Raw genomic sequence first — 144,179 nt, 5'->3', positions numbered from 1 at the left:
AATAATTATTCAATTCAATGACATATTAATAGGTGTAGCGAACTTTTTATTAAACATTCATAAAATTAAAAAAAAAGTATTAAATTCAATGACATATTAATAGGTGTAGCGAACTTTTTATTAAAAATTTATTAAATAAAAAAAAAATAATTATTAAATTCAATGACATATTAATATGTGTAGCGAACTTTTTATTAAACATTCATAAAATTAAAAAAAAAAATTATTAAATTCAATGACATATTAATAGAATAAGCGAACTTTTTATTAAACATTCATAAAATTAAAAAAAAAATTATTAAATTCAATGACATATTAATAGGTGTAGCGAACTTTTTATTAAACATTCATAAAATTAAAAAAAAATAATTATTAAATTCAATGACATATTAATAGGTGTAGCGAACTTTTTATTAAACATTCATAAAATTAAAAAAAAAAAATTATTAAATTCAATGACATATTAATAGGTTGTAGCGAACTTTTTATTAAACATTCATAAAATTAAAAAAAAATAATTATTAAATTCAATGACATATTAATAGGTGTAGCGAACTTTTTATTAAACTTTCATAAAATTAAAAAAAAAAATTATTAAATTCAATGACATATTAATAGGTGTAGCGAACTTTTTATTAAAAATTTATTAAATAAAAAAAAAAATAATTATTTAATTCATTGACATATTAATAGGTGTAGCGAACTTTTTATTAAACATTCATAAAATTAAAAAAAAAAAATTATTAAATTCAATGACATATTAATAGGTGTAGCGAACTTTTTATTAAACATTCATAAAATTAAAAAAAAAATTATTAAATTCAATGACATATTAATAGGTGTAGCGAACTTTTTATTAAAAATTTATTAAATTTAATAAAAAAATTAATTAAATTCAATGACATATTAATAGGTGTAGCGAACTTTTTATTAAACATTTATTAAATTTAATAAAAAAAAATTAATTACATTCAATAAAATATTAATAGGTGTAGCGAAATTTTTATTGAATCTGTGTGAAAAATTAATAAATTAATTTATTAAAATTAATAAATTGTACATCCAGCCAATAAATACGTACTAGAATTCAAAAAATTCATTTATTAAATAGTTTTATTAAATTAAATCATCGATGTGTATTGTGACAATTAAATAATGTGTTAGCTCATTTTTAATAAAATTTTAACCGTGACAATGTACTTTTTATTTATATTACGCACCTTTTTTGTTCAGTGTAGATTGATGAGGAGTGTGATGACTAATACCTAGGACCTACCTAATTATTTTCTAGCTTTTAGTATTATTATTATTTCATGTAAGTATTGTTTTCAATAAAACCATTTAACTTAAACATTTTTTTAATTATTTTATTTTAAAGTTTTTAGTCTTTATTTAATTGCCTATTATTTCTTCTTCTGTTTAGTTCATTTAGTGACTTATTATTACAAGGACTCTTTCCTGGCAATTTGTTACAATCTAAGCCCTCAATACATAATCCTTCCAAAGACTTTACCCTCCTCCAACTCCAAAATATTTTGATGTCAATTCTACCGGACTATATGTAATATTTGTTCCAAATATCAGCCAAATCGGACATCATAGGTAGCTTTCTATTCATGTATGTATTATGTGTTCCAAATGTGGACCAAATCCGACCACAAATAAGATCTTGTTTGAATATCTCGATTCTTGAGCCACCTAGCGGCGATTTTTTTCACAGGCCGTTTTCAATTCATGTATGTATTATGTGTTCCAAATATGAGCCAAACCGGACCACAAATACGATTTTTTTGAATATCTCGATCCATGCGCCACCTATCGGAGTTTTTTTCTTATTATTGCATTGTCATCGGGTCCTGAAATATATTCCAAGTTACAAGCTTGTAGCTTATCGGGAAGTTACCTTAATTTCAATTACAAAATTCTTGCGGCCAGCCAACCAGACAGCCTGTCAAGTCAAGCTAAATAAAACCGTTAAAAAAACAGGTGCCAGTGACAATCGAACCACCCCACTTTGCGTTTTTCATAGCAGGAAAATTAGCGGCGACTTATCAGGTTCAGCCGAAACAATATATTCTTTACTTAGGTTTATATTAGGGGGACTCATGTAACCGTATAAATGCCTTATAAAGTGTGTAAACGTATACATTTATCTAGTGCGTAAGCGAACTGTCAAATTTTGTATGCAAAATCATTTACACAATTGGTGTAAATTTACGCGCACATTTCATTGTGTAAACGCGGTAAACTAAAAGGAATGCAACCTTGCAGACATTACAGCAGGTATTTTCATCAGAAATCTCCAACATCAGCAAGTAAAGGTGTTTTAGTTTTGATTTTTCACTTAATCTTGGCATTTTTTAATTTGTATAACAATCAAAAAAATTTTGTTTGGCAATAATACAGCTGATAAACAATCAAGCTTATCAAGAGTATTACTAGGTGCGTTCATATAATAGCGTGTGTAAATGGATATAATTTTACACCTTATAAGTTTATATGCTTTCATGAGTCCCCCTATTAGCTGTGTTTTTTTTTTCAAGTATATATACGAAAGTTTATATGGACTTCTAAGCGACTAACTTTAAATACACCTCTGAAAATGCTACGCATAAAATTAGTACTACTAAATTTCAATACGCATTATACTCAGATGTAACTGAAATATTTGTCTATGTTTTACCCTCTGCACTAATTTCGTGTATTCTATGCGCGTACACTATTTTATCACAACTTATTCAGCTATATGTTATACACAGAAATACAACAGAGGGTTGTGTCTCCGCTTTTCGGTACACCTCGTAGCTGTAGCAAGTTGTTTAACCACTGCCGCCAGATGGGTCTCCTAAGCATTATCTAAGCGAGGATAGGCGTTTTTTTTTCACGCGCAAATGAAACGTATACGCGTGTAAAAAAAAAACACGGCTATTAAAGCATATCATGTCAAGCTTAAAGGGGGAATATTTAGAAAAAGGTGCCACGATTTTCCAACTTTTCTTTTTTTCGAAGGGTGGCGGGGGTCCTAAAAATCACAAAATTTCAACTTAAGTCCTGCACTTAAAATTCGGGTCGCACATGTCGATAACGATACCAAAAGACGCGTATTTGCGTCAAGATTCAGAATCCGAAAGCAGAAACTACATTTTTTATCTCGTTTAAAACTGAACTTTTTATTAAACATTCATAAAATTAAAAAAAAATAATTATTAAATTCAATGATATATTAATAGGTGTAGCGAACTTTTTATTAAACATTCATAAAATTAAAAAAAAATTATTAAATTCAATGACATATTAAAAGGTGTAGCGAACTTTTTATTAAAAATTTATTAAATAAAAAAAAAAATTATTAAATTCAATGACATATTAATAGGTGTAGCGAACTTTTTATTAAACATTCATAAAATTAAAAAAAAAATTATTAAATTCAATGACATATTAATAGGTGTAGCGAACTTTTTATTAAAAATTTATTAAATTTAATAAAAAAATTAATTAAATTCAATGACATATTAATAGGTGTAGCGAACTTTTTATTAAACATTTATTAAATTTAATAAAAAAAAATTAATTACATTCAATAAAATATTAATAGGTGTAGCGAAATTTTTATTGAATCTGTGTGAAAAATTAATAAATTAATTTATTAATTAATTCTTTTGTTGGTTTTTTGGCCTTTAGTTTGTAAAAATGTTTGTAAATTGTCGAGCTCGAGGCCATACAATATTAAATAACAAACAAATAAAACTGTTTATTTGTATATGTTATATATTGTCGTTTTTTATTTATCGATATTTCGACTTCAATTAGAAGTCATCTTCAGGACTAGAAATACAAAAATACAAGTATTATAATAAAAAACATAAAAGTACATGTATATATTTGACTTACATCGTTGGATGTACCAGATCGACTAATTTAAAATTTGATATGGCAAAAACGAAAATAAACATAAAAAGTAAACGAATAAAGAACCGTAATTATAAACAAAATTCTTAACTAACAACAATATAGCATAAAAAGTTAAACTGTGAGCGACACCCATAGCATAAGTATTTATTAAATTCCCACCAGGTAAATGTTGTTGTATAACACTCTCAGCATTAATTTTTGCAATTTTGCTTTACCAATTGTCGGTATGCGTGAGCGCATTGGTCTGTGTCTGACTTAAAATTCATTCTTTTATCGTTGGGTGTGCCGATGATGTGAAGCATCTCCAAAATATAGCGTTTCGTATAATGTTTTTCTTGTTGTAGAATTTCTACCTCATCAAAATCCGGAGAGTGTCCAGTCGTTTTGCAATGCTGAGTGAGGGCCGTTTTGTTATCATTAGTGTGGTCCCTATTTTTTATGTTTGATTTGTGAGCGGAAATCCTTGTCTTTAGTTTGGATTTAGTTGTCCCCACATATACCTTATTGCATACGTGGGACCCGTCGCCGTTGCATTTAATTTTATATATAACGTCAGATTTCTCATATTTTCCGATTTTGCTTTTTGTATTTGTAAATATTGTTACGAATTTACTGCAAATCCTCTTATTTGCAATTCTCTGCTAAGTTCGAATCACTAAACTGTTGAATAAATAACTCCAATATTGAACAATGGAAAAATGGCCTTTATTAAAGTACTTCACAATAACACTTATACTTTTCTACTCGCGTGCTTAATCAAACTGATTGATAGCTCAACTCAAACTGAATTACATTTTACTCGCTTGTGCCGCTTTTATAGTTTACGCTGCATACATCTAGGCTCTTCTATTTCCAGAACTTACCAACTATTTCGAGTGTTTATAGTTCTCATATAGTTTCTACTTGTTTACAATTTTCTACTTTTCAGCGTCTCTCAGATGTATGTGAGTTTGTAGTTTACAGTCTCTCGCACACACATAGGCGTATAAGTAAATGCATCTGTGTGTGACATCTCTCGGCTGCCTTATATATGTGTATACATGATTTGATTATTGACGTGAACATCGCTTAGCATCGCCTTAGTGATGGTATAGCTTAGGGATGCTAATATCCGTGACACTGCCCTCCACCTAAGTCTGATCGTCCCGATCAGACAAATCTCTCGATCTAAACGCTGCTAGCATCGCCAAATGTACCACTCTTCTACTCCGTGGTTTCTCAATGCTTTGTATGCGGTAGATGGTATCACTGATCTTTTTCACAACCTTGTACGGGCCTTCCCAACTGCTCCGAAATTTGGATGGAACACCTTTCCGCCGGTGAGGGTTGTATAACAGTACCAAATCTCCCACCAAGAAACCTTTCGAATTATTTTCCTTGTCGTACCTGTGTTTCATCTTACTACTCATTATCCTGGATCGTTCCCTCGCACTCTGTTGCTTGACCAATGAAGAACTACTTCGCAGAGCTTGCGCTGGACGGATTTCCTTTGCATAATCAGTATCGTTCCGACGCTTCACAACAGTAGTGTGCCTTGGCTTGAAACCACCCTTGCATTCTTTCTTCGTTTCAGTACGTCCGTTAGGGCTTTTCAATGCCAGTGTTTCTCTCACAGGTACCTTCGGTTTTGATTTGTTTGGCCCATTTTTTCCATCAACTTTTACCTTTGAATTTCGTGGCCTTCGTCGAGTCTTCTCCACCAGTACCCGATTACTGCTGAACCCTTTTTCCAAACTAAAGTTAAGTGGCACATCTTGGTTCTTATAACACATCACCCTTCTCTGCATATCGATCTTGACGTCATGGTCAACCAAGAAATCCACTCCCAATATAACTTCATCAACAATCTCCGCCACAACAAATTTGTGTAGAACCATGACCTTCCCAATCAATACTTCACATATCACTTCTCCCTGAACTTGGTTATAATCGCCAGTGACCGTACGCAACTTTGCTCCAGGTAACGGTTTTACTCTCCTGTTGACCAAGTCAGATCGGATCAAGGAATGAGATGCGCCCGTATCTACAGTCAGTACTCGTTCTTTGCCATCCACATTCCCTCTGACGGTAAGACTGCTTGATTTCCTTCCAATTTGCGACACAGATATCACAGGGCATTCAATAGCTGGATCTAGCTCTCTACCTCTTACTCGCTCTTGCTCATCTCCTCCAGCTTTGCATTTACGGCCACCCACATTGTTGGAACTATTAAGACCAAGATCGCAATGACGTGCTTTGTGACCGGACTTCCCGCATTTGAAACATTTGATAACTTTTTCACTTCGCTTTTGCGATCCTTTCAGTGCCTCCAATATTGCGTCTACCCACTCTGGCCTTTCTACTTCCACACGGCGTGCTTTGAAAACTGGCTTACACAGAAGCGACGCCGTTTCCTGAATCAGAGCTTGTGACACCGTTTCTGCGAATGTTGGCTTTGGGTTCGCGTATGTGGCTCGCTTCGTTTCGACGTCCCTTATGCCATTTATAAAGCTTTGAATCTTCGCTCTTTCCGTGTATTCCACGGGTGCATCCGCATTTGCAAGATGAGCCAATCTTTCAATGTCCGAAGCAAACTCCTGCAAAGTCTCGTTAGCTTTTTGGTAGCGAGTTTGCAATTCTATTTGAAATATCTGTTTCCTGTGTTCGCATCCGTATCGCCGTTCTACAGCAGCCATCAATGCGTCATAACTGTTCCGTTCGTACTCTGGAATAGTCTGTAAGATTTCGGCAGCTGGTCCTTTCAATGCTACGAAGAGTGCGGCAACTTTATCTTCCACATTCCAGTTGTTCACTGCTGCGGTCTTCTCAAACTGTAGCTTAAAGACCTGGAAAGGAACAGAACCGTCAAAGGATGGTGTTTTTACCTTTGAATTACTAGTTGAAACTGCTGGGCGATTCAGTTGCAACTGCTCGATACGTCCTCTCAAAGCATCCACCTCGGCCTCGATTTTTTCTTCAAACTGTAAAATTTTTGTATCTTGCGCCTCCAACTTCGAGGAAATACGTCCTTCTTGCTCTTCCAGTTGAGCAGAGATCTGCGATGATATCTGTGCTGAAATTTGAGCCGACATTTCGGATATCCGTGCCTCTTGTGCTTCAATCTTCGCTGTTATACGGTTCTCCTGCGATTCCAGCTGAGATGACATTTGCGACGACATTTCGGATATACGCGTTTCTTGTGCTTCCATCTGGGATACCATATACGTCTTCTGTTCTTCTAGTTGTGATGACATATTTGTGGATATTTGTGATGACATTTCTGTTATACGTGCCTCTTGCGCTTCCAGTTGGGATGCCAATTGCGACGACATTGATGCTACTGTCGATGTTTGTGCAGATATTGCAGCCAATATCATGTTCAAGTCTGTGCTCGTAACTGTCTGCGATGTTTCGTTTTTCTCTTCAATTTTTGTTGTTGTTTCGTCCCCATCAGGATAAAAGACAAACTCGTCCACATCAATTCCTTGCGACTCCATTACCTCTCGTAGCCGTGCTTGAAGTTCGATCTTATTGCCAGTTGTATTTAATCCACGGTTTTCCAACTCCTTTTTCAGTTGCTGGATCTTCAATTCACTGAACTTTGCCATGTCCAAGTTGTATTCCCAATCTTCGGAATTTATTCAACAATTCCTCTTCTGACACCAATTGTTACGAATTTACTGCAAATCCTCTTATTTGCAATTCTCTGCTAAGTTCGAATCACTAAACTGTTGAATAAATAACTCCAATATTGAACAATGGAAAAATGGCCTTTATTAAAGTACTTCACAATAACACTTATACTTTTCTACTCGCGTGCTTAATCAAACTGATTGATAGCTCAACTCAAACTGAATTACATTTTACTCGCTTGTGCCGCTTTTATAGTTTACGCTGCATACATCTAGGCTCTTCTATTTCCAGAACTTACCAACTATTTCGAGTGTTTATAGTTCTCATATAGTTTCTACTTGTTTACAATTTTCTACTTTTCAGCGTCTCTCAGATGTATGTGAGTTTGTAGTTTACAGTCTCTCGCACACACATAGGCGTATAAGTAAATGCATCTGTGTGTGACATCTCTCGGCTGCCTTATATATGTGTATACATGATTTGATTATTGACGTGAACATCGCTTAGCATCGCCTTAGTGATGGTATAGCTTAGGGATGCTAATATCCGTGACAATATTTTTTGTAAAGTGTTATTATATGTGAAGGCAATTTGAAATTTTTCCCTGTCGTACAAATTCGAATGCTTTATCCTATTCGACAAACCTGGTACAAAAGTGGTGGATTTATATATTTTATCTGGTTTGGCTTTCTTGTCTCTAGTTGTCTTGAAATGGCTATGTATGAATTGTTTTATAAGTTGAGCAGGAAATTCATTATTTTCAAGAACTTTTTGAATTATTTCAATATTTTTCTTATGGTACATCGCGTCACTAATTGTGAGAACACGTCTTACGAAATTTTTGGCCGTATTTACAATTGCAGACTTGTCACCGTATTTACAACTGCAGACACTAATGATAACAAAACGGCCCTCACTCAGCATTGCAAAACGACTGGACACTCTCCGGATTTTGATGAGGTAGAAATTCTACAACAAGAAAAACATTATACGAAACGCTATATTTTGGAGATGCTTCACATCATCGGCACACCCAACGATAAAAGAATGAATTTTAAGTCAGACACAGACCAATGCGCTCACGCATACCGACAATTGGTAAAGCAAAATTGAAAAAATTAATGCTGAGAGTGTTATACAACAACATTTACCTGGTGGGAATTTAATAAATACTTATGCTATGGGTGTCGCTCACAGTTTAACTTTTTATGCTATATTGTTGTTAGTTAAGAATTTTGTTTATAATTACGGTTCTTTATTCGTTTACTTTTTATGTTTATTTTCGTTTTTGCCATATCAAATTTTAAATTAGTCGATCTGGTACATCCAACGATGTAAGTCAAATATATACATGTACTTTTATGTTTTTTATTATAATACTTGTATTTTTGTATTTCTAGTCCTGAAGATGACTTCTAATTGAAGTCGAAATATCGATAAATAAAAAACGACAATATATAACATATACAAATAAACAGTTTTATTTGTTTGTTATTTAATATTGTATGGCCTCGAGCTCGACAATTTACAAACATTAATTTATTAAAATTAATAAATTGTACATCCAGCCAATAAATACGTACTAGAATTCAAAAAATTCATTTATTAAATAGTTTTATTAAATTAAATCATCGATGTGTATTGTGACAATTAAACAATGTATTAGCACATTTTTAATAAAATTTTAACCGTGACAATGTACTTTTTTATTTATATTACGCACCTTTTTTGTTCAGTGTAGATTGATGAGGAGTGTGATGACTAATACCTAGGACCTACCTAATTATTTTCTAGCTTTTAGTATTATTATTATTTCATGTAAGTATTGTTTTCAATAAAACCATTTAACTTAAACATTTTTTTAATTATTTTATTTTAAAGTTTTTAGTCTTTATTTAATTGCCTATTATTTCTTCTTCAGTTTAGTTCATTTAGTGACTTATTATTACAAGGACTCTTTCCTGGCAATTTGTTACAATCTAAGCCCTCAATACATAATCCTTCCAAAGACTTTACCCTCCTCCAACTCCAAAATATTTTGATGTCACTTCTACCGGACTATATGTAATATTTGTTCCAAATATCAGCCAAGTCGGACATCATAGGTAGCTTTCTATTCATGTATGTATTATGTGTTCCAAATGTGGACCAAATCCGACCACAAATAAGATCTTGTTTGAATATCTCGATTCTTGAGCCACCTAGCGGCGATTTTTTTCACAGGCCGTTTTCAATTCATGTATGTATTATGTGTTCCAAATATGAGCCAAACCGGACCACAAATACGATTTTTTTGAATATCTCGATCCATGCGCCACCTATCGGAGTTTTTTTCTTATTATTGCATTGTCATCGGGTCCTGAACTATATTCCAAGTTACAAGCTTGTAGCTTATCGGGAAGTTACCTTAATTTCAATTACAAAATTCTTGCCGGCCAGCCAACCAGACAGCCTGTCAAGTCAAGCTAAATAAAACCGTTAAAAAAACAGGTGCCAGTGACATTCGAACCACCCCACTTTGCGTTTTTCATAGCAGCAAAATTAGCGGCGACTTATCAGGTTCAGCCGAAACAGTATATTCTTTACTTAGGTTTATATTAGGGGGACTCATGTAACCGTATAAATGCCTTATAAAGTGTGTAAACGTATACATTTATCTAGTGCGTAAGCGAACTGTCAAATTTTGTATGCAAAATCATTTACACAATTGGTGTAAATTTACGCGCACATTTCATTGTGTAAACGCGGTAAACTAAAAGGAATGCAACCTTGCAGACATTACAGCAGGTATTTTCATCAGAAATCTCCAACATCAGCAAGTAAAGGTGTTTTAGTTTTGATTTTTCACTTAATCTTGGCATTTTTTAATTTGTATAACAATCAAAAAAATTTTGTTTGGCAATAATACAGCTGATAAACAATCAAGCTTATCAAGAGTATTACTAGGTGCGTTCATATAATAGCGTGTGTAAATGGATATAATTTTACACCTTATAAGTTTATATGCTTTCATGAGTCCCCCTATTAGCTGTGTTTTTTTTTTTTCAAGTATATATACGAAAATTTATATGGACTTCTAAGCGACTAACTTTAAATACACCTCTGAAAATGCTACGCATAAAATTAGTACTACTAAATTTCAATACGCATTATACTCAGATGTAACTGAAATATTTGTCTATGTTTTACCCTCTGCACTAATTTCATGTATTCTATGCGCGTACACTATTTTATCACAACTTATTCAGCTATATGTTATACACAGAAATACAACAGAGGGTTGTGTCTCCGCTTTTCGGTACACCTGGTAGCTGTAGCCAGTTGTTTAACCACTGTCGCCAGATGGGTCTCCTAAGCATTATCTAAGCGAGGATAGGCGTTTTTTTTTCACGCGCAAATGAAACGTATACGCGTGTAAAAAAAAACACGGCTATTAAAGCATATCATGTCAAGCTTAAAGGGGGAATATTTAGAAAAAGGTGCCACGATTTTCCAACTTTTCTTTTTTTCGAAGGGTGGCGGGGGTCCTAAAAATCACAAAATTTCAACTTAAGTCCTGCACTTAAAATTCGGGTCGCACATGTCGACATCGATACCAAAAGACGCGTATTTGCGTCAAGATTCAGAATCCGAAAGCAGAAACTACATTTTTTTATCTCGTTTAAAAGTTATTCGCGGAAAACCCATTGGTACTATTGGCCCTTTTTTCGTTGTTGCAATTAAACAAACGAAAACAAATGAAGGTGGTGAATAGTGTTGCCAGCTCCACAACAATATCTTTTTAACTTGGTAGAAGATTATAAGGTGGTGACACGTCGACATAAATGCAAACAAACATACACTATCAATGTATTTTGTTTTGTAATTCTCTGAATAATTTGAAATTAATGTATTTAATTGGAACAAGTCAGAATACATCCATTTGTCAAACAAAAAATAAAAAATTTGACTTTATAGAGATTTTTATGCTGATTCCAGCGGTAATTCTGCGTAGAACACCTTTCTGCATAGGAGGCCTTCGGCCGCGCTTATAAAAAATAACCCTGGGCTACGCCATGCCAAGTCCGGGTGTGTGGTATAACCGTGGCTACCGCCACGGTGATGTCCTTCTGCGTAGTACACCCTTCTGCGCAGCACCCCAAATAATATTAGACTACAATTAATAAAAGTGTTTTACAAAAACAAAATACATTAATAGTGTATGTTTGTTTGCATTTATGTCGACGTGCCACCACCTTATAATGTTCTACCAAGATAAAAAGATATTGTTGCGGAGTTGGCAACACTATTCATTTGTTTAATTGCAACAACGAAGAAAGCGATAATAGTACCGACGGGTTTTCCGCGAATAAATTTTAAACGAGATAAAAAATGTAGTTTCTGCTTTCGGATTCTGGCGCAATTACGCGTCTTTTGATACCGCTATCGACATGTGCGACCCGAATTTTAAGTGCAGGACTTAAGTTGAAATTTTACTAAATTTGGAAATTAAAAAGCTTATATTGCATAAACTAAGAGTTTCCTAGAGTTGCGGATGATAATTTTGTGATTTTTAGGACCCCCTCTTCCCCTACAAATCAGCAAAAGTTTGAAAATCGTGGCACCTTATATAAAATCCAACCCATCGTTACGACGGTAAACCAAAAACCAAATGGTTGGCTACGATACGGTTGCGACCTTAGCGGCACCAATAATCGATTGCATTGATTATCATAAGGTTGGTCGAATCAGCTGTTAGAGGGTTACCGATACGGTTACCGATAAAGCACCAACGTCTCCAGCTTAAAAGTATGCAGCAAAGTAGTACACTTTTAATGTAAACGTATTACAGTTTTAATGTGACGTTGCCAAATCTAAATCAAATGCAAGCTTCATTTTACAGGGCACATGAGACTACGAAAATCGTTAAAGTTGACTTTAAAGTGAGGAAATGTTTAATTCAACTTTATTGGGTGGATGACATACATCTCAATCCGTTTCCGGGATATAGACCTTAATATTGACTAGGGCTACCAGTGGATGGGTGTTCACGATATAGATATAACATGAAAGGCGTGTCATATCGGGTAGGTCTAGTACAGTGACGCTAACTCATATATAAGTAAAAATCTAATATATTGTAACGAATTCACTGCAAATCCTCTTATTTGCAACCTTCTGCTAAGTTTGAATCACTAAACTGTTGAATAAATAACTCCAATATTTAATAATGCAAAATGGCCTTTATTAAAGTACTTCACACTAAATAACTGTACTATTGCTCGACAGATAGCGTGCTTAATCAAAACTGATTCTCGCGCCTCTACTGTTGGTGCTTTTATACTCTGTGATTTCCTCGTTGCATCTTCTAGGCGCTTCCAGAATTTACTTAGTTACTGCCATATAATTATAATTACAGATGCAGGTGTATAGCTCTTATATGCGCGTGCATTTGTGAGCGACACTTCCACAATTACAATTACATACTTTTGGGAGTATCTCAATAAGATATCTGCATGTGTTTGTGCATCTCTTCTCCGCTGCGTGTACGTACATATGTGTAGATATGTGATTGGTTCGTTTATGTGGATACATAATGATTGATTTATGGATGTACATACAAATCACTCTTAACATCGGCTTAGAGATGACAGTACACCTTAGTGTTGCTAATATTCGTAACACTGCCCTCCACCTAAGTCTGATCGACCCGATCAGACAAATTTCCTGATTTAACGCCGCTAGCATCTCCAAATGTACCACTCTTCTGCTTCGTGGTTCCCCGAAGGTTTGTATGCGGTAGATGGTGTCACTGATCGTCTTCACAACTTTGTACGGGCCTTCCCAACTGCACCGAAATTTGGATGGAACACCTTTCCGCCGGTGAGGGTTGTAAAACAGTACCAAATCTCCCTCCAAGAAACCTTCCGAATTATTGTTCTCATCGTACCTGCGTTTCATCTTACTGCTCAGTATCCTGGATCGTTCTCTCGCACTCTGTTATTTGGCCAATGAAGAACTACTTCGCAGAGCTTGATCTTGACGTATTGACTTTGCATCATCAGTATCGTCTTGACGTTTCACAACATGAGTGCGCGCTGACTTAAAACCACCCTTGCATTCTTCCTGGAAAATCCTTTGAGTCGTTTCAGTGCGTCCATTAGGGTTTGTCAATGCCAGCGTTTTTCGCGCAGGTACCTTCGGTTTTGATTTGTTTGGCCCATTGGTTCCATCAACCCTTGCCCGATCTGCTGCCTTTGACTTTTGTGGTTTTTGTTGAATCTCTTTCACCAGCACTCGCTTACTGCTGAACCCTTGCTCAAAACTGAAGTTAAGTAGCACATCCGTGTTCTTATAGCGCATAATCTTTCTCCGCATATCGATCCTGATGTCATGGTCAACTAAGCAGTCAACTCCCAATATGACTTCATCAACAATCTCCGCCACAATGAATTTGTGTAGAACCAGGACCTTTCCAATTAATACCTCACATACCACCAATTAATACCTCGCCAGTGACCGTACGCAATCTTGCTCCAGGTAACGGTTTTATTCTCCTGTTGACCAAGTCAGATCGGATTAAGGAATGAGATGCGCCCGTATCTACAGTCAGTACACGCTCGTTCCCATCGACATTCCCTCTGACGGTAAGACTGCTCGATTTTCTACTAATTTGCGACACAGATATCACAGGACATTCAATAGCTGGAGCTAGCTCTCGATCTCTACATCTTACTCGCTCTTGCTCATCCCTTCCATCTTTGTTATTAAGACCACCCATGTTGTTGAAACCACTAGGATCAAGATCGCAATGACGTGCAATGTGACCGGGCTTCCCGCATTTGAAGCATTTGATAACTCTTTCACTCCGCTTTTGCGATCCTTTCAGCGCCTCCAATATTGCGTCTACCCACTCTGGCCTTTCTACTTCCACACGGCGTGTTTTGAAAACTGCCTTACACAGAAGCGACGATGTTTCCTGAATCAGAGCATGTGATACCGTTTCTGCGATTGTTGGCTTTGGGTTTGCGTATGTAGCTCGCTTTGTTTCGACGTCCCGTATACCATTATAAAGCTCTGAATCTTTACCCTTTCAGTGTATTTCAACATCCGACGCAAATTCTTGCAATGTCTCACCGGCTTCTGGAAGCGGTTCAGTAACTCTATTTGGTATATCTGTCTCATATGCTCAGTTCCGTATCGTCTCTCTAGAGCACCCATCAATGCTTCATAACTGTTCCGTGCATACTCTGGAATAGTCTGTAAGATTTCGCCAGCTGGTCCTTTCAATGCTACGAAGAGTGCAGTGACTTTTACTTCAGCATTCCAGTTGTTCACTGTTGCGGTCTTCTCAAATTGTAGCTTAAAGACCTGGAAAGGAACACAACCGAAAGGATGGTGTTTTTACCTTTGTATTGCTTGCTGACTGGGCGATTTAGTTGCAACTGCTCCATACGACCTTTTAAATCATCTACTTCTGCCTGAAATTGAGCCATTTTTGCATCCTGCGCTTCCAGTTGTGATGAAACCTGTTGCAAAATTTCTGCCGACATTTCAGATATACGTGCCTCTTGCGCTTCCAATTGAGATGCCATATATGCCTTTTGGTCTTCCAGTTGAGATGACATTTGCGACGTCTTTTCTGAAATACGGGCCTCCTGTGATTCCAGTTGGGATGCCATATATGTCTTTTGGTGTTCCAGTTGAGATGACACTTGCGACGTTATTTCTGAAATACGGGCCTCCTGTGATTCTATTTGGGATGCCATATATGTCTTCTGTTCTTTCAGTTGAGATGATATTTGCGACGACATTGATGTTACTGTCGATGTTTGTGGAGATATTGCAGCCAATATCATGTTCAAGTCTGTGCTCGTAACTGCCTGCGATGTTTCATATTTCTCTTCAATTTTGGTTTTGTCCTCACCATCAAGATGAAAGTCATACTCTTCCACGTCAATTCCTTCTAATTCCATTGCCTCTCGTAGTCGTACCTGAAGTTCGAGTTTAATGCCGATTGTATTCAATCCACGGCTCTCCATCTCCTTCTTCAGTTGCTGGTTCTTCAATTCACTTAACTTTGCCATGTCCTTGTTGAATTCGAAATCTCCAGAATTTATTCAACAATTCCTCTTCTGACACCAATTGTAACGAATTTACTACAAATCCTCTTATTTGCAACCTTCTGCTAAGTTCGAATCACTAAACTGTTGAATAAATAACTCCAATATTTAATAATGCAAAATGGCCTTTATTAAAGTACTTCACAATAAATAACTCTGCTATTGCTCGACAGATAGCGTGCTTAATCAAAACTGATTCTCGCGCCTCTACTGTTGGTGCTTTTATACTCTGTGATTACCTCGTTGCATCTTCTAGGCTCGTCCAGAATTTACTTAATTACTGCCATATAATTATAACTACAGATGCAGGTGTATAGCTCTTTTATGCGAGTGTATTTGTGAGCCACACTTCCGCAATGACAATTGCATACTTTTGGGAGTATCTCAGATAAGATATCTGCATGTGTTTGTGCATATCTTCTCCGCTGCGGGTACGTACATATGTGTAGACATAATGATTGATTCGTTTATGTAGATACATAATGATTGATTTATGGATGTGCATACTAGTCACTCTTAGCATCGGCTTAGAGATGACAGTACCCCTTAGTGTTGCTAATATTCGTAACAATATACATATATAATGGCTTTAAACATATTAATAACAATGTTTTAATAGTTACTAAGAGTACTAATTTAAATTATGTTTGTTACTTTAACAACGAATAATTTACTACCATAAATAAAGTATACTTTTACTGCACAACGCTTTCGATTATAAGTACAACCCTACACTCTAATGATAAGTTTGTTTTTTCTATTGAACTAAAAAAAAAATATTAGATAGAAATACTGTTTTTGGCAAAACAACGCTTGCCGGACAGCTAGTATACATATATATTTGAAGCATAGCTGACCTATCAATGGTCCGGCTTTCGTTAATCCTTCTGTTGTTGTTGTAGCGATAAGGGCACTCCCCGAAGGCCTTGGGAAGTGTTATCGATGTTGATGGTCCCTTGCCGGATGCAGATCCGGTACGTTCCGGTACCAAGCATAACCATCTCGGGAACGATTTGTTATGACCACATGCAAGGCCATTACACCCTCCCACCCCCTAGATCCATGAGGAGTTAGAGGTCGCCAGCCTCGGCTGTTAATGAAACAGGATTCGCCACGGATAGGTGAGGTTGACAATTGGGTTGGAGAAGCTATATATTTCGCTGGCAACCCCTTGAATCTATTTGGTATTTTAGACGGCTCTTACGACAGGTATACCTACCGCGGGTATATTCTAACCCCCTAGCCCGCTGGGGGCGGTTAATCCTTAGGAACTCCCGCGGTAAACATACCTTTCGTAAGAAGGGATTTTAATCCACAGACCAAGAAAGTTTGTCTTAGTCGTATGAAATCGCTCCCGAGATAGTCGGGGTAGTACCTTAATGGTGTTAATATACGGAACGTACCGGATCAATATCCCACAAATCACCATCATAGATAATACTCTCCAAAGTCCTCCGGAATTATTCCTATCGCTGCAAAAAGAAAAAGAAGACTAAGGCCGGCACGACTCACTCTGGCTAGATGGTTTCGCAGGCTTTACTAGCGGTACCACCCTTACATGTTCCTATTATACATGAATGGAAAATGAGAAAAAGGGACAGTTTGAACACCTGCGTTAAATATGCTATGAGAAAAGGTGTTCAACATCGGCATGGCTATGCCGTCTTGGCAGGGGTTTCTCCTATTGATTGTCTTCGTGAAACCCCGTGTTCGTGATGGTGGTGGGAGCAACGTTGTCTCTGTGTTTTTGGGCCCGTCTCAGGGCACATAGTGTGACCTTGTCGACTGAAGGATGCGTTATAAATTGGCGGCAGCCAGTCGTTATATTTGTTCAGGTTTGAAAAGACCTCCGCGGTTGACCAGAGCTAACCAGCATCATTAGAGGGTTTATGAAATCGGAATCTTTGACTCACTATTGACTATTGACTCACTATTCTGGGGTTATAAGACATCCCGGGGCGACTGAAGGATGCGTTATAAATTGGTGGCAGCCAGTCGTTATATTTGTTCAGGTTTGAAAAGACCTCCGCGGTTGACCAGAGCTAACCAGCATCATTAGAGGGTTTATGAAATCGGAATCTTTGACTCACTATTGACTATTGACTCACTATTCTGGGGTTATAAGACATCCCGGGGCAGATTTGAGTGCAGTAACTTGGCAAGCCTGCAACCTTCGTCAGTTTGTTTTTTAGGTCAAGCGTTTCTTTATCTTTTCCCGAGGCTGCCGGCGGGCGGCTCGAGGATTTTTTGCGGCTTTGCAGTGCTTTGAGGTAAGAGTGTTGTCGAATGTGACACCTAAGATCTGTGAGTGACTGACAGTCTGTAGCGGAAGGCCGTCGAGATGAGCGTCCAATATTTGCGTATGTTTCTTCCACGTCGTAAACATGATTGCCGTGGACATGGTCGGCAAGAGTGTCAGATCGCGTGAAGTGAATAATCCAGAAAGGCTGGGAGCTGTTTTGGAAAACAGTTCGCCAATTGAAGGGCCAGGTGCTTACGATGAAGATGCCACGCGAGCTTTGACAATTTCCTACGACTCTAATGAGGGCGTCTCCATTCGCTACGTCGTATCATCTATATTTTCTGCAAGGTCCTTTCCTTGGCAGAGGTGATAGATTGCCTTAGATTCGCCGAGGACTATGAGGTTTTCGACAGTGAGTAGCGCACTTATTTTAGGGCGATATCCGATACGGTTGTTGTGGTTGTAGCAGTGCTTCGCAACATCCAATGCGTGCGACTACACCTGGTCCAAGTAAACTTGCAGTTTCAACAGAGGTGGACCAGATAAAGAGGTGTTGTTGTTGTAGCAGGTGTTAGAGGCGTTTGTTCCACACCGCAGTTGAAAAGATGGTTGGTGTCATGTGGAGACTCGTTGAAAGCTGGACATGCTTTATGTATGTCGGGGTTGATTCTGGGCTCGTAAGAGTTTAACCTGTTACGGTATCCAGATCGATGTTGAGTTGGTGTGACGCGCGTCTCCCCAGGGAGATTGCTTTTCTCTAATGCCATCGACGTGAATGTCCAATATGGTCGACATTTGCTTTGTACATGTTGTAAATAAGGTCGCCGATGATTTGCTCGGTGACAATATCAGGTTTCGCGACCCGAAAAAACTGGAGAGGTCCGGTGTTATTTCATTACATAGCTTATCGATGGGTGGGCCGGGACCTGTAGCCATTATCGTGCAGTCATCGGCATAGAATACAATGGTAACTCCTTCTGGTGGCGAATGTAGCTTCGATATGTAGAATCAGATGTCTGTTGGGATGCCCAGGTTTCTGGGTATTCAACAGGAACTGTTTGGTTAACATTTTATTTCTCTCCCTTATGGGGAGTATTCTTGCCTCATTATGTAGATGGTGTTCTGGGGACATAAGAAGACAACCCGTGGCGGTTCTGAGGATAGTATTTTGGCAGGCCAGTAGCTTCTTCTCGTGAATAGTCTTTAGGCTGGGCGACCATATCGGGGGCGCGTAGCATGCAATCGGTGGCCAATTGCTTTGTAAATGGTAATGAGCGTTTCCTTATCTATTTATCATCAAGTACTGCCAGCAAGAGATTTGGGGATTTAATTACGGCTCTGGATTTTCGGTATGTTATGTATGAAACGAGATGGCAGCGCCACGACAATAAATTATTTATATATACATCTGGCAACTGTGTTGCCAGAACATTCTTTATCTTCTTCATTACTTTTTTATCTTTCAATTGATATACTTTGTCGCATTAACTTTAAGATGTAACAATTAACCTATTTCATTAATTAAATAAACACTCATATATAAAAGTGGTGTCAGAAGTGTATTTTAAAAATGAGCTTTACCCAACTGTGTTGCCAGAACATTCTTTATCTTCTTCATTACTTTTTTATCTTTCAATTGATATACTTTGACCCATTAACTTTAAAATGTGACAATTAACTTATTTCATTAATTAAATAAACACTCATATATAAAAGTGGTGTCAGAAGTGTATTTTAAAAATGAGCCTTACACCGGAGGATTTAAAAACATTGTTGGATGCGCTAGCAGGAGCAATCCGAGGAGCTGTGGAGGAGGCTGCACAGAATGCTGCGGCAAATACAAACGTAACTCATTCGGTGTCGCCCAAACCGCCATCGTTTAGTATTACGGTATTACAGAAGATAAATCCTCAGTACAGGATTATTTCACACGTGTAGATTGGGCATTACAGTTGAGCAAGGTTCCAGAAGCGGAACAGCACAAGTTCGTACGTGTACACATGGGGGCAGAGCTTAATACAGCGCTAAAAATTCTTATTAGCCCAAAAACACCAGACTCGCTCAACTACAGCGAAATAAAAAATATCTTGATTTGCCATTTTAATGGCTGTAGGAATAAGTATGCAGAAAGTATAAAGTTCCGGCATAACAAACAAGAAAAGGGAGAGCCGATTTGCAAGTTCGCACTTCGGTTAAGAGAAGCGGCTGTACACTGTGAGTATGGAGAATTCTTAGATAGAATGCTACTAGAGCAATTGTTGTATGGCGTAGAATCACGAGTTATTTGTAATGAAGTTATTGCAAAGAAACCAAAAAATTTTGCTGAAGCTTACGAAAATGCGCATACAATCGAATTAACACAAAACGCCACAACAGACCTAAAGTGCACAGAGGTGATACAAACAAGCGAGCCAACGTATAAACTGGGATACGCACCAGTTAAAACAAAAATAAATACAAATTTGAAAAACTCGAGTGGCAAAGAACCGATGCAGAGGGAAAAAGAGAAAGGGTCCAATTGTTACGGATGTGGGGGGCAGTACCTTAGAGAATACTGCAAATTTAATAATTCCAAATGCTTTGCATGTGGAAGAGTGGGCCACATCGCCAAAGTGTGCAAGACCAAATTAGATCAGATTTCAGAGGATGAATGTGAATCTGTTCAAAAACTAAACAGTATTAATGCATGCAATGCAGTAGATAGAAAAATGATTCCTATATATATAGATGGGAAACAAATTCAGATGGAATTAGATACGGGTGCACCATGTGCAGTAATGAATTGCAAAACGTTGCGTCCAATTAAACCAAATTTTAGGTTGTTAAAGACAGATCGACGATTTACAAGCTATACGGGCCACAAAGTGAACTTCATTGGACGGGTCGTAGTAGCTGCGACAATTGGGAAAACTTCACGACGACTTAATTTGTATGTCGTTCAAGGAGATTGTGATACACTTTGCGGCCGAGAATGGATATCGCAATTCGCACGAGAAATAAACTTCACTGAATTGTTTTCATCGTCTAACCGAATCAATACTATAAATTCAACAGCACCAAAACTATCAATAAACCAACAAACGCGACTGCAACATCTCATTACACATTTTGAGGACATCTTCAGTACGACAGCTGGGAAGTTGAGTGGGCCACCTGCAAAAGTAAAGCTCAAAGCTGGAGCAACACCAGTTTTCGCGCGAGAGCGCGCGTTGTACCGATGGCATGGTGCTCAGAGAGGAGTATGCCCAGGAAATAGATCGTAAAATTCAGTCAGGTTTTTACAAGAGAGTGGAGCATTCAGAATGGGCCTCAACAACACACGTAGTAGCAAAAAAGAATGCGGGTATTCGCATTACCGGTAATTATAAGCCCACTGTCAATCCAAAAATGATCATCGACGAACACCCGATTCCAAAAGCAGAAGATTTGTTTAATAAAATGAAAAACGCTACAATATTTGGTCACTTAGATATAACGGATGCATATACGCATTTAACAATTGACGAGCAGTTTGCGCATGTATTGACATTAAATACAGTGACGCATGGGTTAATACGACATACTCGTTCGGTATATGGAGCAGCAAATATTCCAGCTATCTGGCAAAAAAAATGGAGACTGTGTTACAGGGAGTCCCAAATGTTTTAAATTTTTTTGATGGTATCTTGGTATTTGCTGAAAACTTCGAGCAGCTACTGAGAGTTTTGGAAACGACACTAAATCGCATTAAATCACATGGTTTGCATTTGAACAAGTTAAAGTGTGTCTTTGCGACACCATCGGTGGAGTTCCTTGGCCACCGCATCGACGAACAGGGCGTACATAAATCCGAAAAACACATTGAAGCGGTACTAAACGCTCCCAAGCCAACGACTTTCGAAAAGTTACAGCTGTTTTTAGGAAAAACCACATATTATAGCGCATTTATTCCAGATTTGGCCACAAGTGCACGGCCATTGCAGGATATGCTGAAAAGAGAGACATTTTATTGGACTAAGGAGGCAAACGCAGCGTTTGTCCTATTGAAAGAGACGTTGGTTTGACCTCAAGTGTTGATGCCATACGACCCAACACTACCTGTACTACTGGCAACAGACGCGAGTCCAACAGGACTAGGAGCCGTGCTTTCACACCGTTTAGAGAACGGAACCGAACGACCAATTGCATACGCAAGTCGAACATTTAATGCTACAGAACAACGCTATCCACAGATTGACAAAGAGGCATTGGCATTTGTGTGGGCGGTTCAGAAATTTTTCAAATATTTATACGCGCGTCATTGGACACTAATCACCGGTCATAAGCCATTGTCACAAATATTACAACCTGACAAATCGCTTCCAGTATTATGCATAAGTAGAATGGCGAAATACGCAGACTTTTTAAGCAGATTTAATTTCGAGGTAGTGTACAAGAACTCAAAGGCGAACGCGAAAGCCGACTATCTTTCACTCGCCCACTTTCGGCCACCGAAATCATTACAAATTAAGCAGTTGCAGCAGACAGCCATGACGAATCTAGACGAATATGATGAGTTCGACCGCTTCATGATTCGCCAAATCAACCAATTACCACTAAGTTCAGAACACATAGCAGAGAGTCCAGAAAAGAGGAAGGAATGGGTAAAATAATTAAACTACTGGAAAGTGGCCAGTGCTTGAAAAGGGCAGGGTACAAATCCCCAGAAGTCAATTATAAGTTGTCCTCCGGATGTTTGACGTTCGAACATCGTGTTGTTATTCCACCAAAATATCGAAACAAACTGCTTGACAAATTACACACGGGGCATTTAGGAATTGTTAAGATGAAAGGGATTGCTCGCTCATTCATATACTGGCCGTGCATAGACAATGATATCGAGAATATTGCGAACCAATGTGATGCATGTGCAAGACAAGCAAACAAACCGGCAAAAAGTGAGGATCATCATTGGGAATACCCCAAGGGACCATGGGAACGTATTCATATCGACTATGCGGGACCTTTCGAGGGAGCGATGTTGCTGGTAATCTCGGACGCATACAGTAAGTGGTTAGAAGTGAGAGTTACTAAATCTATAACAGCAACGGCGACAATTGCGTTGTTGGACGAAGTGTTTGCGACTTACGGCGTGCCGCCAACTGTCGTTTCTGATAATAGAACAAATTTAACTTCTGCAGAATTTAACAACTTTATGACAGCAGTTGGTGTTAAATATCACAAATATTCAGCGCCGTATCACCCAGCAACTAACGGACAAGCAGAGCGTAGCGTACAAACAGTCAAGAAAGCACTGAAAGCGATGGGTACTTCGAAGAGTTCATTAAAGACAAATTTGAATACATTTTTGAGGCAATATAAAAACGCACCGCATGCAACCACAGGGTCATCACCAGCACTATTATTTATGGGGTTGCGCACAAGGTTGAATCTGATTCGACCAGAGGAAATTTCAAAGAAGGTAGAAGAGAAGCAATACGTAAAGTCCAAGAAAACTATTAGAGTTTGAACCAAATCAAAATGTTTACTTTTTGTCTGGAAATCCACGAATTTGCAAGTGGCTCAGGGGAACCATAAACGCACGTCTAGGTGATCTGCACTATGAAATACTCTTCAACGGGGAAAGTGTAAAACGGCATGTGGACCAAATACGCAAAGCCCCGGTTGGACCTGATAAAACAGCTCGGGAAGTTGATTATTACAAGGCGAGGCTGTCAACCAAAGACAACACTAATGAAACCGAGGCATCAGCTGAAGTAGATAGCGCTGAAGCAATAACGCAACCAGTGGTTACTGAAACGGCGCAAAACGAATCGTGGGGATCGGAAGATTTTGAAGGCTTTGCTTCGGCCAATAATACAATAGAGCAAAATCCTACATCGACACCGCATACAACACCCGAAACAAGTAGGATACCTCAAATTCCACGGCGATCAACCAGACAGAGAAGGGCACCTGTCGGATACTCACCTTAGCCCTTGCAGAGGAGGAAAAATGTTATGTATGAAACGATATAGCAGCGCCACGACATTAAATTATTTATATATACATCTGGCAACTGTGTTGCCAGAACATTCTTTATCTTCTTCTTTATTACTTTTTTATCTTTCAATTGATATACTTTGACGCATTAACTTTAAAATATAACAATTAACTTATTTCATTAATTAAATAAACACTCATATATAAAACGGTACAATTTCGGCTGCATGCTCACCAAAATGTAGATCCTGATCAAACGTCATATCCAAGATGTTGGGGTGTAAGACAGTCGGTAGCGTACTGCAATAGGCGTGGATATTCAAAATGGTCGACATTTGTGACGTCCATATTGTAAATAAGGTCGCCGGTGATAATGTCAGGGTTTCGCTAGGTGCAAAAACTGGAGAGATCAGGGAGGTAGCCGTTTATTTTGTTGCAAAGCTCATCGATCTCTGGGCCTGGGCCTGTGGCCATTATTGTGCAGTTATCGACGTAGGAAACGATAGTCACTCCTTCTAGTGGTGAAGGTAGCTTCGATATGTAGAAGTTAAGCAGAAGTGGGGATAGGACACCACACTGTGGCACCCCTTGTTTAATTCTTCTTGGTTTTGACGTTGCGTTTCTAAATTGCACCGATGCCTGCCGACCACCCAGATAATTTTTCGGTTCACCTTTCAAGACTTGGGGTAAGAGTATACCCTTCCAGGTCTTGCAGTAACGTGCCATGGTTGACCGTATCAAAAGCTTTTGATAGGTCTATCGCAACGAGTACTGTTCTATGATGGGGGTTTTGATTTAAACCGCAATTTATCTGGGTGCTAATGCTGTGGTTGTGCTATGCAGTTTTCTAAAGCCATGCTGATGACAGGCTAGTTGCAAATTTGCTTTGAAATAGGGGAGCAAAATGGCTTCAACTGTCTTGGCTACGCCGATAGAAGAGTTATCGGGCGATATAAATCTCGTATGTTAGCTGGTTTCCCAGGCTTTAGTAGTGGGACCACCTTGGCCATTTTCAATTTTTCGGGGATGACAAAGTGGACAGAGACAGGTTGAAGACACGTGCTAAATATTTGAAACCGTTTTTTCCTAGGCTTTTAAGCATCGGCATGGCTATGCCGTCTGGGCCCACTGCTTTAGATGGTTTAGCTTGACCGATGGCATCCTCAACCATTTTGGCGGTGATGGTAATTGAGGACGCACTGAATTTATGTTTATGTGCGTGTCTGTTGGCCCTCCGTCTAACTTTGTCAACCGTAGAATGCATTATATATTGTCGGCAAAAAGCGATCGCGCATTTTTTCGCATCCGACAGCACTTTATCGCCAAAGGCGATGGAAATTTTGTCATTGTGCTTGGACGGATTGTTGTTGTTGTAGCGACAAGGTTGCTCCCCGAAGGCTTTGGGGAGTGTTATCGATGTGATGGTCCTTTGCCGGATACAGATCCGGTACGCTCCTGTACTATAGCACCATTAAGGTGCTAGCCCGACCATCTCGGGAACGATTTATGTGGCCACATTAAACCTTCAGACCATACCCTCCCTCCCCACCCCAAGTTCCATGAGGAGCTTGGGGTCGCCAGAGGCTCTTCTGTTCGTGAAACAGGATTCGCCGCGGATAGGTGAGGTTGACAATTGGGTTTGGAGAAGCTATATATTGCGCTGGCAAACTGAAGGGTTGCGCTACACAGCCCCTTGAATCTGGTATTTCAGTCGCCTCTTACGACAGGCATACCTCCCGCGGGTATATTCTGATCCCCTAACCCGCTGGGGGGCTTGGACGGATTCGATAGGGACTTTAGGGTGGACCAAAGCTTACCCACACCGGCAGAGAGGTTACAACTACTTAGATGATCCTCCCATTTCGCCCGCTTGTGTTCATCCACAAGCAATCTGATGCTTGGGTTTATATCCCTTATTTGAGGGTCGCCGGGATCGAGCTGTCTTACACGTCACGTTCTCTCGCTAAATTTGCGGCCTCCGCGGGAAAATGAGGCCAAATTTCGGGAATTATTCCAGCGGGAATAATGCGAGCCGAGGCGGATTCAATGACCTTGCGGAAAGCACGCTCTCCTTGGCGAGCATCAGTCGGGATAGGGAGGGCAGCAAAGCGGCTGTCTGTAAAAGATTTGTATTTATGAAAGTTGTTGTGGCTTGCTGAGCAGCAGAGCTGCTGGAAAGTAGTGGGGACGCTAAGGCGTAGACTACGGGACGCCCTTGGGCGTGAACAGCAAGAATGCACAAAAGATTTATAGAAGTTACGAGGACGTCTGTTTTTGGGATCTGCTGCTGGAAGGTAGTGGGAGCGCTAAGGCGTAGACTACGGGACGCCCTTGGGCGTGAACAGCAAGGAGGCACAAAAGATTTATAAAAGTTACGAGGACGTCTGGATTTGGGATCTAGCCCAGAACCTGTCCTATGCAACCATCCATTGACCGTCCTAAAAAGATTATTTTCCGGCAAACGCAACAAATCCATTTCTGAGGGCCGGGGTCAGGAGACGGACCGGGTTGGGTTCGATACCTTCCCGGAGCAGGAGAGTATGGCGCAGACCCGCTGCAAGGAGCTGCTGGGAGGATGGCAATTTGTAGTAGGGACACAACAAATTAAATAGGGTTACATTGAAAAGACAGTCCTTGGTCGGGAAAAGTCCCGAGTCGCTCCGGTACATGGAACCGACTGCCTTGGGAAGCGGTCATGAGTAGTAGTACACATTTATTAAGATTAAAGCTTTCAATATAAAAATTCGGATTCGGCCGAACCACAAAAAAAGGCGAATATAAAAGTTTGTAGTTCTTATTATTAGGTTTCGATGCACTGCGACCTTCATTTACATCTCTCGTGCTTCAGTTTTTAGTTTCATTTGTTTGAAATAAAATGTGATATATCGGCTATATTACGGCGTTTATCGAGCAAAGCACTTAAATACCTACTACATATGTATGTCTAATCAAATAAAAAATGTTAACGGAAATTGTGTAGTTCAAAATTTTATAGACTCTATGATATAAAGTAGTGAAAATTATCATCAAAGATGTAAGGGCAATAGTTCTCAATCCTCCGTTAGGGCTGTTGCTCATAGCTAAGTACTTGCTTTCGTCCTGCACATCCTGCGCCACACAAGACTATATCGGCATATATTAAATGTTCTCTATTACTGATTAACGTCTTTATATTATCAAGAGTGGCCATAACTGCACGTTCAATGATTGGTGTATCAAAACATATCTTCCGACAAGCACAAAGTGGTGATTCTGCTAGAATATCAAGCAACAACCAAGGCACGGTAGCCGCTGAATAAGGTACTTTATTTTGACAAACAGTGCGCGCTGCTGAAAGCCACAGTGGCGGAGCACTATGGACATTGTGTTCTCCACTGATACGATGATCCATTTTCATGCCAAATTCATTACCCCAGACATCCAAGACAAGTATACGCATCAGATTAAAATCGGAAGGTAATGAGGAAAGTAAATTTGAAGCGATATACAAGTTTCTCAGATTACGTAAACGCCGAAACCCAAATGGAACACGTTTAATTTTGTTATGACTTAATTTCAGGCCAACCAGTTGCTCTAGGCGTATGAGATCATGTGGAAAATATGTTAATTCGTTGTTGGACAAATCTAATTCGCGCAATGATTTTTGGATTTGTTTACCACGCAACCAATCCCATTCGTTGGCAGTGCCCAGCTGATTGTTGTTGATGGCAAAAGAAACCAGCGATAGGCGACCCATTTCACGTGGCACCTAAAAATGAATGGATATTTTAGGTATGAAGAAAAATTATACTAAAATAATTCTCACTTTGTTTATTTGATTATCGCTTAAATCGAGCACCGTTAGATTCCTCAATGAGCAAATATCAAATGTAATTTTGAGCAATTGTATATTAGCAATTTTTAACGATTTCAATGTTCGTGGAAAGCCTTTAATGGGATAGTCGCCCCGTCGCACAATAGTCATTTTTTCTTGCGGCTGGGACCGTTGTGGTATTGCCGTGGCGGCAGCAATGTTCAGTCTTAAATTCATCGAATCCTTGCCTTCCAAGCCCAGCTTGATAGTGTGTAGGAATCCTTTCAATTGTATTGGATCGCAATTGATCATGAGGTTGATTGGTGGTTCTTTAAAACCAATTGTCACTTTGCCATCACGTAAAAATTTCGAGAATATTTTCTCAATATTATTTGTTACTTTGAAACGTTCACCCACTTTGTTTTGTGGCGTAAAGTGCATGATTTCCAATTGCCTTATGTTTTTGCCATCTGCATCTTTTGCGGAATTATTGTAGCCCACGGCCAAAGTTGATTTCACGTAGCGCAGGGAGCGATTGCGCTGTGTTTGTCGATCCTGCACCACTGTCTCACAAAGGATTTTCATTTTAAAGTTGATTTATATGGACATAAATTATATTATTCTAATTAATTGTATCCTTTTCCCAAATAAATAGAAGTACCCAAATTGCCAATGCCATTTAAAGTTTACATTAGCTCTCAAACTGTGTGTCCAATATTAGCAGTAGATGTGGATTCGATACGATTTTTTGGAGAATCGATTTTTTCGATTCGATTCTCAAAAAAATCGAGTAAATCGAGCTGAAGAAAAGATGATTGCTGCTCAACTTATGCTGCAACAATCACAAAAATTGTATAGGATGTCTTGTTTTGATTTCGAATTCAAAACACACTGCGAGCATTTTCTATCATTGTGAATGATAACTAAGTGTGATATCTTCTGCATATACGTCAAAATTCCAAAGTGATTGGATCACCTGATTTGTATTTGACTATCGCTGTCTCATTCTGTATCTCTTTCTATCACCCGCTGAAGATAGGCGCTGCCATATTGAACACACTCCTGTCAAAACGCTAAAAAGTATCCATATTGAACATCCTGTCAGGCATTTGACAGATAAGATATCATGTTTTCTATTAGCAATATAAGAGTATTACCAAAGAGGATAAATACAATAAGAGCCGTCACTCGTTATTTTGTGGCGAGTATCTCGCTGGAAATTGAAAAAATGTATGCCGAATGTTTTCTGAGAGGGATATTTTTAATTGTCTCGCATTTATCCATGCCGTGTAGGCCCTTGTGCAACTGTGATTTTTGGAAAGAGAATTAAATAATTAATTAAATACAGTTGAGAAATAAACACAAATACCCCACGAAAATCTCAGTATACATCGAGTAAATGCCAAAAAAATAACGAATGACGGCTCTTATTGTATTTATCCTCTTTGGTATTACATATATGCCCTAAATAAAGGTTCTGAATGAACCTACGACGCGGCATGTAGCGACAAAATATTCCTTGCATGTATTCTTATGGAGCCATGCACACCTAGCGACAGTCGTACGACACGACACGACCAAGTAATACGTAAGCAAAGAGCAACAAAAGGTTTGAATGGCACTGACAAATGTGACAGTTCTGTTAAATTCCTCTACACGACACAAGAATTCTGTTAAAATTAAAACAGAATTCTTGTGCGGAAAGCAGAATGTACTACTGCCCGCAAAATTGCTACCAAATCCGTCCCGCGTCCCTGAAATGATTGAATGATACACTCTGGACGATTGTTGCAATCCGATTTTACAAAACCGAAAATTTTCTATTATAGCTTTATGTTGATACAGATTTGCTTTATTTAAGATTTAAGCATACATGTTTTACAGCGCTTTTCCTTTCAGAATAAATACAACTACTACCACATACTCACAATCACAATATTTGCATGTTTAAATACTTATTTTTTATTTTTTATTAAATGCATTATCATATCATTGCTGAAGTGATCAAACATGCCACATTGCTATGGAAAAATATTTAAACTCAAGACACTACTCATCAGATCAGTTTCAAGTGTGCCTTGTGCCTAAATATACCTGCTCAGTTTGTACCAAAAAGAAATACATGCCTCTTGGGATGTGTTGCATAAAGATCATGCCGCAATCGGGACCATCTAAATCATTACGCCGACAAATAATTTTCTGAACGAATCAATACACCAGATGGACAGTCATTTTCACCGGGTTTAAACATTGAAATCTTCGCATGCTCTTCCAGGGGTTCAGAGTATTTGCGTACCACATCATTGAGACCAAGATCCAATTCATAGAATGCAGTGTTTGCTGTGAACGTTGAGCAGCATCGCCTGAAAAGCAAAGTGTATTTAAGAATTTGCAGAAAACGTTCTTAAATTAAATTTATAAATTTAACACACAAAACCCAAAATAAGCTCAAATGGTCAGCTACATTTCAGGTGAAGTATTTGCAAAATCGCCTATTGCAATTTTTCGACTAACAGGAACAGGTGCAAGGTTGCGGTTGCAACAAGTATTTGAGATTTATGCTTTTTTATTTGATTTGATACATCAACTTGCGGCGGCGCAGTACAATTTTGACATTTGTCATGGAATTTACAAAAACAATTTTTTATATTTGTAGAGAAGGCTGGCTGCCACCTCACCCTAGTTCCGCCATGGGCGGACTCGTCCAATGAGAAATGAGAGAAATATGAGAAAAAATAACTGTGAATCCCCATGGTTGCTTTCAAATTTCAAAGAAATTTCAACGACCGTCTCATTATTCGATTAATTGATTTCAATTCGGTCGGTCGATTTTGAGATTTAGTTAGTTAAAAGTTTAGTTAAAAAAAAATGCCGAAAATTCGGAAGTGTCGCATTCTCGCTTGTACTTCGGATAGTACAAAAAAACGTAACATTTTTTTCGTTTCCGAGGACGAAGGAGGAGCATCAATGGTGGAGGGATAACCTGCAAATCCCCACTTGTGAAGACCTTCCTCCTAAAAATTCATTTGTGTGCAGCCGTCATTTCGAGGAAGGTGCAAGAACGGAGAAGCGTTTGAAAGCAAAAATGCCGTGAATATTTTGTCCGAACGTGTCGCTACATGTCGCGTCGTATAATGTGCATGATCCTTAAAGCTCGCCAGTTTCTTTCTCTTTTCGTTGACTGAACTAATCTGAATTCATACAAAAAATGTGCTCCAGTTAACATTGCGACGCCCTAGGAGAGGAGTAGGTGATCCCACTCTCGCTTTCTTTGAGTATTCCATAGAGTACAAACGTGAGAGTACTTTCCAAAGTACTTTCACTGTGGTACTCCATGGATCACCCACAGAGGATCATATGACATAGTACTCCAGAAAAACTACTCTATGGAGTATCTGCGGAACAGTACTCTCTAAACTGCTTCTGAAATATTACTCCAGAGAGTACCGACAAGAGATTACTTGCAAAAGAGTACTTTTAAAACCATCGCTAGAGAAGAAAGCACCCAAAATATAACATAAAATTTATATAAAAATCATATTAGTTTCTTTATTCACGCAAATGCTAAATAACGTAAGAATATTCGTAGTATAAAATATAAAAGTTGTATTGCCCCTCTTCATTTACATGTATGCATATATTAAATTCACTCCGATAATTCTTTCCAACACAATTCCCCTTTGAGTATTTCTCTATACTATAGTATGTATACCTAAAACCAGTTGCGCCGTTGCATTTCATCAGAGTTACCATAGTAAAATTTTATTATCAGTTATTTGTATGCAATATTTTACTTCTGGCAACTCTGTTCGATCGTCATCGTGTCGTGATCACGGTCGTTAAAACACGAGCAATGATCGGCTGATGGTGGTCCGCAAACGCATTGCAAAGAACTTTTGTTAGAGTACTCCAACATGAAAAGAATGGAACACGTAATCTAACAATTTTTGCAGGGAAGTGATTAAAACTTCGAAGGCTAAAAAAATCGAGCTATTCTAAAAAGAAAATTGATTCTTCATTTTCTAAAAACATATCGATTGAATCGATTAAAAATCGAATCGCAATCCAGTTTTAATTAGCAGTGCTGCGATGTATGAGAAGCTGCAACCGATTGTAGGTCGTAAGTACCCGGTACAAAGATTCTAATACAAAAATATTGGAGGTAGATACACTCAAAAAACTGGTAATAACGTAAAACAGGGGTCGATTGGTAATAAACGTCTCGAAATGTGGGAAGAGGTTATGAATTCAGTTGCCAAAACGCATCTTTTGTACCATATTAGTGTTTACAAAATTTGAAAAACTTACCACATTATAATCAAGGCGAATCCATACCAGGTGGTGGCAAAGCGAATTCAACCAATTCGCCGTGCAGAAGAATGTACAAGGCACGGTACAAGGCGAATCTATACTAGGTGGTGGCAAAGCGAATTCAACCAATTCGCCGTACGGAAGAATGTCAAGTCAAAAGAAAATTTTCATTGATTTCGATTAACTGACACGTTGTAGTACAAGGCTTTGTATGGAAAATTATCAAGAAGAAGCAATCAGCTGATGGGATAACACCACCTGTAATGAATTCGCCTTGGCACGGTATGGAAAATAATGAATAAGAAGCAATCAGCTGTTGGGATAACAACACCACCAAAAATTTTCAGATGATTTTGTTGTCTATCGCAAGAAGTATCAAATATAAAAATTCATTTTACAAAAACGATGTATACTTTAACGGAAAATTATGGTCCGAGCAGATATTTAGGCGATGAATATGCTTTAAATTACCCTTAACTTCATTAATTCTTGAGAATTTTTTTCAGTTAATTTTTTTTTTTTCATTTTTATTGTGGTGCTTGTTGAAGTTGAGCACCCAATATATTCTTTTGTTCTTTTGTCTCGTTTAAGGGGCAAGATTTCATTCGCATTTTGGATTATTTCCTTTCTAGGTGCCGGCCCCTGTTAACCCAGCTTTGGTAAGGCGTTTGCGATATTTCTCTTAAGAAGAAAGGAAGCAAAAAGCAAGTTGCCGAGCACAAGCAACTCGGTATCCTTCCGATTTCATCGCCAGTCCCCTCTGCACAAAGTAACGAGTTCCAGTAACAAAACTTGGTGTGTGTAAACACAGTTTTAATACCAAAAGAGAAGCTGGTAATAATGAGCAACAAAACTCTCCTCCAGCGGGGTAGGGGGTTAGAATATACCTGCGGTAGGTATGCCTGTCGTAAGAGGCGACTAAAATACCAGGTTCAAGGGGCTGTGTAGCGCAACCCTTCAGGTTGCCAGCGCAATATACAGCTTCTCCAAACCCAATTGTAAACCTGACCTAACAGACGAGGCTCTGGCGACCCCAAGCTCCTCATGGAACTTGGGGGTGGCGAGGGAGGGATGGCCTGAAGGTTTAATGTGGCCATATAAATCGTTCCCGAGATGGTCGGGCTAGCACCTTAATGGTGCTGTGTTACTGGAGCGTACCGGATCTGTATCCGACAAAGGACCATCACATCGATAACACTCCCCAAAGCCTTCGGGGAGCAACCTTATCGCTACAACAACAACAGCAACAAAACTCGTATGTTTTGAGACTCATTTCAAGTACCAAAACTTTGAACCTGTCCTAAAAATTATGTAAACAAGGGCACCAAAGTGCCGACAGATACGATATGAAAATAGAGCCAAATTAACAGAATCTTGATTGTCTATGTTATACTATGCTAATCCGCTAATAAGAAAGCGTACAAACTGACCGAAATAGTGGAAAAAAATGCACAAACTGCAGTCGCGTAATCTTTTGTATTGACAACCAGGTGGTCAGTCATTGGGGCGATAACCTCGCATAGATCAGCAACTAGAAGTGTGTTAGGGTGAAAATAATCACTTGGAAGAGTTGGAACAGGGAGAAGCTTACAGTTGTTATAGGACCCCGGTCATATGAGTACAGTTAGTGTAGTTGTCCATAGGTAACTTTTAGTATTTTCCGAGAGGACGCAGTTATTCATTTTATGGCAAATGCCTGTCCGCGTCCGGCCAAGAGAGGTTCGCCTAATGGAATTTGTTCTAAAAACTATACTTAAAACTTGTAGCAAGGAAAACTTTCTAACCAAGGTAAGTGTTCACCTAATAGAGGCATGGTCGAAAAAGGGGAGGTGCAACGCCCATTACCAAATTTTTATATTTACTAATTTTCTACCTATGGATACACTATAGAAATAAAGTATTATTGTTGCGAAGTTATTTTTTCGTACAAATATTACCTATTATATTCGTCTATGATCCTTTTAAAATTATTCAATATAATCCTGAACTGATTTCATCCGTTTAGAGACAAACAAAAGTTTTCAAGTTAAAATTTGTAAATAGTTAAGTCTTCCGAATCCGAAGCGAATGAAATCGGATGGCATGCCAGTATAAAAATTAAGAGGTTATAAAAAACATTACACAATTTTATATTCATAGGTTTCATGCAGCTACATGGGTCGAATTTGTGAACGGTTTTTTATGTTCGTCCATAATTGCGATATTTCCGAACTAACTATCGCATTAGGGGCTGGTGCTAGATCTGATTCTGTCTCCTCGCAATGCTTTCAACTAAAACTTTGCGCATTCTGATGCCCAAGACCTTATTCTACACTGGTTCAGTTCTAAAATAGTCGCAGCCTTTGATTAAATAATTTAAACACAAATAGCTCAGACTTAAGCGCAGTTGGTATAAGTGCGGCTTCCAACTGTCTCACTCTGCATCCGATTAGTTCGGTGGTAGTCATTATACCTGTATATGAAACTGTCGCTTTGCATGACTGTTCCCAAAATTTCGGCTTTGCTTTATAATTGTGGAGGTCCACATCAAAATGAAACATTTATATCATAAATAGTTTCGAGAAAACTGACAATGTTTATTTTACCATTGATACCAAACGAAAGTTGGTTTTTTTATGCAGTAAGTTTGCCTTAATAACCATAAAACGGAGGGGTTACTTATAAAAAAAAATGTAAGGCGCGATAACCTCCGAAGAGATCTAAGGCCGAGCTTCTCTTCCAATTTGCGTCGTGCTCCTCTTGATTTTCCCTACAAATTGGCCGGACGGGACCTACATGTTTTATGCCGACTCCGAACGGCATCTGCAAGGCAGATGAGTTTTCACTAAGAGCTTTTCATAGCACCCGGAGCGCTTGCCAAACACTGCCGAGGGGCGACCCCCCTTCTAATTGAAAAACCTTATTTCTAAAATTTTGATGTTGCTTTGCTCGGGGTGTGAACCCAGGGCATACGGTGTGGTAGGCGGAGCACGCTACCATCACACTACGGTGGCCGCGGGGGTTAATTATATTTTAAATAAATATGGCCCTTTAACCATTATAAGCTTTTAAAAATGTATATGTTACGTTTCGGCACTACACGAAATTACATCGTGCGTAGAGAGATCGTTCTCCTTCAAGGAATACTGCCTGACAGCCTTCCTAGAAATAGAAGGTGCGTTCAACAACATCAAATTCGGCTCAATCATTAAGGTACTGACTGATCTGGGCATCGAATCTCAGCTGGTGGAGGTTGTACACCAATTGCTGATATGTAGGGTAGTACAGGCAGACCTTTCAGGGGTATCGGTGAGCAGGTTCTTCAGTAGGGGAACTCCCCAAGGTGGAGTCCTATCCCCTCTGCTGTGGGTCTTGGCGGTGAATCAGCTGCTAAGGGACAGGAAGGAGGAGAGGGGTTGTAAAGTTATAGCATATGCTAACCTTGCCTTTGTGATAAGCGGAACGTTTCCACAAACTGCTAATGGTCTGTGCGTGAACTCAAATAAAACGGAGCTGGTTCTCTTTACGAGTAAGTATAGGAATACCACCTCTCTCAATTCCGGTGCTGGCAAACACAGTGCTTAAGTTAAGTGAGTCCGCCAACTATCTAGGGTAACACTTGATAAGAAATTGAAATGGGCACAAAACGCCACGGAAAGTGTCCGTAAGGCCACGGTTGCCCTCTACACATGTAAAGGGGCAATTGGACGGAAATGGGGTATGTCCCCTATGATAGTGCATTGGATATACACGAGCTAAGGCTAATGTTGCTATACGGGGTGGCGGTATAATGGCCCGCCCCGAATAAATCCTCGACGGTTCTTGCTCTTCAAAAAGTGCAAAGATTTGCACTACTATGCACAATGCCAACGGAGGCTATGAATGTAATACTGAACCCACTATCCATAGATATTGTAGGCATAAAATATGCAGCATGTGCAGCTATTAAACTGAGGAAACTGACCACAAGGTCTCACTGCAACCATGCCGAAATTCCCGACAGATTCTGCATACCAGAATGGACAGATTTCTGCACACCGCGTTGCAACTTTAACAAGGAATACGAGATATTAATCCCTGAGAGGGAACAGTGGGTGAATGATCCAGATTGGCCCACTGACAGCATTCATATCTACACAGATGGACCTAAGCTGGATAACAGGGTCGGAGGGGGTGTCTATTCGGAACGATTGGACATACAAAGTTCGTTTCACCTTCCGGATCACTGTAGCATATTTCAGGCCGAGCTTGCGGCCATACAAGACGCTGTGAACTGCCTTAGGCAGAAGGCAGTCTCTCAGAAGCACATTTATATTTTCTCAGAGAGTCAAGCAGCACTAAAAGCCCTTGACTCTGTTACAACTAATTCGGAAACTGTAGTAGGCTGTCATAGATCCCTTAACGTGATGGCTGAACAGTTTACTCTGCATCTGGTATGGGTTTCGGACATAAGGGCATAACAAGTAATGAGATGGCGGATGAGCTTGCAAGAAAGGGTACCTCCCTTCCACTTTCGCCATCCTGGAAGAGGTTGGGCATGCCGTTCTCCACCTGCAAGGCCAAGATAAAGGAGGCTCTACTGATGGAAGCACAGCAAAAATCACATGGCCGGAATGGAATGAGAATAAATCGCGACAGGTTCTGACCCTCCGTAAGAGGGAAGATGCGGCAACGAAAAAGAGCCTGAACTGTTAGGCATCTCAGTAGAAGAAGGCAACGTTTTATGGGCAAGATGTTTCTCGTAGATTTGACTGATATAGCTGAATAGCTGAGGTCATTACACGACGCTTAATTAGCTTCACAAACTCAACGAAGTGGTTTCATTAGGCGAGTAGAAACAAATCCGTGTGGTTTCACAATGGGCCTATAAAGGCCAACGTGTGCCGCTACGATGCGGACGGCAGCCACTTGAACCTAACCTAGCCTACGTTTCGGTGGGAACGGTATGTTAAGTTAATGTGTCGTTTTGATATGAATATCCATACAAATAGGAAAAAAAGAACCTCCCCAACAGGCATTTCTGAAAATGTTTTGAAAAGTAACTTAAAGTAAACTTGCTGTTTTAAATGTTTTGAGTATTAAATATATTTTAAATTTCTTCAGAAAATATTTTATTAGCGTTGAGGGCAAGTGTTATTAAATAATTTACTTGTGAAAGTTGTAAACGTTTACAAAAAAAAAAACAAGAAAACTATTTGTCAATTGTTATGAGGGAGTAGAGCTCATGCACTCAAACTATAAATTTGACTCATTCTCTCACTGCTTACATTATTTAGGTATTGCTATTGAACTGTTTAGTATGTAAAACAGAGCCGGCCACACAAACACTAAAACAATTGCATAAGTGTGTGTAAAAATTGAGTGACAACTCCCCACCGTGTGCTAAAAGAAAATGTGGACTGTGAAGTTCGAAATTAAAAAGGACCCTGGTTATTTGATTTCAAGCTAATCCTAACAATATTTACTTATATTCATATAACTAAGAACGCGGAGGTCGGGCTAGCCAGATAAAACTTTTTTATAAAAGAAGGTATGGTGTTTCTTCAATGCAAAATCTACTTAAAAAATCACTTTTTCATTAAGAAAGAACTATAAAACAAAGTAAATGTAAAAATATATTTTCAAAACATAAAGTTATTCAATAAAAAAAATTTATAAAAATTAATAAAACTAAGTAGAATGTATAAAAAGGTACTTATATTGAATTGCCAATATTTATTAATAATTAATTAATTATTATTAATTATTAATATTTAAATTGTCAATATTAATATGTATGTTCAAAGGAACTTAATAACAATAACTAAAACGTATTAAAAGTCACTTTAACCTTGCAGTATATTGTTTTTATTATGTGCCCAAAAAGTAGCATGGACTTTTCCTTTTGCATTCACTGTTGATTTTAGTGAGTGACAAGCGAAAGCAAACGATCGTGATCGCACATCGTTAGTATCTGTGTGAAAATACGAACTCAAATTGCACAATGTGCAACTTTTGGCCGGCTCTGATGTAAAACATATGTATGCATAAGTATGTATTGCATTTAACCGAAGGTAGAATTGAGCTGTACAAGAAATAGTCAGTCGCGCAGTGAGCAGCAAAGAATAACGTTGTTAAGCATAGATTTAATAATTAGGGGGACTCATGTAACCGTATAAATGCCTTATAAAGTGTGTAAACGTATAAATTTATCTAGTGCGTAAACGAGCTGTCAAATTTTGTATGAAAAATCATTTACACAATTTGTATAAATTTACGCGCACATTTCATTGTGTAAACGCGATAAACTCAAAGGAATGCAACCTTGCAGACATTACAGGAGGCATTTTATCAGAAATCTCCAACATCAGCAAGTAAAGCGTTTTAGTTTTGATTTTTCACTTAATCTTGGCATTTTCTAATTTGTATAACAATCAAAAAAATTTTGTTTTGCAATAATACAGCTGATAAACAATCAAGTTTATCAAAAGTATTACTAGGTGCGTTCATATAACCGCGTGTGTAAATGGATATAATTTTACACCTTATAAGTTTATATGCATTCATGAGTCCCCCTATTAATAAAGAATAAAGTTGTTGTTGTATACTAAACTGGCGCAGTCGGTAGGATACCGAAAATCATTAGTATACACATAACGTTGCTTAACATTTCTTGTTGCTTACTGTTTCGTTCGCACTACGTAAGACTTGTAAAAAGCCCATGCAAAAGGGCAAATAAAAGTCACATTGCAAAAAATCATACGATTTCATCAACGCATTTCGCCAAAGGGAGAAAAAACAACGGAATCTAAGGAATCACCAGAAGCAACGGCGCAATTAAGGCAGCAGAACGCACAAAATATTCAGGGGATAATTTGCGGTAGAATGTCGACCCTTGGGAATTTGGAACCGTTCACTCTAGAACATCCAGAAAACTGGACTTCAAACATCGCTAGGTTCGATCTATATTTATTGGCCAATGACGTACAGGGTAATGATCGCCAAAAGGCCGTATTTCTCACATTAGCCGGAGCACCCTTGTATGACCTGCTGTCGTCATTGGCCTCGCCCCGTCAGGTGAGTGAACTTAAGATAGACGAAATAAAAACGATTTTAACAAGTCATTTTTCACCCCGGCCATCGGAAATCGCCGCATATTTCAAATTCCACAAACGCGACCAACAAACAAATGAGAAATTTTCTGAATACGTTGCGGCGTTGCGCAAATTGGCTGTTGATTGCAACTTCGGAGTGTCCTCAGACCGCATGCTTCGTGATCGCTTAGTATGTGGACTACGTGATGAGGTATTACAACGCAGCCTTTTAGCGGAAACAGACCTAAAACTACAAAAAGTTATTGATCGAGCTACTGCAGCAGAATCCGCATTTAAACATGCATCTGAAATGCGCAATCTTGAACCAGTTCACCAAGTAGGGGTTAGCAACAATACTCGCCAAGATCGTATGAAATCCCGTAACAAACTTAATTTGAAAACAAACCCATGCAATGGATGTGGTGGCTCCCATTCCCGCTGCCAATGTCCACATCGAGAAACAATCTGCTCATCTTGTGGCACTAAAGGTCACCTTCAACGCGTATGTCGCTCATCAACATCTAATTCTGGCCATCAGCAAAAACCAAGGCGTTCATCAGGTCGCTCGAAGAAGGAAAAGCCACCACAATCCATTAATCAAATTTTACCGCTGACCGATTTAAAGAAATCAACTACTGTCAGTATCAATAAACATAATTGCACATTCGAAATCGATTCGGGTTCAAACAACACCATAATGTCGTCAAGTATATTTGAGCGTGTGTGGCCAGTAAGCAAGCCAATAATGCATGCCTGTGACATTCGACTTGTTGATTTTCAACGGAACGAAATTCCTATATTAGGAGTGTTTGATACAGACGTCTCATACTGAAAACTCATAGCTGAATTAGACCGCCTGTGTGAGCAAGGGATATTGATGCCAGTTGAGTACTCGGACTGGGCTACACCTATTGTGCCAGTTCCTAAAAGTGATAGAACTATTCGCATTTGTGGCGATTATAAGTCTACGCTCAACAAAGCATTAAAGCCACACAACTTTCAGATACCAGCTATCAACACTTTACTATCTTCTATTGAGGGTGGCAGTATATTTGCAAAAATTGATCTTGCGCAGGCATATCAGTAGCTGCAAGTCGACGAGAAATCATCGTTGTTGCAAACAATAGTCACTCACAAAGGCGCTTTCAGAGTTACGAGACTCCAATACGGCATCTCTTCGGCACCTGGAATATTTCAAAGCTTCATAGAAACGCTCTTAAGAAATATCCCATGTTTGTTGGCCATATTTTGACGATATTGTTGTAATGGGAAAAACTGAAAGTGAACTTGCAAATCGGTTGCAAGAGGTTTTCAACCGGTTCGACAAAGCAGGCCTTAGATTGCGAAAAGACAAGTGTTCTTTTGGGGTTTTAACAATCGAATTTCTGGGATTCAGGCTGGATTCACTGGGAATTAGGCCATCACAGAACAAAGTCAAAGCTATTCAAAACGCTCCTTCTCCCAAGGACAAAAAACAGCTGCAGGCGTTCTTAGGCCTCCTAAATTTTTATCATTCATTCTTGCCAAACAAAGCAACAATCGCAGAGCCATTGCATCGACTGCTTGATAAAAATTGCCATTGGAGTTGGAAAACAGAGCATCAACGGGCGTTCTAAAACCTGAAACAGCTCCTAGTATCTGAACGTTGTTTAGTGCACTACAACCCGAAATTGCCTCTTATAGTAGTGTGTGATGCATCGCCATACGGGATTGGCGCTGTTCTAAGCCACCGCATGGATGACGGTTCGGAGAAGCCAATTGCGTTCTACTCAAGGACTTTAACGAAAGTAGAACAAAATTACGCCCAAATCGATCGGGAAGCTGTGGCTTTGATAGCAGGTGTAAAAAAATTTCACGATTAAGTTTATCTTGGTCACCGATCATCGGCCCCTTTTTGGGTATTTTCAATACAACCAAACCCGTACCTAACGTAATATCAGTGCAAATGCTCCGCCGGCGTATTTTTCTAAATGCATACGATATTGAAATTGTACACCGTTCCGGTAGGAAGTTGGTAAATGCTGATTTTTTGAGTCGGTTACCACTAGCCGAAGAAAACCAAAAAACTAAAGAGGATGTACTGATGATAGAAACGCTCAACGAACCTATAATAGACGCAAAGCAAATTGCTGCACAAACTGCTAAAAACTCGGATTTGGCGAGGGTTCTCAGCTGGGCGTTAAGGGGGTGGCCGCAAAGTATGAGGCTATCAGACAAGCTTTACGCGTATTATGTTCGGCGCCAAGAAATCTCATCTTTGAAAGGGTGCCTACTATGAGGAAATAGAACCATCATACCTCCGGAAAGCAGACAGGTTGTCCTCAGCGCATTGCATACTGGTCATCCAGGCATTGTACGTATGAAAGCTTTAGCAAGGAGCTATGTTTGGTGGCCCAATATGGAAAAGGAAATCGAAAATATTGTAAAGTCGTGTGAAGCATGTCAAGTGAATCGAAACGAGACTCCACACGCTCCAATTCATTGGTGGGAAACAACGAAAAATCCGTGGTCACGCCTTCACATTGATTTTGCTGGACCTTTCCGTGGCAAATTGTTCCTCATAGTTGTGGATTCGTTCTCCAAGTGGCTTGAAGTTTTTCTGGTCAAGTCAACCTCATCGCAATCGGCTATCAAACCACTCAGATCACTATTCGCAACTCACGGCCTACCCGATCAAGTAGTATCAGACAACGGGACAGCTTTCACATCTGAAGAATTCAAAAAACTCATGCAAGACAATTTAATACGGCACATTCGTTGTGCTCCGTTCCACCCATCTTCAAATGGACAAGCGGAAAGAATGGTCCAGACAACTAAAGACTTTCTGAAGAAAACACCAGAATGGCAGGACATCGATTTGAAATTGGCAAGATTTTTGTTCAACCAACATATTACACCACATACGTCCACTGGTCATTCACCTGCCGAGCTTATGTTCAAAAGACAACTCAAAACATATTTCGATAAAATACATCCGCATGAGCTGTCAAATAATGCAAACCAAAAAGCAGTAAGCGAGAAGTCTTTCAAGGATGGAGACCTAGTTTGGGTGCGGAACTATTCGTCAGGTCCTAAGTGGAGTCCAGCGAAAATAACTGCCAGAAATGGACCCATATCGTATAATGTGATGCTCAACGACTCGCGTATCATAAAACGGCACATTGATCAAATACGGCCCCGACAGATTGCCGAAGCATCGGAAGATTTAGGTTTGCCTAACAAAGACCTAGACGCTGACACTTCATCAGAGTCTATTACGTCAGAGGTAAACAATCCGTCTGTCACACCACCATCGCCATTCGTTTCGGAGAGTTCCCCGCAACAAAGTTCCTCTCCCTCTACCTTAGCACATCAAGCGGACCATCGGGATGCAGATGACAAATCTGATGTTTCTACTCCATGACGATCCAAAAGAGCTCGAAGAACGCCGGAGTATTATACTGTTCCTGGGCGTTAAGGGGTGTTATGTTCGAGTAGAACTCATGCACTCAAACTATAAATTTGACTCATTCGCTCACTGCTTACATTATTTAGGTATTGCTATTGAACTGTTTAGTATGTAAAACATATGTATGCATAAGTATGTATTGCATTTAACCGAAGGTAGAATTGAGCTGTACAAGAAATAGTCAGTCGCGCAGTGAGCAGCAAAGAATAACGTTGTTAAGCATAGATTTAATAATTAATAAAGAATAAAGTTGTTGTTGTATACTAAATCAATACTTTTCAACTTGGAAATTTCAGTTTATTTATGTACGTCAACGTATGTTCTTGGATTCTCCAACAACCCATGAGAATTGCAGCCATTCTTTATTGAATGTATGCATTAAACATGAAGAATTTACATACAGGTATTTTAAAACTATATTATGTTATTTAAAATATTGCCTTAAAATTCTACAAGAGTTACCTAATCTACTTCTGACAACGCCCTTTATTTTATTTCTAATACCAATTTCACACAGAAAGTTAATCGAACTATTTTGTTTAATGAAGTAATTAAATTTTCCTTTTCACACAGGGCCACTTGCTTCATTAAGCGACCATCTGTCAACAGCCCCAAAAAAATAATATTCTTTTTGCAAAAAATAGTTAATATGAATAGCAACTGTGTCCTCCTAAACTATTAAGGCAATCAAATGCGCACTGCTTGTAGATGTTGCACCTAATCAAATACATGTGCATATTTTTGAATAAAATAATTTAAAAAAATTGTGAGGCGTAGCATAACCTGACCAACGCTTTAGGGATTCAAGAGCTTGTGTAGCGCAATATATAGCTTCTCTAACCCAATTGTCAACCTCACCTTCGAGCGGCGAATCCCGTTTCACTAACAGACGAGGCTCTGGCAACCCCAAGCTCCTCATGGAACTTGGGGGTGGGGAGGGAGGGATGGCCTGAAGGTTTAATGTGGCCATATAAATCGTTCCCAAGATGGTCGGGCCAGCACCTTAATGGTGCTGTGTTACCGGAGCGTATCGGATCTGTATCCGACAAAGGACCATCACATCGATAACACTCCCCAAAGCCTTCGGGGAGTAACTAATCGCTACAACAACAACAACAACAACCAACGCTTTTATTTAATTGTCTGATCAACGCCCTAGATTGATGAGGAAAGTGATTACTAGTACATAGGACCTACCTAATTATTTTCTAGCTTTTAATATTATTATTATTTCATTTTAGTATTGTTTTCAATAAAACCGTTTAACTTAAAAAAATTTGTTTAATTATTTTATTTTCAAGTTTTTAGTCTTTATTTAATTTTAATTGCCTATTATTTCCCATTATATTTACTTCATTTAGTGACTCATTATTATAAGGACTCTTTCCTGGCAATTTGTTGCAATCTAAGTCCTCAATACATAATCCTTCCAAAGATTTTACTCGACTCTGCGCCACGTTTGCTTGTACCTCCTCCAACTGTATGTAATATTTGTTCCAAATATGAACCAAATCGGACCACAAATACGATTTTTTTGAATATCTCGATATTTGCGCCACCTAGCGGCCATGGTTTTCATAGGTCGCTTTCTATTGTTGCATGTATTATGTGTTCCAAATATGAGCCAAATCGGACCACCAATACGATTTTTGTAAATATCTCGATCCTTGCGCCTTCTTGTATGTATTATAAGTTCCAAATATGAGCGAAATCTGACCACAAATACGATTTCTGCGAATATCTCGATCCTTGCGCCACCTAGCGACGATTTTTTTCGTGTTATTGCATTGTCATCGGGTTCTGAACTATATTCCAAGTTTCAAGCTTGTAGCTTATCGGGAAGTTGCTTAAATTTTAATTACAAAATTCGTTCACAACGGCCGGCCCTACAGCCTGTCAAGTCAACCTAAATAAAACCGTTTAAAAAGCCATATTATCTTTGGCTACAAATGCAGCGAAAATAATTTTTCAAATTTTTTGGTGTTTTTCTATTTTTCGAAAGTTATTGAAAATAATTTATTTTTGATTGTCGTTTGTTACATTTATTTTCTTTGCGACTGTGTCTAAATAGTTTCGTCTGTTAATTTTATATATAATTAGCACACAACGGCCACCATCCGAAGTAATTATCCTCTCTCAAACCATTATATTGTAGCGAATTTTGTGGAATTCCTGACTATTTTGCAGCTTCTGTTAACGTTCGAATCTCTGAACTGTATAATAAACAACTCCAACATTGAGTATGGCGAAATGGTCTTTATTTACGACTTCACTGTGGGAGAGTACTTCACAATTACAATTATCGCGTACCTCACTAATAGCGTGTTTAAATCAAACTGATTGATTATCGCCTGCACCGCACTGCATTTATGCTCTGAGTTCCACTATTACTCCTAAGACTTTTCACGAACATGCCTACATATAACTGTTCCGTGTGTATGTGTGTAACAAACAGCTTCTGCTCTTAGCTGATGATAACGTGATGTGTCCTTGTTTCTCTTTCTTCGCTCTTATATGCTGACTACATATGTCATAGATGAATGGATTTGCAACTCTTTGTTTCGAGAGAGCGCATTTTTTTAACATTTATCAATGATGCTTCTCCAAACAAAAAGGAATAGATCTGAAAATGGGTATTTTTGACATACATTTCGGCGATTATAGTTTCAATCATTTAATAAAATGATAGTCGTAAAATATTTATTTCTTTAAACTTATTTTACAATAATACGACTAGTTAGAGTTAAATATAAACAAATCTAAGTAAAATTTACATTTCGATTAAATTAATTAGTCAAATATTGTAACGCATTTAACTCGCAGTGAAAACCATATATTCTTTTGAAATTTCAGTAAATCGGACCTATGATATAACAGTTAACATTACTTAATGGATAGGGCTTATCCTACATGTCTGGCGTTCCAGGTTCTGTGATCAAAATGGACTGGTTGCATCGGGAGTTCATATTTACAAAACCTGTTTTTAGTGATAACTTTTGAATGGGAAATAATATTTACCCTCCGCCTTCGAACTAATAATATTTACATAATATTTACAGTTGTAGGTCAATTAAAGTTTACCGAAATTTTTGGCCCGTTTTTCGTTTTGGCTGGCACATTTTTTGTTCTGGCACCCGCTTCAGCTGGCGCGAGGGATTTATCTGTGATTATTGCCAGCAACAACTAGAAGATAAATCCCTCGTGAGAGCGAAAATATGAGAGCGTAAACAAAAGATTCGTATCAATCTAATCTATGACATATGTGTATGCGAAATAATCTCTTTGCTTCAAGCTGCTTGGTTATTTGTGTGAAATATTATTCGTTGCCTTGCATGATGTGATCTAAACGCGGCCAGCCTTTCCAAATTAACAACTTTCATTTTATTTCGTAGTTTGCCAATGGTTTGTATACGGTAAATAACATCATTGATCCGTTTTGCAACTTTGTATGGGCCTTCCCAGTTACACTGTCATTTCGAGGATAAGCCTTTCTTTCGTTGTGGGTTGTATAACAGCACCAAATCTCCTTCTAGAAAACCTTCCGAATTGCTTTATCGTTTCTGGCTTTCATCTTGTCACTCATAATCTTGGTTCGTTGTCTTACAAGATCGTGTATTTCCCTCATCTCTACCTCCAAGACTAAGTGGATTTCCTGGCATTTCTTTCTGCATCGGCATTTATCCCAAAGTTCAAGTCAGCTGACAGTCGAAGGTCATTACCAAAAATTACCTTTGCGGGAGTTTGGCTCGTTGTCTCATGCACTGCCGATCGGTAAGCCATAATAAGGATGTGTGTATCCCACTCTCTATGCTCTTCCACGGTTCTATTGAATCGTTCCACCATACCGTCGGACTGAGGATGCAGTGCAGTTGTTCGTGTTTTTCGAATGCCCAATGTCTTACACATTTCTTGGAACACAGCTGATTAAAAATTTCTGCCTTGGTCAGAATGTAAATTCCATTGGTACACCATACCTTGCAATTCAATTGTTTGCAAACACTTCTGATACTGTTTCCGCTTCCTGATTTGGAATTGGGTATACCTCTAGCCATTTGCTGAAATAATCCATAACCACCAGTACCTATAACTTTCCGCAGTTTCTAGTAGGAAATGGACCTGCGATATCCATGGCGACCCTTTCAAATGGTGCACCTGAAATATATTGCTTCATCTGGCCATGACTTCGTGTTTTGGGCCCTTTTGCTCTGCTGCAAACCTCGCAGTTGGCAATCCACTCAGTGACCGACTGACGGCAATCAACCCAATAGAATCTCTGCTTAATTTTCTCGAGCGTCTTTGTTATTCCAAGATGACCAAGTGGATAGAACGTTATGTAGCTCACTGAGAACGTCAGGAATCCTTTTCCTTGGAAAAACTATCAGGTTCCTCTTACATTGATCATCCTCACTCTCCCATATTCGACGCAGGCAATCGGATATCAATTGTAAACTGTTCCACTAGGCCAAATATGAATTCGCAATAGGACTGTCTTCTGGCATCTCTTTTCTCTTTGGTCTTTTGTTTCGTTCGAGCTCTTGCATAACATGTGACAGATCTGTATCTTCCAGCTGACACCTTCTTAGTTGTTTCATGTCCCGTTCATCCGTACATGTTATAGTCAAAAGCCGGACATCTATAATGACTTCCTTAGCCTCAGCTTTCGAACAGTGTATTCCAAATTATATGGTCTTCGTGACATTGCATCAGCATTTCCATGGGTACTACTTTTTCGATCCTCAATGGAAAAGCCATAGCTTTGTAGTCGCTCGATCCACTGTGCCAATTGACCTTCTAGATTACGGAACTGCAGGAGCCATTTCAATGCTGCGTCATCTGTCCTGGCGCGGAATCGCTGCCCGTAGAGGTACTTGTGGAAATGTTTAATGCTTTCTACCAATGCCAACAGTTCTCTTTGTGTAACGTAATAGTTTCTCTCTTCTTTTCCAATTGATCGGCTGTAATAGGAAACATCTTTCTCTTGTCCATCGACCAGTTGTTACAAAACGCCTCCAATAGCATATCCACTCGCATCTGTATCTAGAATAAACGTTGCTCCTGGAATCTGATATGCCAACAATGGGGCACTGCACAAACGCTTTTGCAATGTTTATAAAGCCATTTCTTGCTCCTTCTTCCATTCAAAAGCTTTATTTTTCCTTGTAAGGTCGGAGGATATTGGCTACGCTGACTAAATTTGGTACAAATCAGGGGTAATATGTATACTTCCCAAGGAAACTTCTTAATTCATGCAGGTTCAGTTACCTTGGCCAATCCTTTACAGCTTCTATCTTTTCATTCGCACTGCAGGAGCCCTCCGTCGTTACCATGTGACCCAAATAACTTACTTCCTTTTTAAACAGTGAACACTTTTTGGAACTTAGTTTCAGACCAGCACCAGCTATTCTTTAGAAAACTTCCGCCAAGTTCTTAAGATATTCTTCAATGTAGTCCTTTGTGTACCTGATCCATAAGTCTTTAAAAAGTAGCTGGTGCATTACATAGTCCAAAACTGATGGTTCGATTACGCCGCTGTCGCTCATTTCTTGTATGATTTCACTCAAAACTTCTCGCTTGGCCAGTGGAAAAATACGAAGACCTCAACGGATCGGTCTCGCATCTCCAGTGTAAACTGATGCTTCACCGTGTTGGTGCGGCCTGGTCTGGAACCATCCTGGTCAAATATGTTTGCGCACTTTAGGAGCATTTGTTTTGCCTTACTCTGATAGTCTTCCTCTAGCCCCTCGGTCCATGCCGTGAAGTCATGTGAAAGATCAGTCTGGCTGGTTGAAGCGTATTCCTGGAGCTGTTCACAGTTAATAACTACCTCAGCCTCTTGGTATCTTCCCAATATAGCTCCCGTGGTAAGTTTGAGTGGTGATTTGAACTCATTGAGTACTCTTACAGGAATACGTCCGCCTTGTTTTGTCATAGCCAAGGTACTTCGTACAGGCGTATATGGTGTTGATTTATTTGCTGCCTCTACAACCCACAATTTGTTTGTCCCATAATCTCCGTCAACATTTGCCCAGATTAGTGCTTCCGATTTTGGTGGTATTTGCTAACTTTATTCCACCAGCACTGGTTTACTGCTGTAGCCACTCTCCTAGCCGAAATTAAGTGGCACATCCATGTTCTTATATCGCATCGTCTTGCTTTGCATGTCGATCTTGATGCCTTGGTCGATTAAGAAGTCCACTCCAATATTGATTTCACCAACAATCTCTGCCACTATAAAACTGAGTAGTACCGTGACGTTCCCAATTGCTACTTCACATACTATATCTCCCATTACCTGGGTGTCCTCTTCAGTCGCTGTACGCAATCTTGCTCCATGCAATGGTCTTATCTTCTTGTTGACTAAATCCGATCGAATAATGGAGTCTACAGTCTACAGTCAGTAATATTTCTTTTCTATCCACATGTCCTACGACAGTAAGATTGCTAGACCTTCTTCCAATTTGCGAGATAGATATTATGGGGCATTCAATTGCGGGAGCCAGCTGTCGCCCCTTGCGGCTTACTCGCTTTGGTTTAACGATTGAGTGCTCTGCGTTTACGACTACCACACTATAGGGTTGGTACTGCAATAACGTGCAATGTGCCCTGGCTTTCCACACTTAGAGCATTTGACGGCACCATCGTTATTCTGCTGCGTTCCCTTTAATACTTCCAATATTGTGTCTACCTATATTTTTATTATTTTTATGTCTACCCAGTTTGGCCTTTCTACTTCCACGTGATGAGCTTTGTATGCGGGCTTACTCAAAAGTGACGCTGTTTCCTGAGTTAGTGCATGTGATACGGTTTCAGCAAATGTTGGCTTTGCGTATGTAGCTCGATTAGTCTCGACATCCCGTATTCCATTAATAAAGTTATGAATTTTTACCTTTTCGGTGTATTCCATGGGTGCGTCGACATTCGCCAAATGTGCAAGCCTTTCGAAATCGGCGCAAACTCCTGCAAAGCCTCATTAGCTTTTTGGTAGCGGTTTTTCAACTCTATTTGGTATTTCTGCTTCCTGTGTTTGCTTCCGTATCGCCTCTCTACAGCGCCCATCAATATTTCGTAGTTGTTCCGCTCTCCCTCGGCAATCGTCTATAGGATTTCAGCAGCAGATCTTTTCAATGTCACGAATAGTGCAGCAACTTTATCTTCGGCATTCCATTTGTTCACTGTTGCGGTGTTCTAAAACTGAAGCTTAAATAACTGGAAACGAACAGAGCCGTCAAAAGATGAAATTTTACCTTCGGATTACTCGCTGAAACAGCCGGGCGATTAAGTTGCAACTCCTGGATACGACCTCTTAACGCTTCTATCTCGGCATAAATTTTGTCCTCGAGTTATAAAATGTTTGCATCCTGCTCTTCTAGTTTCGCAAAGAGCTGCGATACCTGTTCCAAAATTTGTGCCGACATTTCAGTTATACACTTTTTTTAAATCTATTTAAAAAATGTTTTTGCATAAAATTAGCAATGTTTAATTTTATGGCAAAATGGAGTCGCATTTGAAAAAACTTACGGTACCAAGACCCAACATTTATCCATGTAAACCAAGCATTGAAGTAGTCTCATTGAGCATTTATAGCGGCAGCGGTTTTACAGTTGCTTCAACAAATCAGATCTTATAGACTTACCTGATGGCAAAAAAAAACTTTGGCTTATCAGAACTTTATTTTCTTTGACAAACATGAAATACTGCCAGCCATATCAAACGATCGTTGTTCTAATTTTTTCTGTTTACCTGCCTCTCCTCTCTTACCCTTTTCCTATTTTATATCCTCTTCGCTCTGCATTTTCTAGTTAACCTTATTCGGCGCATTCAATTTCCCTATCCCTTTCATTCTTCCGTAAATCTTCCCGCTTTTCCCCTTGCTCCTATTGAAGTCTATCCCTCACTATTACTCTTAATCTTCCTTCCAATACCTTTATTCTTACTTTTACTCTCACTCTCCATCTTTCTCTTTACTTTTCCGACTCTCTCTACTTGTTCTTCCCGATTCCTCTGTTTTCTCTTCTATTTTCTTTCATGGCCTCTTTTCCAATGTGGAGATAAATGGAGTTTGGCTTTTTTCCCCACATAACATTACTAAAGTAGTAAAAAAGTACGGACAATTTTCCCTCCCTACTACTTTTAAATTGATGGCCGGACCATGAGGGCCGTAAAATTTTTGTTGTTATACTAATGACTTCACATGTCTGGTTTTATTTGCGTCATGACACGACTCATATTTTTTTTTTTTGTATACAGCAAAAGAGTATGCGCAGAAATATTTTATTTATATACTCGAGTCAGCACACATGAGGTGCGTGCTAAAAATTTATCAAATTGGACACAGCTAATGTGCCTGAGCGAAAAATGTACAAATGTGATGCACATGAGTGTGCAAATGCGAACCCTGATTCGAATAGTCGAATCTGCCAGTTAGGTGAACATGAACAACTTGTCGATTTATGATAATCTTATAACTTCAAACGAGCAATTCTTGTTTGTTTGTATAGTCGCACGATCTCGGGAACGGCTCAACCGATTTAAATGAAATTTGGCACAGACATAATGTATCACCTTCTAAGACTTTCTACCTAGGTGTTGCCACTCAGAATGTTTCACAAGGTGCCACCTATTCGAAATTAAAAAAAAATTGCATGAGATATGTCGATATGGGTATCAAACGAAAGGTATTCACTCCGCATTACAATAGGGACACCTTTGAGTAGGGTTGACATTTATGGTTGCCACCTATTCGAAATTAAAATAAAAATTGTTATATATGCCGACATGGGCATCAAACGAAAGGTATTTCACTCCGCATTGCAATAGGAGCATTCTTTAGCAGGGTTGCCATTTAGGGTTGCCACCTATTCGAAATAAAAAAAAAATTGCATGAGAAATGCCGATATGGGTATCAAACGAATGGTATTTCACTCCGCATAACAATACGTACATTTGTGAGTAGGGTTGCCATTTAGGGTTGCCACCTATTCGAAGTTAAACAAAAATTGCATGAGATATGCCGATATGGGTATCGAACGAAAGGTATTTCACGCCGCATTACTATAGGGACATTTTTGAGTAGGGTTGCCATTTAGGGTTGCCACCTATTCGAAATTAAAAATAAATTGCATGAAATATGCCGATATGGGTATCAAACGAAAGGTATTTCACTCCGCATTACAATAGGGACATTCTTTAATAGAGTTGCAATTTAGGGTTGCCACCTATTCGAAATAAAAAAAAATTGCATGAGATAGGCCGATATAGGTATCAAACGAAAGGTATTTCACTTCGCATTACAATAGGGATATTTTTGTGTAGGGGTGCCATTTGGAGTTGGGGTAGTTAAACGAAATAGCACTCTACTTACTTATATTCTATTAAAGCTTTAAAGGAGAACATTAAAGTTAAAAATCTTCGTAAAAAAATCTTACACATGATTCGACTTAATTTTCTTAATTTCACACACGCTAATAAAATTGAAATGCAATATCAAAGCACCGTGGCAAATTCCAGCAAAATATATTAAAATGAATATTTTTGGCAAATATGAAATTAATAATTGCAATTTCTCACAGATTACTTACACAGAAAGATTTCTCACCATAGCAAAAAGATGTCTCACCATGGTAATTTGCTACCGTTAAACACTAGAGGCATATGTTCAATTTGAAAACGACATCTAACCATTTAACTACTTACCAACAGATGGCGCTTATAGAAGTAAGTTGACATTTAATTAAACTAACTGATAGTTGTCATTCGTGAAATTTACAAGTTTTTGGAATGTAATAAAATTGTGAGACTTTCATAGTGTATAACTAAAAAAATGTTTGAAATTAATAATTCGGCGCATGAAGATACTCGAGAGACGTTGTCAGCACAACGAAACGTTGCCGAGCAAAGCTCGGTCGCCAAAGTACTAAATTATTAAATGAAACAACTTTTGTTAAACAACTAATCGATTACGCTGGTGAAAATCCTTGGACTGAACCCTCCTCGAGGGTGCCGGCTGGTAATAGTCACTACAGTACCCCGCTAGGGGAGTTCTAGCTAAGCTCAGGAATCAGTGCCATTAGTGCCTTAGCTCCTCAATAGCTGTGGCATATGGTAGTGGCTCTTGAGCGTGGGCTCAAGGTGGGGGCCGGACCGGTGGTGTTATGCGTTGCCGTGCCGATGGTCAGCCTGGCTGGTGGCCCCATCAAATAGCCCAGTCGCAAACGAGCCCTCTGTGAACCAGGCCAAACCCAGTTGTAATTTAGGCCTTACCACAGGTACTGCGAATCTCTGCCTGGGGTGGACGACCCCGTTCTCCGCAAATCTTGGGACTCACTTATGGATTTTAAAAACAAAAACAATTGTAACGAGGCCAGAACTGATAAAAAGCTGGAAGGGTAACACCCATCAATCTGGGAGCTCGTGCGATGCAGGGCCCCTCTATCAGCCGCGGCGAAGCTATTACGGGTGGTGCGCAAAGACTTCAGGCGGCGCCGGAGTCTTTCACATCGCCCATCAATTCCTCTAGGGGTGCTTTGGGGGCGGCGACTGGACCCGCTGCCTCAGCTAGTAACCTTCTCGGTAGGCAGTTTGCTACCGGGGGAGCTGCTAGCATGGGGGAGCGGCCCGCCCGCCTGCCTCCGGCTACGCCAACGGCGTACACCCAGAAGAAGGATAGGCCACCTCCCTCACAGATGCGCAGTAGGCATAGGCAGGTGGCTATACGTATCCTGAAAGGGATGGCAAACGTCCCTTATATGCTCTCTATGGCGTTGCCTGGGGATGTTGATGAGTTAGGGGCGGAAATCGAGTGGGCGAAATCTATAGTGTCCGATTTTAAGAAGTCTGCTCCGGTGACGGAACAGGCCTCCGGTAAGCGCAACCGTTCGAAGAAGGTTGCGCAGAACGCTCCCAAGAGGTTTAGAGTCAAAGGCCCCTCATTCGCTGATGTTGCTAAAAGTAGCATACTTGTGGGGGTCTTTGAATCTAATCCTGAGAAGCAGCAGGACTTCAAAGGCAAATCGCACTGGATAAGGACCGAAATGACCAGTTTTGCAGTCGCCTTGGTAAGGGAGAACCCTGGACCTCCACCTGCTTGCAAAGAGGTGGGTTGGTACCAGGGGCAAGTTAAGTTGGGTGCCTGCGATGACCAGAGGTCTGCCCACTTATATAAAAAGGCGGTGGCTAAGTTGGCTGAGTTCTACCCTGGTGCGATGCTCAGAGCTGTAGACTTTAAGGACATCCCATCTAGGCCGAGAGCTAGGGTCTGGGTTCCATCGAAGCTGGATGATCCAGAGGGAGTCCTTGAGGTCATAAGGACCTTCAAGTTGCCAGCGCAATATATAGCTTCTCCAAACCCAATTGTCAACCTCACCTATCCGCGGCGAATCCTGTTTCACTAACAGACGAGGCTCTGGCGACCCCAAACTCCTCATGGAACTTGGGGGTGGGGAGGGAGGGATGGCCTGAAGGTTTAATGTGGCCACATAAATCGTTCCCGAGATGGTCGGGCTAGCACCTTAATGGTGCTGTGGTACCAGAGCGTACCGGATCTGTATCCGGCAAATGACCATTACATCGATAACACTCCCCAAAGCCTTCGGGGAGCAACCTTATCGCTACAACAACAACAACGGCAATTCGACAATGGTGGAGGTGGTCGGTGCTCGGCTTAGTGCGAGTCCTACAAATAAACCTAAACCACTGTAAAGCAGCATCTGCTGCGCTGCTGCTCAAGTTTTCCAGTGGGGCGGGTGACATAGCCCTTATCCAGGAGCCTTGGGTAGCAGGGCACAAGCAATGCGGGCTGAAGGCATCAATATTGACGTTGGTAAGTGGTGCCACACGTGGGAAACCGAGAGTTTTCATCTTACTAAGATCTAACATACATTTTCTTTTTCTTCCCCAGTTTAGCGACGAGGATGCTACCACTCTGATGGTGACGGTCGGTGGTATGGATGTTACACTGACGTCTTTCTACTTCCCCATGAGGTGTCGGCTCCGACGGAGATAGTCTGCAGGATAGCTCGGGAGGCGAATGACCGAATATTACTAGCGGGAGATGCCAATGCGCACTACGAAGCGTGGAGCAGCGGAGACACGAACGAGAGGGGTGAGTCACTCTTTGATTTTGTTATTTATCATAACTTTAAGATTTGCAATAGGGGTTCGGTACCCACGTTTGTTACTAGGAGCAGACAGGAGGTTCTGGACGTCACCCTGATCTCGGGCAGCGGCGAATCCTTCATAAAAAACTGGATGGTGCTTGAAGACCACTCCTTTTCGGATCATAGATTTGTTCGTTTCGACCTTGGCGTGGTGGCGCTCAGAACTGGCTGGCACAGAAACCTAAAAAACGCCAATTGGCGTATCTATAGTGAGGAGCTTCAAAAGAGGCTCTCGGGATCTAGTGTTCATATTCCCCCAGAACTCTGCAGAGCTGGATAATATGGTTCACTTGTATACGAAGGCTTGCGGGAAGGCTTTTAATAAGGCCTGCCCTAGGAAGAAATCTAGGCGTAAAACCAAACCACCATGGTGGAACGCGGACCTAGACAATCTACGCAAAGCTTGTCGGAAATAATTCAATCTTGCTAAAGCCTCCAGGGAGGCTGAAAAATGGGATGCATACAAAATGATGCTTGGGGAACTGCTAAGGTCGTCAAAGAGGACCTCCTGGCGGAAGTTTTGTAGCGAAATGGAGACGGTGTCTGAGGCATTCAGGCTCTGAAAGGTGCTACAAAAAGTGGCCCTGGATGACTGCAAGGATATGATGGGACATGGACGGATTCGGCAGAGAGCACCCTACACCTGCTCCTGAGTAGGCACTTCCCGGGCGCTAGTTATGAAGAAATGAACTGGAGGGAAACTCATACTGGCGAACCGATTGAGGGGAAGTTCATTACTATGGGTAAAGTTAAATTGGCTATAATGTCGTTCAAGCCCTTCAAAGCACCAGGGGCGGATGGATTGGCCCCGGTACAACTCCAACAAACACTCAAGCTGAGCTCTTTGTGGTTGTATAACATCTTGTTGTTGTTGTTGTTGTTGTTGTTGTTGTTGTTGTAGCGATAAGGTTGCTCCCCGAAGGCTTGGGGGAGTGTTATCGAGGTTATGGTCCTTTGCCGGATACACATCCGGTACGCTCCGGTAACACAGCACCATTAAGGTGCTAGCCCGACCATCTCGGGAACCATCCCTACCTCCCCACCCCCAAGTTCCATGAAGAGCTTGGGGTCGCCAGAGCCTCGTCTGTTAGTGACACAGGATTCGCCGGACAGGTGAGGTTGACAATCGGGTTTGGAGAAGCTATATATTGCGCTGGCAACCTGGAGGGTTGCGCTACACAGCCCCTTGAATGTGGTATTTTAGTCGCCTCTTACGACTGGCATACCTACCGTGGGTATATTCTGACCCCCTAACCCGCTGGGGCTGCATAACATCTTCAAAGGAGTTTGTGCTCTTAACCATATTCCACGGGGTTGGAACGATTCAAGGGTTACCTTTATACCAAAAGCTGGAAGGACTGGTCACGCGACCCCTAAAGGCTTCAGACTGATATGTCTGACATCCTTCCAGCTGAAGACACTCGAGTGGTTAATGTACTCCACATTAAGGGAGTCATTGGAGGGAAAGTTGTCTACATCCCAGCATGCGTATATGAAAGGGAAGTCCACGGAGACAGCCTTGCATGCAGTTGCCTCCCAGGTCCAGAAATCCCTGGCGTTCAAGGCATTCACACTCATAGCCTTCCTCGACATTGATGGAGCTTTTAACAACGTTACGCCCTCTGCGATAACTGATGCACTAATCGGCTTGGGGACCGATTCGGGGCTAGTGAAGCTTGTTCAGCAGTTTCTAATGCGAAGAAAAGTTCATGCTGACCTAGGGTTCAACGGTGGCCAAACACATACGCAGAGGCACCCCGCAGGGGGGGTACTTTCTCCACTTCTATGGGTTGCCACACTTAATGAGCTCTTGGTTCTTCTTGAAAAGGACGGATGCAGCAAGGTAATCGCATATGGAGATGACCTCGCGCTGTTAGTTAGCGGGAAGTTTCCGCAGACACTATGCGATCTAATGCAAACTAAGCTGAGGCTGGTGGAGGACTGGGCCAGGAGTCTAAAGGTCTATCGGTAAATTCAGCCAAAACTGAACTGGTTTTGTTCACTAGGAAATATAAGATTCCTGTGTTACAGCTGCCGGTGCTAGCGGGTACGAACCTGACGCTTAGGGACTCTGCCAAATACCTAGGAGTAATTTTGGATAGGAAACTATCCTGGAGGGAAAACGCTCAGGAGCGTGTGAGGACAGCAACGGTGGCACTGTACAGCTATAGAGGAGCTGTTGTACGAAGATGGGGACTATCGCCGGATATTACCCTGTGGCTCTACACTGCTGTGGTTAGACCAATCCTTCTATATGGGGCTTTGTTCTGGTGGATGAGCTTAGATACAAAATCGATCCTTCGAGTATTCCAGAAGATACAAAGAAGTGCTCTAGTCTGCGTGGCGGGCTCTCTACGCACCACCCCTGCGGAGGCGCTGGATACTCTTTTTAATGTGTTGCCAATAGATTTAATGGCCAAGCAATGTGCGGCCTTTTCTGATCTACGGCTGCGGGAGTTATTCGGCTGGAGAGATAATGTGGTTGGCAGACATCCTTAAGAATTTGGATTCGGCTTCGTCGGACTATTGCGCTCCGACTGCATTTTTCGATATAAAGTATGAGGTTTTTATCCCGGATAGGGATTATTGGTCGAAGGAGCCGCCGGACCTGACCGATAGGCTGCAGATTTATACTGACGGCTCCAAACTGGATAAAAAGGTAGGCAGCGGGGTCTTTGCACCTCAACTAGGGTGGAATAGATCCTTTAGCCTACCCGATCATTGCAGCGTCTTCCAGGCGGAGGTGGCCGCTATAAATGAGGCCGTTGATCACCTGAGGAATGCTTTTCACCGCTATAATAAAATTTGTATTTACTCTGACAGCCAGGCTGCATTAAAAGCGCTTGGATCGGTCACATGTAAGTCCAGGACAGTGGAGAAGTGCCGTAAATTTCTTAACGAGATCGCTGAGCAAACTTCCCTCAGTCTGTCTGGACACTCGGAAATACCGGGCAATGAGATGGCTGACGAACTTGCAAGAGGGAGCACATCCGTTCCGCATTCGTCGTCCTGGAAGGGATTGAGCATGCCGCTCGCTACCTGTAAGCTCATTTTGAAAGGAATTTTCCTTAGGGAAGCGGGTGTGAGATTGAGCAATCTCCTGCTACCACACTAAGCTCGTGCGGCCTGAATGGGACGCGAGACGTACAAGAAGTCTCCTGCTTCTTAGAAGGGGGACATATCTCTGGTGGCCGGACTTATAACCGGCCACATAGCAATCGGGAAGCATGCACAACTGTTGGGTGCTCCTTATTGACTACTGCAGGAGCTGCAAAGACGAAGAGGAGATAGAAACAGGCAAGCATTTTCTGTGCGACTCTCCTGCGCTTTGGCGCAAGAGGAAGGATCCCCCTTCTTTGACGATCTTTGTGATCTGGCTAAGTTGGAACCTAAGAAATTCCTGACATTTGCTGAATCGACCTGTTGGTTTGATTAGGGGAGAGATCCACGTGGTATCACAATGGGACCTTTTGGGGCTAAGTGCACTGATGCTCGCACCGGTGGCCACTCTAACCTAACCTTTTTTTAAGCCGAGCTTCTTTTCCAATTTGTGTCGTGCTCCTTTCAATTTTTCTTACAAAGTGGAGTCCGTCCCTCTACATGCTTTATGCCGACTCCGAACGGCATCTGCAAGGCAGATGAGTTTTCGCTGAGAAGCTTTTGATGCCAGAAATACACTCGGAGTGTTGGCCAAACTACTGCCGAGGGGACACCCCGCTTAGAAACACTTTTTTTCTAATTAAAAAAACTTGTTTCTAAATGTTTGATGTTGCTTTGCCTGGAAATTGAACCCGGAGCATGCTACCACTACACCACGGCAACCGCCAGCTACACTTATTATAGTTTATAAAATAATTGTATTTACATAAATAATTAGTAAATAAAATAAATATCGGCCCAATTCGAAATAATTTTTCCCGACGAGAATTTCTTATACATAAATTTAGAGAGATGAAGAAAAAACTCTCCGGGAGAAATTATTAAGAATCGGGCTATACATATGCATATATGTATTTTGTTTTTACATTTCACATATTTATGTAAACTTACGTTTTATTTCGAAATTTATTTAACTACCACATAAAATTCAATTATCATCATTATTATAATAAATAGTATATGTATCTGTAAGTTTCTCGGTACGCTAATTAACATTTTGTAATGTTCTAAGTAGCAAGACAATAAAGTTTATTGATTTAATATATATTATTTAAATTTTTATAATACTTGAAACATTCCAAGTATGTCACAATCATCTAAAATATGCTATTCTTAAATTTGTCAATTGATATATACATATGTTTAAGTGTGAACGTATGTTCATACTTTGCTAAAAAGCTAAACCAATATCCACTATTTTAATTTCTTCTACACATTTTTAATTGTGCGCTAAGCATTTAATATTAACTTATTTCTGTGGAAATTGTACATCAATTATCAACGCTTTATAAATTCAATAAATCAATGCTTTACAACCCTAAAATCAAAAAAGTTGTGGGCTCTGTTTTAGTATCCATTCGCAAAATTTTAGCATAAAATAGAGTATAGAATGATTGGGAGAGTTCTTCTGATCACAAATATATCATTACTAAACTGAGTCATTCGATTACCCGACTAATCGGTAACCGAAAAATGGCTTACTAGTTTGTTGTTGTTGTATTAACGATAATAATTTCTAATAAATGAAATGAAAGGCACTCCCTGAAGGCTTTGGGGAATGTTATCGATGTTGATGGTCCTTTGCCTGATATAGATCCGGTACGTTCCGGTAACAAAGCACCATTAAGGTACTAGCCCGACCATCTCGGGAACGATTTATACGACCACATTAAATCTTCTAGGTCATCCCGCCCTCCCCACCCCTAGTTCCATGAGGAACTTGGGGTCGCCAGAGCCGCGGCTGTTAATGAAACAGGATTCGCCATGGATAGGTGAAGTTGACAATTGGGTTTGGAGAAGCTATATATTGCGCTGGCAACCCCTTGAGAGGGTTGCGCTACATAACCCTTTGAATCACTTTGGTATTTTAGCCGCCTCTTATGACAGGCATACCTACGGCGGGTATATTCTAAGCCTCCTAACCCGCTGGGGGTGTGCTTACTAGTCTGTTTATGGTATTCGAATAGTCGCGCAGCTTCGACTAATCGATGAGTAGCTTTGTTTCAACAACTCGACTACTGTAACAAATCGGATTTCAGTAACCATTTGCCTTTGAAATTTCTGTACAAAATGCAAAACAATTTAGTGAATATGTGCACACAAAAATGTTAAATATACAAACATGAGCTAACATAACATAAAAGGACTAGGGTGTTGAAATTTTTGAAAAGTCCGCAATATAAGTTACAGACGACAAGGACTCCAAAATATATTATATCCCGACTGGTTGTGGTTGATAAACTTAACCGCTCCAACTATCATCTCATACCAGTACCATCTTTAAACAAAAAATACCCACAAGTCTCTATCCAGCGAAGAAAGTATACGCACGGACAAGGATAGTTTGCGGTAGTAAAACTGCTCTCAAAATAGACAGCTAAGGATTACTTCAGTAGGCTCTCCCAACTGCTTACTAGGATCAATATCCAATTTGAGGATGGAGGCAATAGGAGCACATATCTCTCTCACTTCAAGCGAGCCCGCAAAAATATCTGATAGGATCAGAAACGTCGGGTTGCATTGGAAAACAAGATCGCTGCCTATGGGGCCACGATGACTACAGGCGCCACAACGCCCCGTTTATGTGTGTTGTAGGGAATTGGAGGACTAGAGCAACCTACTTAGAAGAAAGAAATGTGAGGCAGAATGCCGTGACTATGATGAGTTTCAGATAATCGAAAAGTTTATCAAAAGTCGGGCAGATGACGAAAGGTTTCAATGATGAATTGATTCCTATAGGAATAATAATAGTGACCTGGTTATTGACGTACACAGTGTGCTTAAGCCTTGGACGGCGTACTTCTCATTGTAGGAAACGACGAAATCGGTACCCCATTCCCTGGTGATGGAATATTTATACGTTCCACCCGAATAGCCAAGGTGAAAATGGAGATATCCCGGCTAAAGAATAATAAGGCGCTGGTTAAACTGCGAACAGACGAAGAGCCGATAAGGAGCATGCACTATCCCTTATGCGAAGTATTGTCGGATGAGCGAATGGATCCAGATTGGAATTTTAAAAGTACTTTGCCCAGTCCGAAATAAAGGCGTTAACGCAGATGGCGCATAAGGTTCTATCTAGCGTATTGTGCGAGAAACTATAATCCAAAGTCAACGGAGCTGATTGGATCTTATAAGTGTGGTTCCAGACTTTATAAATCTACTACGCACTAAATATTTCCACGAGAAGAGAACTGACACGTATAGTCGTTTTATCGTTAGTCAAGCTACTTTGAAAATGAGCTTCGTATTTACTGCATTGTAGAATTTCAACTATCTGCAACACTACCAACTCCGTATGGATTGGAGGACTTCGCCGAGCTATTCGAAACCAAACGAGACTATTATGTGAAATAGTTGCAGTCATTAAATAAAAGCGCTATGGCAGCATGTCACAGTTGACGGATATAAATTCGAGACTAAAAGATTCTGTCTATCTGACAACCAGCCTTAACAGTGGACCCAATGTCAGCTCAGAAATCGAACGGGGAGTCACTCTTGTCATGCCAACAAAAGCTACTTTGGACTGAATAGACAATGAAAACGCCAACCACCAAGACTCGCCATAACTAAAAAAATATATATATGAAAGGCGCGATAACCTCCGAAGAGATTTAAGGCCGAGCTTCTCTTCCAATTTGCGTCGTGCTCCTTTTAATTTTTCGTATAAATTGGCGGGACGGGACCTACGTACTTGTTTTATGCCGACTCCGAACGGCATCTGCAAGGCAGATGAATTTTCACTGAGAACTTTTCATGGCAGAAATACACTCGGAGTGCTTGCCAAACACTACCGAGGGGCGACCCCACTTAGAAAATTTTTTTTCTAATTGAAAAAACTTGTTTCTAAAATTTTGATGTTGCTTTGCACAGAGCATGAACCCAGGATGTTTGGTGTGGTAGGCGGAACACGCTACCATCACACCACGGCGGCCGCTGGCTCGCCATAACTGTCCTGATGTAAGTATGGCCCGAAGTCATGGACGGCGTCAAAGAGAAGATAAGATGGCTTTTGCCGTATTCGAGAAAAAAGTTCTCTGGAAGTTTTATGGTCCTATCTGTGGACGCAGAGGAAGGGAAGATCTGAACTGAGTTGAAAGAAACATGGATAGCTGTAGTAACTTCTTACGAAATGGCCAAAATCGCCTATGTGGTTAAGCGGCAAATGACCTTCAAAATTCATCTAAATCAGTTAGAACAGGTATGCGCCCCAAAATGCTATTGAAGTATGTAACAGCTAGTAAATTAATTAATTATAGTTCACCTATGTATATACATACGTAAAAAATCCAGTTAAAAAAAATATGCGATATTATAAATAAATCGACTGCTCGAATATTGCTAACTGAATAGCAGTAGTCGACTAGTGTCAGAGTCAAGTTATTCGGTAAGTCGATTAAGCGATTAGTCAAAGCTCTAGTATACATAAATACATATATAAATATATGACATGAATAGAACAAATGCTGCAAATAAGTTAAGTAGGAGGTCTGGGGGCGGAGCTTAAGCATGCAGAAGACATCCGTTTTTTCCACTTAACAGTTTTTCCTGAAATTGTAAACTTGACCAACAATTTACTGGAAAACTATAAAGCTCCGCAGACTAAACCCTATATATTTCTGATCAAAGAAACTCCCTCAACCACCTATGTATAAACACCATTTCTTTCAAACTCATGCGAGTGCATACTATACGTTCCCCAAGTTGTGCACATGTATGGGTAATGTGTAATAGCAATTGCAATTTAATAAATCACAATATTGAAGCTTCAGGGTTTATTTGGAAAACTACACATTTTTAGATCTTGGGCCCTGAAGTATGTGTTGTCATTACCTTTGAGAGACTAGGACCTTTTTAGTCACAATAGATGAAATATTGTGTGAAGCATCATTTTCACTCATTATCCAAACGATTTGTGTGAGAAATGTGGAAACGGGAAGGCAAATTAAAGTTACAGAATTATAATGAACAACGATACTATATAAACTGCTGCGTAAAATATCGGTATTTTCGAGAGCGCCATATCTCAACAAACTTTTGAAAATTCCCTACATGTTAATCAAACGCCCTGCCTCCGATTTTTGTTTTTCGAAGACACTCTATTTAAGAATTCTATTTTGTTTGAAGCAATGCTGTAGCATGGCGGAAGGATACAAGGTGGCAGCATGGTGACATACCTACAAACATAAATAAAAATTCCATGTACTTTGTTTTTGTAAATTCGATGGAAAAATGTCAAAATCGTACTGTGACGGAAGTTGATGTATCAAATCAAATAAAAAAAGTTTATAATCAGCTGTCCCATGCTGCCACCTTGTATCGTTCCGCCATGGGCTGTAGAATTACGTTATTGTCATCAAAAAACATAACAATATTTTCATTTTCATTTGTTTTTTAATAATTTTAGCCATGGCTCAATTATATGGTTGGCTCATCTCATCAGCTGATTTTATTTTTTTCATTTCACTGGTATACGATTGTCAAAAGAACAACAACTTACTGCCATGGTGGTAAATTTTTTGTAAAAAAAAAAAATAGTTTCACATCGTTTTCAATAATTTCTCAGCAAATGCATCTAATTTAGCGCATTATTTTCCCACAACACAAGAATTGTAATTCTCTCCATTACATTCGCCTAACACCAACATGCAAATTTTGACAATCTGAACAAAGGTATGTTGTTGCTATAGAGATGAGCCAACCGTATAGTTGAACCACGATAGCGTTATTTTTTCAGACGAAACAATTCAATACAAGGTGGTGATTGGATACAAAGATAAAAAGGTAAAACCATTGAAAGTCAAATGAAACATTTTTGAAGATTGTTAACCAAAACCCAAGGCGATTTCAGTACCAGGTGTTGCTATCCCATCAGCTGATTGCCCCTTCTTGGTATTTCATCTACAACGTCTTGGTACAACAATTTGTCAGTTAATCGAAAGCAATGCGAATTGTATTTTGACTTGGCATTCTTGGACGCGGCGAATTGGGTTGAACTCGTTTTGTCATCTCTTTGTATAGATTCGCATTGGAGCAGAACTATATTGCTTCATTTGTTGTTGCTATTCAATTGGGAATTTTTTAAGCGAGCAAAAAAATTGGAACAGCTATAGAAATAAATATAGTTTAAAAAAAACTAAAAAAACAAGCTTTTAAATAATATCGAACTAAAAAGTTAAAAATGATTTTCAAAATAAGTTTGAAACAATAATGAACGAAAAATACTAGTATTATTGTGAAAAAGCGTCTGGCGCTCGATATATGAAAAATATGGCACAAAGCGGCCACGCTTTTTTCAAAATAACACTAGAATTTTTCGTTCATTTATTGTTTTAAACTGATTTTGAAAAATATTTTCAAGTTTTTAGTTCGACATTATTTAAAACCGTGTTTTTCAGTTTTTTTAACTATATTTATTTTTCACTTTTAAGTTTCATATACTATAAAAACGTGTTTTATAGTTTTTTTAAACTATGTTTATTTGTTTGTATTGCTCCATTGGCGACTAGCCTAGAGAGTTACAAACAAACATACATACAAAAGAAGCTAATATAAGCGTGTTAAAAAGGGCGAATATATTTTTTTTTTGAATTTGTTTGACGTTTTTACCGAGTTATTTGATGTCAAAAATATTGATGACTGACTCGAAAAGAGAACGGTTTCACGTTACTCTATTTGTATCATGGTGAGCTCTATCTCAGAGTTGGTTTCAAAAATGCCAAAACTGCATTTCAAATCGTATTCGAGAAACTTGATCGAAATCGAAAACTGGAAAATATCCGTATGTCAAAATGCTAAAATCTTGAGAAAAAGAAATTGTTTAATTTTTATGCAAATAGTCCAATGGCCAACCAATTATTCGTTAGCAAAATTTTTTCTCACTTGAATAATGATAAAAAAGGGATTCTTCACTTAACATAAATTTAACATTCAATTATTAATTTGCCATCCTTTTAGCGTTCATTATTTTTTTAATAAATTTTGTTTAAATGCCGAAGATAAAAAAACTTAGCTAACTAAATAAAGAGATACATAAATTAACAAAAAAAAACAAAAACCAGTGAAATAAAAATAACAAAATTTTGATAAGAAAAATCACATTAAGGGAGATCTAGCATCCAGTAGAGAGCGCAGAGGAGTTAATACATAAGCAGAGGTAGACACTTACATAACTAACGCTTCAACACTAACTCATTAATGGCATCGTCGTTGATCAATAAATACGAAACTTCACTTCATCCGGATACCGGATTGAAGTCGGAAAAATCACAACATCACTTCAACTCGTATCAGTACGCATTTCCCTCCTCTCTTACTACATCCTTTTTCGTTCATATAACTATCAAAAACCTAATAGAAATATTCCTAATATAAGTTTTCTTTGAATTTGCAACACATCACAACTTGCAAAGACAAAAAAGCAATGGTATGAAAGCGCCAATCGCTATAAAAACTGGCAACATAACTGATGAATCATCCATCGAATATGGATTCGGTTGCCTTGGACCGCTAACTTTCCGGGATTTCGGCAGTCCATCAATTTCATTACCTTCATCTTCACCCATTAGATTATCGTTATTTGATATGGCTGCAGCATTTCGCATACGTTGAGGTGATTGTTCCAGTTCAGCATTTAACTCATTATTACCACTATCAGCTGAAATTCGATCATTAAATACTGCCATATCAGCATCCATTGGCATAAGCTCATCGGCTGTTGGTGGAAGACGTGGAATATTTGCCACATCTCCTTTGAGCAGTGCAAACGCATTGATTTTAGGATTATCATAAGGTCCTTTAATGAAATCTAAACGTATTACCCCATTACGAATGTCCGACTGCTCATCTTTGTAGTAGAGGCGATCATTGGAAATTGTAAAGGAAACATATTCTTCATGCGCTGTACCTCGACCAACTTGATGAAAGATATCCAAATCTTTTACAACAGTGTGCCTACTGTTTAGGACGACATCGAAGACCTGAAAGAGATATACATATAATAATGTGTTTATATATGTAAGTTATCAAGTGAGTATAAGGTTTGCATGTACATACATATCGAGGTATCATACGAAAACTAACACTTTCAGAATTTCGTACGAAACCTAACACTTTCGGCCTAATGACGAAAACGAAAAACGAACAATTGAGGAGTTGCGTGCAAATAGGGATCTTTGAAAATAAAATGTTCGAGTTTTTAACATAGCATCTTTGCCGTTTTAGCATTTGAAAAATTTTCTTAATATATAGTATTGTAACGAATTTTGGGAAATTCCTGATTATTTTGCAGCTTCTGTTAACGTTCGAATCTCTGAATTGTCGAAAAAATAGCTCAAATATTCAGTATAGCAATATTTCTTTATTATGACTACTTTGGGAGTAGTACAATTACAATACTCGCGTTCTTGACTAAAGCGTGTTAAAATACAAACGACTGATTATCACTTGCACCGCGCTGCTTTATACTCTTAGCTAGCCTCGTTCACCTACTTCTCTTAAGTTCTAGACTCGTCACGAACATGCCTTCTGGAACAGTTGTATCTCATATGTACTTGGTTATTTACCCTGCCAACTTTTTGCTATTTTCACCCGAATTCTAATACCATCTCATATTTTTCTGAAAAATACCAACACCACCGCACTTTTTTGGGGCATTTTCCAAATTTCATACGCGCCTAAAAGTATGTGGATTATAATTATAAAAAAAATCCTAAAATAAATAGACTGCTGTCATCAAAAATATATATTTACGCAATTTCGCAGAAATGGAAATATTTCTGCATTTTTTTATACTCAGCTGAGCAGAGCTCACAGAGTATATTGACTTTATTAGCATAACGGTAATCAGTAACGGCATAAACTAATCGAGATAGATATAGACTTCTATATATCAAAATGATCTGGGCGAAAAAAGAAATTCATTTAGCCATGTCCGTTCGTCCGTCCGCCCGTAATCACGATAACTTGAGTAAAGTTTGAGGTATCTTATTGAAATTTGGTATGTAAGTTCCTGGGCACTCATCTCAGATCGCTATTTAAAATGAAAAATACAATTAATGTAAGTGTTTAGTAGAAAATGCAATATACTTTTGTCGATGTTTATAAATTATTTTATGTTTTTTGTGCAATAAACAGACTTCCTGAGGAAGATGCAAAATAGCACCGAAACATGTAGAAGAAAAAAGAAAAAACCTTGTTTTTTGCTTAAAACCATCGGCCGAAACTCTCCAAAATACACAAAAATTAACGAAATCGGACTATAACCACGCCCACTTTTCCAATATCGAAAATTTCGACAAAAGGTGGGTTGACCTTATGACGCAGAAATATGAAATTTGGTAGGGGCATAGATTCTATGACGATAACTGTTTTCTGTGAAAATGGGCGAAATTGGTTGAAGCCACGCCCAGTTTTTATACACAGTCGAACGTCTGTCCTTCCGCTCGGCCGTTAACACGATAACTTGAGCAAAAATCGATATATCTTTATTAAACTTAGTTCACGTACTTATCTGAACTCACTTTATCTTGGTATAAAAAATGGCCGAAATCCGACCATGACCACGCCCACTTTTTCGATATCGAAAATTACGAAAACTAAAAAAATACGAAAAAAGAGATGAAACATGGTAATTGGATTGGTTTATTGACGCAAAATACAACTTAACAAAAAACTTTGTAAAATGGGTGTGACACCTACCATATTAAGTAGAAGAAAATGAAAAAGTTCTGCAGGGCGAAATCAAAAGCCCTTGGAATCTTGACAGGAATACTGTTCGTGGTAGTACATATATATGTATATAAATTAGTGGTACCCGACAGATGATGTTCTGGCTCACCCTGGTCCACATTTTGTCGATATCTTGAAAAGGCGTCCACCTATGGAACTAAGGCCCACTCCATTTTAAAATACTCATTAACACCTTTCATTTGATACCCATGTCATACAAACACATTCCAGGCTTACCCTAGGTTCATTTTGCTAAATGGTGGTTTTCCTTTATTTTGTCTCCAAAGCTCTCAGCTGAGTATGTAATGTTCGGTTACACCCGAACTTAGCCTTACTTACTTGTTTTTAAATAGCGTTTTTCAACTGCAAATATAGGTAAGTACTTTTGCAACATTTACTTATTGGCTTTTAGATAATAACAATTTGTTTTTCTAGAGTATGGCTAAATGGGAATCTGAAGGTTGCGTCCAACACATGCGCTTCAGCATGATTGCATAAAGACGGGGTATCAGCGGAATGAGCTGACTGCTTGGGATTCCTCCTGGCGATTGAAGCTGTGTTATTTAATTAGTGACTTTGTACAGCAACCGCAGAGAAAGAAGCAAATTGGCGAGAATCTTTAAAAGTGGAAAGAACACAGCTTGCCTTGTAAAGCGGTCAAAGAAAGCAAACGTTTGGTTGTATATTGGATCTTGGGTCGCAGATGTAGAAGCGCCATTTGGCGAAACCAGCAAACTGCCAGGTAGAGCGTCTTCCGCTGTCTCGAGTTAGAACAGGTGTTACGTTTGACAAAGTCAGACGGCGGGCCAATAGACGCGCACACAAGCATAAATACAGCGCGTCCCCAATTACCATCACCGCCAAAGAGGTTGAAGATGCCATCGTTCATGCTAAACCATCTAAAGCAGTATGCCCAGACGGCATAGCCATGCCGATGCTTAAAAACCTAGGTAAAGTGGGATTTAATAATCTAGCGCATGTCTTCAACTTGTTCCTGTCCACCTTCGTCATGCCCGAAAAACTCCGGCAATGAAAATGGGGACCCGGCGATGTTCCAGAATACAGGTCTCACATTAACACCATTTAATTTATGTAATTTTCCTTCATTTCCATATAGTTTAAATGATTTCTATTTCTTTTCATTTTATTCCGTTTTTTTTTTATTTCGTTTCATCTGCTTTCATTCCATTTCCTTTCATTTTATTTTAATTAATTTCATTTCATTCCATTTCACTTAAATTACTTTCGTTTCTTTAATTTAACTAAAATTCGTTTCGTTTCATTTCTTTCCATTTAATTTTATTTTGTTTCACTTCATTTCATTTTACTTGATTTGGTTTCTTTTATTTTCATTTCCATATCATTTAATTTTTTGTCAATTTCATTTCATATAGTTTCATATCATTTTATATCATTCCGTTTCATTTCATATAGTTTCATTGTTTTTGTTTCTTTTCCATATCATTTCATTTTATTCTATTTCATTTCACTCTATTTCGTTTCGTTCCGCCCTATTTAGTTTCATATTATTTCATTTCGTTTAAATTCGTTTCAATACATTTCGTTTGATTTCATTCCGTTTCACTAAATTTAATTTCTTTTCGTTCCATTTAATTTAATTGTGTTTAGTTTAAATTTATTTTTATTTATTTTTTTTTTTATTTTATTTCATTTGGTTTTATTTTATTTTATTCTACTTTATTTTATTTTATTTTATTTCATTTTGTTTCATATTACTTCATATCCATTTCATTTAATTTCATTCCACTTGATTTCGTTTTGTTTCATATTATTTAATTTCACTTCATTTTATTTTTTTTTTTAATTTCATTGTATTTCATATCGTTTCATATCATTTCGTTTTATTTCTTTTCATTGCCATATGATTTTAATTTTTTTTAAATTTCATTTTATATCATTCCGTATCATTTCATATAGATTAATTTTTGTTTCTTTTCCATATCATCTCATTTTTCGTTTCATTCCGTTTAATTTCATATGGTTACATATTTTTTTGTCAGCTAATTTTCTTCTGTTTCATTTCACTTATTTCCGTTTCATTTTATTTTGTTTCGTGAGATGAGATTCCATTTCATTTCATTGAATTTATTTTTCTTTTAATTCGTTCCATTCCATTTTTTTTTTGTCAATTCACTTTATTTAATTTTATTCCTTTTTATTTTCTTTAGCTTCATTCCAACTTATTTTTTTACTTTATTTATTTTATTAAATTATCTATAATATAAAAATAAGTCGGGTTTTCCTTCCTGACGCTATAACTCCAGAACGCACGAACCGATTTCCACGGTTTTACATTCGTTCGAAAGGTCTCGGGCTACCTGAGGTTTATAGCAAAATTCAGGATCGACGCACAGGGTCTCGAGATATAGGCCTAAACGTGGACCCGGGTACACCTAGAATGTGATTATAGGATATGGATATCAAATGAAAGCTGTTGATGAGTGATTTAGTAGAGGATAATTTTCATACCCCCGGGTGACTGGGGTCTCGAGATATAGGCCAAAACGTGGACCCGGGTACCCCTAGAATGTGTTTATAGAATATGGATAACAAATGAAATCTGTTGATGAGTGCTTTAGTAGAGGGTAATTTTCATACCCCTGGGTGACTAGGGTCTCGAGATATAGGCCAAAACGTGGGCCCATGAACGCATAGATAGTGTTTTTACATTATGGGTATCAAATTGAAGTTGTTGATGAGTGCTTTAGTACAGGATAGTTTTCATACCTATTGGTGACTAGGGTCTCGAGATATAGGCCAAAACGTGAATCAGGGTAACACTAGGATGTGTTTTTACATTATGGATATCAAATTGAAGTTGTTGATGAGTGCTTTAGTACAGGATAGTTTTCATACCTATTGGTGACTAGGGTCTCGAGATATAGGCCAAAACGTGAATCAGGGTAACACTAGGATGTGTTTTTACATTATGGATATCAAATTGAAGCTGTTGATGTGTGCTTTAGTACATAGTAAGTTTTACACCGCCGGGTGACTAGGCTCTCGATATATAGGCCAAAACATGGACCCGGATACCCCTAGAATGTGTGTGTATTATGGATATCAAATGAAAGCTGTTGATGAGTACTTTAGTAGAGGGTAATTTTCATACTCCTGGTTATGATATGGATAACAAATGAAAGCTGTTGATGAGTGCTTTAGTAGAGGGTAATTTTCATACCCCTGGGTGACTAGGATCTCGAGATATAGGCCGGAACGTGGACCCGGGTACCCCCAGAATGTGTTTATAGAATATGGATAACAAATGAAAGCTGTTGATGAGTGCTTTAGTAGAGGGTAATTTTCATACCCCTGGGTGACTAGGGTCTCGAGATATAGGCAAAAACGTGGGCCCGTGAACGGCTAGATAGTGTTTTTACAAACGTGGATCAGGGTAACACTAGGATGTGTTTTTACATTATGGATATAAAATTGAAGCTGCTGATGTGTGCTTTAGTACAGAGTAAGTTTTACACCGCTGGGCGACTACGGTCTCGAGATATAAGCCAAAACGTGGATCAGGGTAACACTAGGATGTGTTTTTACATTATGGATATATATGAAGCTGTTGATGTGTGCTTTAGTACAGAGTAAGTTTTACACCGCTGGACCGGGATACCCATAGAATGTGTGTGTATTATGGATAGCTTTAAATAAATTATGCTGATAGCTTTAAAGTAATTTTCATTGTGATATTCGATTTAGTCGCATCAACCTGGAAAAACTGATAAAAATGCATGCGAAGCTGACATAAAGGCATGAATTAATAATACCCACATACCTATTTACATACGTCCTATTCGATTTGCCTGAAATTTGGTATATAAATTTGCCTGTATTAGTATTTACGATGCTTTCTTCCGGGTAGTAGGCCAGAGACGGACTGGGACTGGGACTGAGACTGAAACTGGGAGTGGTACTGGGACTGAGACTCGGAATGGGACTGGAAGAAAATACATACCACCCTCTGGGACTGGCAATAAAATATGAAGAAGAATGGGAAAAACTTGAGAGAAGAGAAAAGATAAAAGGAGACTGAGAAAGAGATAGAATGAGACGAAGATGGAGATAGATGAAGCGAAAAATACGGAGGGAGGAGTGAATACAAAGATTAGGAAAGAGTGTAGAGGGGAGAGGGCAGAGTTAGACGGAAAAAGCTTATTAAAATGTATATAGATAGTCCAAATTTAGGGCAGAACAACGCCTCTCGGGTCTGCTAGTATAAACATAAAAGATTGTCAATCCAAAAAATTTTTTATATGTTGAAATTATTGCGTTTTGCTATGAATCGTATTTTTCGAAGTGTTCCAAAATGGCTAAATTTACTGGTGTTTACTTCCCATAAAGAGTATACATAGGTTTTAGAAAGTGAAGTTAAGTCCCATCCATATCTCAAAAACTTTAGGGGTGCACTTATTGCATTTTGGTTTGGAACTCCTCAAATATGCTATTTACAAAAAAACGGCTGCCGGCTTTACGGAGCGTTGAATATGAATATACCTTCCTTCTCTACACTTTATAGCCTTTTTCTTAAACTCCATTGCATGTAGGTAAGCAAATTGGCTTCCACCAAGGAAATTTTATTGCCATAGAAAAGCAATTTATATTTGAAGTAATTCGTATTAAACATTCCCAAGTGCTTTAGATTGCACTTTTGGGGAGTCCGATATACTTTTTGCCTGTACACACACACCTTCTAGCTAGAGATGGGTAGTAATAATTACTTAAGGAATTAAACTACCCTCAATTCCCCATTACAAGTAATTGGGAAAAATAATCAATTCCATTTTCCTCAGCAAAATAATTGACTACATTTAAATTCCTCAAGAAACCAAAACTGATTTCCTAGTTTTGAGGCTAGAGTACAGAGTTTGATTTCTGTACTCGAAAAATATGATTGAAATTCGTCCAACTACAATACAAGGAATATCAAAAGTAAATTAGAATTGCAAAAGTAATTGAAAAGCTTTTAGCATAAAAAATATCTTTTCGATTCACAAGATGATTGTATTGTTGTGGTTGTGTTAACAGTGCTTCGTCCTATCCAAAAGGCATGACCACTCACAAGTTGTCAAAAGTCCCCTACGGGCGTCCAAGGAAACTAGCAGTTTGAACAGGGTTGGATCATAGCTGTCTTCTGGACAGGCTGCCAATTGATGTTTAAGTTGTCAGCAAACTACTTATCTTGGCTAGCTGGTTTCCCAGGTTTTAGTGGTGGGACTATTCCTTCCAGCTACCATTTTTCTGGAATGACAAAGGAAGTCAACGATAAATTGGAAACATGTGTTCGGTTGCTGATTCCATCGCCGAGGTGTTAAAACATCAGCGTGGCTATTCTGTATGGACATATTTATTTTGAATGTTTAGCTTTCTTGATGTCTTCTTCAACATCCCTCTTAGTTGGGATAATCGTGGGGATAATGATGTATCCCAGTGTTAATTATCGTCTCACGGTGGGGCATTTGATCAATCTAACTGGCCAAAAGTCGACTTTTTCAAAATATTCCAATTTTTTTAAATATACTCTCTGGCGTTCCTAGATGTCCACTGAATAGTATACATACCCCAAAACCCATCTGCAAGGTCAACGGAGCTAAGCGCGCACATCTAAAGTTTTATAAAAATTGTGTGCAGTTCGACGTATATTTGGATTAAAAAGCAATATACCCTTCTAACCTAAATACTTGTTCACTTGTTTAGCCTTAATAAAATCTAGTTACATTTTCTTTTAGGACAGGTAAATGTGTCTTTAATTCATATTGTAACGAATTTTGGGAAATTCCGCTTATTTGCAACCTTATTCTAACGTTCGAATCACTAAACTGTTGAGTAAATAACTCCACTATTCAATAATGCAAAATGGCCTTTATTAAAGTACTTCACAATAACACTTCTACTTCTCTACAGATAGCGTGCTTAAATCAAGCTCATTCTGATTCTCAGCTTTACCTCCTTTTATACTCTGTGATTTCCTTGTTCGCATACTTCTAGGCGTTTCTTTTTCTAAAATTTACTAATCGTTTACCAGCTATAAATTTCCCAGCTATAACTACAGATGCACGATGATTATAGCTTCTCGCATAGCCCATGCCCGTGTACATGTGAGTGATACTTCCACAGATGATTGCCTACTTTTGGGAGTATCTCAGATATAGATATATGCATGTGTTTGTGCGTTTCTCTCCGCTGCGTGTGTGTAAATATGTGTAGCCATAATGATTAATTTGTTTACGTACATACAAGTGTGGCAGCTTGCTTTATTGTTTTTGTTGCTTTATTTACTTAGTATCCGATTAGTGATGTGAGTATCACTTAGTGTCAGGGAGCTAAGATAGTTTTTTCGCATAGCTAAAAAACAAAAACATTAAATTTAAAATTCTTAATTCTGAGATATGAAAGTCTTTCGTCTTGATCGAAGGAACCTAGCCAAAATTTGGTGATGATCGAAGTATGGCAAACACGTTTTCATAGGGAACACACACACAGAATTTGATTTTTATAGAAGATGTGGAGCTAAACAATTTTTTTAACAGCGCCAGATTACTAAACGTCCAAAAGGCATAATAGCCAAACTCAACAATGCAGTCAAATTTTAGGTGTTAAAATAACCTAAGTTTGTACGGCAGCCATAGTTTTTCCCCATTACACATTTTACTGGAGGTGTTAGGACTTAACGTCATATAGCTCCTTACCAATTTTCATTATCCTACCATTACTACATCCAGAGATATGCAATATGATATATACCATTTGTATGGGAGGTGCCACGCCCCTTTTTCCCAATTCCACATTTTCATGGTGGTGTTAGGGATTGACCTCCTATAGCTCCTTACTGAATTTCAAATTCTGGCATGTATACCTTCAAAGTTACGCAGTACCAAAGATTCCATTTGTATGGGAGGTGCCACGCCCCTTTTATATATCGAAATTATTTTTAGCCTAAAACCTTCCCGTTGATCGAAGGAACCCATAATCAAAATTTGGTGATGATTGAAGTGTGGGAAATACGTTTCCATAGCGAACACACAAATACACAGAATTTGATTTTTATATATATACTAGCAGACCCGTCAGACGTTGTTCTGCCCTAAATTTGGTCTATCTCCATACATTTTAATAAGCTTTTTCCGTCTAACTCTGCCCCCCCCTCACTTCTTCTTAATCCTTTTATTCACTCCTCCCTCCGTATTTTCGCTTCATCTATCTATATTTTCGTCTCACTCTATCTCTTTCTCAGTGTAAGGACACTCTTTTCTCTTCTCTAAAGTTTTTCCCATTCTTCTTCATCCCTTATTGCTCTCAGCAACAACTTTCATTTGATATTCCTATTACACACACATTCTAGGGGTATCCGGGTCCAGGTTTTGCCCATATCATGAGACCATAGTCACCCAGCGGTATAAAAATTACTCTGTACTAAAGCACTCATCGACAGCTTCAATTTGATACCCATAATGTAAAAACACATCCTAGTGTTACCCTGATGCACTTATCTCGAGACCCTGCCTATATCTCGAGACCCTTCACAAATAGGTATGACAACTACCCTGTACTAAAGCACTCATCAACAGCTTTCATTTGTTATCCATATTGTATAAACACGTTCTGGGGGTACCCGGGTCCACGTTTTGGCTTCAATCTCGAGACCCTAGTCACCAACAGGTATGAAAACTACCCTGTACTAAAGTACTCAGCAACAGCTTTCATTCGTTATCCATATTCTATAAACACATTCTAGGAGTACCCACGTCCACGTTTTCGCTTATATCTCGAGACCCTAGTTACACGCGGGTACGAAAAATACCCCGTATCAAAGTACTCATAAACAGCTTACATTCGATACCCATATTGTACAAACATATCCCAGGATTACCCAGGTCCACGTTTTGATCTCAAGACCCTATCCAGAACGGGATATAATTGGCATATGTCTGTCTCCTGGTTCTAAGCTACCCCTCCACCAATTTTCAGCCAAATATGTTCATCCGTTACTTCCTCTTCAATCACTCTTTATCTATTAAAAAAAGGGCATCAAAATCCGTTGCGTATTTTTAAAGGTTTAAGCATTCAAAGGGGCATAGGGACAGAAAAAGCGACTTTGTTTTATACCATGGTTCAACTATATACAGGTTGGCTCATCTGTAAAGCAACAAAATATGTCTGTTCAAATTGTCAAAATCTGTGTATTGGTGTTCGTGCGAATGGTATGGGATGGAAACATAAAACTTAGCAGTTTTTGTATGTGTAAGTAAAATGTTGCCAATGTGTTGGTTTCATTTTGAGTTTGCCATCTCCTTTTGACAATCCCTTCGACCATGCAATGACATAAATAAAATCAGCTGATGAGATGAGCCAACCTGTACATAATTGAACCATGGTTTTATACTATGTAGTGATATACATACATCCATACATACCTATAAACCTACGCCCGAAGTTAAATGAATGCTATATATGTACGTATGTACATATGTGTCGGATCAAGCCTCACTCAAAAGCAATTAGCGCGGACAGTTCACAGCGAACAAACACACATACGCATTTTTTGATAAAAATTTTACTTTTGTTTAAACAATTTGGCTGATATAAAAAAGGAATCAAGTATTTTTTTGATGCAGATCGAAGGTAAATATTTCAAAGTTTTACTGAAAAGTAGAATTTTTTAAATCCATCCATCCGTTTATGAGTTATAGCTATGTAAACAAAAATTTTATGATTTTTTACTACATTTTGGCAATTTTCCACGCCCCTATAATATATACCTTCAAATTATATTAATTGTACCATCTCACGTAGCTAAGCTTTCAAATGCAAAAACCGTTTAAAAATCGGGGCATTCTGTGTGAAGTTATGTGCATACATGGCATTTAGCAACTTTATTTTATAAGATTTATATGTATATATATATATATATATATATATATATATTTATGTTAAATTTTTTCTCAAAAAAATTGAAACAGGTATTTGTTACGACAAACTATTTGTATTTACGTCATCAAGGGTTTTCCCCTGTGCTGCGCTACTGAAGACTTTCGAGGAATGTTGTTGTCATTTCTACAACAAGAACACCAAAACTGTCGTAGTATATGTATATATCTTGTAGCCCCAAAAAAATATTACGCTTTTAAGAAAAATTATTAAAAGCAGCCGTTTCCTCGTTAACTTAAAAATATTGAATTTTTTTGGTGATGTTCGCTTAATGAAGCAAGCGGCCTTGTGTGAAAAGGAAAACTCAATTATTTCATTAACCAAAATTGTGATTCCATTAGATTTCTATAATGTGAAATTATTTTTACCGAACACCTTTTAAAAAACCAAATTCAGTTTGAGTGTTTTCGTCAGCCACAAAACGAAACTGCAACTTTGAGACATATATATGTATGTAAATTAAAATAGCTAAATTTCGTCAGACTCTAAAATTCCAGTGCTAGTTTTCGTATGGCACGTCGATGTGTAGGTGCAAATAATTTGATTGAGGAACAAAAGTATTCAAAACAACATGAAAACAAATTTAATTAGAGCAATTGCGCTTCATTGGCACTGCTGAAGTACTGCAAAAAAGATTTATTTTATTCTTGTTGAGTAATTTATTTTACTGTTTAATAAATAATGGAGGTTTAACTACTCATGCTGTTTTCCGGCATTTGGTCAAGCTCGAAGTTAATCTGTTGTTTGCATTACAACAACTGAAAGGCTTTGCGTATGTATGGCTAAGGATTGGTATACCAACTGATTCGAGGGATTGTTTTGCCCAACGCCCACAAAGGAGATGCCAATGTAACTTCACCTACCCGGGGCGAATCATCTTTTGTATGTGAGGCTCTTCATGGAAAGTGGGTTGGATGACCTGGAAGATTAACTGTTGTTATATCAAATAGTTCACCGGATGGACGTTCCGAATAATTATCCGGCAAAGGACCAAAACCTTTGGGAAGTGCCCTATCGGTACAACCCTGCAAAAATCGTGTGACCAAAAACGCACACAGCCACACGAATTTTTGACAGGGGTGACGATTTGGAATGAAAAATTGTGCAAATGAAATAGCATGCTGACAAATTTTGCTTTCCCACAATGTATCATGCTCTCTCGCACCTGTTATTTTTATAGGGATAGCAAAATACGTCATTTTTGCGTGCAAAAAAATCCGCCATTTCTAATTCAACAGAGACAGAGAGTTTTAAGCGGAATATCTCCGGAAAGATTTAAAATTAAGAGGGAGTTCTCCAGATCACAAATATATATATTTAAAGTGCGAAAACTTATAATTTAAAAGTTATTTGGTGTTAAAGTTTGCAAATTTCTATACAAATTTTATTTGTGTATACGTATATATATGTGGCAGCACAGCTTTGTAATGTGATCAATAAAATATATATATATATATATATATCTATATATATATCTATATATATATATATATATATATATATATATGTGCATGTTGCTACAAAAGCGCGATTGATTTAATAAAAACATTTATAATAAGTAAAAACAATGCAAAAATGAAATGTGAAATATACAAAAATGCAATATAAGTTTATCGTTGCCAATTTATATAGATATGTATGTGGATTAAGGTTTTGAAAGATGTGTAAATTGTAATTTAAAGTGATATAGAAATTTGCTAAATTTGCAAACTTTAACAACAAATAACTTTTAAATTATAAGTTTGCGCACTTTAAAATATATATATTTGTGATCGGGAGAACTCCCTCTTTCATTTGATACCAAGTTTTACTCCGAACTCGGGGGGTGCTATTCTAAAATTTTCCCAAAGTCTTTAATATACAATGATTTTTGCTGTTTATTTCGACAAAAACTTTTGATTTGATTTTTGTGCTCATCGAAAGAATTCACAATTATATAGCACCATGCCGCGAATTATGATAAAAGGTGGTGTGTGGAGAAACACTGAGGTAAGCATTTGACGCGACTGTTTACTCTTGGCTGTTTATTAACTAAATTGATAACTTTCAGGATGAAATCCTCAAAGCAGCTGTAATGAAATATGGCAAAAACCAGTGGTCACGTATTGCATCACTGCTGCACCGCAAATCTGCCAAGAAATGTAAGGCACGCTGGTACGAATGGCTTGATCCTAGCATAAAGAAGACAGAATGGTCACGGGAGGAGGATGAAAAGTTTTTGCATTTTGCCAAATTAATGCCAACACAATGGCGTACCATTGCGCCGATTATTTCAGAGGGTTAACTGGCACCAATTGTTCACACCAAATTGGGAGGTACAGGATTCGCCACGGGTAGGTGAGGTTGGCAATCACAACCCCTTGAATCATTTTGGTCGGCAGGTATGCCGCGGATATATTCTTGGCACTTGTTATTGATGGCTTTTATGATGCCACCAACACAACCTAGACAGACGCCAATGCTCAGTCAACCACCCAAGCCGGGTCAGCCCCCAATACCCGGACACGTCCGGACGTCCTGGTTATAATGTATGCTAATACAACTAATAATTTACAAATTTGCTGATGATTATTTTTGTGTTATTTTCTTTAGCAACCACCTGCACCTGTTACTGGTAAATATCAACAGCCGCAACAGTATGATCAAGCCCAACGCCGTTTGATCCCGATCAGATGCCAAATCTGATAAGCGTTATCATTGAAAATCAAAATAGCGCTGGTGGTGCTTTTATTACTAATGAACAGGGTTTATTACCACCATTGGTGACCACAAAATATGTGGTAGAAGATCAGGGCAACTCCTCGCCACGTTACGTTAGGTATCGATAATCGAAATTAATGTTTTGTTTGGCAATTACATTGATCTTTCTTCTTTGCAGGTCGTCTTTGTATTGCATACCTGCAACAGTGATTTATTAAAAACAACAGCTTTGTCCATTACACTTACCGTCTCACCAATGGCACGCACGTTTGAGGGTGAATATGAGCCACCCATTATAAAGTTTGGTGAATTGGGTGCAATTAGATGTAATCGTTGCAAGGCTCGATAGCAACTTGTAGATGCTGGTCGTCGTTTCCAATGTATAATGTGTAAAGTAACAAGAGATGGTAAAAAAAATCTTTCACTTTTACTTGTGTTCATTGATCCATATTTTTTCTCAACAGTGCCAACTGCGTATTTCCAACATTTGGGCCATACCGGACAGCGTGTCGATAAATATGAACGTCCTGAACTTGTATTGGGTACATGAGTATTTGTGTAAAAAATGCTTGGGTACCGATAGCTCTCATGGTAAACCTCAACTCATATCCAACATCAATGCCTCGCATTCAATTGTGGCACTGTACGCACTACATTGGGTTCACGTAGTATGGACAAGCATATTGTTGATTCCAGTGGTAAGCCCAAAATTTCAATGATGGGGCAACCATTATGAAACTATTGGATATTGTGAATCCAGCCGTAAAACTCTAGTACACATCGCCAAATTTCAAAATGTGTAGAATAAAAATGTTTCTCTTATCAGGTCGGCGATGGCACCACTTCAGTAGTATTTTAAGCATGTGAAATCTTAAAACAAGTTAAGCCAGATGTTGAGGAAGGCGTACATGCAATTATGCATGCTAAAATATGATATGCCTGTACATGTCGAAGCGCCAATCAAAGGAGCAACAAAGTGCTTTATTGGAAAAATGATCTGCCACAGCAATGTCCTCCAATGTCCAAGAGTATCAGAAAATTGTTGATGCTGAATGGCGTATTCTGTATAATAAACTAGTTAAGTAAGGCGCCAATGTTGTGTTTTCTATATTACCAATTGGTGATGTTGCTACACAGTATTTTGCAGATCGTGATATGTTCTGTGCTGTTTATGTACCAGAAGACGATTGGAAACGTAGAATGAAAGCTTGTGGTGGTGCTGTTATGACTACAGCTAATGATATTAATTCAAGTGTTTTGGGTCAATGTGATTACTTTGAAGAACGTCAGGTTGGTGGTGAACGTTTCAACATTTTCCAAGGTTTGACATTAATTTCATTTTTATAGTTTATAATTATTCAAAGGTTGCGTTAATGCTAGAACAAGTACATTGATTTTACGTGGCAGTGTTGAGCAATTTTTGGAAGAAACTGAGCTTCGTTACATGATGCTATAATGCTTGTGCGGCGTACAATTAAACATGATTCTGTTGTTGCTGGTAAGTCAAAATACAAATTGAAAAAAATGTCTAATCTTAGGGTCTCATTCTCTATTACGAAACGAACTTTCGATGCGGATCAGAGACGAATCGCTAGTGCATTTGTACTATGTTAAACAATGGGAACTTATCACTTGACAATTAGAGAATACCATTGCTAGACGAAATCGTTTGGAGGCGAATCGTTCGTCTGAGCTATCGTTCGCAATACAGAATGAAGCCTTTAAATTGTTAAGTAATATAATGAAAAGATTGTGTCCAAGGTTGTGCCTGAAGGTTTAATGTGGCCACATAAATCGTTCCCGTGATGGTCGGGCTGGCACTTTAATGGTGCTGTGTTACCGGAGCGTACCGGATCTGTATCCGGCTATAGGACCATCACATAACACTCCACAAAGCCTTCGGGGAGCAACCTTATCGCTACAAAAACAACAACATTGTGTCCAAATCCCAAAAAAAAACTATAAAATTTGTGTCAGTGAAATGATAATTATTGCTTTTGGTTGTTAGTTTTGAGGCATCGTCATCGAGCTCCTTCTGATCGTATATTCCGGTTCTTTTGCATTCTTTTACATGCATAAAGTGCCGTTGAAGCCTTCCTCACCCTCTCCTCCACGTTGAGCTTCGATGACAGCTTACTGTCTAGGATCATTCCTAGATATTTTGTGCAAGGTTTCTCCCGTAGGTTCGCCCCTCCTAACTTAGGCCTGGTCCAATTAGGGACCTTGTACCTCTTTGTAAACAAAACCATATGCAACGTCATCTGCGTAAACCGTAAGTTTTTCTGGTCCCTCGTAGAATCCCCTAAGCAGTTGGTTTTTGACCAGCGTCCACAGCAGAGGTGATAGCACCCCTCCCTGCGGAGTGCCCCTGTCCACTAATTTCGTGGCCGCGTACAATCCCCATTGCGATGTAATCTTACTGCAGTTTAACATGCAGTCGATCCATCTGGGTAAGGCTGGATATACTTTAACGTAATTAAGACCATCAATAATCGCCCATTTAGAAAGCCCCGGCAATGCTTAAGAAGACTTCTAGAGCATATTCCTTATATTCCAGGGCTTTTTCTATGCTTATTACCACCCTATGCAATGCGGTGTCTACTGACTTGCCTTTGGTGTACGCCTGTTGTGTTGTGGAGAGCAGCTTTTCATCCACGTTGGATTTTATGTACACATCTATCAGCCTCTCAAAGGTTTTGAGCAGAAATGATGTTAAGCTATTGGGTCTATAATCTTTGGGATACACGTGACCGATCTTCCCCGTCTTTGGTAGGAAAGCCACACGAGCAGTTCTCCAAGAGTGCGGTACATGATTCAGTTTATGCACCCATCGAATATTATTTTAAGCCATCCCACGACCGCCCTACTTGAAACTTGTAGCATGGCCGGACATGTACCATCTGAGACCGGCGATTTCACCACCACTACGAGGTCCTCAGTAGTGTAATTAGGCAGCATATATGAATGCAGCTGTTTCCTTACCATTACTACAGCTCGCACCCGTCCTTCCGTTTGCGCATAGTAAACGCCAAATCCGCGCGCGCTAAGTCCAGAAACCTTTCCTCCCGATGGAAGCCACGGCTCCTGGATCAGCGCGTTAGGAGGAGTTCGCTCGACACCACTTTACTGTGTTGGAGATTTATCCGTAGGACTCGCAGCACCAATGGGCTGCTTGTCCCCCTCCAGCACCTTCATCGTGACGTCGTCGTCCTCCCCTAGCCCTTTTGGTTTAGAGTGTTCGAAGCCCCCTTCAGCCTCTTGTACCTGTTGTGCCGGGTGTTCCTCTGTGCGACTCACAGCACCATCTGGCTGTTGGTCCCCTTCTAACACATTCGGGGTGACGTGGGCTACCTCCACCTGTCTTTTTTCCCTTAGGCTTTTGAGGTCCTTTTCGACTTCGCCCACGTCCAGCGTGTTAGGACTTTAATACCCGCGACTTCTTTTCCTGAGTCGCATATACATTTTGCCTGTACCTAAGGACATTTTTCCAAGCTGCGCGTACAATATATCCTCCGCCTGCTTGTTTATTTGGAAGATGTATAACTGACCTTCCTCCGTAGGCCGAGATACAGTAAGTACCTTCCAATCCTGTGTCGGTATGTTCGGATTCTGATTCTGCAAAAGTCGCAGTGTATCCTCCGATTTCATCACGCATGGTATCCATACCTTAACTTTTGGTACCTTGGGGATTTGCGCTTTATCCACCATCTCAAACGCGCGTTCGTGCCCTGCCTTTGGATGTTTGGAACCACTTCCTCCAGCCACCGCAAGCTCGCGATGTTGTCGCACGCTATCATCTTCATACCATTATACCATCCCCCGAATCAAATGTTGGAAGGAGCTTACTTGGTTATTCCCGCATCATCTTAAGCATTAAGCTAATAAGCTCCTCTTCTACAGATCTCCACCTTTCACTAGTCATCTGTTCGAAAGGACTGCTACGATCAACCAGCGCCACAGTCAGTGACTGCTTTGCCACATCACTCATCTTCTCGGGAAAAGCCGGCGTCTTAGTGTTATTTCCCTTTGGCACCTCCGAGAAAGCCGGAGTCTTAGCTCCCTTTAGCACCTCCGAGAAAGTCGGAGTCTTAGCGGTATCTTCCTTTGGCTTATCTCCTACTTCCATAGTTGGAACTTCCCTCTGACTCGCAGCCTTCGAGGTAGTTGCTACCTCGCTATTGGGGCCCATCTGTCTTACAGCTTTGGGCCTACTTGTCTTGTCTATGGGACTGCCCTGCGTCGCGGCTCTGGGACTGGGCCCTTTCTGCCTCTTGAAAGCAGGCTTGTCGCCTTCCGCCGAACGTTGCCTTTTCATTCTGCCATTCGACGCTTCTTCCTCCTCATACCGGTTGCAGAACCGAGGGTTTCTCGCAGCAAACCTTTTGAACTGCCTTCGACCTACTTCTACCGCCTCATGAGCCCATGCCAAGCGCTCGATCTCCTCTTCTGTTGGGTCCACCACTGCTCCCAAGCGTTGTACAATTCTTAGTACTGCACGGTACTTCGAGAGAGTTCTTTGCTCCGTACCCTTCTCCACTCTTCTACTCCTTTTTCATTTGTGTGCTTCTCCAACACGGAGTTCATTGAATCAGCACTACTCTCGCTCCCCGAGTCCGACGCATCGCTTAATGCGTATTTGTCGTCCTTGGCTTGCGGCTCAGTCCTCTTCTTATCATCGTCCTTATGAAAATTAGGTAATGAGTCGTTCATCTTGGTCGTACGACCACCAGCCCGACAAGGCGGGCTCAGCGGTCTAGTATTATATACGGGGAAAGAACCGTCAGCCACAGCAGCGCCCCTTACTGTGGTAAGGCCATCAATACTTCCCGAGGTGGTCCGGTATCGGGAAGGCTCCGTTCGAATACAGCCGAATTTATCCCCTGGCTACAAATCGTCCAATGGGCACGGTCCGCATAACACCCTGGATTAGGGGTTTGGCTCTTCTTGGTCACCGACATCCCGCCGCCCTCCTATGAGGCGAAACGGCGTAGATGCCAGTCCTAAACAGCTCCTCCTCATAGTCGGGCGCTATGGAGATCGGCTAAGCCCTCACACCAACGACGAATTTCGTTACAATTGCTAGTGCATGCTTTCCAAGATGTAGATCCTGATCGAAAGTCACACCCAAAATTTTAGGGTGTAAGACAGTCGGTAGGGTAATGCCATATGGTCGAAATTTGGCGCGGTCATGTTTTAAATAAGGTCCCCGATGATTTGGTTGGTGACAATATCAGGTTTCGCGAGGCGACAAAACTGGAGAGATTGGGGAGATAGCTGTTTATTTTATTACAAAGCTCATTGATGTAGGAAACAATAGCATAGGCGTAGAAGCAATAGTGACTCCTTGTGGTACAGGTAGCTATTGATATGCAGAAGTTAAGCAGAAGTTTGAATATGAGTTTTTTTAAGTTATAACAAAAAAAGCGTTTTTTTTTTTTTGATTTTATTAAACTTTATAAAATGTTTCTTCCTCTACAGTTCTATTTCGGTATTGGATGGTAAATATGGCTTTCGCATTATTTTCTCCATCAATAACTGTGAAAAGGTGGAAGAAATCTATGCGTGTAAATCTCACATATTATCTTGGTCGAGCGTTTCTTCAATAGCTCTCTAGTAATAATAGCAATATTGTCGCAATTTAAATATTATTTTAAAATTTTTAAATATCTGGTTTTGCATCTAGGCGCCTCATATATTCTTTTTTTGGAAAAAATTGACTAAATCTAATGATATGTTTTAAATAAATGTTTATGTTATATGTTATGTTTGGTTATTATAATTAAAAATAAATATTGAAAATTAAATTTTTTTGGTTCATATTTTATTCTCGTGGCTGCTACAGGTAAAGTAAATCGGCAGGTAAAATTCAAGTTATATGGCGGTTATATAAACGGTAAAACCGCAGTAAAATTGATTGTCAAATGCCTCGAAAATGTAGAGGAAAAAACCGAAAATTTGACCGCCTTTTGATGCCCATTGTGACGTGTGTGAGCAGAGCAGTTCTATGCTCACATCCTATAAGTGGGAGCGGAATGCACGATCACAGTAATAGGAACGAAACGGAAAATTTGGTCACAAAAGTTCATCACGCCCATGCAAACGTTACTATGAATATAACCGCTGCAGAAAGTCACAATGACCGTAAAATGACTAGTCAAATGACGTGGAGCATTTTTGCAGGGAAGAAGAAGAATAATGCACCTCGGCTCAGAGAGTATTCTCATTGCCAGCCGTATTTATTTATTTCAATATTAATCTAGAAAATATAAAAAATTTTCACACAGATTACAAGAAGAAAAAGCATCTAAAAAAACAAGTAAGGAAGGCTAAGTTCGGATTTAACCGAACATTACATACTCAGTTGAGAGCTGTGGAGACAAAGTAAGGGAAATCACCATGTTGTAAAAGGAACCTAGGGTAACCCTGGAATTTGTTTGTATGACATGTGTATCAAATGGAAGGTATTAAAGAGTATTTTAAGAGGAAGTGGGCCATAGATCTATAGATGGACGCCATTTAGGGATATCGCCATAAAGGTGGACCAGGCCTGACTCGAGAATTTGTTTGTACGATATGGGTATCAAATGAAATGTGTTAATGAGTATTTTAAAAGGGCGTGGGTCTTAGTTCTATAGGTGGACGCCTTTTCGAGATATCGCCATAAACGTGGACCAGGGGTGACTCTAGAATTTGTTTGTACTATATGGGTATCAAATGAAAGGTGTTAATGAGTACTTTAGAAGGGAGTGGGCCTTAGTTCTATATGTGGACACTTTTTCGGAATATCGTTATAAAAGTGGACTTGGGTTGACTCTAGAATGCGTTTGTACAATATGGGTGTCAAACGAAAAGTGTAATAAGTGTTTTAAAAGGGAGTGGGCCTTTGTTCTATGGGTGGACGCCTTTTCGGGATATCGCCATAAACGTGGACCAGAGGTGACTCTAGAATGCGTTTGTACAATATGGGTATCAAATGAAAGATGCTAATGAGTATTTTAAAAGGGAGTGGGCCTTAGTTCTATAGGTGGACGCCTTTTCGAGATATCGCCATAAAGTGGACCAGGGGTGACTCTAGAATTTGTTTGTACGATATGGGTATCAAATGAAAGTCGTTAATGAGTATTTTAAAAGGGCGTGGGTCTTAGTTCTATAGGTGGACGCCTTTTCGAGATATCGCCATAAAGGTGGACCAGGGGTGACACTAGAATTTTTTTGTACGATATGGGTATCAAATGAAAGGTGTTAATGAGTATTTTAAAAGGGCGTGGGTCTTAGTTCTATAGGTAGACGCCTTTTCGAGATATCTCCATAAAGGTAGACCAGGGGTGACTCTAGAATTTGTTTGTACGATATGGTTATCAAATGAAAGGTGTTAATGAGTATTTTAAAAGGGAGTGGGCCTTAGTTCTATAGGTGGATGCCTTTTCGAAATATCGCCATAAAGGTGGGCCAGGGGTGACTCTAGAGTTTTTGTGTACGATATGGGTATCAAACGAAGGGTGTTAATGAGTATTTTAATAGCGTGTGGGCCTTAGTTCTATAGGTGGACGCCTTTTCGAGATATCGCCATAAAGGTGGACCAGGGCTGACTCTAGAATTTGTTTGTACGATATGGGTATCAAATGAAAGGTGTTAATGAGTATTTTAAAAGGGCGCGGGCCTTAGTTCTATAGGTGGACGCCCTTTCGAGATATCGACATAAAGGTGGACCAGGGGTGACTCTAGAATTTGTTTATACGATATGGGTATCAAATGAAAGGTGTTAAAGAGTATTTTAAAAGGGAGTGGGCCTTAGTTCTATAGGTGGATGCCTTTTCGAGATATCGCCATAAAGGTGGGCCAGGGGTGATTCTAGAATTTTTTTGTACGATATGGGTATCAAATGAAAGGTGCTAATGAGTATTTTAAAAAGGCGTGGGCCTTAGTTCTATAGGTGGACGCCTTTTCCAGATATCGACATAAAGGTGGACCAGGGGTGACTCTAGAATTTATTTGTACGATATGGGTATCAAATGAAAGGTGTTAATGAGTATTTTAAAAAAGAGTAGGCCTTAGTTCTATATGTGCACGCCTTTTCGAGATATCGCCATAATCGTGGACCAGGGGTGACTCTAGAATGTGTTTGTACGATATGGGTATCTAATTAAAGGTATTAATGAGGGTTTTAAAAGGGAGTGGCCCTTAGCTGTATATGTGAAGGCGTTTTCGAGATATCTACCAAAATGTGGACCAGGGTGATCCAGAACATCATCTGTCGGGTACCGCTAATTTATTTATATATGTAATTCCACGTACAGTATTTCTTCCAAGATTCCAAGGGCTTTTGATTTCGCCCTGCAAAACTTTTTCATTTTCTTCTACTTAATATGGTAGGTGTCACACCCATTTTACCAAGTTTTTTTCTAAAGTTATATTTTGCGTCAATAGACCAATACAATTACCATGTTTCATCCCTTTTTTCGTATTTGGTATATAATTATGGCATTTTTTTCATTTTTCGTAATTTTCGATATCGAAAAAGTTGACGTGGTCATAGTCGGATTTCGGCCATTTTTTACACCAATACAAAGTGAGTTCAGATAAGTACCTGAACTGAGTTTAGTAAATATATATCGATTTTTGCTCAAGTTATCGTGTTAACGGCCGAGCGGCAGGACAGACGGTCGACTATGTATAAAAACTGGGCGTGGCTTCAACCGATTTGGCCCTTTTTCACAGAAAACAGTTATCGTCCTAGAAGCTAAGCCTCTACCAAATTTCACAAGGATTGGTTAATTTTTGTTCGACTTATGGCATTAAAAGCATCCTAGACAAATTAAATAAAAAAGGGCGGAGCCACGCCCATTTTGAAATTTTCTTTTATTTTTGTATTTTGTTGCACCATATCATTACTGGAGTTGAATGTTGGCATAATTTACTTATATGCTGTAAAGATATTAACTTTTCTTTTAAAATTTGAATTAAAAAAAAAAATTTTTTAAAAAGTGGGCGTGGTCGTTTTCCGATTTTGCTAATTTTTATTAAGCAGACATAAAGTAATAAGAGTAACGTTCCTGCCAAATTTCATCATGATATCTTCAGCGACTGCCAAATTACAGCTTGCAAAACTTCTATATTACCTTCATTTAAAAGTGGGCGGTGCCACGCCCATTGTCCAAAATTTTACAAGTTTTCTATTCTGCGTCATAAGCTCAACTCACCAAGTTTCATCGCTTAATGCGTATTTGGTAATGAATTATCGCACTTTTTCGATTTTTCGAAATTTTCGATATCGAAAAAGTGGGCGTGGTTATTGTCCGATATCGTTCATTTTAAATAGCGATCTGAGATGAGTGCCCAGGAACCTACATACCAAATTTCATCAAGATACCTCAAAATTTACTCAAATTATCGTGTTAACGGACAGACGGACGGACGGACGGACATGGCTCAATCGAATTTTTTTTCGATACTGATGAATTTGATATATGGAAGTCTATATCTAACTCGATTCCTTTATACCTGTACAACCAACCGTTATGCAATCAAAGTTAATATACTCTGTGAGCTCTGCTCAACTGAGTATAATAACAACCATTATTATTTTAACTTAAAAACTAATTAGCTAAGAAAAAGTTCATTTAATCTTTGTTTAAATACATCCTGTAGAGGAAAAATTAAGATTTCCAGGGGTCGTAAGCGAATTAAATTCTCTCAAAGCTCTAAAAACACTGGTCGACGGCCAAAATTTAACAGAGACGCCGTTATGAAATTCGTATGTAAAACCACCCTCTGATTTCGAAAATCGAGTTCATTTTTGATTCTATGGTACCGTTTTTGAGATATTTGCAATTTACCGTTATTCGAAAAAACCAAAAAGATGGCTCTATTTAATTACGTATACCTCACGAACGGGTCAAGCAATTGCAAATAGGTTTACAGAATCGGAAAGACGATAAAATTTGCTATAAATGCATTATACATTGTTTTTTGCTCAACCATATAGTTTTCGAGATATTAGCTCATCATTTCAGATTTTTGTTTTTTTTTTTATGAAAAAATATGAAAAAAATTACTTTTTGCGAGGGCAGCATTCCAAAACCACAACTTTTTTTTCAGATATTTTTTCTTTACATAAAGCTCCGTTTAATTAGAAAAAAGACAAGCTATCACTGAAGAAAATCGATGTAAAACTACGTAAGTTATAAGCGATCAAATAAAAATACCCAGGTTGCGCAACTTCAATGTATGTATACATACATATATAAAAGGTATAAAGTGCAAATGGGATATTATCCGGATAAACGAATAACACCATAGCAATGATAATACTTTTTCTTTAAATAAATCAAATAGTACTTTTAATACTCGAATTGTTTTATAGTAGGTAGAGTGGTTGCATCGAAAGGAAGAGTGGTTGGGTTCGAAACCTGCTGTACGCATGTAGTTATAAACATGTATTTCCGTCACTTATGGGTAAGTATGCAGGTAGATTTTCAAAATTATTAGACACAGAAAATTTTTAAAGCCTACATCTAAAGCAGGTAGTATTTTCTTTTCCCGACTTCGTATAAAAAGGAACCTTTCTGTCTAGGTAAGATTTAATTTTTTCAATTTTATTCTTGTTCCGAGTATAAATATGAGTTAATGCGCCTTTAAACTTCATAACAATTGCAAGGCTCGCCGGAGATAGTTCAGTTCATAAGTCAAATTACAAAACCGTGATTTATTAAAAAAAAAAAAATGAGTAAAAGGACGCGAAAATTTGAGTGTAATAAAGATCCAGATATGTTCTGTTTCATGTGTGGCCAATATACTATCATAAGGCGACGACGAGTGTTCTCAGATCATATCAAAACTTTATACTCCAAGTATTTTGGCATTGAGCCTAAAAATGCTGAAAAACCATGGACACCGAACACTTTGTGTACATCGTGTCGAGTAGAATTGATTCAGTCGGAATCATGACAACAAATAAAATTTGATACACCAATGATATGGAGAGAACCTACTTGCCATTCAATAGAGTGTTATATTTGTCAAACAAAAGTACTTGGCGTTGGAAGATCAAGAAGAGTAACCTATGCCAGCGTACCTACAGTGACATTACCAGTACTACATTCAACGGCAGTTGCGGATCCAGTTCCATTGTCAACAGTAATATCTGAGTGCGGGGAATCAAGTTGTACTGAATTTCGCATGGAAACGAGAGAAACGTTCTGTCACAAGCACAACTTAATGATTGGATAAGAGATTTGGAACTATCCAAGGAAAATGCCGAGATCCACACTTCTCGTATGCAACAATTTAAATTTGTGTCATCCGATGTTAAGGTGATATATTGTAGAACTCGTCACGAACCATTTTCCAAACACTATACCAAGAAAGACAGTATATGCTACTGCAACGACATTCCTGGTTTATTCAAAGAGTTTGGTCAAATATATGATTCAAAAGAGTGGCGATTGTTCATAGACAGCAATAAACTGAGTTTGAAGGCTGTATTATTGCATATTGGTAACAAAAAGCCTTCTATCCCGATCGCACATGCAGTAAATACAAAGGAATCCTACGAGGAAATGCAAAAACTACTCAAATTTATCAAATATGAAGAGCATGATTGGAAAATATGTTCTGATCTCAAAGTCGTTGCAATGCTATGCGGTCTACAAAGTGGCTACACCAAGCACTGCTGCTACCTCTGCAAGTGGGATAGCCGAGCTCGTAAGGACCACCACGTCAGAAAGGATTGGCCGGAAAGAGTCGAGTTTACCGTTGGTGTGGATAACATCTAATACACCCCTCTTGTCAAGAAAGAGAAAATCATACTTCCACCCTTACACATCAAGCTCGGTCTCATTAAAAACTTTGTTAAGGCTTTGGACAAAGAAGGCGAAGCATTCGACTATTTGAAAACAATTTTTCCAGATATTTCTCAAGCCAAGATAAAGGAAGGTATTTTTGTCGGACCACAAATAAAAAAGTTGATCAACAATAATCAATTCAAAGTACTACTCTCATCAGTTGAGGCAGCAGCGTGGGAATCCTTTGAAAAGGTCGTTGCTTCTTTTCTCGGTAGACACAAAAGCCCTAACTACGAGCAGATAGTGAATGACTTAATCAATAATTATGCGAAAATGGGTAAATATTAAAGGCCTATTAAAATTTATTTCCCAAAATTCTATAACTTGTTTACCTAACTAATATTATCTTTCCAGGCGTAAATATGTAGTTAAAAATTCACTTTCTGCACTCACATTTGAGCTTTTTTCCGGCAAATCTTGGCGACGAAAGTGACGAACATGGCGAAAGGTTTCATCAGCAAATGAATTTATTGAAAATCGATATCAAGGATTCTTGAACGTCGCAATGATGGGTGATTACTGCTGGTTTCTCATAAGAGAAACCGATCCTAAACTGAATAAGCGTCAAAGTCGAACACATAATTATTTCGACTACATAGTAAAATAAAATTAAGATAAAGATAGAATATAGTACAAACATAAATAAATAAAAAAAAAAAATTTAAAATATGGGTAATTTCATTCATAAATTGAACTTTTAACTAAATAGAAACAGAGAATAGCTAGATATTTCACTCTTCTTTATACCATACATACGTTTTGAGGTATACGTTGAAATTGCGCAACTTGGGTATTTTTATTTGTTCGCTTATAACTTACGTAGTTTTGCATCGATTTTCTTCGATGATAGCTTATCTTTTTTTTAATTAAACCGAGCTTTACGTAAATAAAAAATATTTGGACAAAAAAGTTGTGGTTTTGGAATGCTGCCCTCGCAAAAATAATTATTTTCATATTTTTTCATAAAAAAAACAAAGATATGAAATGATAAGCTAATATCTCGAAAACTATCTAGTTGAGCAAAAAACAATGTATGATGCATTTATAGCAAATTTTATCGTCTTTCCGATTCTGTGTCCATTTTGCAATTGCTTAACACTTTCGTGAGATATACGTACTTAAAGGGAGCCATCTTTTTGGTTTTTTCGAATAACGGTAAATTGCAAATATCTCAAAAACGGTACCATAGAATCAAAAATGAACTCGATTTTCGAAATCAGGGGGTGGTTTTACATACGAATTTCATAACGGCGTTTCTGGTAAAGAGAAAAAGTTGAAATTCGTGGTTCAGTGAAATCGGAGGATTAGTTGCGTAATTAGTTCTAACAAAGCCCAACCAGAAAATATCGTGATTCCGTAAACTCCTCTTCGGGATATTAAAACGTATTCTCTCAAGCAAGAAGGGACAGTCAATTAATCCACTTATTAAGTCGAACACAACAGTGAGGGACAGAATGGACCGTCTAGTATCTAAAGACTTTAAGCAAAAAACGATTCCTATAAGGAGGAATCCGGTCTCTGAAGTTTAAGGACCGCAACGCAAAGCGGACAAACACTTTTTGAACTCGCTCAAGCCTCTTAATATGACAATCCTAGTATGGTCTCCAGATAAAAACAGCGTATTCTAATTTGGAACGTACAAGCGAGGTGTACAGCAATTTTAAAGTATAGGGATCAGAAAAGTCAGAGCCAAAACGTCTAATGAATGCAAGTGCTGAATATGCCTTTGCAATTACGTAGCTCAAATGACTGTGAAACAGAAATTTGGAATCGAATACAACACCAAGATCGATAATTTCACTTAAAGTGGATAGTGGAAGCCCATCAATATTGTAAGATGTAGGCAGAAGACAGCGAGCCTTAGAGAAGGAGACATGTTCGGGAAACACTCCGCATCCACGTCAGTGTCAGCTTCGAAATTAGACTTAAAGAACTGGGCAAAGAGAATAGCAGCCTCAGCAGTAGACTGGGCTTGAGCATCATTGAGATAAACCACAGACGGAATACTTGAGCAAGATTTTCTGGAGTTGACATACCTCCAAAATGAGCTAGAACTATATTTTATATCCGATTCAAACTTACGAATATAATTACACTTAAGATCCTTGTTCAAAAAATTAAATTGCTTTGAATAACGTAAATATATCTCTTTATGAGTCACAGAATTTGACAGCTTGAATTTCTTGAAATATTTATTTCTCAAATTTTTAAGTTTTAACAGCTCTTTGGTGTGCCAAGGAACTTTGTATTTGTATTTTTAAAGAACAGGGATATGTGCTTTGCAAATTTTCTTAATCTTATGCTTAAAAATTTCATAACAGTTGGAGACTTCAACATCGTCTTGTCTGAAGTATTGAATGTTTTTGAGGAGTGCCTTTGCAATCAGTGGATAAAATGGCCTACTAAAGACGAAATGCGTGAAATTGCTTTGGATTTTCATCAACAATTTAATATCCCAGGCATTATTCGCTGCATAGATGGCACACACGTTAGAATTATAGGCCCTAGGAATAATAAACACTTATATTATAACAGAAAGGGATACTATAGTATGAATGTTTTGCTGGTAGATTGGTAAAATTTGTGTATGCTTTTACGCATGTTAACAATTTTATCTGCAGGTATGTGATAACAAAATGGCAATAAGATACGTCGATGCTACACACGCTGGAGCCTGCCATGACTCATTAATTTGGAATACAAGTGAATTGAGGGTTTCAATGGAGCAGGATTACTTGCTAGGCACTAGAAATGTTTGGCTGCTAGGTAAAATTTTAATGAAACCTGGAGACAGGGAGCTACATTATTCGCCTGAGAAAGCAGCTCAAATTACTAATGTCTGTTGCGCGTTGCACAATATATGCTTAAAGTATCGGTGCGATGACACACCTTTTATTTCAAATAGAGCTTATCAACCGGAAATGTCTGAATACGTGCAGTTTGAAGAATCTGAATCGCATTCATCATACCTCAATGAGGCTAAGCGTATTAGAGCAAATATAGGCAATTGCCTTATGTAAATTTATGACAAAATGTTTTTATAATTGAATGACACTCTTCAAAGAAATGTCTGATTTGTATTAGCTCAAAAGCGGCTTTATTGTTAACTTGATTTACCAATTTGAAAAAATAAAGTACATAAAATTCATTTTTTTTACAAAAAAGTTGGAAACATTCTTATTAATGCCTAAGCGTTTCCTTGCAGCTAGTATTTTCAAATTTTGAACCTCGATTTGGCTGTTTATAAGTATGAGTTTACGGTCAACTTCAATTTTTCTGAGCCGTTCAATTTCCGAATTGTGGCGTTTTGTTTCCTTTAGTAAACTGTTTTGAATATTTTGAAAGTTTTCGAGGCCTTGGTTTAATTCCTTTAAGTGGCCTTCTATTTCAGTATAGTGATGACTCTGGATTTCCAAGCCCTTTCTGACGTTGTCATTCATTTTTTTGAACATCTAGTTCAATGTTTAATAGCTCCGAAGGGTTAATTTTTTTGCGAGTTTGCTGGCTGGTTTTTTGCGCAGGCAAAGCACTTTCCCTTTGCGTGTCACCGGCAGTTTCGGTGCTATTTTCGTCCAAGCTATTGTCCATGCAACTAAGTTCCATTTCAGAGTCCTCACTAGAGCTGTTGCCTTCATCACTAAAAAAAAGGCTTGCCATCTTCGTCACTTTCCGCAGCTGCTACTGACGCAGTTATATCCAAAATTGACTGTTCTAATACAGAAAAAACATGTTGCTTGCAAGGTCCTCCACCGGTCTTTTTCCTATTTTTGGTATTTTCGACAGCCTAGTTTCTTAGGTATCGTTTTTGATCAATCCAAACCTGTAAGGAATGGCTATATAAATTCTGGCACATTCCATAACCACATTGCATTGATAGTCACCTTTTTCCATTCGGAGATTGATTTTGATGGTGGGCCCATGCTATTGAGGGAATTGTTCAATTTCTTCCAAAAAGCCAGCACTTTATCTTTATTTTTTTTTGGAAGCCCTTTCCTATTTCAGGATTTTCGGCCATAGTGCTTACCAAGAAAGTCAACTGAGTTTTGTTTATAGACCTAATGTGATATAAAATAATTCTTAACTAAGTTTAATAAGCAATAAATAATCCTTACATTTTATCGAGTGTTGTTCCCCACTTTCAGTTTTGCGAACAAATTCTATACATTCACGTGGAAAAAAATTTGTTGACGGTTGGGGTAATTTTTCGAAAATGGGAAATTTTTCACATGTGAAGTTCACAATGAGAACAGAACAAATGTGGGAATTTTTCCATTGGGAATTGCATTCACGCGAAGTTTACAATAAGGCTGAATGTAATCCAGTCAATGGAATCAACTGCAAAATTTACCATATAAGCATCCATATTTCTAAAGCGATAACTGATAGATTCATCAACGGCACAAATAGAGCTAAACTCATAGAGTTCTATCTTTAGAATTAACGGTACATGGTGAATACCAGGAGTGGAAAGAGGATCAAGACACTCAGATATTGCATAATTTACGTTATCATTAACAAAAATTAAGTCTAATATACGAGATAACTGATTAGAAAAGCTATTTATCTGAGTAAGACCACAACTCATTAGATTATCTATCAAATAAATTTCGGATATGCTGTTGACATTATTAGCAAAAATCTGATTACAATCATCAATATAGGACCAATCAATATTTCCCAGATTGAAGTCACCAAGAACACAAATACTGTCATGATCATGAAGATTAAATGCAAGGTCCCGAATATTATCTACATGTATTTGGAAACAGAGGGGCAGGTGGAAAACGACTTGACCTCCCTTTCCCCTCCCTGTTGGCGTCAGTTACCGCGAAACAGAAGCGACTGGCATGACTTGAAAGATAACAGTCAAAATCGTTGCCAATTAGTGATGATGACTCTTGCCACAGCACCCGGTTCTATGTACCATAGCGACTCGGGATTTTTCCCAACCAAGGACTGTCATTTTAATGTAACGTCATCTTATTTGTTGTTTCACCCCCAGCAACTGTCATCCTCGGAGCAGATCTTAGCAGCCGGACTGATCCATACTCTCTTGCTCCGGCACGATGTTGAACCTAAACCAAGTACAGAGAAGTGGTTTTGCTGTTTTTGCCGGAAACGAGTTGCTATCAAGTATACACAGATAATCTTTTCTCTGCTCTCCCAATCCTGGCTGATGTCTGTCAAGGGGAACGGGCTTTTCGCAATGTCATTGAATCAAAGCATGCTAAAAATTTTCCAACGGATACTGGCGACCTTTAACTCAGGAGCATACATCTGCGCATCAGACAGTTGTTAACACGCCCTCTTCTTCATCCACAATGAGTCGGCAAAGTTTAATGCCGATAAACGCGACCTCCCACAGAGACGCGCGTCGTCCGGCACAACCTCGTTCTGGATACTGTAATAGGCAAATGCAACTCCATTTCAATACCAATTACATTCTTCAGTAATTGGAATCAATTACTGGCTACAATCAATGGAAAAAGTACTTTCGAACTCCATTTTAAATTATCCAAATGAATTGTGATAGTGATTGAAAAACTAAACGTTATTCCATGCATAAAATCTCTTTGTTTTTAATGCTTCATCGTGCATTTGTCTTTAATTGTAAACGACGCACGGTGGGGTATTTGACCAATCTAGCTGGCCAAAACTAAAACAGCAGTTATTTCTGTTCAAAAAGTGGTTGTTTCACTTCATTGTTATTTTCATAATATTTGAAAGTAAATTCACGGTGTTCCGCTCAGAATTACTATGGATCGGGCCCCCGGTTTCGGATTGACCCGGAGTCTTTTTTTGGCATTACCGATTTCATCTTCTGTAGGTGTACCATGCTACAAACTTTCAAAACACATTGGACAATCCTTAAAAAACATAATCTGTAGTACCATCAATGTCAAAAATTCCTTCCAACTAAAACACAACCTCCAAAAAGTTAACATAGCGGACGATGAAATTCTAATATCGTTTGATGTGGTTTCCCTCTTTACAAACATTCCCATACTATTATCCATTCGCACCATAATGAGAAAATGGAAAACACTAAAACAACACACTACTTTAACAAATAAACAGTTTCAAACTTGCCTCAATTTCTGTTTGAGGGACAACAATTATTTTTCATACGATGGCAAATTCTACCAACAAGTATACGGAATGCCTATGGGAAACCCCCTATTACCTACAGTAGCAGATATAGTTCTAGACAAAATACTTGACGACAGCATCACCGAGCTCAAATTCAAGGGCATATATATCAAATACATAAATAAGTATGTAGACGATATATTTGCAATAGTTAAGACAAAATACGTGGAAGAAATTTTAAACATTGTTAACGCACAACACCCAAAAATCCAATTCACGGTAGAAAAAGAGAAAGAAAATAAATTGGTCTTCCTAGATATGGAAATAATAAAATCAGATAAAAAGTTAAAAACGAATTGGTATGCAAAATCTGTAGCATCGTCGTCGTGATTAACTATCATTCCAATCAACCATGGATACAAAAAAGAAACACGGCAATCAACTTTATAAAGAAAGTACGCGACTTAAGTGATCAGGAGTTCATAATTGAAAATAACCAAAAAATTAAAAATATTTTATACAAAAATGCCTACTAGACTGGGTCGAAAAAAAAGTTGCTAATATCCGCCCCTAAATTTGAAGATTATGTTGAGAGGGTTTCGGAAATTTTTTTTTTTTCATCCTTCGAAATACAGCCGAAACGGTTTTTTCGTTGTAACTTGGTTATTTGACGTCCGATTTTTAAAATTGATATGCCATTATTTTGGCCTTGAGAAGTTCACATTTCCGTTTAATGTCCTTTTAAGGTATGAAGTCGTTTTCACCCGATTAGGTCAGCTAACAAAATTTTTCAATTTCCACCGTTTCCGTTGAAACACTTTGAAATATTATCGATAAAGAAATTATCAAGATAAATTGTATCTCGTTTTTAACCGAAACGAAAAGACGTTAAAAATGTTAACATAAACGTGATACTTTATGTTTGAATTGTGCTGGCAATGCTATAGCCATGGTGAAGCCGTAAGGTGGTAACAGCGAGCGGACATACACACACAAACTCCATGTAATTTGTTTGTGTAATTCGTTGGTGATAATGTCAAAAATACTCTGAGAAATGTTCGTACTGTCAAAATTCGTGAGAAAAGTTGCAATCAGCTTGGCTAATGCTTTCACCTTTAATGACTCCGCCATCAATCAGCTTTGCTAGCATAGTTTGAAATTAATAAATCAACATAAACGATTTGATTTCGTTTTGATATGGCAGAAAACGAAGCAAAATCATTTCGTTAATTTGACGTTCTTAACGTTAATAAACGAAACGAAATGACTTTGTTTCGTTTATTAACGTTAATTATCGTAACGAAAGGATATAGGTTCGTTAGTTAAGCATGCCTGGACAAAACCCACTTTTTCGTAGATATTGAGGCTTGTAAACAAAGTACTATCTTCGTTTTTCGAACTTAGCCTCCAAAAATAGATATCGGCTTACGAAGTTCGAAGTTCGAAATTCTACATTTCGAAATTTTATTTTATTTTTTTGTTAACGCGTTCAGCAAATTGAACGTGGCCCGCTCTTTTCCTTTATTTGAAGGGCTGAATTCTTTTTTTTTGAGAAATTATGAGAAATTAGTATTAGTATATATTTAGCTGACCTAATCATGTGAAACCGACTTCATAGCTTAAAGGACATTAAACGGAAATGTGAAGCTTCTCAAGGCCAAAATAATGACATATCAATTTTAAAAATCGGACGTCAAATAACCATTCGAAGGATGAAAAAAAAAAAAAAATTTCCGAAACCCTCTCAACATAATCTTCAAATTTAGGGGCGGACATTAGCAACTTTTTTTTTTGTATGGGGGCCAACCCAGTCTAATGCCTACCCTAACAAATTAATAGACACATGGCTGGCAACAACAAAAACAATCAGCACTAACAATGTAACCAACAATGCAAATTTGAATAATGAAAACAATAAAAGAATATACACAGGTGTAATATACATACCAGGACTAACGGACAACAAATCAATGGAAAATTTTATGCGAAACAACAACATAACATTAGCACATAAACCAAACCAAACACTAAATAAAATATTTACACAAACAAAAGATAAATTTAACAAGGAACACCAACACGATGTAGTCTATGAAATAAAATGCAACGGAAAGGAAGAAGTGTGCGAAAAAGTTTATATTGGTACAACGAAGAGACCATTGGGCATCCGAATGAGTGAGCATAAATCAGATGCAAACAAGTAAGGAAGGCTAAGTTCGTGTGTAACCGAACATTACATACTCAGCTGAGAGCTTTGGAGACAAAATAAGGGAAATTACCATGTAGGAAAATGAACCTAGGGTAACCCTGGAATGTGTTTGTATGACATGGGTATGAAATGGAACGTATTAAAGAGTATTTTAAAAGGGAGTGGGCCATAGTTCTATAGCTGGACGCCATTTCGGGTTGTCGCCATAAAGGTGGGCCAGGGGTGACTCGAGAATTTGTTTGTATAATATGGGTATCAAATGAAAGGTGTTAAAGAGTATTTTAAAAGGGAGTGGGCCTTAGTTCATAGGTGGACCCGGGGTGACTATAGAATTCGTTTGTACAATATGGGTATCAAACGAAAGGTGATAATGAGTATTTTAAAAGGGAGTGGGCCATAGTTCTATAGGTGGACGCCTTTTCGAGATCTCGCCATAAAGGTGGACCAGGGGTGACTATAATGTGTTTGTACGCTATGGGTATCAAATTAAAGGTAATAATTAGGGTTTTAAAAGAGAATGGTGGTAGTTGTATATGTGAAGGCGTTTTCGAGATATCGACCAAAATGTGGACCAGGGTGTCCCAGAACATCATATGTCGGGTGCCGCTAATCTATCTATAAATCTTATAAAATAAAGTCGCTAAATGCCATGTATGCACATAACTTCACACAGAATGCTCCGATTTTAAAACGGGTTTTTGCATTTGAAAGCTTAGCTACGTGAGATGGTACAGTTAATATAATTTGAAGATATATATTATAGGGGCGTGGCAAATTGCCAAAATGTAGTAAAAATCATAAAATTTTTGTTTACACAGCTACAACTCATAAACGGATGGATGGATTTAAAAAATTTTACTTTTCAGTAAAACTTTGAAATATTTACCTTCGATCTGCATCAAAAAAAATACTTGATTCCTTTCTTATATCAGCCAAATTGCTTAAACAAAAGTAACATTTTTACCAAAAAATTCGTGTGTGTGATTGTTCGGTGTCAACTGTTCGCGCTAATTGCTTTTGAGTTAGGTATGATGCGACGCATACGTACATATGTACATAGCATTCGCTGCGTTATTTAACTTCGGGCGTAGGTTTATAGGTATGTATGGATGTACATATGTATGTATTTTCATATCATATCAGCTTGACATAGGTATGTACATACATATTTATGTAACATAACTAGTTAATTGTTAATGCAACATAAATGGTTAAGAATGCATACATCTATTGAAAAATAATCTTTCGTTAAAAATATTAAACATTTCCATATATAAGAGAAAGTGGTGTTAGTTACACTATTTATAACTCAAGAACGGATGAACAGATTTGGCTGAAATTTTGTGGAGGGGTAGCTTAGAACCAGGAGACAGACATAGGATAATTTTTATCCCGTTCTGGATAGGGTTTTGAGGTCACAACGTGGACCTGGGTAATCCTGGGATATGTTTGTAAAATGTTGGCATCAAATGGAAGCTGTTTATGGGTACTTTGATACGGGGTATTTTTCGTACCCGTGGGTGACTAGGGTCTCGAGATATAGGCCAAAATGTGGACCCGGGTACCCCTAGAATGTGTTTATAGAATACGGATAACAAATGAAAGCTGTTGATGAGTGCTTTAGTACAGGGTAGTATTCATACCTATTGGTGACGTGGACCCTGATACCCCTAGAAAGTGTTTATGCAAGAAGGATAACAAATGAAAGCTGTTGATGAGTGCTTTAGTACAGGGTAATTTTCATATCTGTTTGTGACTAGGGTCTTGAGATATAGGCCAAAACGTGGACCAGGGTAACACTAGGATGTGTTTTTACATTATGGGTATCAAATTGAAACTGTTGATGTGTGCTTTAGTACAGAGTAATTTATACCGCTGGGTGACTAGGGTCTCGAGATATAGACCAAAACGTGGACCCGGACACCCCTAGAATGTGTGTGTAATATGGATATCAAATGAAAGCTGTTGCTCAGAGCTTTAAAGTAATTTTTATTGTAATATTCGATTTAGTCGCATCAACCTGGCAAAACTGATAAATATGCATGCGAAGCCGAAAAAAAGCATGAATTGATAATATCCACATGCCTATTTACACACGGCTGGGAATGCGATTAGGACTGGAACTCGGAATGGGACTGGAACAAAATACATACCACCCTCTGGGACTGGCAATAAGGGATGAAGAAGAATGGGAAAAACTTGAGAGAAGAGAAAAGAGGGAAGGATAAGGAGACTGAGAAAGAGATATAGTGAGACGAAAATAGATAGAATAAAATGATTAAGAAGAAGTGAAGAGGGGAGGGCAGAGCTAGAGAGAAAAAGCTTATTAAAATGTATGCAGGTAGACCAAATTTAGGGCAGAACAACGTCTGACGGGTCTGCTAGTTTATTTATATATGTAATACCACAAACAGTATTCCTGCAAAGCTTCCAAGGGCTTTTGATTTCGCCCTGCAGAACTTTTTCATTTTCTTCTACTTAATATGGTAGGTGTCACACACATTTTACAAAGTTTTTTCTAAATTTATATTTTGCGTCAATAAACCAATCCAATGACCATGTTTCATCCCTTGTTTCGTATTTGGTATATAATTATGGCCTTTTTTCATTATTCGTAATTTTCGATATCGAAAAAGTGGGCGTGGTCATAGTCAGATTATGAGTTCAGATAAGTACGTGAACTGAGTTTAGTAAAGATACCTATATCGATTTTTGCCCAAGTTATCGTGTTAACGGCCGAGCGGAAGGACAGACGGTCGACTGTGTATAAAAACTGGGCGTGGCTTCAACCGATTTCGCCCTTTTTCACAGAAAACAGTTACCGTCCTAGAATCTAAGCCCCTACACAAGGATTGGTAAATTTTTGTTCAGACTTATGGCATTAAAAGTATCCTAGACAAATTAAATGAAAAAGGGTGGAGCCACGCCCATTTTGAAATTTTCTTCTATTTTTGTATTTTATTGCACCATATCATTACTGGAGTCGAATTTTGACATAATTTACTTATATGCTGTAAAGATATTAAATTTTTTGTTAAAATTCGACTTAAAAAAAATTTTTTTTTAAGTGGGCGTGGTCGTTCTCCGATTTTGCTAATTTTTATTAAGCATACATATAGTAATAGGAGTAACGTTGCTGCCAAATTTGATCATGATATCTTCAACTGCTGCCAAATTACAGCTTGCAAAACTTTTAAATTACCTTCTTTTAAAAGTGGGCGGTGCCACGCCCGTTGTCCAAAATTTTATTAATTTTCTATTCTGCGTCATAAGTTCAACCTACCTACCAAGTTTCATCGCTTTATCCGACTTTGGAAATGAATTATCGCACTTTTTCGGTTTTTCGAAGTTTTCGATAACGAAAAAGTGGGCGTGGTTATAGTCCGATATCGTTCATTTTAAATCTACATACCAAATTTCATCAAGATACCTCAAAATTTACTCAAGTTATCGTGTTAACGGACAGATGGACGGACGGACGGACATGGCTCAATCAAATTTTTTTTCGATACTGATTATTTTGATATATGGAAGTCTATATCTATCTCGATTCCTTTATACCTTTACAACCAACCGTTAACCAATCAATGTTAATATACTCTGTGAGCTCTGCTCAACTGAGTATAAAAAGGCTTTAAGTGTAGAGAAGGAAGGCATATTCATATTCGACGCTCCTTAAACCCAGCAGCCGTTTTTTGTAAAAAGCATATTTGAGGAGTTCCAAGCCAAAACGCAATAAGTGCACCCCTAAAGTTGTTGAGATATGGATGGGACTTAACTTCACTTTCTAAAACCTATGTAATAATCTTTATGAGAAGTAAACACCAGTAAATTTGGCCATTCTGGAACACTTCGAAAAATACGTTTCATAGCAAAACGCAATAATTTCAACAATTATAAAATTTTGTGTTTTTATGAGTTTATGTTTATATGAGTGAGGATAAGTTGTGTAGCAATGGTGTACTCCGAACGGATGATATAAGGACTATTTTTTTTAACTGATGCTCATACTTATAAAAAATGTTATCCAATTTCCTTTGCGATCACCTACTTCAGCTTGGAATACTCCTTTATCTCGGAATAATCCTTCAGAATACTCAATGGAACACCTAAACGCGAAAACTTTCCAAAAAACCCGCCAAAAATTATTAATGGAGTACTGAAAAGCACAGCTGGAGCTGGGCCATGCCTTACTTACTTATTTTGAAGTACTAATATGACAAAAATGGTACACATGATCCACCCACTTTTTCCAGAACCGATGAAATAATGGCAAAAGACCTTTAATTCTATAAATAGGAAGTACTATTCACACCAAAGTGCTCAAAATCCAATGTCTTCCAGACCATGCAATAAATAAATTTTTTACAAGCAACTACAAATTTAGTGGCCCAATAAATGTGATTTCTTTGATTATATATGTATGTGTTTTCATAACTGGTATAATATTGTAACGATATTATTATGAGTCATGTATTGCGTTTTGATATGGAACTCACACATGAAGGTCAAAGCAATTGTAAAATGATATGTTACCATCATTAAACATAATGAAAATACACCAGCGATTCGTCTCTGAGGCGAAACGAACGTTCGTTTCATAAAAGAGAATGAGGACCTTAATTCGGTTTGACATATGTGAGTTTGCATTTAAAGGCCCCATTACTGATACTTACCATAGACTTGACTCGGCTTGAGAACTGTCACTTACAGTTCTGGTAAATTAACATTGCATTTTACTGATTACTCAAAACTTAGCAACACTTAACTTGACTTAAGCCCCCATTAGTGATACTTAGCATAGACTTGACTTGACTTGGCGTAAACTTGGCAACTTAGCCGCGATTATACTCCACTTGGCGCATAAAATCTGGCATCATAATCAGCGTTGAAATTTATTTTTAAATAAATGTCAATTTGTATGACAAAATGTCAAAATGAAATGGAAACAAACAAATGGCATCTCAAAATGTAAACGTCACTTAGAACTTACATAGAAAATCAAAATTCAACAGACTTCTAAGTCAAGTTAAGTTTTGAGTAATCAGTAACATGCAATGTTCATTTAACAGAACTGTAAGTGACAGTTCGAAAGCCAAGTCAAGTCTATGCTAAGTATCAGTAATGGAGCCTTTAGAAGTCTGTTGAATTTTGATTTTCTATGTAAGTTCTAAGTGACGTTTACATTTTGAGATGCCATTTGTTTGTTTCCATTTCATTTTGACATTTTGTCATACAAATTGACATTTATTGATTATGATGCCAGATTGTATGCGCTAATACGGCCCATACATGATACAAAAACCATGCGCAAATATAAAACGACGAAATTGGTGCAAATGAAAATTTTGACATACACGGCACAAAAACACTGCGCAATATTCATTTTTAAAGTAGCGCAACAAATGAAACATGTGTTTTAATTGTGTAAAAAAGGCACTAATTGCATAAAAAACCACTCTTTATTTTCCACAGTGCTGGTAATTCACGGTATAAGTCGAAAAAATCGCACAAGAAGATTTTATTTTCCATTGTATTTATAGTATATATATTTTAATTTCAAGACCAGCTCAACTCATTGCATCACTGCGCAATATTCATTTTTCAACTAGCGCAACAAATGAAACATGTGTTCTAATTGTATAAAAAATTATTTTGTATTATTAAATTTGTGTGAATTCCTGTTACAAGCTAGAGATGGTCCTTACGCCTTCGATATTAACATTTTTTAACAATAATTACTGATGTTATATTATCAGGAACCACAGGTAAACTGTGTAAGATTCACCATACACGAAGAAAAAAGCATGTGCAATATTTGCAGACATGCGTAAATATCAAAATCATTTTGATTTTAGCGCAGTTCTCTGCGCAAATAGCGCAACCAGTGCACACACCGGTCAATCCTTGTGCAAATTGGTAATTGGCACAAGGATACTTGAGCCGTGTAATTGGCGTATAAGTGGAGTATAATCAAGGCTAAGTTGCCAAGTTTACGCCAAGTCAAGTCCATGCTAAGTATAAGTAATGGGGCCTTAAGGGTTGCGACACTTTTGTGTAAAGATATCATAATTGGATTGCTTAATTGTTTTTGCCCTTAACTTGAAATTGTTTTCAAAGCTAGCAGAAACAATTTTGAAGCTCTAGACAAAGAACGCCCATAGTCAGGTAAATTACAATTTAAAAAATTTATTAGTGTCCCAATTGTTAAGATTAATAAATTGTGTGGAGCTCACTGCTAAAAAAGCGCTGTAAAATTGCCCCACTAAGCTCACTAACTTCGTCTTACCGTATCTAAATTTTAAATTTCTTCTATTGGTACTGCGCAGAGCTGTACAACTGTGCAATCGTTTGAAATTTTAAATCATTGATTTAATAATGCTGTTTCTTCATTGATTCATTCCTCGTTAAGGAATGTGGCTTAAAAGTTAACCCATTCTTCATTCAGTAATGGAAGAAAAGACTGCACTCCAGAACTCATTCGAAGAAAGAATGAAGTTATAGAATGAAACACAAACATTTTTCAACACAGAAAAAGCATTCGAATGAATGCAGCTTTTGCTGAGTGTGCACACACTTCTCTAGTACCAATCAATTATGAATAATATCGCACATGCACAAAACCCGCTCAAATATCACATGGTTGAATTTAACTAAAGCCACTTCAAAATATCAACACAAAAATTCAATTATTGTTCATGATGACCAGTTCATGGTGGAATAACCAGGTGAAGTAAGCCGTCAATTGTCTCGCTCTAAATTCTTCTTTGTTCTGTCATTCGACTATCTGAGAATTTTTCACCAATGTTGTTGGCGAAAGTGTTGCTTTTTGCATTTTTCAGGAGTAAAATATTCCACTTTTAGTACTTTTTTCACATAAACTGTTAGGTGAATATAGATGGACTTTTACTGGATTTAATTACAGAGATGCATCATGTGTTGGCTTCCATTAGTAAGGCCGTTCTAAACAAATATGTCCATATTTTTGATGTTTTCATTATATATGTTTAATTTGTTCCCCAAAAAAATTTAAAAAGGTCTTTGTTGAAACAAACTATTTGCATTCACGTCGTAATCAACCAAGGATCTGCCCTGTAGAGTGCTAGTGAAGACTTTCAAAGAATGTTTTTCTCATTCCTACAAGAACACCAAAATTGTCGTACTATACCTTATTTTGAAAATACTTCGCTAAAACAGTAGTCTTCTAAATATACAATAAAATGTAAAGCACTGTTGCTGTTTTGCCCTAAAAGTCAGACCACTAAGATGAGATGAATGTTACACTTAAGGATTGTTATTTTGAATATATGAATCCAGCACGCTTCGGATCAGCATCTTCTGGTCCTGGGATTCAAGGGGTTGATAAGCGCAATACAAAGATTCAAAGCGTCTGCAAACAAATTGTCAACCTCACCTACGCGTGACAATATGAATGAATCATACACATATTTAGCAGGCGAGACCCTGGTGACCTCAAGTTTCTTATGTGGGGTGTGGAGGCGGGATAGCCTAGAAGGTTTAATGTGGTCATGTTAATCGTTCCCGAGATGGTGGGGCTAGTACCTTAATGGTGCTTTGTTACCAGAACGTACCGGATTTATATCCGGCAAAGGACCATCAACATCTATAACACTCCCCAAAACCTTCGGCGAGTGTATTTATCGTGAATGCAACAACAACAACAACACCTTCTGGTTCTAAGCCGACTGCCAATGGGCTAGTATATGCCCTGACTTATTTTGGTAAATAATTTTTTTTTTATCTTTTACTCCCGAATCTCAACGACAAATCAACAAAGCAGATGAACATGTCAATGCATTTTAAGGGGCGGAAACACATTTAAGGTATCACGATCCCTTCCAAGTGTGACTGTAAAACTTTTCATCGAACATGAAACCCATTTAAATTCCGCAAAAGGTAGAAAAGTTCAACTAAATAACTGACGTACATACCTGCAATATATGACTAACACATGTTTCTTTTATGTCCGGTTTTTCAATGAAAGTTTCAACTACAGTTGAAGTTGAGGAGGTCAGCTTGCTAAAGTAAAAGTAAAGTAATGTAAACTCGCACTGGTACTTTGTTATCAATTTTGCGGTAGGGGGCACTGATATGCTGAAAAAAGCAGTTCCTGTAATAGTTTTCGTAGCAAGGTATTTATTTTTCTACACCTATTTTTTCAAAGCGGGTAAAAATTTTACCCTCTTTTGACCGTCGAAAATACATCCCTACCGTTTCAGATAGCGTACATCTTCTGTCTTTTTTCATTTACTTCACCTGTTGATTCCACCATGGACCAGTTTTTTCGTTATTTAAATGGTAATAAAGCACAAAGAAGCTAACTAGGAAAGTATTGTTATTGAAATTTTCCTAAAAATTTAATAATAAAAAAGCAAATGAAAAAATATGTCAACATCTCTCTGTTCCAAATTGTTATCGTTCTAAATAAGTATTGCCAATGTGCCATATGTATAAAAGGTACTAGCATGAAAAAGTACTAACCTACATTTGAACGTCGTCAGTTGGTGATTAAACCATTGACGTTAAAGGCAATTCATTATAGAAGCTCTTAATACAAGTTCCTTCATATGTTCTTCTTAGCGGTATATGGTCAACTAATCTATCTATACTGGTTTGTGGGTTTGCAAATTGCAATAGCAATATACTATTTTTCTATATTTTCTAAGAAAAATATTATTCTAAACACAATAGTTTGTAATTACAGCCAATTAACGTAGGCTCTGTAGGTAGTTGTAGCTTTTTTGATAGCAAAGAAAATTGACTCTGAATACAAATCTGCTCAAGTCGGATGGAATTCAACCTTCTAAAGCAATTTCAATATTTTACCAATACCATGCAAATAGGCATATAGACTAATGGTCCTTCTATCACTCGGGTCCTATATTTATATCCCGTCAAACACTGTCAAAACATCTGCTGTAAAAAAACTGTAGTCCGATGGAGCCACTCAATCTCTTTATGGGGAGGGAAATTAATAACGTCTGAAGGGTTTCTACCAATGGAATATTTTTTTGTGTGACACAGATGAAGGAAAACGGGGAAGGTGACTCAGTTGAATAGAAAAAGCCTGAATCGCTTTAGGACGATGCCATGGAATTAGACATAAATTTATCGAAACTCTCGGAATTAGGAAGCTCCAACGAAATCGCCGATAGACGTATGTACTTTGATATATTTAAATTTAAATTACTTAAACTCTAGTATCTGTTTTTGTTATATGATCGACAAAAAATATCCACAATTTACTCTATTTGATCAATGCACAATGTGTTCATTTACAAAATCCATTTTACAAGAATAGAAAAATAAGTAGGACATATAGTAACATTTTGACATATAGCAAGAAAGCAATAGATTGTCTTTGCGAAGTTTCAGCAAAATTCGACTATATCTTCATGTTTTTGGAATACTTTATATAATCAAGAGCCCTATGCTTTTATATAAGCAAGTTATCCGCGAGATATACCTAAAGAGGAAACCAAGCAACTCACAAGAGCCTAAAATTTTTTGATCTTACACGATTAATGAAAGAAAAATCAACCCAATTACGAAGTATAAAAAATCTGCTATGAAGTATTTGTATGTCTTATGTTTGGACTCCATGAAGATGATTTAAGACTTTCTAGTTTTATAATAAAGTATGTATTTGAATAATTAGAACTGGCTATTATTTCTATTGTCCAGTTTTACGCCTTTTTGCACCCAACTCCTAAATTGATTTAACATATCTGAGGGCAATGAAAGTATACAAAAAATAACCTTGGGGAAAAAGTATTTAGTACTGAATGGAAAAAAGTGTGCATTTATTTCAAGTTTACATTCATTAAAGGTTGGGAATGGTTCCTACATTCACACTCTATATTGAATTATATTTTACCATTCAATAACACACACACTTTGGCTTTGAGTTAAAGTATTTTAAGCCATTCAGGAATGGAGATTTATAATATGCAACCAAAAAAATCAAAATGTTTTAAAAGAATGCTGAGAGAATGCACACACAATTGATTCGATGGTTGTACATATGTGTATAAACGAAATGCACCCTCTATTGATAGTCCAAACAGCTCCTTTCGTTTGATAACCATAAAATAATTTTTTCCTTTATTAATGATTTCAATAAAGCCATTTCCCAAAAAATAATACATTTTATATAATTTACATTGTAATTAATCACACTGTCATATGGGTAGCAGGAATTTAGTTTTTTTTTTTACAGAATAACTAAATTTTGATTTGAATTACTACTACCAGTCGAGATCAAAGTTGTGAGGCAGGAAAGATTTAAGTAAATCCTTGAATTTCTGTGCATTTTTAGAAATTATTATTTGTTCAGGAAGCTTATTGAAAACATTAATAGATAGATGAACACAGACTTGACGCGGAAAATAAGAATCCAACAACAGCACTATGCGAACATTTAACCAACAGAGGACACACAGCGGACTTCGAAAACATGAAAATATTAGATATTGAGGAGAAAGAACGAACACTCTGGAAGTTTTTAGAATACAACAAAAAATCAATAATGCTATGAATTATAAAGAAGACGCCAATAACATCAGCTGCGCATACACGACGGCATTACACTGCAAAAATCGCGAGTCTCCATGCATGCATGTATGGAGTACTCGCTATGGACCAACCGAGTGCTCCAAAATTAACCACAATTCATATAAAAAATATAATCCAATTAACATAGCGATGTCCTAGGACTAGACCATATACTCCAGCTCCGCTTTACATCAGAGTAATCCACGGAGTACCCACAGTCCAATAAACATCGTGTAGTGTTACAATCGTTAAAAACGAGCAATGATCGGCTTACAATATGTTCGTGTAGAAACATGAGTTGGTCCATTGCTACATTACAGTGGAGTATAATGGTAAGTACATGCATGCATGGAGTACTCGAGTTTTTTGCAGGGATGTTCATGTTTGTTTTGTTTTATTTTTATATTTTTATGTTAAAACAAGAGGACCCGGCAGACGTTGTCCTGCCCTAAATTTGGCATATCTACATACATTTTAATAAGCTTTTTTCGTGTGACTCTGCCCCCCCCCCCCCCCCCCCCTCTTCACTTTTTCCTAATCCTTTTATTCGCTCCTCCCTCCGTCTTTTTCGCTTCATCTATCTCCATCTTCGTCTCATTCTATCTCTTTCTCAATCTCCTTCTCTCTTTTCTCAATTTCTTCTCATTCTTCTGCATCCCTTATTGCCTGTCCCAGAGGGTGGTATGTATTTTATTCCAGTCCCAGTCCCAGTCGCACTCCGAGTCTCAGTCCCAGTCCTAGTTCTAATCCCAGTCCCAGTCCGTCTCTGGATAATATATTACTCTATACTAAAGCACTCATCAACAGCTCATTTGATATACATATTGTATTGTATGCATATTGTATAAACACTGTCTAGACATCCACTGGCCCACGTTTTGGCCTATATCTCGAGACCCTGTATGTCGATCGCAACCAAACCTATGTAGTAACCACAGCGTGAGGTTTACGCAACTTGTGTGAAAGTTTGAACAAAATCGACCGACGCATCTCTTCAAACACCGGCGACCAACTAACACACATTTTAGCCTTTCTTCCTATATATACAGATTTTTATTTTTCACACTTCACTATAATATTAAAACGAAATGCAGGTTTTCGTTGCTTTGGAAATTCGGCTTAAAAATTGCACATGGAACAACTAAAGACTCTCCTGAATTTAAAAAAAATGTCATAGTACCCCTAAATCGCGGGTAGTTTAGGAGTCCATCGCGGCCAAAAATGTTGTGACACGTGTTTTTTATATATTAAGATATACAGCTTCCCTGAAGAAGAAAAGCTTGTGTTTTTTCTTGAAATCATCGGCCGAAAAGCTCCAATAACTACAAAGATAAATAAAAATTGGCTCAAAATTAATAAAAGGTACAAAAATCTAAAATCGAATGCTGGATTAATCGAATTATTCGAATATTTTTAAGAGCCATACTTTATACCTGTAGACTAGATATACATATGTGAATCAGTTTTGCATATCGAAAACTTTTACCACTGTCAATAAAATAAAAAAATAAAAAGATGATAAAAAAATTTTAAGGACTACCTTTATATAAATGAACCAAAAAATAGAAGGCAATTTTTCCTTTAATACAGACATAGTCTTGTTAAATTTTGACTAAAAAACTTTAACAAAACAATAGCTCTTGTAAAAGAATTTTGGGATTTAAAATTATAAAGGTAGAGCGCATGTTTAAATTTTAAATAATCAATTAGTTAATCCCAAGTACATGGTTTGCCTTAAATTGAAAGATTGCGCTCCACATTTATAGTTTTAAATTCCAAAATTCTTTTACAAGAGCTATTGTTTTGTTAAAGTTTTTTAGTCAAAATTTAACAAGACTATGTCTGTATAAAAGGAAAAATTGCCTTCTATTTTTTTGGTCCATTTATATAAAGGTAGTCCTTAAAATTTTTTTATCATGTCTTTATTTTCAATTTTTTAGTACTGCCTACAAAAAGGCAATTGCAACTTTGATTAGTAATTTAAGTAATTCCTAAGTGAAAATTCTTATCTTTATTTATTTGTTCAAAATAGCTACCCGTTCCTTGGCGTTGCTCGGACGTACTACGTCTATATCTATTCGGCTTAGGTGACTGTAGAAAGATGTATGTGTGCTACATATAAATCGGTGAATTATTATAGCTGTGTGATGTTCTTGATATGGGTGGAGCGAGTGAGTTGGACAAAGAGGATGAATGTGGTGAATGATTTTTGTTGGCGATTATTGCAACGCAAATCGGTTGGTGAATATGATCACAATTGTTGAGGAAGTAAGTTCAACACAATTGATGATGTGGTGAATTTTCATTGCTGGTGAATGTGAATCATAACAAGATAATTCCACCTCTTTTGTCAGCATTGTTTGCATTGAGTTGGGCCTCCAACGAGGTGGAATTCTACAACGCCTGCAACACTCAGGAGGCTAGCCATGAAGGTATGCCTTAATCTTCTAAATATTTCAACTTGTGCGTTACGTAGCTCAAATTTTTTGATCAAACATTGCACTATCACCGAGTTTTAAACTATATTTCAGGTTTCAAGTCTCTAGATATCCAGGAAGTTAGTTAAAAATCGATTGTAAGATTCCCAATTTAAAACTAGTTCAATATCTCGATCCATGCGCCACCTAGCGGAATTTTTTTTGATAAAATATTGCATTGTCACCGGTTTCTGACTTACGGCTCAAGTTTCATATCCCCAGCTCACCGGGAAGTTACTCAAAAATCGATTGCAAGATTCCCCTCGTTTTTCAAGAATTTTTAGTCATCTCACATAGCGCGCCACCTAGCGGAATTTAGTTTTCTGTAAATTGTATTGTCACCAAGCCTCGAACTGTGTGCCAAGTTTCAAGTCCCTAGGTCACCGGGAAGTTAGTTAAAAATGGATTAAAAGATTCCCAAATCAAAACTAATTTTCTTAATATCTCGATCCATGCGCGACCTAGCGAAATTTTTTTGCTCAAATATTGTATTGTCACCGGGTTCTGACTCACGGCCCAAGTTTCAAATCTCTAGCTCGCCGGGAAATCGATCGCGAGATTCCCCGCGTTTTTTCAGGGATTTTCGTTTATCCCGATTCGTCTGCCAGTTGGAGGCATTTTGTTTTCCACGAATTGTAGTGCCATCGACTCGTAAGCTATGTGCTAAGTTTGAAGTCTCTGGATCACCGAGAAGTTAGTTAAAAATGGATCGCAAAATTTCCATTTTAAAATAAATTTTCTGTCTATCTCGATCCGTGCGCCACCTAGCGGATTTTTTCACTTGCATTGTAATGTCTCCCTGATCTGAACTATGTTCTAAGTATCAAGTGTCTAGCTCAACGGGAAGTTACCGAAAAAGACTTTTCCGTGGGTCAAAAATTCGTATGGAAATGAGGGGACAAACATGAAAGCGACTTAGGTAATATAAAGATGGAAAAAAGGATTAATAAAGCACAAAGAAAATTCTAGTTATGATTCCCGACGCAAAGTTTATAACAGAAAGAAGTTAAATAGAAGTTAAGAAATTACGGCATTAATACATTAACCCTCCGATAGATTGTGGCGTCTGGCAGGACAAGAGGGCTTTATTTTCGTGAATAACTTTACTCCTACCCTGAAAAAATCGTTGGATAATGTGGTCCATTGGGGTACTTACCATTATACTCCACTGTAATGCAGCAATGGACCAACAGGTTTCTACACGAACATATTGTAAGCCGAACATTGCTCGTTTTTAACGATTGTAACACTACACGATGTTTATTGGACTGTGGGTACTCCATGGATTACTCCGATGTAATGCGGAGCTGGAGTATATGGTCTAGTCCTAGGACATCGCAATGTTAATTCCCTGCAAAAATCGTTGGATCATGTGGTCCACTAGAGTACTTACCATTGTAGTCCACCGTAATGCAGCAATGGACCAACTCATGTTTCTACACGAACATGTTGTAACCCGATCATTGCTCGTTTTTAACGACTGTAATCACTACACGATGTTTATTGGACTGTGGGTACTCCATGGATTACTCTGATGTAATGCGGAGCTGGAGTATATGGTCCAGTCCTAGGACATCGCAATGTTAATTGGACCATATTTTTTGTATGAATTGTGGTTAATTTTCGAGCACTCGGTTGGTCCATAGCGAGTACTCCATACATGCATGCATGGAGTACTCGCGATTTTTGCAGGGTTGGACCATATTTTTTGTATGAATTGTGGTTAATTTTGGAGCACTCGGTTGGTCCATAGCGAGTACCCCACACATGCATGCATGGACACAATCTGTGTGTGATTTGTGATGCATGGAGTCATGGTGGAACTATATAGAGTGGGGCATGGTGACATACCTGTGTGTGATTTGTGATGCATGGAGTCATGGTAGAACTATAGAGGGTGGCAGCATGGTGACATACCTACAAACCTAAATAAAAATTCTAGGTACTTTGCATGGTTCAACTATATACAGGTTGGCTCATCTGTAAAACAACAAAATATGTCTGTTCAATTTGTCAAAATCTGTGTATTGGTGTTGGTGCGAATGGTATGGAATGGAAAGATAAAACTTAGCAGTTTTTGTATGTGTAAGTAAAATGTTGCCAATGTGTTGGTTTCATTTCGAGTTTGCCATCTCCTTTTGACAATCCCTTCGACCATGCAATGACATACATAAAATCAGCTGATGAGATGAGCCAACCTGTACATAATTGAACCATGGTACTTTGTTTTTCTAAATTCGATGGACAAATGTCAAAATCGTGCTGCGCCGAAAGTTGATGCATTAAATCAAATAAAAAAAGTTTATAGTCAGCTGTCCCATGCTGCCACCTTGTATCATTCCGCCATGCATGACGTACTCGCGATTTTTGCAGGATACCCATCCGATCATCAAAAGCTTTAGTGACTTTTTATGTTTAGAAGCGGCATTGTAAACTTTACCAAGTAGCGCAACTAACAGCTGATCCCTCAACATTTGCACACACACACAAACATCACTAATGGCCATATTACGGAAATCTTAGGGAAATTGAAGTTAAATTTTTAAACATTCATAAAATGTTATAATTTTGGAATATATAGCATCTAGGACACCTTAATTGAAGTAATCGAAAGAAAATGTTTGCTTATACTCAAGTATTTAATTATTTTTTCTAAACTTATCTTTAATATTGATGCAATGATTGAAGTTAAATTACCCTGCAAAAATTGTTGGATTACTTGTTCCATTTTCTTCATGTTGGAGTACTCTAACAATACTCCTTAGCAATGCGTTTGCGGACCACCATCAGCCGATCATTGCTCGTTTTTTAACGACCGTGATTACGACACGAGGACGATCGAGCTCAGTTGCCAAAAGTAAAATATTGCATACAAATAACTGATAATAAAAGTTTACTATGGCAACTCTGATAAAATGCAACCGCGCACTGGTTTTATGTATACATACTATAGTATAGAGAAATATTAGTTTCTTTATTCACGCAAATGCTAAATAGCATAAGAATATTCGTAGTATAAAATATAAAAGTTGTATTGCCCCTCTTCATTTACTTTCATTTTAAATTAAATTCACTCCGATAATTTTTTCCGACACAATTCCTCTTTAGTACTTCGGCATATGATCCTCTGTGGGTGCTCCATGGAGTACTACAGTGAAAGTACTTTGGAAAGTTCTCTCACGTATGTACTCTATGGAATACTTACAAACAAAGCGAGAGTGGGATCACCTACTCCTCTCCTAGGACATCGCAATGTTAATTGCAGCACATTTTTCAGATTAGTTTTGGAACACTCCTATACTCCTAAAGGATTATTCCTTACACTATTTATGGAGTACTCGCGTTTTTTGAAGGGTAATCCAATGCAACTCTGCTCTTCCTACTGTTCTTCATTCCACTCCATTCGAGTGTCTCTTTTACTGAATTCGAGTGCCTTCCACTCTATTCGCAACATAACCTCAATTTAAGCTGCCAAACTATATAGTAAGCAATGAGAGGCGGTCTTTATAATCATTCGGAAATCGATAGTTTTTCTTTTTATTTTTTATTTATTTATTATAAGATCGCGGGTTCGAATCGAGCTCAAGGCCTAACAATAATTTTTTATCATTATTATTGTTATGATAAATTTTTTCTTAATTGAAAAAATTTTTAAATTAGAATAGAAGAAAGAAAAAATTTTAGACAACTGCCAAAGCTCGTTGTATAGATCCATTTCGGGAACTGCTAAATTCCTTCATCGGCAACGTTTAGGCGCCGCTGCTATAACCATTCAGCCACCACAGCGGTTTTTTGTTTGTCTTCATTAATCCTACTTCTATTCTGGTTCGTGCCAATTGATGTCGCTATTCTGCAACAGATGTCGCAGTGGTGTGAATATCAATTGGCACGAACCAGAATAGAAGTAGGATTAATGAAGACAAACAAAAAACCGCTGTGGTGGCTGAATGGTTATAGCAGCGGCGCCTAAACGTTGCCGATGAAGGAATTTAGCAGTTCCCGAAATGGATCTATACAACGAGCTTTGGCAGTTGTCTAAAATTTTTTCTTTCTTCTATTCTAATTTAAAAATTTTTTCAATTAAGAAAAAATTTATCATAACAATAATAATGATAAAAAATTATTGTTAGGCCTTGAGCTCGATTCGAACCCGCGATCTTAAAATCAGTAGGCCGATATAACAACAAAAATTGTTAATACATCCCAGAGCACGGGGAAAAACAAGTGTCAATAAAATATGACACTTTGGCAGCATTGCCAACAAACAAGTCCAATTTTCACAGCTATTCTGCAACAGATGTCGCAGTGGTGTGAATATCAATTGGCACGAACCAGAATAGAAGTAGGATTAATGAAGACAAACAAAAAACCGCTGTGGTGGCTGAATGGTTATAGCAGCGGCGCCTAAACGTTGCCGATGAAGGAATTTAGCAGTTCCCGAAATGGCTCTATACAACGAGCTTTGGCAGTTGTCTAAAATTTTTTCTTTCTTCTATTCTAATTTAAAAATTTTTTCAATTAAGAAAAAATTTATCATAACAATAATAATGATAAAAAATTATTGTTAGGCCTTGAGCTCGATTCGAACCCGCGATCTTAAAATCAGTAGGCCGATATAACAACAAAAATTGTTAATACATCCCACAGCACGGGGAAAAACAAGTGTCAATAAAATATGACACTTTGGCAGCATTGCCAACAAACAAGTCCAATTTTCACAGCTATTCTGCAACAGATGTCGCAGTGGTGTGAATATCAATTGGCACGAACCAGAATAGAAGTAGGATTAATGAAGACAAACAAAAAACCGCTGTGGTGGCTGAATGGTTATAGCAGCGGCGCCTAAACGTTGCCGATGAAGGAATTTAGCAGTTCCCGAAATGGATCTATACAACGAGCTTTGGCAGTTGTCTAAAATTTTTTCTTTCTTCTATTCTAATTTAAAAATTTTTTCAATTAAGAAAAAATTTATCATAACAATAATAATGATAAAAAATTATTGTTAGGCCTTGAGCTCGATTCGAACCCGCGATCTTAAAATCAGTAGGCCGATATAACAACAAAAATTGTTAATACATCCCAGAGCACGGGGAAAAACAAGTGTCAATAAAATATGACACTTTGGCAGCATTGCCAACAAACAAGTCCAATTTTCACAGCTATTCTGCAACAGATGTCGCAGTGGTGTGAATATCAATTGGCACGAACCAGAATAGAAGTAGGATTAATGAAGACAAACAAAAAACCGCTGTGGTGGCTGAATGGTTATAGCAGCGGCGCCTAAACGTTGCCGATGAAAGAATTTAGCAGTTCCCGAAATGGATCTATACAACGAGCTTTGGCAGTTGTCTAAAATTGTTTCTTTCTTCTATTCTAATTTAAAAAATTTTTTCAATTAAGAAAAAATTTATCATAACAATAATAATGATAAAAAATTATTGTTAGGCCTTGAGCTCGATTCGAACCCGCGATCTTAAAATCAGTAGGCCGATATAACAACAAAAATTTATTTATTATATATTTTTTTTTTTGTACCAAAGGTGATTATGTCACATTTTAGCGTTGTCGTCTGGCTAGACCAACATATTTTTAAGCCTATAAGACCTCATATTTCGTATTCATTTCAAAATTTATCAATAAAAATTCAAACTTATTTCTGGGTAATCACAGTGTGCGACGAGATTTCGTCAAAGTTTAAATATTTGTGGATAAAGTTCAAAGTGACAAATTTCGTCTGGCCGGACGACAACGCTAATATGTGTTGAATTTATTCACCGCTAATCGGAAGGTTAATCGAATTTCACTGTTTAGATTATTCGAATAACTGCAACTCAACGATTATTCGGTTTTTAAAATAAAATTTTGATATTTCTTTTTGTTCAATCTTTGTTAATTTGATAATTGTTTACTTTAGGTCACAACTGCTAAAACCCGACCAAAAACATCGGGAGAGGTGTCAAAAGACGTGTTATGATCCCAGGACCACAAATCCGGGAGCGGAAATTCAATTATTGCTGTCAAAAGTTATTTCCAGAAAACCGAAAAATGGCCCCGAAACGCTCCGAAAACGGGGGTGGGATCCATAGTATTTTTGCGCAGAACACCTTTCTGCATTGGCGGCCTTAGGCCCCGCTTACAAAAAAATTACCCTGGGTGGGTCCAACACCGGTTTGGAGACCAAAACTATATCCGCGCAAAACACTTTTACCCACAGTTTTTCCTGTGGGTACTACAAAATCATTCATCAAAACAACAACGACCACATGAAAATTTTCAATTTTGTTTGCAAATATCTCCGAAACGAAATAAAATTTTGAATTTCCGCTCTCGGATTCGTGGTCCTGGGATCAAAACGCGTCTTTTGACACCTCTCCCGATATATTTGGTCGGGTTTTAGCAGTTGAGAGCTAAAGTAAACAATTACCGTTAATTTTACCGATTAGGAGAAATTGAAATCTCGTAAAAATTTCCGAACTTTCCGAATCAGTTGAGAAAAGTAAGCATACAAAACTTTCGGAAAAAATAAATGGTAATTCTTTACGACAGCATGACACTGCTAATACGCGTCAAAAAATATCGAGAGGTGTTAAAAGACTCATATTAATCTCGAGAACAATGATCCAGAGGCGGAAAAGAAAAATTTAATTTCTGTCCGAAGATATTTGCAGTTGAAGTTGGCGATTTTCATGTGGTTGTTGTAATTTTGTTGTACCAGCAAAAAAAATTGTGAACATAAGTGTTTTGCACGGATATAGTTTTGGTCCCCAAACCGGTGTTGGACCCACCCAGGGTAATTTTTTATAAGCGCGGCCGAAGGCCGCCAACGCAGAAAGGTGTTCTGCGCAAAAATAATATGGATACCACTCCCGGTTTCGAAGGTACCCGCCGGTCTTTTTTCGGTTTTTCGTTAATATCTTTTGAACGAGTTAAAATTTTATTAATACTGATGTCAAGGCGCGTTGTTTGATACCTCTCTCGATATTTTTGGACGCATATTAGCAGTGTCATGCTGTCGTAAAGAATTACCAAATCCTAGTTGTATTCATCGTAAATATTTTTACCTTTCTACCGTAAAATATATGTTGGAAATCGAATGATAAGGTGCAGAGTAAGGAACGCCCTTGGGCGTAAACAGCAATGTGCCACGAAATATTTATAAAAATGATGACAATTTGTGGGAGGAATGCAACAAATTAAACGAGTTTACACTGAAATGACAGCCCTTTGTCGGGAACATACCGAGTCGCTCCGGTACATAGAACCGGCTGCCATTCAATGAGTCATATGTGACTCACAAGAGCGTATTGGAATAAGGGAATGAGTCACATGCGACTCATTTCTTTATAAAACTTAAATACGCTTTCTTGGTATGAACGTGTCGTTATATATTTGTGAATTCTATGTGAGCGTATATCAAAAGACCTAAACTTTAGGAAAGCGAAAGAAAATTTCGAAATTTTTTGTCTGATACCTTTTTCTCATTTTCTTCAATTTTTTTTATATACTTCTAACCTCAATTAAACAAAAAATCACACTAATACACGCTTCTGACATTTATATACCAATTTACCGTTATTGTGATTCGAAAACTTAAATTATTCCTTATGGTCCTATATGATCACATGTGATCACCCCTCAGCGGGTTAGGGGATCAGAATATACCCGCGGTAGGTATGCCTGTCGTAAGAGGCGACTAAAATACCAGATTGAACGGGGCTGTGTAGCGCAACCCTTCAGGTTGCCAGCGCAATATATAGCTTCTCCGAACCCAATTGTCAACCTCACCTATCCACGGCGAATCCTGTTTCACTAACAGACGAGGCTCTGGCGACCACAAGCTCCTCATGGAACTTGGGGGTGGGGAGGGGGGAATGGCCTGAAGGTTTAATGTGGCCACATAAATCGTTCCCGAGATGGTCGGGCTAGCACCTTAATGGTGCTGTGGTACCGGAGCGTACCGGATCTTTATCCGGCAAAGGACCATCACATTGATAACACTCCCCAAAGCCTTCGGGGAGCAACCTTATCGCTACAACAACAACAACAACAAACTATGTTATAAAATAACTTCGTTCTATTGGCAAATACTAGGGGATAGCTGTGCCACTACTCATAACTGGAGTCAGCCTTGCGAGCGCAGGGCACGAGTTTGATCGTTTCCTCCTCTAAACCGCACTTTCTTCACTACTATCTCACTACTATCACTGATAAGACCAGTCAGAATACCCATCACGAGCCTAAAGTTCACTCTTTTCAATGATAAAAGTAACTTTGTTAAAGCTTATAAGACCTGTTAATGATCTTCGACTTTCCTGCTTAGTCGATCATGCAAACTTCGAGCCATGGACACCGCTTAGCTAACTCATCCGCTTTTTCTTTTTCATTCACATATGCCCAGGGACCCAATATAGGTTGTACATTTGCTAGTTCTTGAGACTGCTCGGTATTAAATAATCCAATAGGCACGGTCCGCATAACAGGGAGGTTGGAAGTTCTTGGTCACCGACATCACGCCGCCCCCTATGAGGCGGAACGGCGCCGTTGCAGTCTCTTAACCGCACAACCACATTTCCGAACGCTATGGAGTTCGACTAAGCCCTCACACCATCGACTGGAGCTTTCTACCTAGACTAGAAAAAAAAAATATATGGAAAACAAATGTACTTTGTCAGCTTTAGTTATTCTCAAGGGGTTGATAAGTGCAATACAAAGCTTTATATCTTCACAACTCCCGCAACCCAATTGTCAACCTCACCTACCCGAGGGGAATCATGTTACAAAGGTGAATGTACCCTCAAAATATTAAGGCGATGCTTTTTGTTGTCGTAAAGATAAGGACACTCCCCGAAGGCATTCGGGAGTGTTATGGATGTTAAGTCCTTTGCCGGATGCAGATCCGGCATGTTCCTGTAACAAGCGCCATTGAAGTACTAGCCCGAACATCTCGGGAACCATTTGGTATGACCACATGAGACCTTTTAGGCCATCCCGCCCTCCGAGCCCTAGATCTACGAGGAACTTGGGTTCGCCAGAACCTCGGCTGTTAAAAGAATAGGATTCGCCACGGGTAGGTGAGGTTGACAATTGGGCTGGAAAAGCTATATATTATGCTGGCAACCCCTTGAAAGGGTTGTGCTACAAAACCCCCTGAATCAATTGGGCATTTTAGTCGCCTCTTATGGCAGGTACACCTGCCGCGGGTATATTCTGCTGGGGGGTTAGATTAAAACGTTTCCGAGATGATCGGGCTAGTACCTTAATGGCGCTTGTTACGGCAAGGTCTCAGATCTATAGCCGACAAAGGACCATCAATATCGATACAACTCTTCAAAACCTTGTGGGTGTCTATCGCTACAACAACAAGACAAAAAGCAGAGCAATATTCGATTCGCTTGAATGGGCTTAGGGTGGGATATCCTAGTCGGTTCAATGTGGACGTTCCCGAAATGATCGGGCTTATACCCTTATTGCACTTATTACCGGAGCGTACCGGATCAAAATCCGGCGAAGAACAATCAGCATCGATAACATCCCCCAAAACCTTTGAAGAGTGTGTATATCGCTACAACAACAAGCTCAAACTTTCTTTTTGTATTAACGATGAACACTCCCCGAAGCTTTTGGGAATGTTTTCGATGTTGGTGGTCCTTTGTCGGATATAGACCCGGTACGTTCCAGTAACAAGCAACATTAAGGTACTACCCCACCATCTCGGGAACGATTTATATGACCTCCGAAGCTATAAATGTTTGTATTGCGCTTATCAGCCCCTTGAATACTCTTTTTTTTTTTGTACAGATTTGAATCCCCTTTTGGTAATAGTCTAGTTGAGGGGTCAACTGCTAATACGCTACCAAAAATATCGAGTGAAGTGTCAATAGCCACGGTTATACCACACACCCGGACTTGGCATGGCGTAGCCCAGGGTTATTTTTTATAAGCGCGGCCGAAGGCCGCCAGCGCAGAAAGGTGTTCTGCGCAGAAATACTATGGATCCGACCCTCGGTTTCGGAGGTACCCGCGGGTCTTTTTTAGGTTTTTCGTTAATATCTTTTGAACGCGTTAAAACTTTTATTTTCCGCCTTCGGATCATTAATGCTGATGTCAAGACGCGTCGTTTGACACCTCTCTCGTTATTTTTGGTAGCGTATTAGCAGTCGACCCCTCAACTAGACTATTACCCCCCTTTTTTGTACATATAATATTTACAATGAGTACCAGTATGCTCTATTAACTTAAAAAAAAATTATATTGAGCACTTACCTTTTTATTGGGTTCATTAAAGTAAACTTCACAAAATTTCATTATCAACGCATATTCTCCATCACCATCTACAGGTAGAGTATAGCCGAACGTGGATGTGTGATAGCGTTCCGTGCGAAAAAGGACTTCATCCTGTTCCGGCACACGTCCAATTAACAAAAGGTGATTTCCATAATCAGATGCTATGCCAATACGTCCATGCAATGGATCGGCACTATAATGTATCCCATATTTGTCGGTATGTTCTTGGCCACCAGCATTGACGGCATAAATGACCTTGAGATTTGCAAGCACCACGCACGGACCAAAACAGCCCACCAACAAACATACACACCATAACAGTTTTGAAAAGCAGGATGTAGATTTGGACTGCATTTCACATAAATTATGTTATAAATAAAATGCTACTGCTGATGTGGAAATCGTTTTATGATCGTCCTGAGATTAGTTGATGGTTATTTAATAATTGTACGTGAAGCTGCACTAATTTCTTCCCAGGTTTTTTTAAGAAATTAACAGAAAATATGAACATATATGGGTTAGCCCTGCTAAACTAGTATTATAGAACTTTTATCAATGAAAATAATCGATGTTTTTCCGTAGCGAACAGCTGTTTGTTGAACGTTAGCGATGTGCCGAAAGCGTATATAATTTATCATTCCATATTACGGAGAGTTCACCCCATAGTCTCGGCTCGAATAACGTATTCCATGATAGAAACGGCAGTTGTATGAAAAAAAACTGAAAAAATTTCCTTCCCCTAGGGCTTTGTAACACGTATTTTCATTATTTTGGATTGTGAAAAATTATGGTAGGTTGAACTGGCCGGTCCATGAGAACCTCACATAGATTGATTAAATCCGTAGGGTTACCAGAAGTTTGTTTTAACGACCAAACTGAAAAACCCTATAAAAACTAGGACCTATGTTATAAAATAACTCCGTCATCTTGGCAAATACTAGAAGCTTCCTAGGACTTAAACCACCCTACAAGACGGAGGTAACCAGTTCACCCACACATTCAAAGCTTTTTTCGCTCTCCACTAACACATCGACGTTTCATGCTGTCATCGAAATGACAGTTCATTAATTATTCCGGAAAACATTGAAACGCAAAAAAAATATAAATTGTTTACAACGAAAAATATCTTGTGCTTTTAGTTGTGACATGTGACGGAAATTAAAAATTTTGTTGCAGAGAACACCTTTTTGCGTTGGCGACCTTCGCCCAAAATAACATTAAGTTAATTTGAGTTGTGACATGTGACGGAAATTAAGAATACTGCTGCAGAGACCATCTTTTTGCGTTGGCGGCCTTCGCCCAAAATAATATTAAGGGTAAAGTTTTACAAGACGGTACACCACCTAATTTAAAAATATAAAATAATAATAAAAACGGAGCTCGAGGCGCGCCTTTTGATTCCACGTTTGATAATTTTTGATAAAAATTGGGTGGTGCACCGTCTTTTAAATCGTTACCATATTAAGTTGTATAGAATCGGCGGGATGGCCTACAAGGTTTTATGTCAACTAAATCGCTCCCGATATGGTCGGGCTACTACCTTAATGGTTCCCGGAACGTACCCGATCTGCATCCGGCAAAGGACCACCAAAGTCGATAACGGGGAGTGTCATCGCTACAACAACAACATTATTTACTTTCTGATTTTCATTCATACGTATGTGCATTTTTAAATAATAAAAAAAATGTTATATTATTCTAATAGATAGCATCTCCGCCGGGTTGCGGTTCAGCTCAGAATATGCCAAAATCAAAGGAAGTCTACAAAAACAAGGTACTTTACAAGCAACATGCTTTGGAATACGGTACCAAACTGGTTGGATGTATTTCCCTAAAAAAGGGTGGAACTACGCATCTTGGTTTGCCAGTATTTGCTTCGGTAATTTATATTGATTTGTAGTGATTAAAAATTGCAATAGTAGATAATGTAATGTGAATTAAAATTGAATACGTAGCCGGAGCAAAAAAGGCAACTGATCGGCATGCAACTGTTATTTATGTGGTGCCACCGGGAGCTGCTGCTGCTATCCTAGAAGCATTAGAAGCAGAAATGTCTTTGATATTTTGCATCACCAAAGTTGTGCCAAAACATGATAGGGTTCGCGTTAAGCACGCTCTCTTAAGGCAAAAAAATCGCGTCTAGTCAGGCCCGATTGTTCAGGAATCATCGCACCAGAAAGGGTAAGTAAATTGGCTACCATATTAAATATATAAGCAACATGTATGAATTTGTTAGTGATAATTTGTCATGCTTTTGTTGATAATCATCTGAAGAATGCAAATACGACAGAGTTCGAAGTTCATGTGAAACCCAATTAATTTTTTTAATTAGCATTTGGAGAGAAAAATACATATGTATGTATGCATAGAACTGCATAGAAGGGGAGGAAAAATTAATTATTATCAGTAGATTTGCAAGATTTTTGTCATTTTCCCTGCATCGCAGTTGTCATTACATTGCGTTAAGAGAGGACATCAACACCTTACTACCCACAGCCAGTTAAAATTATTGTAAATTTTGCTCTTTTCATCACTGTTTCAAAACGTGGAAAGTTATATATCGAGCATTCCATGGAGAATGGTGCATTTTAGCAGACTTTCTCATTGCCGGCATTATTAATATTCAATCCCTAGAAGGTTTAATGTAGTCATATCAATAGTTCCCGAGATGGAGGGGCTAGTACCACAATGGTGCTTGTTACCGGAACGTAGATAGATAGATCATTTATTGAGGATTGCACAGTGACTTGCACATCTCCTTCACAGCACCTCATCCTAGCCGACTTCCTTGATGAACCCCAGCAGTGTTCTTTGCTTGAGGGATTAAATGTGGGAATGCTCTGGCCATGGTGAGCCCATAAACTAAGCCCTGCGTCTTGAAATTGCGCCGCAATCTAGAAGGATATGGTCCACCGTCTGCTGATCCATCACAAAATCGGTATGTGTTGTTCGATACTATACCCAGTTTTTGCATGTGACTGTTCAGTCTACAGTGTCTTGTAAGAATAGCCGTTGGGGTTTTTAGGTTATCTTTTTGAGAGGCCTATTAATGCCCTATATCGAGTTGTGCTGTAACCCCCTAACAGTAACTTAGATTGACTCAGGCCTGGCATATTGCGCCAGTGGTCTCTCTTTTCCCTCCCTTCTGCTAATAAATGCCCCTGTGGTCCAACTGGCAGGAACAGCTCGGGATCGATGGGTCATGCAGTTGCTGCCTCTCTTTCCGTGTTGTCCGCCTGCTGTTGTTGTAGTAGCAGTGCTTCGCCCCATCCAATAGGTGCGACCGATCACAAATTGTCATCAATGTCCTCTAACGGGAGTCCAAAGAAACTTTCTGTTTCAACAGGGGTGGGCCATAATGAGAGGAGTGTTAGAGGCGTTGGTTGCACAATACAGTTAAAGAGATGGTTGGTGACATGTGGGGACACATTACAAGCAGGACAATGTTTTGTATGTCGGGGTTGATTTTGGATAGGTAAGAGTTTAACCTGTTACGTTATCCAGCTCGAAGTTGAGCTAGAGTGACTACTCTCGTTTCCCTAGGGAGAGTGCTTTCCTCCTCTGCTAGTTTTGTTCTTTGAGTACAGGAATCACCGGCATAGAGGTCCGACGCCTGTTTGTGGAGTTCACTGAAGACATGCTTGTGATTTTTAGCTTCATACGGCTGTTTTCTCAGGTGCCGTATTTCCTCAATGTAATGAGGCCGTGAACAACAAGAGCGACAAAAGATTTATAAAAGTTACGAGGAATCTAGCCCAGAGCAACCTGTCCGATGCAACCATCCCTTGCACGTGAAACACTGACAAGAGTATTTATTTTTTTAATTTAATTTATTTATTATTACGGCTGTTTAGGCCTAAAACTTAAACTACTAAGTGCAATTCATTGTTATAATCACTTATTACTATTGAATATGCTGTTGGAATGCCATGTGATTCCGATCAGCATATTTACTAGCGTGGCAAAGGGACGAGTCTGGGAGCCAGTCATTTAAGGAAGGTCGGAAAGGACGCGTTTCCAATCCTCCAGTGCTCCCAGCTTAAGGCAACAAAATTTGGAACTTATATTTTTCAATTATATGTGTATTTTAAGCTTTCGGAATGTATTAGTCTCCGATCAATGCAGCTAAACATGTCTTTGGATGTTGGAAATTGAAAATAAGTGTATCCAATCACCCCTCAACTTTGTTTAGTAAAGACGCTGTCGGAATGCATGAAGATTCCGATTAGCACAGCTCAACATATAATGGGAGGTTGAAAAGGACGTGTTTCCAATCCCCCTTGCTCCAATTTTTATTTGGTCTTATTTTCGTTATTTTTGTTACACATTATATAATTTTATTGTTATATTTATGCTGTCGGAATGCGAATGATTCCGATCAGCAACAGTAAATATCAGCTGGAAATACCGAATTCCAGCGAAATTAGTTGTTGGAACTGTCTGGAGTTACAGGTGGCGTCCGATTTTCTTTTCCTTAGGGCCGGATGCATTGTATTTTGCTGCTACCATTATTACCATTCCCTTTTCGCGCTCCAGGATCGGTATATCATGTAAAAAAATAAAAGAAAAAAAACTATCTTATTGGAAGGTTTTTACAATGCTCCTATAAACTTTTTTTAAAAGTATTGAAGTTATTACTACTTTTTATGTGATTAGGAAGTTCATTGAAATATTTCAGGCCCTTATATATATGACCGTCCTAAAAAGATTCTTTTCCGGCAAACGCAGCAAACCCATTTCTCAGTACTGGGGTCAGGAGAAGGACCCGGATTGGGGTCGATACCTTCCCGGAAGAGGAGAGTATGGCGCAGACCCGCTGCAAGGATCTGCTGGGGGTTGACAATTTGTGGGAGAGACGCAACAAATTAAACATGGAGTCCGCCTGCTCATTGCCCTCCACTCCCCTGTGGCCTAGGACCCAGGCCAACAGTACTACGTTGTGTGCTCCTAATTGATTCAGCTTTTCTACGCACTGAAGGACAAGTGCTGACTTTATTTCGAACGCCGCAAGTGCCTTTAGTGGAACCTGACTGCCTGACTGAGTATGGCAATTGTTTCATTGGGGTATCAGCGCTGAAGGTTCAGCTTAGCACACTAACTTATGGCGAATACTTCCGCTCGAAAATGCTCGGATGTGCTTTTAGAGTTACTGATATTTTGGTTCTGGGTCCGAAAACTCTGGCTCCAATCCCCCCGCCTATACCTATACAGCCGTACCAAGAGACGGAGCAGCCCATTACATATTGGCACAACCGGAGCACTGCTGGACATACATCCTATATGAAAGCTATGCATTCAAAAGTGTTTGTACCAGTGGCTGGTGCACACCGAACTGGACCAATGTATGCTATATTGAGGCCTGCACAAATACCAAGCTATGTTTATGTAAATAATGTTACTGCTAATGTCAATTTGCACGGTTGAGCACATACAGTACCTACGTTTATACAAGGTGGAACACCACACTACCTACATGGCGATGTAGCCACCGATCAGGTTGTTGTAAGAGATTAATTAAAATATGTTATTCATAAACACTGATTCTTATATTTTTATTATCATTAAACTGTAGACTAGACTCATGACGGGTATTCTTACTGGACACTGCCTTCTGGCGTCACATGCCTTTAAATTAGGCTTGGTGAGTGATAGCAGATGTAGGAAGTGCGAGTTGGAGGAGGAAACGATCGATTTCATTCTGTGCTCGTGCCCTGCGCTTGCCGGGCTAAGACTCCAGCTGACAGATGTCAGATCTAGAAGCAGCAAGTGGCTTAAGTTCTAGGAAGCCGCTAACCCGCTGGAGCCATGAGAAGCGTGGGTGCACTTTGGGTGTCCCAAGACAAGTTCCGTACCTGCTCCGAATAATTTTATAGATAGATAGATTAGATAGGGATCTGTTCTAGGTCCAACTCTTTGGAATGCGGTGTATGGCGGGGTGCTACAAATCGACCTTCCCGGAGGCACGGAAATTGTCGGCTATGCAGATGATATTGTCGTAGTAGCAGTGGCCAAGAAACTTGATCTGCTCCAAGCATTATGTAATGACGCCATGGGAAGAATAACGGAATGGTTGACGAACACGGGGCTGGAGATGGCTAGCAATAAGACAGAAGTGGTTCTGATGAGCTCAAAGCGGAGTGTGGATGAGTTGGTCCTAACCATAGGAGATTTTCAAATAAATTCAAAGCCCTCCTTGAAATATCTAGGAGTAATCATTGACTCAAAACTAACTTTTAGGGAGCACTTCAGGGCGGTGGGGGACAAAGTTTCTAGAGTTAGTGGAACCCTAACGCGAATAATGCCCAACATCGGCGGCCCAAGCGAAGCTACCCGTCAGCGATTATCCAACGTAACCAGCTCTATAATATTATATGCAGCACCAGTATGGCACAGATCTAAAATGGTCCACCAAAAAGATACATATACTAGCAGCCTACCGCATTACTGCTATACGAATAGCATGTGCTGTTCCGACAACGCGATCCATGTTTTATCCAGGAAAATCCCAGTAGATCTACTCTCAGGTGAAATGGCCGATCTGTATGGCATTGGGTTCAGCCGACCATCTGAAGATGCTAAGAAAAGCGCAAGGTCACGAACAATAGTTAGGTGGCAAGAACGGCGGGAAGATTCGAGAAAAGAGCGCTGAACCTTCATGCTAGTCCGGAATATAGCGGAATGGTACGAGCGAAAACACGGCAAACTAAATTACCATCTCACACAGATATTGAGCGGGCACGGTGGCTTGAAGGAATATCTACATAAGCGTGGGATAGAGGAGGATCCTTTCTGTCCAAGCTGTCCGTCCGAATTGGAAAGCGCAGAACATGTAATATTTCACTGCCCTCGTTTTCACGGCGAAAGACTGTCTGTAAACAGAGTTTTTGGAGAGGAACCTTCCATTAGGAATTTAGTTCCACGAATTTGCGGACAAATAGATTGTTGGATTGCTGTGAGCAAGATGGCCTTTATAGTAATGACGAAATTGATGATGCATGCCGAAAGGGAGCGTAGAGAAATGCGCATACGAAGTAGTGGCGACTAAATCGCCTTTGAAGTTACTTCACCAGGTCCTGATTCTAGTTATCTGAAATTTCTCTTGTGCCTTTGGAAAAGAGCTATGTGTGGAGCCCTGTTCCATAACACTTTTCGGCTTATATTAAAAACTTTTAATCTATTCTTACTGATATGAGTTTCTTTTTCATTCTAGGTAATTTGATTTTGATGATGTGAGGATAGAAATATCCCAAATATTCCAGCTGTGGCTGTAAGAACATACATTTGCTCAAATTAGAAGAAAACTGCACGGTTGAGCACATCCAGTATCTACGTTTATACAAGGAGGAACACCCACACTACTTTCACGGGGATGTAGCCACCGATCACGTTGTTGTAAGAGCTTATTTTAAATATGTTATTCATAAACACTGATTCTAATATTTTGTTTTGGTTTTCACTTTAGAGTCAACCTGTTATATAAGCGATGTCAGCTATGCCTGCAACTTAAGCGCCTTCAGATGTAATAGTTACCGCGGACGCGGTCACAGGAGTAGTTCACTACGTGGGGATTACACTAATCAAGGACTTTCAATATCGAAAGGTTTTCCAGCACTATAACACACCAACAATATGTGCAATCACCCGAATAAATTGTACAACAAACGTTAACACCACATCATCAGCCAGCAACAACAACAACAAACGCAACAAGTTGAAACTTCTAAACAATTAATGACTAGTGAACCACCAACATATCCGCAATATGCGCAAACATCAACACCAACATGTGTCGCCTACTTTGCAACACGGTGAAGATGGCCAAGGCCATTCTGATTCTAATACTGATAAAGGCGAACCATTGGCAAATTTAAAAACTCAAACAGACCACGAAAAATGTTGATGGTATTAATTCTAGTACGGATAGTAAAGAATTTAAACCTAAGAAAAATGCTAAACTTGATAAAAACTTAACCGAAGATGACAATGTTTCTAATTCTAATACTAAGGAAGATGAACCTTTGATAAATATGAAGCTTAAAACAGAGTTATCAAAAAATGACGATGATGATAATGATGTTGATGCAAAGTCCAATGTTGAAAATGATGAAAATTATGAAACAGAATCTGAAAATAGTATGAGTGTGGATTATAACCTGAAGCAAAACTATCATATCCGGTACGGCCAGAATTAGATGTTAAGAAAAGAGCCTACATAAAGAGGCTCAGTATATTTATGGAAAATTTATAATGAGAAAATGCCCAATGTATGTATTTCAATTAAATTCAGCACATTGTTGGAAAAAGCATCTAAACTTTATGCATCGTGTAGAGAAACCAGAACAATTACAATTTAAATATAACGAACGTGGTGCAAAATGTAAATTTTGTGATATTCAAGCAGCTACACCAAGCTTCAACAAATTATTGGACCATGAGATTTCTCATATGCCTAATAGTCATTATTTAAAATGTAAATTATGCGATTGGAAGACAAAAATACATTCAAGTATGAATTTTCATTTACGTGTACAACACGCTGAAACAATTGATGTAACAACGAAAAGTTTAGAATTTAATGTTTGTCCATATTGTAATCACAATGGTATTTACGCAAACACTTAATACATCTTTTCTATGTTTAGAATGTGGTGAATAATTTAGAACAAATACAAGTTTACGTGTACACCACAAGATTTGAACGGAAATATCTTGAGGGTATGGTTACACCTATGTGGCATCTACAAGCTATTTATAATGACTAGTATGGAATGAATCCGGATATGGAAGAAAACGGAGGTGACGAAATGAATCACCATGCTTCTTTGGATTCTGGTGATACTCCTGACATGCTTCCTAATTTCCCTACGTCTGATGTTACTATACCTACCAAACTAATATGACTGCAAACTGATGAGCAACACTACCAGCGCAGGAAAAATAAGAACTTCAAAGCAAGGTTTCGGAAAGGGCACGACTATGAATAGACGTTAATGTATTTATATAGTTATAAATATAAAAATTCACATATGTAAAGTTCGCTAGAGTAATAAGGCAATAATTTAAATTGTAAAAAAACGTATATATGAATAATTTATAATTAAATATTATCTGAACATAAAGGACGCGTTTCATTCATAGAAAAAGCGATTTGACAGAAGGTAACCGATACGGGTAACCGATAGGTCAGTTACCCGTGTTGTTGTTGTTGCATATGTTTTGGTTAGCGATAACGAAAACATAACTGATTAAGTAACTTAAAAATGTAAATAACATCGAGCGAGAAGGAATGTCGAAAACACAATAGGTAAGAGCGAGAAAGCAAATCACACGTACACTATTTTGAGAGAGCGCATGCGTTACCTTTTTCACGACAGCAATGTAAAAGTCATTAACACGATAATTGGTGAACAAGTTATTGGTGACGATTAAGTAATCGATTAGGGAACGGGTACCTGTCTTGTAGGGCACTTGCTGCTTCTAGAACTGACAGCTGTGTCACTCCTAATAGCTGGAGTCTTATACTGTTTTCACACAGAAACTTAATGATCTCATTTCGCCTTCTAATGAAATCGTAAATTTTTTGCTTTCACACAGAAGTAACTGCTCGATTAGTATGAAGGATGAAATGTCAAGCGAATAAAATGACAATGCTATATGACAGACAATCATGGCGGAACGATACAAGGTGGCAGCATGGTGACATACCTACAAACATAAAAAAATTCCATGTACTTGTAAATTCGATGGACAAATGTCAAAATCGTACTGCGCCGGTAGTTGATGTATCAAATCAAATAAAACAGGTTATAGTCAGCTGTTCGATGCGGCCACCTTGTATCGTTCCGCCATGTAGACAATGACATTTACTTTGACAAATGACATTTTTAAGCACTGAACACACCAAAAACTAAGAAGCGGAAGGCTGCCAACAGAGTTGCATTGTGCTTTTGACTTCATTAGGCATTCGATTAGCTACTAATGAAATAATTATAGATTCGAATTTTGTAGGGAAGATTGAGCTCAATAAGAGTCTTAATGTAGAAAATTGCCTTTATTATTCAATAAGCCGTCTGTGTGAAAATAGTATTAGCCTGGCAAGTGCAGGGCACGAGCACAGAACGTGCTCGATCGTTTCCTCCTCCAACCCGCACTTCCTGCATCTGCTGTCACTGACCTAATTTAAAGGCATGTGACGCTAGAAGGCACTATCCAGTCAGAATACCCGTCATGAGTCTACAGTCCTCTCATTTTAATGATAGAAGCAACTGTGTTAGTCTAAGGTTGTAAGACCTACACATGATTTTCGGCACTTTACAGCCGCGCGCTTGAACCCACGCATTTCCCGCTTGATCGATCATGTGCACCTCTCGCCTTCGCTTAATCTCGCCCAATCTAATTGGACCATCTACGGAGCAAGCTTCAAGGGATGCGCCCTTTTTAGCTAGTTCGTCCGCTTTTTCATTCACATCTATTCCCATATGCCCTTGGACCTAATATAGATGTATGCTTCCCCCTGTCCCGATTCTCTCCAGAGACTGCTTACACTCTAACACGCATTTAGATGCTGTGCTATGCGAGATTATTGCCTTAATTGCTGCTTGACTGTCAATATAAAAGTTAAAACGGTTGCAGCTTAAGCTATTCTCTTCCAGGGTTTCTACTGCTTTGGTTACGGCTAATATTTCCGCTTGGAAAACGCTACAGTAATCCGGCAGCCTGTAGGATCTGCTTATTTCCGGATCAGCGCAGTATACCGCAGACCCTACTCCCTCCACTACTTTGGAACCATCGGTGTACACATTTATCGCCTTGTCCGCCATTTGCGCACCCTTTCGCCAACCGTCCACCACTATTGTGGCCTTAAGATCTCCCTCGAAGCGCAGATAGGGAATCATGTAGTCTGTTCGTCCTGTGATTGATGACGCTATACTACTATGGCCATATGGTCGGCGCTCAAGCTGCCCCGAAGCACCGAGCCTGGTTGCGGTCGATAATGCTTTGTTCTTTGTTACCAGGTTGTTGTTGTTGTTGTTGTAGAAATGCTCGCCCCACCTAATAGCCGCGACCGATCACAAATTGTCATCAATATCCTCTAACGGGAGTCCAAATAAACTTGCCGTTTCAACAGGGGTGGACCATAAGGAAAGGGGTGTTAGAGGCGTTGGTTCCACACTACAATTAAAGAGATGGTTGGTGTCATGTGGGGACACATTGCAAGCAGGGCATACATTTTGTATGTCGGGGTTGATTCTGGATAGGTAAGAGTTTAACCTGTTACAGTATCCAGAACGAAGTTGAGCAAGAGTGACACGCGTTTCCCTGGGGAGTATGCGTTCCTCTTCTGCGAGTTCTGGATATTTTTCTTCAAGTACTGGATTCACCGGGCAATTCCCGACATAAAGGTCCGACGCCTGTCTATGGAGTTCACCAAGGACCTGCTTGTGTTTTTCCGCTTCATACGGCTGGGTTCTCAGGTGCCGTATTTCCTCAAAATGCTTACGGAGATGACTCCTTAGGCCCCTAGGCGGTGCTGGTTCGTCAATCAGATGTCTGTTGGGATGCCCAGGTTTCTGGGTATTCAACAGAAACTGTTTGGTCAGCATCTCATTTCTCTCCCTGATGGGGAGTATTCTCGCCTCATTATGCAGATGGTGTTCTGGGGACATAAGAAGACAGCCCGTGGCGATTCTGAGAGCAGTATTTTGGCAGGCCTGTAGTTTCTTCCAGTGGGTGGTTTTTAGGCTTGGCGACCATATGGGTGACGCGTAGCACGTAATCGGCTGGCTAATTGCTTTGTATGTGGTCAAGAGCGTTTCTTTATCTTTTCCCCAGGTACTGCCAGTAAGGGATTTGAGGATTTTATTACGGCTCTGAATTCTTGGAACAATTGCGGTTGCGTGCGCACCAAAATGTAGATCCTGATCAAACGTCACACCCAAGATTTTGGGGTGTAGGACAGTCGGTAGCGTAGTGCCATCGACGTGGATGTTCAATATGGTCGACATTTGGGGCGTCCATGTTGTAAATAAGGTCGCGGAAGATTTAGTCGGTGACAATGACAGGTTTCGCGAGGCGAAAAAACTGGAGAGATCAGGGAGATAGCCGTTTATTTTATTGCATAGCTCATCGATCTTTGGGCCTGGGCCTGTGGCCATTATTGTGCAGTCATCGGCGTAGGAAACGATTGTGACTCCTTCCGGTGGTGAAGGTAGCTTAGATATGTAGAAATTAAACAAAAGCGGGGATAGGACAGCACCCTGTGGCACCCCTTGTTTAATTCTCCTTTGTTTTGATGTTTCGTTTCTGAATTGCACCGATGCCTGCCGACCACCCAGATAATTTGCGGTCCACCTTTTAAGACATGGGGGAAGGGTAGACCCTTCCAGGTCTTCCAGTAACGAGCCATGGTTGACCGTATCAAAAGCTTTTGATAGGTATAACGCTACGAGTACTGTTCTATGGTGGGGATATTGATTCAAACCGCAATTTATCTGGGTGCTAATGACATTTAGCGCGGAGGTAGTGCTATGGAGTTTTCTGAAGCCATGCTGATGAGGGGCTAGCTGCAAATGTGCTTGGAAATGAGGGAGCAAAATGGCTTCAAGCGTCTTTGCCACTGGCGATAGGAGAGATATCGGACGATATGACTCACCTACGTTAGCTGGTTTCCCAGGCTTTAGTAGCGGGACCACCTTGGCCATTTTCCATTTCTCGGGTATGACAAAGGTGGAAAGAGACAGGTTGAAGACATGCGCTAAATATTTGAAACCCTCTTTCCCTAGGTTTTTAAGCATCGGCATGGCTATGCCGTCTGGGCCCACTGCTTTGGATGGTATAGCGCGACCAATGGCGTCCTCAACCTCTCTAGCGGTGATGGTAATTGGTGACGCGCTGAGTTTGTGTTTATGTGCACGTCTATTGGCTCTCCGTCTATCTTTGTCGACCGTAGGATGCATTATATATTGTCGGCAGAAAGCGCTCGCGCATTTTTTCGCATCCGACAGCACCTTATCGCCAAAGGCGATGGAAACTTTGTCTTTGTGCTTAGTCGGATTCGATAGGGACTTTACGGTGGACCAAAGTTTACCTACACCGGTAGAGAGGTTACAACCTCTTAGGTGCTCTTCCCATTTCGCCCGCTTGTGTTCGTCCACAAGCAATCTGATGCGTTGGTTTATATCCCTTATTTGGGGGTCGCCTGGATCAAGCTGTCTTATAAGGTCGCGTTCCCTCGCTAAGCTCGCGGCCTCCGCCGGGAAGTGGGGCCGGATTTCGGGAATTCTCCCGGCGGGAATGAAATGTGCCGAGGCGGATTCAATGACCTTACGGAAGGCATGCTCCCCTTGGCGGGCATCAGTCGGGATAGGGAGGGCAGCAAAGCTGCTGTCTGTTGCAGATTTATATTCTTCCCACTTTCCTTTTTTGAAGTTTATGAAAGTGCGTTTTTCGGTGACGATGAAGTCGGCGGTACGCTCGAACGAAATAAGTATGGGCAGGTGGTCGGATGCCAATGTTACCATCGGCTGCCAGTTGACGCAGTTTACGAGTTCTGCGCTCACGATTGAGATATCTGGCGAGCTGTGACAGCTTCCTACCATACGTGTGGGGGCGTCTCCGTTATATGTGCAGAACGTCGTTTCTTCTATTTGATCCGCCAACATCTCACCCCGCAAGTTTGAATGCCATAGGTCGTGATGGGCATTGAAATCGCCTAAGATAATGCGATTGTTGCCAGTGAGTAAGGCCTCGATATTAGGGCGGTATCCACTGGGGCAACAGGTGACAGGAGGGATGTAGATGTTGATGATTTCTAGATTTGCATCGCCTGACCGGACAGATAGGCCTTGACGTTCTAAGACATTGTCACTGCGGTCGATGCCAGGATCAAATATATGATATTGCACAGAGTGGTGTATAATAAACGCGAGGCCGCCTCCATTTCCGCTCTCGCGGTCTTTCCTGTGGACATTATAACCAGAGCAGGTCTGCAATGCAGATCTTGCTGTGAGTTTAGTCTCTTGAATCGCAGCAATGCGGATGTTGTGCCGCTTCATGAAATCGACTATCTCCGTAATCTTCCCAGTTAGTCCATTACAGTTGAACTGCAGAATTCTGAAGTGCATGAGGGGTGACGCCGCCACTCTAGGGGTAAGTGAGGGGTGACTACGCCTAGGTTGTGGAAGGCCAGGACGCAATTGCTGTTGTGGCCTTGGGACTGGGCGCCCTTGGGCAAGCATTGGGGTACCCGGATGATTTGGGTTTGCGACCTGGCAACATGGCGCGATGAAACCCGTCGAGGGGTTGCCGTCGCGGAGACCAGAACATCTAGGAAAGTGGCACCACCCAAGGCAGGAGCTGCATTGAGCGGATGTCGCAAACCTATATATTCTGTGCTGGCAGACGGTGCAAACGGAGGCAGGGACTAAGAGTCTGTTTCCCTGACCTGCACGATTGCTGCCAGAAAAGAGGGGAGGAGAAGAAGACGGGGGCAGGGGCTGATGCTCAGCATTGCTACCAGCTCTACTACGAAGGTAGTAGTTATGAGTGGTATCAGCTGTTTGAGTTGTTGGCGCCATGGGGCGCGAGCAGCAGCGGGTACTTGTTGTGGCTTGCTGAGCAGCGAAGCTGCTGGAAGGTAGTGGGGATACGCTTAGGCGTAGACTACGGGACGCCCTTGGGCGTGAGCAGCAAGGACCCACAAAAGATTTATAAAAGTTACGTGGACGTCGGGTTTTGTGATCAAGCCCAGAACAACCTGTCCGATGCAACCATCCCTTGCACGAGACACACTGAACAGAGTATGACCGTCCTAAAAAGATTCTTTTCTGGCAAATGCAGCAAAACCATTTCTCAGGACCGGGTGAGGAGACGGACCCGGATTGGGTTCGATAGCTTCCCGGAGTAAGAGAATATGTAGCAGTCCTGCTGCAAGGAGCTGCTGGGAGGATGACAATTTGTGGGAGGGACGAAACAAATTAAATGGGGTCACACTGAAATGACAGTCCTTGGTCGGGAAAAATCCCGAGTCGCTCCGGTACATAGAACCGACTGCCTTGGGAAGCTACCAGGTCTACAGGGGGATGTGCAGAATGGCATACAGTGCAGCCGCCGGGGTTGTTTTCAGGGCTCCCGTAATGCTAAGCATTGATAGTCTGCATACCCCCTCTAATTTTTGAGGTAAGTTGTCTTTTGTGTGGCTTTCAACCAAACAAGATCTGTATTGTATATAATAGGGTCTGCAATCGCTGTAAAAACCCAATAAGAAAGGGAGAGCGATAAGCCCCACGTACACTCCAGCATTCTTTTACATGCATAAAGTGCCGTTGAAGCCTTTTTCACCCTCTCCTCCACGTTGAGCTTCCATAACAGCTTACTGTCTAGGATGATTCCTAGATATTTTGTGCAAGCTTTCTCATGTAGGGTGACCTCTCCTAACTTAGGCCTGGTCCAATTTGGGACCTTGTACCTCTTCGTAACCAAGACCATATCCGTATTCTCCGTGTTGGTTTTCAACCCGACATTAGATGCTCAGGTATGAATATCCCGAAGCTCCCGATCCATCAAAGAGCTAATCGTTGGAAGACACTTTCCACTTATGACAATTGCAACGTCATCTGTGTAAGTAAATAACTAGATTTCCCAAATAAATGTTTCCCTGCGATAAGCGGTAATTAAGAAAACGTTTTAGAGATGCCAACTCTTTTTCCTAGACCTAGGTTTCACCTCTAGGAAAGTACGAAATAAAAGGGATATGTAAATATTTGACAACTAATAATATTGTTCCTAGCGGTGGGACTTCTGTGAACGCATGGTTCAACTATATGGTTGGCTCACCTCTAAAGCAACAAATTATGTCTGTTCAAATTGTCAAAATCTGTGTATTGGTATTTTAGGCGAATGGAATGAAATGAAAACATAAAACATAACAGTTTTTGTGTGTGGTAAGAAAATGTTGTCAATGTGTTGGTTTCATTTTGAGTTTGCCATCTCCTTTTGACAATCCCATCGACCATGCAATGACAAAAATAAAATCAGCTGATGAGATGAGCCAACCATATAATTGAGCCATGTGTGAACGCCTAGATTCCTTTGTCCGCGTCACAATCAACTTTTTCATATACATATGGGTGTTTCCATGAGAAGGTCAACCACGACTGAAAAAATTAAATGACTAGAAAATGGGCTTTAAGACGAATTATTAAGGGAAAAGTACTTAGATTTTTATTATATGGAAGTATTTGCAGCTTGTTGGTATTTTAAAACTCATAAACGGAAGAGTAAAACTGACGGTCTCTTCAACTCAGTTTTCGCAAATTGAATTAACTAAATTAAGAGATTTGAAGTAGTGCAAATACATTTTAAAATTAAATTAACAATAACAACTAACTACAAAAATGAGAAAAAGAGAAGTTTGAACTCGTATAACGGTATTTTTTTTATTTACTTTTGATAGCATACTTACGTCGCGTACGCGACACGTTATGCAAAAACATTAGTTGTCTATGTGTTTTGTGTATTGGCAGTAGCAGGTAATAGATATTACAACTCCAAATCAAGAAATCTTCTGGTTAAATATATTCGCTGAAATTTTCTTTTCAATCGAAGTAATAAAAATTCTATTACCCTTTAAAGTTTGTCGCATACGTTATTGTAAGTATGAATATTTTATTTAAATACATTAAAATCGACGTTAAAAGCAATTTTTTCTATATATTATCCTGAATACATAGTTGTATAACCATGAGACGGTGGCGCGAAGAGTTAAAAAAGGACGTAGCAAACCTAAAAGAGAACCAGAAAAAAGAGGCTAAAAGGAAACGGGACTATCGGAAAAGAAAGGCAGATGCAGCAAAAGAAGATGCAAAATTACTCCAAGAAAAAAGGGGAAAAGATCGAATTCGGCAGCGAAAATTGAGAGAAAAAAATTAAATGTCAGAAGCGTGGGTCGATTAGTAAACCACCCTCGGTTCTGAATAAACACACAGCACATACACATAACTAAATATACACTAGCATCAATTTGACAATACCTGCTCATATACCTACGAACTATAAATATAGGACAAACGACAACAACAGATCAGAACGAAAATCGACACTGATGATGGCACAACGCCAAAACCGGTTTGTTTCAAAACCAAATTTGACAAGGGATGACGGAAAATCGTTCCAATATACATCATTTAACCACCCTGTCGGAAAATCAACCAAACAAGATAGGTAGTTATAGCTGGTAATTTTATAGCTGTAACTAACTACTAAATTCTAGAAATAGAAGCGCCTAGAAATATGTCAACGAGGAAACCACATAGTATAAAAGCAGCAACAGTTAAGGCACGACAAGTCAGTTCCATTTAAGCAAGCTATCAGTTGCGAAGTATAAGTGTTATTTTCAAGTAGTCTAATAAAGACCATTTTTGAATTATTCAATATTCGAGTTATTTATTCAACAGTTTAGTGATTCGAACATTAGTAGAAGGTTGCAAATAAGAGGAATTTCATAAATTCGTTACAATATTGCAAGCCAAATATTCCTGGAATAATTGCAAGAATTTCTTAAGTATTTCATACCGTGTTGGATCTACATATGTGTGTTTCCATGCAACCGTATGCGACGTTCATACGCTTTTGGAGTAATATATATCTCACATAAAACGAGTTTTCGGGAAAATAAAAATACAGTTAAGTTGCAATTAAAAAGAAGTATGTTTGGGAAAAATGGGCATCCTGAAAGCTTTGGTGTCTAAAATATCTGTTCAAAATAAAGGTGATAACGTACGCGACAAAAACGGAAGTGCTTATATTGCGCACATACATATATGTGAAAGTTTGCGAATCAAGCCAGTTCTTATTTTCTTTGAAAATTCGTAACCTAAGCTAAATAATGCACCTTTACAGTCCTTTCATATTTAAAGAGAATTTATCTCTGGATATTTTGAAAAAAAAAAAACTAAATAACGTACGCGACATAACGTACACTACAATTTTTCTCGTATATAAATAATAAAATGTATTTTGTTTGAAATTTACACTTCAATTAGGAAATAAAATAAAAGTATATTTTTATTAAAAAAAAAACTATATGATAATGAAAATAAAATCAAATAATTTATAACATATTTGTTGATACATACTTCATGTAAAGAGCTTCAAGTACTTCCACTTTCCTATTTTTGTCCATTGGCAACATCTTTTCTACCTTTCGTACTGCTTTCCCCAAAGTTTGTTTGCAACTATATGACGAACCAGCACCCACGTTTCTGACATTTAAATTTTTTTCTCTCAATTTTCGCTGCCGAATTCGATCTTTTCCCCTTTTTTCTTGGAGTAATTTTGCATCTTCTTTTGCTGCATCTGCTTTTCTTTTCCGATAGGCCCGTTTCCTTTTAGCCTCTTTTTTCTGGTACTCTTTTAGCTTTGCTACGTCCTATTTTAACTCTTCGCGCCACCGTCTCATGGTTTTACAACTATGTATTCAGGATAATATATATAAAAAATTGCTTTTAACGTCGATTTTAATGTATTTAAATAAAATATTCATACTTACAATAACGTATGCGACAAAATTTAAAGGGTAATAGAATTTTTATTACTTCGATTGAAAAGAAAATTTCGGCGAATATATTTAACCCGAAGATTTCTTGATTTGGAGTTGTAATTTCTATTACCTGCTACTGCCAATACACAAAACACATAGACAAATAATTTTTTTTGTCGCGTACGCGTAAGTATACTATCAAGAGTAAATAAAAAAAAATACCGTTATTCGAGTTCAAACTTCTCTTTATCCCATTTTTGTAGTTAGTTGTTATTGTTAATTTAATTTTAAAATGTATTTGCTCTACTTCAAATCTCTTAATTTAGTTAATAGTGAATAGAAAATAGTTGATTCAATTTGCGAAAACTGAGTTGAAGAGACCCTCAGTTTTACTCTTCCGTTTATGAGTTTTAAAATACCAATAAGCTGAAAATACTTCCATATAATAAAAATCCAAGTACTTTTACTTAATAATTCGTCTTAAAGTCCATTTTCTAGTCATTTAATTTTTTCAGTCGTGGTTGACCTTCTCATGGAAATACCCATGGGTGTCTTTATTAGACTACTTGAAAATAACACTTATACTTCGCAACTGATAGCTTACTTAAATCAAACTGACTTGTCGTGCCTCAACTGTTGCTGCTTTTATACTGTGTGGTTTCCTCGTTGACATATTTCTAGGCGCTTCTATTTCTAGAATTTACTAGTTAGTTACAGCTATAAAATTACCAGCTATAACTACGTTTATAGCTTCTCATATGCGCGTGTATATGTGAGTGATACTTGCACACATTATTGCCTACTTTTTGGAGTATCTCAGATATATGCATGTGTTTGTGCGTTGCTCTCCGCTACTTGTATAGACATATGTATAGGCATAATGATTGATTTATTGGTGTGCATACAAGTCACTGCTTAGTTCTGACTTAGAGATGATAGTATCCCTTAGTTTTGCTAATATTCGTCACACTGCCCTCCACATAAGTCTGATCGTCCCGATCAGACAAATCCTTCGATCTAAACGCTGCCAGCCTTTCCAAATGAACCACTTTCATTTTCGTTCGTGGTTTGCCAATGGTTTGTATGGCGTACACTACATCGTTGATCCGTTTTATAACTTTGTATGGGCCTTCCCAATTACACTGCAATTTCGGGGACAAACCTTTTTTTCATTGTGGGTTGTATAACAGCACCAAATCTCCTTCCTTAAAACCTTCCGAATTAATTGCTTTATCGTATCTGGCTTTCATCTTGTCACTCATAATCTTTTTTCGTTGCCTTACAAGATCTCTCTCTGCTCTTCTTCCAAGACACCAGTGGATTTTTTGACATTTCTCTCCGCATCGGCATCTATCTCAAACTTCAAATCAACTGGCAGTCGAAGGTCATTGCCAAAAATTACCTTTGCGGGAGTTTGGCCCCTTGTCTCATGCACTGCCGATCGGTAAGCCATCCAGAATAATGATATGTGTGTATCCCACTCCTTATGGTACTTGTCTACTACTTTCCTTAAAAGATCCTGCAATGTTCTATTGAAACGTTCCGTTTACCATCGGACTGAGGATGCAATGCAGTTGTCCGTGTTTTTCGAATGCCCAAATTCTTACACATTTCTTGGAACACAGCTGATTCAGAATTCCTACCTTGGTCAGAATGTAACTCCATTGGTACACCATACCTTGCAACCCAATCGTTTGTAACCAGGGTGCGGAGAACGCTCAAAATACGATCTCTCGTACAACTTATCGCTCAATTAAAATTGAGCGCTTGGCATTTCTCGCGAGTGAGAAATCGAATTTGCATACGAATGAATAAACAATCTCTCACAAGATACAATAATTTTCACAAACTAATACGAGCGATAAAACTTCTTTTCAAGCGCGGTGATTCGGTTTTTCGGTATCGATCGTTATTTGTGAGCGTCCACTGCAAAACCCAAATATTTTCTCGTTTTAAAAAGATCGATCGCGCGATCGATCGCGATCGTTAGTTTGAAAATCAATATGATGTTGTAAAGTAAACAACCTTTTAAATAATGGTGATGCAATATCTTTGACTTTTCCCTTGATAAGTGAAATGAAAAGAATATTTTATTATAAGTAATGTGGAAAATTGAATTAATTAATTTTTAGACAAATTGTAAATAAATTAAAATTTTTTTTTTAAATGTTCTCATACATTAAGCAATAAAGGGTTATCCCCTCTTAACGCAAAGAAAAGTTACTATTTTTATAATAAGAATTTGACAAAACTGAACAATTTACTTGAATTTATTTCTAATTTACATATATGTATTGCGATCGTCTATAGGAGTAGGTACCAAGTACATACAAAATTATCATAAATGAGAAATTATACAAATGCATATACATATGTACATTGGGGTGGGTGTTGTTATAACGAAAACGTTTTTCAAGGCATCTAAAAATATAGCCGTATAAAATTTGCAATTTTTATTTGTTGTTTTATGTCTAGGAGAGTCTCATACCGACCTTATTTTTTCTATACAAATATAAAAAGTGTGGGTTAGTCCCGGGCAAAGCAATATCAAAAAGAGTTTTCTCAATTATACCTACATAGTTAGTTGGGGTAGTTTCGCAAACAATCTGAGGGTATTTCTGCGATGAAAAACTTAGACCCTGGGCCAATCGCATGAAAAAGGAAAATTTTGACAAACCGAAGGAAAATTTTGATACTTATCGTGGTGAATACGAACGTCAGAATTTTTCCTAGCCAATGAGGCTAGGTAAAATATTGATAATCGCTAGGTAAAATTTGTCAATTACTTTTGTGTGCTCGTGCATATATTTTGTTTCAGAAATGCAAAAAATAGTAGCTTCTCAAGCACCAACAAACCAAAAACATACGAAAAGAAGAAATGCATGTGAAAAGCGTGCGTAAAAAACCAAATGTAAGACAAAATAAATTCTTTGCACGTGGATTAGCACATCTAAATCGAAAATTTTTCACCAAAATGGAAAATTCTTACGCCTCATTTTTCCATTGAGTAAAATGTTATCGATTGACACACAGCC

At 38.7% G+C, this 144,179-nt stretch overlaps 3 protein-coding genes and 2 long non-coding RNA genes across 11 annotated transcripts; 3 read left to right on the top strand and 2 right to left on the bottom strand.

Annotated features, from left to right (window-relative positions):
• Positions 1 to 26,714: 26,714 nt before the first annotated feature.
• On the bottom strand, positions 26,715 to 28,337 carry Lrr47 (Leucine-rich repeat 47). Its single transcript, XM_067769797.1, has 2 exons — positions 27,635 to 28,337; positions 26,715 to 27,577 (listed from the first exon to the last, which is right to left on the bottom strand). The coding sequence occupies exons 1-2, from the start codon at positions 28,205 to 28,207 to the stop codon at positions 26,891 to 26,893; spliced, it is 1,260 nt and encodes a 419-aa protein (XP_067625898.1). The 5' UTR covers positions 28,208 to 28,337; the 3' UTR covers positions 26,715 to 26,890.
• Positions 28,338 to 58,637: 30,300 nt separating this feature from the next.
• On the bottom strand, positions 58,638 to 123,171 carry LOC137240441 (malectin-A). Its single transcript, XM_067766712.1, has 2 exons — positions 122,586 to 123,171; positions 58,638 to 65,726 (listed from the first exon to the last, which is right to left on the bottom strand). Exons 1-2 carry the CDS (start codon positions 122,958 to 122,960, stop codon positions 65,145 to 65,147), a joined length of 957 nt encoding a protein of 318 aa, XP_067622813.1. The 5' UTR covers positions 122,961 to 123,171; the 3' UTR covers positions 58,638 to 65,144.
• Positions 78,005 to 79,242, top strand: LOC137240444 (uncharacterized). Its single transcript, XR_010949737.1, has 3 exons — positions 78,005 to 78,417; positions 78,479 to 78,956; positions 79,021 to 79,242. It is a non-coding gene; the product is annotated as an uncharacterized lncRNA (long non-coding RNA).
• On the top strand, positions 80,046 to 84,813 carry LOC137240442 (T-complex protein 1 subunit eta-like). Of its 5 annotated transcripts, none has more exons than XR_010949733.1 (4): positions 80,046 to 80,210; positions 80,266 to 80,418; positions 80,493 to 80,626; positions 84,607 to 84,813. XR_010949733.1 is itself a non-coding variant. In XM_067766713.1 (4 exons), the coding sequence occupies exons 2-3, from the start codon at positions 80,284 to 80,286 to the stop codon at positions 80,582 to 80,584; spliced, it is 258 nt and encodes an 85-aa protein (XP_067622814.1). In that variant the 5' UTR covers positions 80,046 to 80,210; positions 80,266 to 80,283; the 3' UTR covers positions 80,585 to 80,626; positions 84,607 to 84,813. The 5 variants fall into 5 exon arrangements, 2 of the variants coding, with proteins under 2 accessions (XP_067622814.1, XP_067622815.1); XR_010949731.1 differs by having other exon boundaries at positions 80,476 to 80,626; XR_010949732.1 differs by having other exon boundaries at positions 80,266 to 80,449; positions 80,509 to 80,626.
• Positions 123,172 to 123,594: 423 nt separating the features above from the next.
• On the top strand, positions 123,595 to 131,693 carry LOC137240443 (uncharacterized). 3 transcript variants are annotated; one of them, XR_010949735.1, is made up of 5 exons: positions 123,595 to 123,922; positions 124,312 to 124,485; positions 124,562 to 124,787; positions 129,817 to 129,998; positions 130,069 to 131,693. It is a non-coding gene; the product is annotated as an uncharacterized lncRNA (long non-coding RNA). The 3 variants fall into 3 exon arrangements; XR_010949736.1 differs by having other exon boundaries at positions 124,081 to 124,485; XR_010949734.1 differs by lacking the exon at positions 123,595 to 123,922 and having other exon boundaries at positions 123,934 to 124,485; positions 130,069 to 131,691.
• The last annotated feature ends 12,486 nt before the right edge of the window (positions 131,694 to 144,179 follow it).

The sequence above is a fragment of the Eurosta solidaginis genome, chromosome 2, assembly GCF_040869045.1.
Source record: "Eurosta solidaginis isolate ZX-2024a chromosome 2, ASM4086904v1, whole genome shotgun sequence".
In the NCBI taxonomy this organism is placed as follows: domain Eukaryota; kingdom Metazoa; phylum Arthropoda; class Insecta; order Diptera; family Tephritidae; genus Eurosta; species Eurosta solidaginis.
This window is presented reverse-complemented; position numbering and strand designations above follow the sequence as displayed.

Coding starts and splice junctions, on each gene's coding strand:
- Lrr47 (XM_067769797.1), bottom strand. CDS start 28,207: ATGAAAATCCTTTGTGAGACAGTGGTGCAGGATCGACAAACACAGCGC. Junction 27,578..27,634: donor GCGATAATCAAATAAACAAA/GTGAGAATTATT, acceptor ATTCATTTTTAG/GTGCCACGTGAAATGGGTCG.
- LOC137240442 (XM_067766713.1), top strand. CDS start 80,284: ATGTTCTGTGCTGTTTATGTACCAGAAGACGATTGGAAACGTAGAATG. Junction 80,450..80,492: donor ACGTTTCAACATTTTCCAAG/GTTTGACATTAA, acceptor AATTATTCAAAG/GTTGCGTTAATGCTAGAACA.
- LOC137240441 (XM_067766712.1), bottom strand. CDS start 122,960: ATGCAGTCCAAATCTACATCCTGCTTTTCAAAACTGTTATGGTGTGTA. Junction 65,727..122,585: donor TTAATGAACCCAATAAAAAG/GTAAGTGCTCAA, acceptor TATCTCTTTCAG/GTCTTCGATGTCGTCCTAAA.